The sequence below is a fragment of the Bubalus kerabau genome, chromosome 14 (genome assembly GCF_029407905.1).
Source record: "Bubalus kerabau isolate K-KA32 ecotype Philippines breed swamp buffalo chromosome 14, PCC_UOA_SB_1v2, whole genome shotgun sequence".
Taxonomy (NCBI): Eukaryota; Metazoa; Chordata; class Mammalia; order Artiodactyla; family Bovidae; genus Bubalus; species Bubalus kerabau.
Window position 1 is genome coordinate 63,501,320 of NC_073637.1, and position 144,179 is coordinate 63,645,498.

The window sequence follows — 144,179 nt, forward strand, 5'->3', positions numbered from 1 at the left end:
CAGTGGAGGTGTGGAGTCTTAACCACTGGACCACCAGGGAAGTCCTCACTTTAAATTTTATACTATCAATTTATATGAATTAACTTGATTCTTTAATCAGGCACCTGTACTGTGACCATGTAGACAAGGTGGCCAAGTTATATATTTTTTCAGGGCAGTCCTGATTTTTGTTTAATTATTATACATTCTGCCCCAGTCCACAAAGAATATGACACCACTCACAAGAATGTACACAATATTACCAATAAAATTCAAATACAGAATCAGGGTCAAGGAAAATAAGGAGAAAAATCAAGATCAGATAAAAGAAAACTTAAACATATAAAACCCAGGATCCTGAGCCAGCAATTGTCCCTTTTGTCTTTGAGCTTCCGGAAAGGCAAAGCAAAAGAAAAGGCACAGTAAATCACATAATCCTCATTATTAGAAAAAAGGAAGCAGACAACTTCCTCAGGAGGTGCATATTTTATCCTGGAACCAGATTCTCAGAGAAATTTATCTTTGGGAATTTTTTAAGGGGCCCTGAGTTGCATGATGGACAAAACCCTCAACAGTATTCACAAAGTAACAAATTGTTTATGACTCACTTTGTTTTACTTTAAATCAAAGCTGAGGAAATAGTTAAAATTCTGCAAATGACCTCCTGAATTGATATTCTAGGGAGCAATGTTCTGAGGATATTAGTAGGAATGTCACTTAAAAAAAAAAAAATGTGTCCCAGGCTCAAACAAGTTAATCAAAGTCAAGTAGATTTCTTTGTTGCAGAATTTCTTGCAAACTTTGATATGTAGATATGCAATGTGAGTCTCAAAAACAAAACAAAACAAAAAAGAATACACAATATAGGGGCTCTCATTTTTGGAAGCTTTTCTTTTGAGGTACACCTTAGCTCTGTGCATCCAAGTTCTATGATGTGCGGTTTGGAAGTAAACTGATAGAAATCCAATGATGTGAGGGTAAGGCAGTTACTTTTGTGATTAAGAGCATGTGCTTTGATGTTGGGCAGATTTGGGTACAAATCCTGTCTCTGACACCTACTGGTGTATGACTTTGAAAAAGTTACCCAAACCCACTGCATTTTAGTTTCCTCATTTATCTTAACCCTAACAAGTGCATAATTAGAAATATGTTTGGCTACATGAACAAAAAACATTTGTCAGAGTTACTGGGTATTTATTTTTCTGATCTAACAACTCCAGGATTGGACCATCCAAGAGCCAGCAAAGCTATTAAAGAGTGTTGTCTGGGTTCAGGCTCACTCTGTCGTTCTGCTTTGATATCGTTAGCATGAAGGCCTCTGTCTTCGTGCTTGTTGCCTCATGGTTGCAAAACAGCTGCTGTACCCTCATCCTCAAACCAGCATTTCACTCATGGAAAAGGAAAGGGATGTACATTACTTTGGAGTAGCCATTCCACAGTGTCAGCCATAGGGAGATAATAAGACTCTCCCTCAAAGAATTATTTTGAGAAGTGAGTAATGAGTGTAGCATGCTTACATAGTGCCTGGCACTAGTTAGTGTTCAATAAACATCAGTTATTAATATTCATATATAGCCTTGGAATATATAATGAATATATGAATATATAATATTCATATATCACCTTCAGGGTGATACAATTCTAGCAATTAGGGTTCTGAGAAGGTTGAAGAACACATACTTCAGCTAGTGATGAGGGGTCATATCTTTTCTCAGTGGGGCTTAACTAGAAGCAAAAGATCAGACTGACACTATTCTCATAAAGCTCTGGATTACTGGCAGGTAGAGAGGCTGTTTGAGAGCAGATACTTTAGGAATTAGACAAGTAGGAGGAAAGCAGGCATCCGACTGCACAAATAAGGAATCTACAAGGACTTTCTTCAAGAGGATATATATATATATATGAATATATATATTTGGCTGTGTCAGGTCTTAGTTACAGCACCCAGACATGTGGGATCTTTCTTTGCAGGGCACAGATTCTCTAGTTGTGGTGTGAGGACTTAGTAGCTCTGAGTCAAATGGAAACTTACTTCCCTGACCAGGGATTCGAACCTGAGTCCCCTTCATTACAAAATGGATTCTTAACCATTGGACCACCAGAGAAGTCCCTCCAGCTAGAGGCACCTTATGTGGTTCCTAGGGCAGAATTTGATTAGAAAGCAATTTTGATGACAAAGCTTGGTGGTGGTTTAGTTGCTAAGTCATGTCCAATTCTTGCAACCTCATGAACTGTAGTCCACCAGGCTCCTTTGTCCATGGACTTCTCCAGGCAAGAATACTGGAGTATGTTGCCATTTCCTTCTTCAGGGGATCTTCCCAACCCAGGAATCAAACCCTGGTCTCCTGCACTGCAGGCAGATTCTTTACTGACAAGGGAGACTTGACAAAGCTTGGTCACTTCCAATAACTACCTAAAGCACAGTATGTAATCAGGATGATTTGGGGACATCTCAGTTCTAAATGTTCTGGCCCATTGTCAGATCATGTTTATAATGATGTATCCTGACTTTTGGGTCACAAAATACAGTAACTGTATTTAGAGATAAGATTTTGAAATGTTAACTGACAATTATGTATTGAGTATTTACTGTGAATCCAATGTTGTCTCATGGTCACAGAACTGATGAATATTTTTTGAACCATTTTGGGAAATATTGGGATAAATATAATACCTATTAGGAGAAACTCATTGGCAATTGGAGGGAAAAGTAAGAAAAGCACCATAGGAATGGCTTAACTTGGGACTAAACATTGTCATAGGTAATGAAATTCAGGCTAGTAGAATGGTGAGGAGAAGGCTGAAGACCATGATCACAGCGAAGGCTTAATCAGCAACTATTATGAGTCAGACACTTCTTAATGCTTTGCTTTCCATATGTCATCAATTCTAAATGTGCAATTTTCCTCACATTTTAAACATCAATAACTCACTTGGAGTGTCCAGCACCAGCATTTCATCCATACATCAAATCTATGATGTGGATTTGCATAATTATCACATGACTGGATTTATCTCAAGCATCAAATCATACTCTTTCTTTCCATCTCCCTTCCCTAACCTGCTCTTCCTCAGTCCTCTGCCCACTGAATTCTTTATCCCTACTGCCAAGGAATCCTCAAAAATGTAGGTATCATGGAAGGTGAGTTATATTCTTGCCTGCTAACCTTTTGTGGCTTCCTGGTGGCCTGGGTGGCAGCACCTTCCTTCACAACTTTTACTTCAAGGCATTTAGAGAGCAATTTCAGGGCCATTTCCACTTAGGTGGACAAAACAGGAGTTTAGAGCAATAACGAATAGCTGGAGTATCTTAGATACATTATCTCTTGCCAAAATAAAAAAACAAAAGTTATATTGTTCCACTAGATATTTTCAAATATTGTTTTGTTCCTTAAATTTGTAAAATTCCTCCCCGTCTGCTGCAGCAGGGGCTCCAGTAAAGCCTTGCCTGGAAAAAAAAAAAGTTGTAAACTTCTGACTGATAGCCACCATTGAAGAACAAGTACATAAAAAAGTACATGGAACAGAAGATCCGAGTAATTTGTGATATTGAAAAACACCTCAGAAGAACGTTGTTAGATGTGTAATCTAAAATATGGATGCTCTAGCATGGTGCCAGGCTTCCCTTGTAGCTCAGTCGGTAAAGAATCAGCCTGCAATGCCAGAGACCCTGGTTCGATTCCCGGGTGAGGAAGATCCCCTGGAGAAGGAAATGGCAACCCACTCCAGTATTCTTGCCTGGAGAATCCCATGGACAGAGGAGCCTGGCGGGCTACAGTCCATGGGGTCGCAAGAGTCAGACACGACTTAGAGACTAACCACCACCACAGTATGGTGTCACATAGCAAACGCTCAACAGAGTGTGTTCTATGGAGCTGAGTCCCTTATGATAAAATAAGTGTCCAAGTGACTTCACAGATAAGCACAGGAGCATTTCTAACATGGATAGACTGGTTCCAGAAGCTACAGAGATAAAGCTGAGGCTCTCAAAGGAGCGAGGGATTACATTGGTTTAAGAGGATTAAAAAATTTCATTGAGGAATGAGGAAGCCCTGGAACTGACCCTCAGAAGGTAAGAAGGATTCCCACAGCAGTGGAGAGGGAGGATCCAGTGGAGATCTGGGTCAAAGACGGAAGGCTAGGCATTCAGAGGGCTGCAAGTAGCCTGATGGGGAGCACACAATATGTGCAAGTTGGTCAGAACTGCAGAGACAGCCAAGGCTCTGAAAACCAGCCAGACCAAGAAGTTTATTCTGAAGTCTGGCAATGAGAGCTACTGAAAATTCAGTAGCAGGGAAGGTTCACATTGAACTAATGTTTATTTACTGAGTGCATTTTTTTACAGATGAGGCAAATGAGGCTTGGACAGATTAAATGACTTGCCCACAGTCGAATGGATTAGAAGGAGCAGACATGGGGTCTTCCCTGGTGGTCCAGTGGCTAAGATTCCATGCACCCAATGCAGGGGGCCTGGGTTCATTCCCTAGTCAGGGAACTAGATCCCACATGCTGCAACTAAGAGCTGGTGCAGCCAAATAACTAACTATTTAAAAAAGAAAGAAAGTGGCAGACATGGAATTGTGCCAAGTCCCCTCACTTCAGTACTTGGGACATTCACTGTGCTGCAAGGTATGAGCCGGACTAAAGCCAGGGACAGCAGCTGAGAGCAAATGAAGGATGTTTCCTCTGCATTGACCCACCGAATCACTCCCACAAATGAAGCATCTCAAACGTAAGCTCATCATGGCCCACCTTCCCAATGAGAAGAGGCAGAAAGATTTTCTGAACTGACTGAAGATGATGGAAGGAGCCAGATGTTCAAACAACTATTTAGTCAGCTTAGCTTCACTACAGTCTAAACCTTGAGGGCAGCAAGTACTCTGATCAGACTTGCATTTTTGAAAGATAATTTTGTTAGCAGTGTAGGATCTGGATTAGAGGCAACATGGGAGGCAGAGAGGTAAGGAGACTTGCAGAGATCCAGATTTGGTGGCCTTGGGCTAAGGAGTAGAAAAGACAAATATGAAGCAGCTAGGAAGTGTACAAGACGAAATTTTACAACAGAAGGAGAGGGGATAGTCAGAAGTGACTCCAGAGTGTCTGATTTGAGCATTTGGAGAAGAGTCATCCATTGATTCGGAGAAGGCAATGGCACCCCACTCCAGTACCCTTGCCTGGAAAACCCCATGGATGGAGGAGCCTGGTAGGCTGCAATCCATGGGGTAACTAAGAGTCTGACATGACTGAGCGACTTCACTTTCACTTTTCACTTTCATGCATTGGAGAAGGAAATGGCAACCCACTCCAATGTTCTTGCCTGGAGAATCCCAGGGACAGGGGAGCCTGGTGGGCTGCCGTCTATGGGGTAGCACAGAGTTGGACACGACTGAAGCGACTTAGCAGCAGCAGCATCCATTGCTTGTTGGATGCAAGGCACATTAATGAGGACAAATTTATAGAACTAGGAAATGGTTATTAGGAAGGGAGAAATAAAGACAAGAGGATGGGAGAGAAAAGATGTGACAGCCATACAAACAGATGAGTCAAAAGGAGTCACTGGTCAGAAAGAGCAACTTAGCTGGGGCAGAGGCTGAGCTCTGTGTGGGGATCTTACTTCTCTTCTGCCCTCTCTCACCAGCTTAGACTTCAACATTGTCTTGAGGGTTAATCATGTGTTACCATCAGAAAGATTCTCTTTCCTGCTCCCTAATTTCCTCTCAGGAAAAGCTAAATCTCCTTCAAAATGAATATATTCCAATTGACATAAAAAATTGAGCAAAATGAAAACAATCTTCCTTTGAAGACACAAATAAACAAAGTCCCCAACAGTAAACACTTGTGTCACCAAAGGAGAAAACATCTAGAAGACTGTTGGTTTAGGAATAAGGTGATCAACTTGTCCCCAAATGTAGGAATCATCTTTGATCTCCTCACTTGTTCTCTGACACAAATCTAGGCCTAAAACCAAATTCTGGGAGCTCAACCTCAAAAGTGTATCCAAATCCATCTACTTCTCCAATCAGTAGCTGGGGCCGGGGGGCGGGGTGGTGGTGGGCTTTGAAAAATAACTCCCAATTCCTTACCACGGCCCATGAGGCTTTCTAGACCTGGCCCCGGCCTGGCTCTCTTATCTCATCTCGTCTCCCTCCCTCAGCTCCAGTCACATCTAGAGTCTTCGCACTTGTCCTTCACTTTCCTGGACTCCTCTCTGCTCTGATCTCCAGGAGGCTGGCTCCCTCTGGTCACTCCGCTATCAGCTCAGATGTTTCCTCAGTAGAGAGACCTGCTCTGACCATGTGTCCTGTACAGGACAGATGCTGCCTGGGGAGCAAGAGCTGGACTGGAGCCTTTTGGACCCTTGCCCGGGAGAACAGCTTGGGAGGGTAATAGGCTTTAACAGAAGGCGTCTGTATGGAGGGGAGCCCTGGAATCAGGGGCAGAGAGGCGGGGAAAGGCAGCCACATAGCCCCCAGCACAAGAGTGGCAGCTGGAGAGGCCCAGCGAGGGGGTTTATGGAAACACAGAGAAGTACTCAGGGAACAACAACAAGGAAACAAATAATAAGAATTTAGTGTTCGAAGACCCTGACAAGTGGAAGCAAGCTTCCGACTGCCAAGTAAGAACTCCTGATTCCTTTTCTCTTGAAAGTGAAAGTGAAGGTCACTCAGTCATGTCCCACTCTTTGCAACCCCATGGACTCTACAGTCCATGGAATTCTCCAGGCCAGAATACGGAAGTAGGTAACCTTTTCCTTCTCCAGGGGATCTTCTCAACCCAGGGATTGAACCCAGGTCTCCGGCATAGTAGGCAGATTCTTTGCCAGCTGAGCCACCAGGGTAGCCCAAGAATACCGGGGTATCCTTTCCTCTTATTCTTTGGCAAATTCCAGAATGGAAGATGGAGGGGGTAAGCAGAGAAGGGATGGTAAGCGCTCAGAACCCCTCCCTACGGCAGGGTGGCCACTTCCTGCAGGCCCTAACAAAGGACAAGGCCAGAAGAAATCTCTCTTGGAGTGCAGGCTGATGAGTTGATACCATTCATAGGACTTGCCATTCTGATTTCTGAATTGAGAGATGTTGCCTGTTTGTAAACTTTCAGTGACTGTAGGGCTTTCTGCTACCTAAGAGTACTCTGAAAGGTCTTAAGAGCTGCTGGAAGCATCAGGTGAAAACTTAACTTGGAGACAAAAATAAAGCCATGCTGTGATCATGTCCCAGGAGCCGTGCTACCACCAAGCTGTTTACACTGACTAGCAGCCCAGCCTGGAGCTGAGCCTGGGTCTGTGTGTTTCCCAGGCCCTCCTCGGCCTGAAGCTGTAAAATGTGATCAAGTCTTCAATAGTAGCGAGTGACTGATCTGATCTGATCTGAACCAGTCTCATCTACTCCATCTGTTTTCTTCAGAGGCATTCCCATGTTTTAAACATTAGCCTTGATTTTGCTCAAGAAATGGTAGATGAACTGACTCTATTCTTCTTTAGGAGTTCTCAAAGCTGTTTTGGAAGGATCTTTTCTTTTTTTTTCCTTTTCTTTTAAAGGATTTGATTTTCTGTGCTCATTCAAGTGATGTATTTGAATATACATATTTCTTTGAGTCTTTCCAGTCTGAACCATGAGAGGGTCTTAAATCAAACCCCTGGGAATGGTGAATCCTGATTTCACCATTTACTAGGTGTGTGACCTTGGGTAAGTCATTACCCTGTTTGCCTGTTTATAAAATGAGGCCAAGAGTATCTCATGGTGTAACCAACCAGGGTTCTTGGCCTCCTTAAAAATAGAAATTGATGAGGCCAGACAAGAAATTCAGGCAAGGCTTTATTGGGGCTCCTGCTTCATCAGGGAGGAGTGAAAACAAATACCAGGTTGCTTTGCTCACTCCTGGAGTGAGGGCAAGCTGGTCCCTTAAATGGGGTGAGGGTGGGAGTGGATTATTGGGTGGGCTTGGAGGGGTAGTTAGGTGATTGGCCCGCCCTCTTAGTGGTGGTGGTGTGTGCAGGATGCATGCATAGCACCCTGCTTTTGCACTCAGCTCCTCAGAAGTGGCAGTTGGATGTTTTGTCTTTGTATCTTTTTGTTCATAATTTAGGCCAACTGTGCATGCACAAAGTTATTTTTACCCTTAAAGTTTCTTTGTATCCTGTTGCTCAAGCAGACATTTGCACAGATGCAAGCACTGCCACAAGGGATCCCAGGTCCCATGTTTCAGGTCCCAACCTGACTCATGATAGCGGAAGGATTTAGTAACGGTGTGTATCTAAAGCGCTTAGCACAGTGCCCAGCAATGAAGATGAACACAAGGTTGTTTGTTACTATTGAACTGTTACCCAGCCCTGAAATTTCCAGGATATGGGCAAGACTTGGCATATAAAATTCAGCTCTTAAGGGTAAATGTACCAGAGAACTGGCTCCTTGAATAATTTGTTTATGTACCACAAATGTATCTTTTTTCCAAGATAAGCACTTCTTATCCAATACAGAATGTACCATGGGCACCATGAGATGAAGACAGCAACCATTCTCACTAATGATTTCTCACAAAACCTTCCTAAGAAGCTTGGGCATTGGGCAGATGCATGGACTCAGGATAATGCAGAGGAAGAAAGCTTGCTTAGTTATTGATAGTTTGGGGTTCTAGAAACTTTATATTGTCCCTTTAAACATGTCTGAGATTTTGTTGGCAAATTCTCCAGAGGGTGTGTGTGTGTGTGTTAGTCACTCAGTCCTGTCTGACTCTTTGCGACCCCACGGACTGTAGCCCACCAGGCTTCTTTGTCTGTGGGATTCTCCAGGCAAGAATACTGGAGTGGGTTGCCATTTTCTTCTCCAGAGGGGGGCTGTCCCCAAACTGGGGATTTTCAGAATTGCTGAGATGATTTAGGAACTCACAGCAAGGGAGACTGGGAAATACAACCCAGCTGAGAGAACCACCTGCCCCTTCAAAGAGACCCAAACAAATTTTTTCACTTCGTCTTATAGTACTTTACCAAAACCCTGTTGATCAAACAAAAAACTTAGGAATCACATTGATTTCCCCCCTTCTCTTCATTCCCTAAAACCAGTCCATGAGCAACTCTTAATGTTTCTATTTCTGAAATGTTCTCAGCATCCATTCACTTCTACCCATCTTCAGAGCCATTCCTCTGCTCCTTGCATCTCTCTCCAGGGCTGCTGCAGTGCTTCCTAAATGGTCCCTGCTTCCATTTCTGCCTCCTTCCAATCCATTCTCCTGTTAACTCCTGTCTTCTTTTCAGCATTCATCACCATCTTAAGTTACTGTGATCATTTCTTTATGTCATTATTGTCTGTTTTCTCCATTAGAACACGAGGGCATGGGACAAGTCTGTTTTATTCTTCACTGTATCTCAACTTTGAACACATGGAAGCTTCTTGAGAAATTCCTATGGAGTAAATGAAAGAGGAGGTGAATACAGAACTTTAAAAATGAAATCACATTCGGAGTTTGCCTACTCAGAAAATTTTCCCAAGTTTGACTTCCCAGAACAGTGGGAATGCGGTAAAAGGACCTTGTATATTTTGATGACTCCTGAAAAGAACATGAAAACGATATACTGGAAACACAATTTGGAGCAAGGGTTGCAAACACAAATGTCTCAGAGCTCAAGCAGGTAACAAACGGGGAGGCTGCAATGTGTCAGCCACAGTGAGTGGTGGGGACCCTCATAAGCTGGAGACCCCCAACTTCAGCTAACACAACCTTATCAACTTCAGCTGACTGTATGTAAGCGACAATAAGGACCCAGGGATGAAAGATCTTCCAAGTTTTCAAAGATGGAAAGTTAGTATATTATTTAGAATTAGGTTTGGCTGGGAGTAATGACCTGCAAAGTCCATCCAAGTCTTTCCCCTCCAAGTCCATCTCCTGGCCATGCTAGACCTTCCAGCTGTGAAAGCCCTCCTGTGATCATGGTAGGGAAACCACTGGATCTGCAGGCAAACTTCCTCTCTTGAATCCTTATTCTGCCACGTACTGGCTGAACAGACCATAAATACTTTTTAAACTGTAAATGAGAACAGTGTTCCCCTTACCTGTTTCACGAGGATTTGGGGAGGACCCTCAGGTATCACTTATGTAAAAGCCCATTGTTTATTTATTTTAAAAAATAATCTATTTGTTTGGCTGGGTTGGCTCTTCCTTGCTGTGTGGGGGCTTTCTCTAGTTGTGGAAAGCAGGGCCACGCTCTCGTTGTGGCGCGAGGGCTTCTCATTTCAGTGGCTTCTCTTGTTGCACAGCACGAGCTCTAGAGCGTTCGGATTTCAGTAGTCGTGGCACGTGGGCTCAGTAGTTGTGGCTCCCAGGCTTGGTTGCTCCGAGGCATGTGGGATCTTCCTGGATCAGGGATTGAACCCAGGTCTCCTGCACTGGCAGTCAGATTCTTTACCACTGAGCCACCAGGGAAGCCCAAAGCCCTTTGTTTAAAAGAAACAAGATATCTAAGCAGCTATGTACACAAATTTGCCTTTTCATACTGTTCAAGGGTTTCTCAAGGCAAGAATACTGAAGTGGTTTACCATTCCCTTCTCCAGTGAACCAGATTCTGTCAGACCCCTCTACCATGACCCATCCAGATTGTTCTGGAGCAGGAAAGATCATGTAACGCCCTTTATTCCCCTCTCCTCCAGAAGTGGAAACTGTTTCTAGGTAAACCAGAGACACCCTCTCAAATTAATAAATTCCAAACAATGTACAGTAGTTAAGTGATGGAAAAAACAAGGTTGCAAAGAGGAAGGGGGCTCAGCTGGCAACTGGCAGGGTGGCTGTGCAGGAACACCTTGCACAGAAACGCAGTGCATGAGCCCTTGAGTTTGCTGGGTCGATGAACACCAAGCTTTGGCAGTGGGTGGACGAACGCCAAGCTTTGGCAGTGGGTGGATGAACGCCAAGCTTTGGCAGTGGGTGGACGAACGCCAAGCTTTGGCAGTGGGTGGCTTCTGCTGAGTAATGCCAGAGGGGACGCCAGAGTCACAGGTTTTGCTTTATTATTATTTCTAAAGGTTTCGGAACCTAAAGTTCCCTAAAAGCCCTTTCTCAAAGAATCACAAAATGATAAAGACTTGGTAAAACTGTAGTTTTATGTATGATGGAGTCTTGTAGAGTGATTGGAAGAAAGCCCAGATCTGTAGTTTGAGAGAGAAACCTAGCTTGACCATAAAAATGAGGTTACACTGCAGAACAGTTCACACCACATATATCTCAATGTCTAAAAACCAGCCTCCTAGTTATTTCACCGTCAGATTCAGGATATACAACCGTGACTGTGCGTGTATGCATGCTAAGTCACTTCAGTCGTGTCTGACTCTTTGTGACCCTATGGACCACAGCCTACCAGGCTCCTCTGTCCATGGGATTCTCCAGGAGAGAATACCGGAGTGGGTTGCCATTTTCTTCTCCAGGGGGTCTTCCCCGCCCCAGGATCGAGCCCACATCTCTTCATCTCCTGCAGTGGCAGGCAGGTTCTTTACCACTAGTGCCACCTGGGAAGCACAGCTGTGACTGGCCAGACTCTAAACCTCTCAACCTTACACAGGGTTGTCATTTAATGTTTAATGAATAAACATACAGTCCACTGAAGGAAGGAAGGACACTGCCCGCTTGTGTTTGAGGAATAACATAGCTGGCAGGTAACGAGGCCAAGGATCTGAATTTTTAGCCAGCTTGTGTCAATTCTCTGGACTATGTTAGATAAACATACACCATCAGACTGTGCATTTCTGCTAAACACGGAGTTTATTGGTATCATTCAGTACAACTTTAGTCCTGCCTTTCCCAACCCCAGGCATGTTGACAGTCCTTTAAAAATCAGGCTACATTACTTTGGAGGAAAATACGTCCACTTAACATGTTTAAAGAAATGCTAGAAAATTTTATTCCTATCAAAAAAAATTTTTTTTATTTACCCCCTCAGCTACTTGACTTCTAACAGACTGCATGTTGATCTAAAGTCCATGTGACTTCACACCAACCAGGTACTAACTTCCTAAAGGGATTTCTTTGCAGATACCAAATGACACAGTCCTGAGCTATGCAAAGAGGCCTAAGGGAAGCCGACATGTCCCAGATTTTCTCCCTCTTGTGAGCCCAGTCTTTGATTGGGCCAAAGGTCTTACTGGAGAGAAAAAATACTCAAGAAAACAAGCAAAGTGGAAAGCTGGAAAACTGCAACATCTGCAGAGCCCTGAGGGCGTCTGAAGTGACCAAAATTGCAATACTGTTGTTCAGAGGCTGATGTGGACCCCGGCCTGGGGGGATGCTGAAGACAGGTGAGAGGAAGTGGGTGTGACCGTATCACCGAGGCCTCCTTGGGACACGCTGGTTATTGGTGGGGTTAGTTCCTATAGAATTGGATCTGAATCTGTCTCACAGGGAGCTAAGGAAATAAGAGTAACAGTTTTCCTGTTTCTTGATTCCTCATTCAAGGAAGTTGGGTGAAAGCCAGCTTTTAAGTAAGCTTTGTGATAGTGGTATTTTAAAATAAAGGAATAATGAAGGAATAAGCTGGCCTGAAATAGTGCATACTGCCGTGGCCAGGAGAGCACAGAACTGACCATGACTCAGCCGGAAACCCACCCCTCCCACTTTTCTGTTTCCTAAACTGGCCCGTGGCTTTTGCTCACCATTTTTCTATCAGACCACACTGGAGGAGTTACAAGAGACAAACTGAACACACATTTGTGGTTTATTACCCTATGGGAATACTGTGCCAGTGCATTTATGTGATATACAGGAGGCTGAGAACGTCTCAACAGGTGAAGACAGCATCCCAAAGCCCTTGGCCATGCTCCCACTCAGCAAGGGCAACCTCTTCTTCAAGGTTCCTCAACGGTATCCAGGATGTGAGGGGCACCAAGGAAGTCCCTCTGCCCTTCAGCTGGTGGAACACTGCTAGTTGATGCAGTTCTTTGTGATTCTTCGACTTCTGTCCACCTGTCGGATGCTGTCTGCAACGTTAATGGTGACTTCTTTTGCAGACATCCGCTTAGTCTCCCTTTTGGCCTGTTAAAAAGTTTAATGCAGTGAATTGAGTTACTAAGAAATATCCAAAGGTCCTCATATTGGCATTAATCTCTTGAAGCTGTTACACACACACACACACAGAGGCAGGAAGAATAACTCATAAGGACACATGCACATATACTCCTTTTCATAGGCTGTTCTGTTGAATCTCTTTTACCAACCTAGTGCAGAGCTTGGTATAAGAGATGCTTGGTAAAGCAGTGTTGAAGGAATGAATGAATCAATTAGCAAAGGTCCATCAAAGGGCAATGTGAAGGATTTCACAGTTGGCTTTGGTAGAATAGCTAAGGGTTTGAGCTTTGGAGTCAGACAGACTTTGGTTCGAACACTGACTTTATAATTTCACTGTAGGCAAGTTTTTTTCTAACCTCTCTAACCCTTAGATGAGTTTCCTCATCTGTAAGATGGAAGATAATAATAGTACCTAACTCATAAGGTTATTATAAGCACTAAGAAGATGAATATAAGATACAATGCCTGTCACTAACTAAAATGAGAAAAAAAAAAAAAAAGACCTGGTAAGTATGATAAGTAGAAAATAAGATAAATTGTCCACTTCTTTTTTCTTCAATTTTTTAATCAAAGATTCTTTAAATTCCACAGTGCCTTACAATTTTTGAAAGTTTCACACACATGATTTCATATAATCCTATAATAACTGTTTCCCCCCCAAAACCCTATTATTGCCCCCTCTCTCCTTACCTCTCTGCACAAGTTTGTTCTCTAAATCTGTAGATCATCCACTTCTAAGTGAAGACACACCAGTGAGATAAGTCCAGGATTCATATTAAATACTAAAGCACTGACTAAATTGCAGATTCCTCAAGCATATGTGCACAACCCTGGCATTTCCCCTCAAGAGAAGACAGCGTTAACCAGTCCGGGGGGGGAGGGTAATTCTGCACCTACTCTTCTCAGTGATCACGTGCGTCAGGTGAGCAACAGACGGGCCTCCAGAGTCGTCGCCATCTTGGACAGAGATGCGTGTGCCCTCAACCCCCAAGTCAGGGAGGCCCTCTGCCCAGCTGCAGAGAGTGCAGCCATCAAACAGCCTCAAGCTGTCTCTTCAGGGCAGCCTCAGCTGCAGAAAGCCCCCTCACCCTGGGCCCTCCTTCCCTGAGGTGGCCCAACGAGAGGGTGCCGCAGGGGTATACACGCCTAGCTATCTGACCCAAAGCAGGCCAGCCCTGACCAGCCATTTAGCTCCAAAGCTCCCCGTGGGGTGGGGTCACCGAGGCTGTGGTCAGAGCCGCACTGTGGCTCCACTTCCTCTGCCCAACTCCTGCTTCCGGCTCCCTCTCCTGCTGACTTCCCAAAGAACATGCCACATGATGACATCTCAGAGCCGGCTTCCTGGAAAACAAGTCTCAGAAGTGTGGGAGCATCTCTCACGGCATAAGCATCTCCCCATTCTGGGTGTGAGTCTAGTGTTGATAGAAGCCTCTTTTTCATACAACATGGTCCCTGAACATAAGCCAATGATTTCATCTGTAGTGCATCCTAAGATGTGGTAGCCTGTTGTCTCACTGGATAATAACTGCCCTGTTGTATTTAAACAGATGAAATGCAGGTTTCTAACAGACGCTTACTCCTTGGAAGAAAAGTTATGACCAACCTAGACAGCATATTAAAAAGCAGACATTACTTTCCCAACAAAGGTCCGTCTAGTCAAGGCTATGGTTTTTCCAGTAGTCATATATGGATGTGAGAGTTGGACTATAAAAAAAGCTGAGCACTGAAGAATTGACGCTTTTGAACTGTGGTGGTGGAGAAGACTCTTGAGAGTCCCTTGAACTGCCAGGAGATCCAACTAGTCCATCCTAAAGAAATCAGTTCTGAATGTTCACTGGAAGGACTGATGTTGAAGCTAAAACTCCAATACTTTGGCCACCTGATGCGAAGAACTGACTCATTTGAAAAGACCCTGATGCTGGGAAAGATTGAAGGCGGGAGGAGAAGGGGACGACAGAGGATGAGATGGTTGGATGGCATCACCAACTCGATGGACATGAGTTTGAGTAAACTCTGGGAGTTGGTGATGGACAGGAAGACCTGGCATGCTGCAGTCCATGGGGTCGCAAAGAGTCGGACACAACTAAGTGACTGAACTGAACTGAACTGGACAGGTTGCATAAATCCTGTGTAGTGGCTGCTGGCGATGCTGCTCTCAGATGCCCTCTACTTGGCTGGTGCCTCCATCCCTCAACTGTTTTGAGTTCTGGCTGCTAATCACTCAGAGCTGCACCCTTCTTTTGAGAATTGCCCTCATCTGATTGGAGCCAGCTCACCCAGAAATACCAAACAAGTTATACCTGAATTTCTAGAGATAGCCCAAAGCTAATGCCTGATCGTGGGGAATATAAAGACTGGCCCTTTTGCCTCAAGGGGGTATAAATCCACGATGCCATTCATGCTCTGGAGCTCCCTGAGGGATCAGGCTGAGGCTGCAGCTACACCTCTTCAGCTGAGCTCAGTATTTGCAGAACTTGGTCCTCTGCCCCACCCTGTGTCCCACCACCTTAAGGGTTTCACCTGAGACTACGCTTTTACTCACTTACTTGCACAAGAATCCTCATGTCAAGCTCTGCTTCCAGGGAACCTGACTTAAGATAATACTTCATGGGTAATTTGAGGGATGTTTATCGATCATTTTGACTATATGCAGCTTTAGCCTTATTCATTGATTTCATGAGATAGGATTTCATTGTTTTCCTCGTCAAGTTCCCAGCACCTAGCATAGTCTGAGACATAGAAGGCCTTCAATTTTTAACTTTGGTTGAATAAATGGGTGAATGAATGAATAAACACCACATATCTGAGAATGTACCCTTTCTTTAACTATCAGTAGTCAATACTGTCTAAGAATTTAGTCTTGCACCTGGGGCTTCCCTGGTGGCTCAAATGGTAAATAATCTTGCCTGCATTGCAGGAGACCCAGGTGTGATCCCTGGGTCTGGAAGATCCCCTGGAGAGGGGAATGGCTACCCACTCTAGTATGCTTGCCTGGAGAATTCCATGGACAGAGGAGCCTGGTGGGCTACAGCCCATGGGGTTGCAAAGAGTCAGACACAACTGAGCAACTAAGGACAACTGAGCGACTGATGCTTTCACTTTTCACTTAGCTCCTCCATGCCTGAACTAGCACTAGGGCCTAGCAGTGACTTTTATGGGTTTATTTTGTCCCTAAAAGCAGAAAACCCATAGAGTCCCACAACCATTTTTGTTTCCGAAATATAGGTTGATTCCATCTGATTTCAATTTTGGGTGTTATTGCATAAAAGCTTAGAGGACTGCAGCACGGAGGAGAGACACAGAGGCCCTATTTGAAATGAGCCAAGTGGAGGGCGGCATTCCCATCAAACCAGTAGGCAGTAAGAGAGCTTTCCAGAATGGAAATGTAAACTTTCTGAACTGTAGAACTGCTTTTCTTTAGAGTTATTGGCAAGGTTTCACAAAGTTATTAAAAATTCTACACAGAAAGTTCTCTTGCTCCATGGTTCAGTCTACCTTCATAAGTTTAAAAAAATCCAGGCAACATTTCATAGTTAGATGATCGTTAGTTTTTCAGCCTGTTTAAGAGTTAAAGGCTACAAAACAGTCATTCCCAGAAAAGCCGCAGAATATGTACGGTTTGCATCTCAAGTACACTGGAGCAATTAAAAAAAATTTATTTGGTTGTGCTGAGTCTTCTGTCTTTGTGGTGGCATATGGAATCTTTAATGGCAGCAGTTGAGGCAGGTGGGATCTAATTCCCTGACTAGGGATCAAACCCGCCCGCTGCACTGGGAGCCCTGAGTCCCAGCCTCTGGACAACCAGGGAAGTCCATGGGGCAATTTCTTAAATCTGTGAATCAAAAGCCTGACAATGAAGACATTCAAAGGACAAGCTTTGGGGGCCAGATAGACTTGGCATGAGGCTTTGCCATTATTAAGAGCGGGCTGCAGTCCACAGGGTTGCAAAAGAGTTGGACACGGCTTAGCAACTAAACAACAAGCTGTACAAGACATTGCTTTAACCTCTGAAATTCAGCTCCCTTATCTGAAAGGGGGAATAATGCTTGTTTCTTAGTGGGTTTCGTAAGGAGGGTTTGGGAGAGAATTAAGCATGTCACTTAGCATTAATAGGGTGATCAACTTCTCCTGGCTTGCCCAAGACTGTCTTCAAACAAAATCCGACATTCTGGGAATCTTTCTTGTTCTACTGAAACCATCACTATTGGTGAAAGTGAAAGTCGCTCAGTCATGTCCAACTCTTTGCAACCCCATGACTATACAGTCCATGGAATTCTCCAGGCCAGAACACTATTGATGGGGCTACTTCTAAATACCAACAATAATAATAACTCTACATGATCTGTCTTTGAATAAAGAACAAACTGGAGTTCTGTAGTCTAATAACGGGCACAGACGATTCCAAGCCATAAACAAATCCACTTTCAAATAATTACAGTGTATTTAATATGACAAAGGAAACAATTAGAACAACAGTGCATTGGCTTAAAACAGGAAAGAGAAACTTCCGAGTCTGAGCCCTCAGAGAGGCAACCACCCTTTTTATAATGGTACAATTATCTAGGAGGTTGGCAGTTGCTAAAATGTAGTTACAACTTGGAAACCTCAGATTTGAAGCCCAAATGAGAGGGACAAAGAAGATGAATGAGAAAGAGAACCACAAGGCCAGGGAGTTTGTCTAGAAGTTCCAAGAAGTAAGCCCTCTTCTGAGAAGAGCTATATAAATACACAGAAAAATCACACCGCTTGTGCTTCTGGGACCATGGCGTTTTGTATGACACAGATATTTCCCCCTCTAATGAGGTTTTTAGCCATCTGAGCCTTTTAATTTATTTTTTATTTTATTTTATTTTTTCTCTTCTCTGTGTCCCGGCGCTTGAGGATAGAACCGGCGGACTGCTGGCCGCCAGTACCGAAGACATGACGCCGAGGGGGCCAGAGCCCTGAGCCTTTTAATTTAACAGCCAACTCTCTCTATTCAATGACAGGAAAGCAAAATGTGTCCCTATTGCAATTATTGGCTTAAAAAAGAAAATCTTATGGTCTTCAACTCAATGCTGAGAGAAGCCTGTTTGGCACCTTTTCCTTCTGTGGCTGTCTGTTAATTCAATCCTTCCACGTTTAAAATTCTTGTCTTGTGAGTTTTATCACCATTGGCTTTTGTTAATAGCCACACTCTTGTTTCTCGCCCAGTTTTACAGCTTTTCTATTTTCCCCTCGCCTCGTTTTAATTTCTTCAGGTTTAGAATTATAGATTTTAGTCCTCTCGATACTGCCTTTTTAACTAATAGTAACTTACTGGCTGCCATTTCTCAAGGGTAACCAGACTGACTGTGATAACTTCCTGGCAGATGGATGTGTTTCTTTCAGGGTTTTAAAAGTCAATGAGCAAGCTCATTCCCACAAAAGGAGACCTGAACTCAAGAGGGCAGCTACATCTCCTCAGCCTTTTCTCACTTTTCTCCCAAATGGAAATGGTGATGTTCTTTGCTTTAATTTGACTCCACGAATATACCTACCAGGGCTGTACGGACCTTTTTGCAGGTCCTTGTAGACAATGAAGAAAAACAAGGCTTCCTGAGATCAAAATGTTTTTTGAAAATGTATTTATTGATTGGTGACTGTGCTGGGTCTTCACTGCTGTGCACGAGCTTTCTCTAGTTGCAGTGAGCAGGCCTGCTTTTTGCTGCGGTGCACGCGCTTCTCATTGCACTGGCCTCCCTAGTTGCAGAGCACAGACGTGGTCGCTATGCGGCCTGGTTCCCCAACCAGGGACCTAACCGGCGATCCCTCATTGGCAGGTGGATTCTTAACCACTGGACCACCTGGAAGTCCGTGAGATCACAATTTATCAGACACCAATGTTCTATGTAACTAGTATTTTTTATAAATTATAAAAACGATATGTAGTTATGGTAAAAAGAAATCCACAGAATAGGGAAGGGCAGAGTGACGAGCAACACTTGCTCCCATGCTGGGGCCACACCGTGCTTTCCCCAGAGGTGATCACAGCTAATCATTTCTTTGGGGGTGTTGAAGGGATTTTCTAAGCAGACACAGTATGGGGCTGTCTCATTTCCTCTCCTGGTACTCTGTACTTTCTTCTTGGCCTTTAACCAGAGATTGGGTTATCTATTTATCTGCTTGTTTACATGCTTATTTTTACATCTTCATTAGATTGGGGTAGTGACCCAGTCTGGTCTTCCCAGCATCTAATTTAGTGCCTATCACATAACAGACACCTGACAATCTGATGAAGGACATAAGTGTAAAGATACATCTTCAGAAAGAAAGTGAAAAAAAAATCCCTGGCAGGAGAACCTGTTTGCATTGCCCTGCCTAAACATTCTAGAACTTTCCTACAGGATTTCAATCATGCTCATTATTAATTGCTCCTTGGACCATCCCTGAAAGACAGCCAGGAATGCAGCTGTGTTCTCTTTTTCTGAGGAGGCAGCTGAAGTCACTCAGGCTAAAGCAATTTGCCCAAAGTCAGCGTCAACAGGCAAAGAATCTGCCTATAATGCAGGAAGACCTGGGTTTGATCCCTGGGTTGGGAAGATCCCCTGGAGAAGGGAATGGCTATGTACTCCAGTATTCTTGCCTGGAAAATTCCATGGACAGAGGAACTTGGCAGGCTACAGTCCATGGGGTTGCAAAAAGTTGGACACAACTGAGTGACTTTCACTTTCACTTTCTTTCACAATGTCAACAGGGGTGGTGAGTTGAACTAAAGATGGTAGGAGGGTGGGTGTGGGCTTTGGGTCTCACATATAGATTCCTGCAATCGTCAGCACTCACACTAAATTCTCCACCATTTTGCTTCAGGAAATGGGAAGGAAGATCGTAGGGTTTGGAGGCAGACAGACCTGAATTTGAACTCCAACACAGCCAGATACTACTCCCTGTGCCATGCTGGCCTTACCTTTCCAAGCCTGTTTTCCCAGCTGGGGAATGAATGACGCTACTGACCACTTATCACTGTGAGGGTTACAGGTAATGCCATGTTTATACACAGGGTGTCTGGTTCACAGTAGACACTGAAATGGTTCTTCCTCTCCGCCTTCCCAAAAGATGAAAGCTCGAGCCTTGACAGCTACAACTCAAGACATTTTCTTCTTTTCCATCATGCCCCATTAAAAGGAGACACACAATAATAGACTTCTAGCTGTTCCCCCAATTCCAGGAATTTATTTGTTGCTGCTTCACTGGCATTAATGTGAGGTTGATCAGGAAACATTTGATCTCAGCAGCTCCACTGAGAGCCAGGATACTAGCCTCCAAAGGCAGGAGTCAGACCATGCCTTGGGCAAAACTCTCAATATGTTATGTTATGTTAGCTGCTCATTCATGTCCTACTCTCTGCAACCCCATGGACTGTAGCCTGCCAGGCTCCTGTGTCCATGGAGTTCTCCAGGCAAGAATACTGGAGTGGGTTGCCATTTCCTTCTCCAGGGTGGCATTAACACGAGGTTGTTCAGGAAACATTTGATCTCAGCAACTCCACCAAGGGCCAGGATACTAGCCTCCAAAGGCAGGGGTCAGACCATGCCTTGGGCAAAATTCTCAAGAGCTCCCCAAACCTAAAGCAAATCCTACACAGAACACAGCCACTTGCCCTAGTTCAGGCTAACTAAGTCTAGGGGTTTTTATTTATCAGCTATCTGGTGCCAAAAGGAGTTGTTGCTTTTCAACTTAAACCTCAGATAGATCAAACGCTAGGAGGGCAGTAGAACCTGCTTTAGTAAAGCAGTTGGCTCCAAGGGAACAGTCATCAGTCATATGATGGCGGCACGAGGGGTGGGGTGGGGTGAGTTGGGAGTGGACCCGTGGGAAGTCTTTCTAGTCTTAATGAAGTCCCAGGCCGACCGCATTCATCAGCAATCGGTGAGTTAATATACCATATTTGTTTTTCTCTTTCTGACTTACTTCACTCTGTATAACAGCCTCGAGACGTTGCTGTATAGCACAGGGAACCTAGTCATGCACTCTGATGATCTAGAGGGGTGGGGTGAGAGGAGCGGAGAGAGGCTATATATGTGTACTTGTGGCTGATTTGTGTTGTTGTAGGACAAAAACCATCACAATTTGTAAAGTGATTTTCCTCCAATTAAAAAACCAATCAGTGAGTACATGCTAGGTGCACACTCCTGAAGCAGGCTCAGGGGACAATGGAAGAATACAAAAGAGAATAAGAAGGTCTCTGCCCTGCTGCTGCTGCCGCCGCTAAGACACTTCAATCATGTCCAACTCTGTGCAACCCCATAGATGGCAGCCCACCAGGCTCCTCCATCCCTGGGATTCTCCAGGCAAGAATATGGAGTGGGCTGCCATTTCCTTCTCCAATGCATGCATGCCTGCTAAGTCGCTTCAGTCGTGTCTGACTCTGTGCAACCCTATGGACAGCAGCCCACCAGGCTCCTCCGTCCATAGGATTCTCTAGGCAAGAATACTGGAGTGGGTTGCCATTTCCTTCTCCATCTCTGTCCTGAGAGTCTTCTAATCAAATTGGTTTTTCTGCAGACCCTTAGGTGTACAGCGAGTCTTGCAATTCTTCATCTACATAAGGTAGCAGCTAATATACACATGCAATTGTGGAAATCACCACACACACACACCCCCCCACCCCTAAACTGCTACTTTGCTTCCTTTTCCCAGGCTCAAACTAGAACATGCATCAAAGGAGGGGCCTTCTACTGGGTCTTCCTCTCCTGTTGTCCTAAATGTGCCTTTTTTTTTTCCCTCTCTCTCCTTTTAACATCATGTTTTTGTTTCTCTAAGAGAAACTCACATTTCCTTTCCAAACTCTCCTCATGGATCTTATATTACCACCACCAGGAGAAATTCTGGGTTGATTTCATCCTCCTTTAGGGATTATGTCCCCCCACCCCCACCTCTGGTCACATCCACATCTCTGAGGCTTCACCTACCTTTCCTGGACCCTGCCAAGCCTTGCTGACAATTAGACACTGGAGAGAGGAGCGGGCTGGGAGCAAAGAAAGGAGAGGCTACTTAGCCGAGAACCAGTCCAGGCATCGGCTAATTTGTTTGTCAAGGTCTGGCTACTCTGCCGAGAATAATAAAGCAAACCCAAAGAGATGAAGCTTCTAAGGATGTGAAGGCTCCACTGGGAGGCCAGCCACAGACCAGAGTTTCATGTGCCCAGAGCTACATCCATATTCACTTCTCTACCTTAGCTGAATACTTGAGACAGCTCTGGAGGAGGAAAACAGGAGTCCGCAGCCTGAAGAAATGGGTTGGAGAGTCATGTCTGGAGGTGGCCCTGAGCTCCGGAGCAATTCATTGGCAGGAGAGAACAAGCAGCTACAGAGCTCCCCTTGTGTTGTCTGCTGGGCTCAGGGAGGGGTGGGGAGGAGACAGCCGATGATCTATCAGCTGCTCTTCAGTCAAAAAGGTCCCAGGTGACTGGAGCAAATCAAGGTTTAATAGAGAAAGAAAGAGCACCCCACCAAGACAGTTCCAACTCGTGAAGCATCACTTTTGTCACATTCTTTCTGCCAGTTATCACCTATTAACACCAGGCATGAGACAGAGGCAAGCGGGAACTGAAAGAAAGATGTGGTTGGTCTGATGGGGCGTGGATTGGAGCAGGGCTCCAAATGCAAGGTGCGGCTGCTCATAGGCGTCAGCTGCCCCATCAGATGCCCTTCGGAAAGTGAACTGAACTGGGGGATCACGTCTACATTAAATCGAGTAGGGAGGAGAAGGGGACGACAGAGGATGAGATGGTTGGATGGCATCACTGACTCAATGGACATGGGTTTGGGTGGACTCCGGGAGTTGGTGATGGACAGGGAGGCCTGGCATCCTGCGCTTCATGGGGTCTCAAAGAGTCAGACATGACTGAGTGACTAAACTGAGCTGAACTACCATCCCCTACCAGTGACCTTTCATTTCCTTCGCAGCACCATTTCAAATCCGTAAGGCTTTGTTCATTTACCCTGTATATCTGCTTCTGCAGGCTCAGTGCCATTAAAATTGGCAGCTGCCTCTTCCACTCCTGGACCCTTGGCATCAGAACAGTGCCTGGCACCCAGACAGCACTCAGTGGGTAAGCATCAGATGAATGAATCCAAAACGTTCTTACATGACCCAATGAGGAAATTTTCCACACCAGGTGAGGATTGCCTTTAACCCACAACCATGGTCTATCAGTCTGAACGGGAACACTGAGTAGACATGGGCATGATGATGCATGCTTCATGAACAGGTTCTTCTGGAGAAGGGAAGCTTTAAAAAAGTGCCCAAGAACCATTAGCTGGTGGCCCGATGGTGTCCAGGGGAATGCTGTGAAGTACTAACAGGTGGTCTTGGGGGAGCCGAAGGCAGATCGGAAGAGGCCAGTGGATACTGCCTGAGCCAGACGCAGAAAACGCAGGAAGCTCTAGTGTGGTGTAGGAGACACGCCAGGAAGAGACGGTGTGTCAAAAGCCCTAGATGGAATAGGAAGAAAATCGTTTTCTCTTTATTTAAAAGATTTATGTATTTGTGTATTTTTTGGCTGTGCTGGGTCTTTGTTACTGCGTGCAGGCTTTCTCTAGTTACAGCAGCTCAGTCATTGAGGCACACAAGCTTTAGTTGCTCTCTGGCATGTGGGATCTTCCAGGATCAGGGATCGAACTGCTGTCCCTTGCATTGGCAGGCAGATTCTTAACCACTAGACCACCAGGGAAGCCCAATCTTTTTTTTTTTTTTAAGCAGATTCTACTTTTTTTTTAAGCAGATTTTTTTAGATTTTTTTTTTTTTTAAGCAGATTCTGTTGACACAGCTGAGAGCTGTGTCAATATAAGCTTCAATCAGAGGTGGGCCTGTCTTGTAAGCTGACACCTTTGGTAGAAATCTTTGCCCTTGAGGAAGTCAGGACAACTTGTAGCTGGTGAGGTCTCAGGACAGGAAGACCACTGATACACTTCAGCAATTGTCTGAACGCTTAAAACTGAAGCTATCTGCTCCTTGATCTTATTTTGGAAATACTTAGTACACAGCATTGTTCACTGAATCTGAAAACACAAAAGCTGTGTGTTGGGCTTATCAGTGTGTGCCATCCCCCTCCTTTCCCCCGGTGCTGTGTTGGTCAGGTTGCTCAGATGTGTGGTCCTTACTCCCAGCGACACAGTTTTCAGTACGGCTGGAGCCTAGGGAAGGTGGGATCTACCTGGCCCCCTTTTAACTACCACACAGTGGGGAGAGCTCTCCTGAAGCACCCGAGGCTCCATGCTTATCTGTACACTGGAGACAACAATACCCACACTGTGAGGACCGAGGATATGATGAAGTGCTTAGACCCCAGGCTGCATGTAGAAGACCTAAGAAAGATGGGACTGAGCACAGCTTACTGGCCTTACATTCTTATGGTCCCCAACTGGAACTCATCTGCTGCCAGTTAGCATGTTAAGTGATATAACCACTTTGGAAAACTGTGTCAGTATCTGTTAAAGTCAAATATGTACCCATCCTATGAGTCAGGAATTCTACTTCTGGGTATATACCTCAGGGAAGGGAATGTCTACCAAAGGGCACAAGCATGTTAACAGTTGGGACTTCCCTGGTGGTCCAGTGGTTAAAACTCCCAGCTCCCAGTGCAGGGGACACAGGTTCAATCCCTGGTCAGGGAACTAAGATCACACATGCCACACAATGTGGACAAAAAGAAAAAAAGAATACAAAAAAGACTAAATATATGTGTATATATGTAATATTCACTTTAAGCAACTATCAGGCAGTTCAGTTCAGTCGCTCAGTCGTGTCCGACTCTTTGCGACCCCATGAACTGCAGCACGTCAGGCCTCCCTGTCCATCACCAACTCCCAGAGTTCACTCAAACTCACATCCATCGAGTCGGTGATGCCATCCAACCATCTCGTCCTCTGTTGTCCCCTTCTCCTCCTGCCCCCAATCCCTCCCAGCATCAGAGTCTTTTCCAGTGAGTCAACTCTTCACATGAGGTGGCCAAAGTACTGGAGTTTCAGCTTTAGCATCATTCCTTCCAAAGAACACCCAGGACTGATCTCCTTTAGAATGGATGGGTTGGATCTCCTTGCAGTCCAAGGGACTCTCAAGAGTCTTCTCCAACACCACAGTTCAAAAGCATCAATTCTTCAGCACTCAGCTTTCTTCACAGTCCAAGTCTCACATCCATACATGACTACTGGAAAAACCATAGCCTTGACTAGACGGACCTTTGTTGGCAAAGTAATGTCTCTGCTTTTGAATATGCTATTTAGGTTGGTCATAACTTTCCTTCCAAGGAGTAAGCGTCTTTTTTAATTTCATGGCTGCAATCACCTTTGCTCTAATAAAAATTAATTTAAAAAAAGAACATTAACAGCTGTATTGTTCACAACAGCCCTAAACTGGAAACAACCCAAATGTCCTTCAAGTACGAGTTAAATTGTGATGTATTCATTTAACGGAATATATATGGCAGAGGAGATGAGGAAATTTTTGCAACTCACAGCACCATGGATAATTCCCAGTAGCATAATGCTGAACAAAAGAAGCTGGACCCAAAAGAGCACATACTTATGATTCCATTTATAAAAGTCAAAAATAAACAAAACTGATCTCTAATGCTAGATGTCAGAGAGTGGTTATGTTATGGGGAGGATGGTGACAGGCACATCCAAGTCCCTATGGTGAGGGGCACAAGGGATATTTGGAGTAATGATACTGTTCTGTGTCTCCTTACAGATGATGGTTACATGTGTGTGTCGCCTTATTAAAATTCATCGCACTTAGGACTGACTTGAGCATTTTTCTATACGTATGCTGTATGTAGTAGATTGCTAATCCTTTGCTGTCTATCCACTGCAGACAGACTCCACTTCCTTGTCTTGCTGATGTTGGGTTTGTCTGTGTGACTTACTTTGACCAATAGGAGGTTGGAGGGTCTGATGGGAGCAGTGACATGAAATGGGTTTGCCCTCTTGGGTTTCCCACAGGCATAATAAATCCCAGAGAGCTGCTGCTCTTTTAGCCTGATTCCCAGAATAATATACACAGAACAGACTAAGCTAGACCTGGAGCCTGAAGTCAGGTCTAGCCATTCAAGTTGTGGTTGATTGCGAGGAGAAAGATTCTTGTTTTAAGCCACTGAATGTTGACTTGCTTTGTCATGCAGCATTATTGTGGCAATAGCTGACTAATATATTATTCTTCAACAAAAAAAGGACTTTAAGATCTATCTGCTCTATTTTTATTATAGTCACTTGTTTCAATTTAATGTTACTGACACCCATCTCTAGCACTTATCGGACCTATTCATGTCATCGATCAAGTGAATTTCAGTTTCCTTGTCTATAAAATGGGATGATGCTTACTTTACACACTCTTGGGTGGAATGAATGAGCCAGTAGACCTAAAGCGTGCGTGATCAGTCGTGTCTGACTCTTTGTGACCACATGGAGTATAGCCCACCAGGCTCCTCTTGTCCTTGGGATTCTCCAGGCAAGAACACTGGAATGGGTTGTCATTTCTTCCTCCAGGAAATCTTCCTGACCCAGGGATTGAACCTACATTTCCTGCACTGGCAGGTGGATTCTTTACCACTGAGCCACCTGAGAAGCCCGGAAGACCTAAAAGCACTGTATAAACTGCACAACACAATTTTAAAGTGATGGATTTTAAAGTGAAGGCACACTCACACCAGGCAAAGCTGCTTCCTCCCTTTGGTGCTCATCTTGGCTCAAAAGGTGAGGGTGCGGTGTGGGGAGCAGGCTGGGGAACAAAAGTCAGGGCCTGACCGAGAGCAGTGACCGAGCTTCTGGGCGTCGTTCTGTGGGACCCAGACTGCCTTGGGAGATGGCAATGATGCTTGGGCCTCTAGAAGGTCAGCTCATGCACGAAGAAAGCAGACCATACAGGACCCCAGGAAGGCCACCGCTGCCCTCAAATCTACTCCCCAGCCAGGACCCTCTGTGTGTCTGAAGAACTACCATCAGTGTTTCCTTTCTCAGGGTTATGGTGCTGGGTGTCTCACCAGCCTCTGTTGAATCCTTTCTCACTGCACTTCTCAGTTCCCAAAGAGCAGGCCCATCTGTTCTCTCATTTTGGTATCATTTCCATTGTATGGATAAGGATCCTGAGACTCTGGGAGACTGAGTGATTTCTGCAAAGCCACTTAGTCCAGGAGTATTGGAGCTAAACTTGCAACAGGTTTTCTGACCAAAGCTTAGAGAGGCAACTCGCTGATGTGGGCAAGAATTCTATCATTAGATGATCCAGTCGGATCTTCAGACATCCAACAGATGGCAATGGCCTGAGGGATAGGACCAGTAAGTTTTGACAGAGGAGATGGGAAAGACAGGTATTGAGTGAGCAGGTAAGTAGTGGACTTTGAAGTGGGTTATGGGAGATGGTGAGGGAGTGAGAGGGAGGAATGGAGTTGGGGGCAAGAGGGGAAAGACTGCAGACCCCCGTGCTGGTCTGCTAAGGAGCAGTCAGGAGCAGCAGCAGGAACAGTCCTTCTCAAGAACGGCTCTGAGAGAAAAGAAAGAAATCAGAAAGGATGCCAGCTAGGTCCAGGGACTCTGCAGCCCCACTCCATCTCCAATAGCAACAGTGTGGGGTGGTGCCGTCACCACATCATACAACAGGAGCCCCCCGGGGGACCCTCCTGCTGTCTGCCTGGCTGGAGGGTGAGGTAAGACTCCAGGCTTGTCTCCTACATGCTGGGCTCTGGTCTCGTTCCCTGCCAAGCCCCGTGACGCCGATGCCTGGCATGAGACTAGTTCCTACAACCAGTACAGTCCTCACTATCAAGATGAGGCAGCAAAGGAGACCCTTGAACAAAGCTGTATTTAAACAAACACACACTTCCTCTAGAGCCCAAATATCAAGGATCCATTTCCGCTGATTCAACCAAACACAGCAGCCCTCAAGGCAGGGGGTGGGAGGTGGGGCCATGCTGTTTTCTTTGCAACGATTTTCACACGGGTGGGTGGAGAATTTCCTTTGGCAAGGTGAGCCATCACGGCCGCTTCCATGGGTGCAGTCTCAGCATGGCTCTGCCCGAAAGCAACTTTCTCCCCACTGACTCCGGTCCCCAGTCCGTTCTGCAGCTGTGACCTACCTCTGCGGTCCGGAGGCCGTTCTGTTTCTGGGCCAGGGGGCCTGAGCTGAGGCTCTGAGGATTCGGGCACTGGGTCCCACAGCTCATCTTCTTCTCTGGGTTAGATATTCCACTCGGGGCTGTCGATCGGGGCACGCCGTTGGAGGTCACGCCATCTTCCAGCACACCTGCGGGGAGGGAAGCAGAGCATGGGACTAGAGTCTTGCCCATGGCAGTTGCTGCAAACAATCCCCTAGACAGCAGAAATGAAGAAATAAATGTCACCTAGAAATCCCATCATGCACAGCTACATTTTCTGTAAGAACATGTGTGGGTTTTTTCCTCTTCTTTTTTAAAAAAAAATTTAAAAAATAATTTTTGACCACAAGACCATGTGCAGTCTTATTTCCCTGAGCAGGGATCAAACCTGTAACCCCCGTGTGTTGAAAGCCCATAGTCTTAACCACCAGGCAAGTCCCTGTTTTTACAAAAATGAGACTTTAAGATAACTTTGTAACCTCAAATTATTACTTAATAATACATCATTGACATTTTCCCACACCTTTAAGTATTCTGCCATACACCTAGTCTGGTGTGTCACTGTATGGATATGTCACTATTTATTTAACTAATGCCCTCTAATTGGATATTTATTTTTACCTTTTCATATCAAATGTTACAGTGATGAAAGCCAGTGGGGCTAAAGTTTTATTTTTAATTATCTCCTAGGATAAATTCCTAGAGGTGGGATTACTAGTTTGAAGGTAACACATTGTTTTTTACAGAATTCCATTTCAAGGTGTTGGACTGAGTATGTGGTTCCTCCCAGGGAAGGCCAAGAAACGACAGAATGAAGTTTAAACATGGCCTCAGTGAAAAGCAAGAGGGTGGGATTCCCTGGTGGTCCAGTGGTTAGGACTCCGAGCTGCCACTGCTGAGGGCGAGGGTTCAATCCCTGGTCAGTCAGGGAACTAAGATCCCACAAGTTGTGTGGGGAGGCCACAAAAAAAGAAAAAAGGGAAAAAGAAAAGCAAGAGGAGGACTACAGAGAGGAATTCATGGATAAAGAGTATTTAATTGAAAAGACAAAAGTGGTCCAGGGAGCACTGGGGGTGGGGGTGGCAAGGGGGAGACAGGAAGACAGCAGAGGCTGTGATGACCGCAGGGAGGCCGAGGGCAGCCGGGCAGGCCAGTCATTCTACTCCTCCAAGGCCAGTCGGCAATGACAGAGCGGTCTGGGAGGGTAGGACACTGTGATACAAAAAAAAACATATATTTGGTCTTCGTCCCCAGTTCCCGGCACAGAGCTCCTAAAACCCTTGTCATTTCCCGAGTAATAATGGGGGACAGCAGCACCTTCGGTGACAACATTTTGTATTTGCTCACATTTCATGACACAGAGCTCCCAAATTCCTTGGAATTTCATGAGTGACAGGAAAGAGAGGAGCACTATTTGTTATAAGGAGGCAACTCCTGGTGGCCCCCTAGGTGGCCCCCTGCAGGGTGAGGGCTGGTTGCCAGGAAGACCTGACCTTGAGTAGGAACTTGGAAATTTCAGCCCCACTTTCCAACCTCTGGGGAGGGGAGAGGGACTGGAGACTTGAGTTAGTAACTGATGATGCCTACATGATTAAACCTCCCTAAACATCCCTACGTGACAGCATTTGGGGGAGCTTCCAAGTTGGTGAAAGCATACAGATGCTGGGAGGGTGGCACACCCCAGCTCCACAGCTCAGATCTTGTGCTTAGAACTCTTTCAGACCCTGTTCTGTGTACCTCTTTATCCAGCTGTTCATTTGGATCATTCATAATATCCTTTACAAATAAAATTTAAACATAAGATATATGCCTATTGGCTAATTGTGTGTGTGTGTTTAAATTTTCGAGTCATTTGCCTGTCTTACTTTTGGGGTGTTGGGGTGTTACTTTGGGGTCTTACTTTTGGGGTGTTTGCTTCCAAACTTAAGGAAAATAAACAAAATCCTTTCCCAGAGTGTTGAGAAATCTGACACGAGGCAGGCATCAGAAGCCGTGTATCAGATACACTGAGAGAGGGAGGGGCAGAGCTGAGGAGGCTGCAGTCTCCGTGCAGCTAAGGGAGGGACCTGAAGGACACACACGTCCACATGCCCCCCACCTGCTCTGCAAAGTGCTAGGAGGCTCCTGACCATGGCCATGGGATAGAAATCCGCATTCAAAACACTGTTAGTCAAAATGGAAGATGCCTGATTGAAAGTTTCCTGACTGGCAGGCACTCTGGATAAGTTCCAGATGTGTCGAGAAATGGCTAGATTCCTTCAGCTGGGCTCACTCCAAATCTTTGTGCTCCTCTTCCTCCACCAGCTGGCAGCCTGCCCACCTTCTCTTCCCATCCTCCCTCCATCCTGCATCAGCAGTGCTTCAAATGCATATGTAGACACCCCAGCATACATGTTCAATCTCCATCCCCACTGCCCCCTGCAAACAGCGGCCCCTTGGCCTAGGGAAATGCAAACCGGGAGAATGACTCAGGTGAAGAGGCCCATGAAGACCCTGGAAGCAGGTCTGTGTGATTTGGACGGGTAATTCCAGGATCCTGGCACCCACAGAAGAGTCTAAAGCAGAGCTTCTTATCATGGTCCACTGTTGTTACTGGTCTGCTGTGAGATAACTATAAGAACTGAACACAAGCATTTGGAAATGTACAGATGTGAGAGGCTGCTGCTTCTGCTGCTGCTAAGTCGCTTCAGTCGTGTCCGACTCTGTGCGACCCCACAGACAGCAGCCTACCAGGCTCCGCCGTCCCTGGGATTCTCCAGGCAAGAACACTGGAGTGGGTTGCCATTTCCTTCTCCAAGGCATGAAAGTGAAAAGTGAAAGTGAAGTCGCTCAGTCGTGTCCGACTCTTAGCGACCCCATGGTCTGCAGCCTACCAGGCTCCTCTGTCCATGGGATTTTCCAGGCAAGAGTACTGGAGTGGGGTGCCATTGCCTTTTCCGAAAGAAGGCTGAGCATGGGAGAATTGATGCTTTCGAATTGTGGTGCTGGAGAAGACTCTTGATAGTCCCTTGGACTGCAAGGAGATGAAACCAGTCAATCCTAAAGGAAATCAACCCTGAATATTCATTGGAAGGACTGATGCTGAAGCTGAACCTCCAATACTTTGGCCACCTGATGTGTAAAGCCGACTCACTGGAAAAGACACTGATGCTGGAAAAGATTGCAGGCAGGAGGAGAAGGGGATGACAGAGGATGAGATGGATGGATGGCATCACTGACTCAATGTACATGAACTTGAGCAAGCTCCGGGAGATAGTGAGGGACAGGGGAGCCTGGCATGCTGCAGTCCATGGGGGTCTCAAAGAATTGGACACACTGAGCGACTGAACAACAACAACAAATGACAATCTGACATCACTGGAACCTCCAAGGGTGAACCTGTCCGACTGAATTTATCCGGCTGAAGACAGTATAGACCAGTTTCAGTGTTGTCAAACTCACGAGGTGAGTCACAATTGCTGCGAGCTGGGTGTTAATCATATACATAGGACCATTTATTTGTCTGTGATGGACTGGGAAAAGGAAAGCAACTGGCCAAGAGCAGACAGTGGAGAACACAGAAGCCGAGAGGCAACAGGAAGTGGGACCGAGCACAAGGCAGAGCTCCAAGCTCCTGGCACATGTTCTACTGTTCCATAGTATTTCACTTACAAAACGCAAATTTAGACAAAACTATTAAGAATTTCAGGATGGCACCTGCAGGGCACTAAATCCCACTCACAGGCCCCTTCTGAGCCTGGCAGGCCCTGTGGGGCTGCCCTGGTGGCACACCCAGGAAGCCAGTCCTGACAACAGACAGATGGAGGCAGAGCTGCTGTGGCTGCGGTGCATATGGTCCGCCCTGCCCTCTCAGCGGCCCCTGACCCCCTGGGTGTCTCTGCTGAGACTCACGACTCCTAGAAACATGGCCATTCATTTGGTCTAGTGTTTTCAGTTTTCATTGGTGGCTGAACAAAAGTTAGAGCTCCTTCTTAATCCCCAGTCTAGGGACTTCCTCAACGATTAAATGGGAAGAATAATTCCCACTTCCTGGGCTATTGTACGGAGAAGGCCATGGCACCCCACTCCAGTACTCTTGCCTGGAAAATCCCATGGACAGAGGAGCCTGGTAGGCTGCAGTCCATGGGGTCGCTGAGGGTCGGACATGACTGAGCGACTTCCCTTTCACTTTTCACTTTCATGCATTGGAGAAGGAAATGGCAACCCACTCCAGTGTCCTCGCCTGGAGAATCCCAGGGACGGGGGAGCCTGGTGGGCTGCCGTCTATGGGGTCGCACAGAGTCGGACACAACTGAAGTGACTCAGCAGCAGCAGCAGCAGCAGGGCTTTTGTAAGGGTTAAACAAGACAACATATATTAAGGTTCTAGTATGTTTGGCACATGGGCTTCCCAGGTGGCTCAGAGGGTAAAGAATCTGCCTGCAATGCTGGAGATGCAGCAGATGTGAGTTTGATTCCCAGGTTGGGAAGATTCCCTGGAGGAGGGCATAGCAACCCACTCCAGTGGGTTTTTTGTTTTTTTGTTTTTTCCTAGAGAATCCACATGGACAGAGGAGCCTGGGCTACAGTCCATAGGGTCGCAAAGAGTCAGACACAACTGAAGTGATTGAGCGTGCATCTCACTTTGCACTTATTATTATTTAAGGTCCAACGCCAGCTGCCTTGACTCCTCAGGTGCCCCCCTCTATTAGCCATATTAATTACATTCTTGATCTATGAGTCACACAAGCAGGGCCTATGAAGAGCTCAACGACTGGCCCACTGAGCCTGATGCGTGTGTGTGTGTGTGTGTGTGTGTGTGTGTGTGCTCAGTTGTTCAGTTGTGTCTGACTCTTTGTGATACCATGGACTGTAGCCCACCAGGCTCCTCTGTCCATGGAATTTTCCAGACAAGAATACTGGAGCGGGTTGCCACTTCCTGCTCCAGGGGATCTTCCCAACCCAGGGATTGAACCCGTGTCTCCTTCACTGGCTGGCAGACTCTTTACCACCAAGCCACCTGGGAAGCCCATACTGAACCTGATGAACAAGAAAATCCCTGATCATAAGCAGTGACACAGGGCCAAGCTTGGGCCTGGCATTGCCAATGAACAGGACCATCTGCTCAGTGTGGTCAGTGCAGGGGGTCAAGAAAACGGAGTCATTTACTGTTACTTCTGCCTACAATCGATCAGGTGGTTTCACTGCGTGGATTTAATTTTATGTGTCTAGTTCCAAAAATAATAAGACTCAATATTAGAAAACCTGTCAACTATAAAAGTGCACAAGGGGAAAGAATTTTTACCTCATCATGCAGAGATAACAAGGAGGTGATGTCCTTCTGACAGATGCTACTTGTGCCCCCACCCAGGTTCAGTTATCTGACCCCAGCTGCGGTGCATGCTGGTGGCCAGTAGCTCATGCCTGCCCCCTTCTCCTAAGGCCTGTCCTTGGCCAAAGGAGGCCCCCTCACTGGGAGAGGCTTGGTTGATTATGTCAGGTATAGCCCATGGCCAACAAAAAGTGTGTAGTGGTGTGTGTATAAGAGCCCAGTACCCACGCCTCTGAGCAGGATAATTTCTACAAAACGACTTTTCTCCAAAGTAACTCAGGGGAGGAAGCTGGGAGTAGGCTCATCCTGAAACTAATACATCTTTGCCTAGCTCCCTCCCCTTGCCCATCCTGCTTCCCTGGCTCCCTCCCTCACATGATTCTCCTGCCAGGAGTATCTCCAGGAGTCAGTTGCATACAAACCCCATCTCCGGCTCTGCTTCAGGAGAACCAAACCCAAGACAGCACATACACCCTGCATGCTCAATATAGTCTTTCTGCCTCATCACACTGACCTTCCCCTCATCTTCACCCTGCTCCAGGTCCTAGAACTCTTGACTTGAAAAGTGCCATATTCACAGGCTCCCTTGCCCACTGGCCTCTAGTTGGGTTTGCCGGTGGGCATCACTAGCTATTGAGCTGGGGGTCTCTGCAGTAGCACACTGAGGTAGGGTCTTTACTTTCCTAGCTCCCTTCCAATACAGTTTCCATTGGTGCCCTGTGTCCTCTACACACTCCTCCACCAGAAAAGGGTATAAAATCAAGAAAAGCCAGAGAGACTCTGCCATTAGGAGGCTCCTGATGGCTTCAAGGGGAGCTCAGAGGACTGATGGTAAGAGAGAACAGATGGTAAGCTGTTGAGTAGGGAGTTACAGACGCTCTATCAGTCAGAGTGCATAGCTGCAAGCAACAAAAATTGACGCCAGTGAATTAAAGTTGAAAAGTGATTCATTTAAATAATCTGAGAAGCTCACAGAATATCTGGAAGGGCTGGAGACTGAGACACAGAGGCTGTCAATCAAGGAACAATGTCCCACATCCTTCTATGGAGCTTGTCCTAGCAGCCCCTGGGCCCTGGAAACTCACCTTGGCATTGTTGCCACAGTTACACTGAAAAACTATTGTTGTTTTTCTGAAATTCAAGTTAACCAGGTGTCCTGAATTTTATCTGGCAACCCTACAGGGTGCCAAGTGACCCAGACTGGGGGGGCACTGTTGTGAAAGTTGCATTGGACTAGATCCCGAGCTTCATCTGCATCCCTACTCCAGGCCAGCCCTTTTCTACCTGGGACCTGGGGGAGTGAACCTTATTTTGTAGGAAAAGAAACTGAAGTTTAATTCTGGTTCTGTATATTTCCAAAGTTGGTGGTCTCAGCAAGTATTCATTCACATTACCTTTGAGGAAAAGCTCCCAAGGAGGCAGTTCTCAAATTTTAGTGTTTGTGAGAGCCACCTAAGTGAAAGAAAAAGTCACTCAGTTGTGTCCAACTCTTTACAGTCCATGGAATTCTCCAGGCCAGAATACTGGAGTGGGGAGCCTTTCCCTTCTCCAGGGGATCTTCCCAACCCAGGGATCGAACCCAGGTCTCCCTTATTGTAGGCGGATTCTTTACTAGCTGAGCCACAAGGGAAGCCCAAGAGAGCCACCTAACGTCCCTGTTAAAATACAGGTCCTTACATCCACCCCCCGCCCAGAACTTCTGATTCATTGGGGGCTCGGGAATATACATTTTAACAAGTTCTTTCCATCCTTTCCTCCACCTCCAGTGATTCTGAGGCAAGGAATTCTAAAGACTACACTTCTACGCTCCTGGCATAGAGATCAACACTCCTAGTAGTTTTGAAGGTTCACTGAAAAATGCCTACCTCCACTTCTCTCCACAGTGAATTCTGTAGCAGTAAATTGAGGGACATTTGTGTGCCCCTGGGGTATGTCCTTTTTGGACACCCTTCACAAAATGTTCATCCCATCCAGAAGACAAGCCAAATCACTGACTTTGCCAGAAGAGGGGAAGCAGCTGTGTCCAAAGCTGGATGACAAATTGCAACCCGGGACTTCTTGCCAGTTTCTTGCTATTTTTGGAAATGCGACTGGGAGAGGGGCAGAGCATAGAAGTTAAAAAAGATAGCCGGGAACTTGTGGGGAGCAGGACAAAGGGCCATTTCTCCTTAACCCTTGTTGAAGGTGATCACAGATTTCAGTCACTGAAACCACCTGCAAGTCATTCCCTCAACGCTCAGAATCCAAAATGTTGAGTCATTAGCAGTCTGTTTGGGAAGAATCTTCTAAAGTCACATCAGATAAAATTCTGGCTCACCAGACACTATCTGGGCTCAGGCTCTGAATACGTGGCTGATAATAAGTCTGTCTGAACTGAGTTATAAGTTAAATAAACTGCAACTACTGAGAATTTGTTTCCTCAATTTTTCAAAATGAACTAGAATAGGAAGGTGTCTGTCATTTCTTCATCCTTGTGGGTAATTTTTGATTACACACATGATGTGTAAGAAGCTTATATGTGACTTTTGGAAAATATTTATTTATTTATTTGGCTGCTCAGGACTTGGTTGCGGCAGGCAGGAGTTTTCGTTGGAACACATGGAACTCTCTAGTTGTGGTTCGAGGGCTTAGTTGCTCCCAAGCCTGTGGGATCTTAACTCTCCGGCCAAGGATTGAACCGGAGTCACCAGGATTGTAAGGCAGATTCTTAACCACAGGATCATCAGGGAAGTCCCTACATGTGACTTTTTGTGTGACGGGTATAAGCAAATCCTTAAAAATGTTTAGCAACCCTTACAATTACTGTCAGTTGATTTTGGGGAAGGATGGGGAAAGAATTGCTTTTTCAAGTGTATGGGATAACTGAATATCTACACAAAAAAAACCTGAAATCAGACCCTGTTTCTCACAATATACAAAAGTTAACCCAAAGTGGATCAAAGATAAAAATGTAATCACTTAAACTACTAAACACTTAAAAGAAAACATTGATGTAAATTTTCACGACCTTGGATTAGGCAATGGTATCTTAAAAATGACCCCAAAAGCAACAAGAATAAAATGTAGATAAATTACAGACCATCAAAATTTTAAACTTTTGTGCTTCAAAGGATACCATGTGTAAAGTGAAAAGACAATTCACTGAACAGGGGAACAATTTTTGAAATTTGGAGAAGGCAGTGGCACCCCACTCCAGTACTTTTGCCTGGAAAATCCCATGGACGGAGGAGCCTGGTAGGCTGCAGTCCATGGGGTTGCTGGGAGTCGGATACGACTGAGCGACTTCACTTTCACTTTTCACTTTCATGCATTGGAGAAGGAAATGGCAACCCACTCCAGTGTTCTTGCCTGGAGAATCCCAGGGACAGGGAAGTCTGGTGGGCTGCCGTCTATGGGGTCGCACAGAGTCGGACACAACTGAAGCAACTTAGCAGCAGCAGCAAGGGAGTCTTACTACCCAAAACTTACACAACTCAACAATAAAAAGACATACAGCTCAATTAAAACATAGGTAAAGGAGGTGAATAGACGGTTCTCCAAAAAAGATACACTAACAGTTAATAAGCACATGAAAAGATGTTCAAGGACACTAGTTATCAGGAAAATACAAATCAAAACCACAATATGACTTCAAACCCAATGGAATGGCTATAAAAAAAGAGAAATAATGACAACTTTTGATGAAGGTGTGGAGAATTTAGAACACTTTTATACTGCTAATGGGAACGTAAAATGGTCCAGTCACTTTAGAAATCAGTCTGGCCGATCCTCCAAAGGTTAGACATAGTTGCCACAGACCCAGAAATTCCAGTCTTAAGTATACCCCCAAGAGAAATGAAAACCTATATCCACACAAAGACTTGTACATGAATGTTCATAGCAGCATTACAACAGCCCCAAAGTGGAAATACCCTAAATATCCACCAGCTGATGGATGAATAAAATATGGTTTATACCTACAGTAGACGGCACCCCACTCCAGTACTCCTGCCTGGAAAATCCCATGGATGGAGGAGCCTGGAAGGCTGCAGTCCATGGGGTCGCTGAGGGTCGGACACTACTGAGCGACTTCCCTTTCACTTTTCACTTTCATGCATTGGAGAAGGAAATGGCAACCCACTCCAGTGTTCTCGCCTGGAGAATCCCAGGGACGGGGGAGCCTGGTGGGCTGCCGTCTATGGGGTCACACAGAGTCAGACACGACTGAAGCGACTTAGCAGCAGCAGCAGCAGCAAACTATTACTTAGCAGCAAACACAATGAAATATTGAGACAAGCTGCAACATTCATAAACCTTGAAAACATTATGCTAAGTGAAAGAAGCCAGTTACAGAAGGCCACATATGGTTCCATTTATGTGAAAAGATCAGAAAAGAGGCAAATCTATAGACAGAAATGTAGATCAGTGGTTGCCTGGAGCTGGGGAGGTTGGAGGGGCAATGAGGAGTGCCTGTTAATAGATACAGGATTCTTTTTAAGTGATGAAAATGTTCTAAAATTGTGGGGATGGCTGCAGAGTTCTGAGAATATATGAACAGCCATTTAATTGTACACTTGAAATAGGTGAATTGTATGGTATGTGAATTATAGCTCAATGAAGCTGTAATTTAAAAAATGGTGAGCAACACATTTTAGAATGGTATATCATCTTCAGAAAACAGCATGTTTGGATTTGAACAGCAACAGTCAGGGACAGAGACTGAACGATGGACTTCAGGTCCATAAGGATGCCTGCAGTACTCATTTCACAGTCCCCGAAGGTCATGAGTCCCACCAGGAGAGCCCCGGAGATGGATCTCCAGCCTGTCACACCTGCCCTTGCCTGTGGGGTTTGGTGGTGAAAACGGATCCCCTCGTCCCCAGCCGTGATGCCCAGCAGCGTGCAAGACAGACACCTGCTGAGAGCAGCGGACCCCAAGAAGGAAGGAAAGTCTCATCTGTCCCCGGTGAAATCACCCCTGAATTCTCTCCCCAAAGAGACACTCAGGAGACCACAAACAAGCAATGAACTAGGAGCCTGAATTCTCTCCCTGATGAGACATTCTGCTGCTGCTGCTGCTGCCAAGTCGCTTCAGTCGTGTCCAACTCTGTGCGACCCCATAGATGGCAGCCCACCAGGCTCCTCTGTACCTGGGATTCTCCAGGCAAGAACACTGGACTGGGTTGCCTTTTCCTTCTCCGATGCATGAAAGTGAAAAGTAGAAGTGAAGTTGCTCAGTCATGTCTGACTCTTTGTGACCCCATGGACTGCAGCCTACCAGGCTCCTCTGCCCATGGGATTTTCCAGGCAAGAGTACTGGAGTGGGTTGCCATTGCCTTCTCCGAATGAGACACTCAGGAGACCACAAACAAGCAATAAACTGGGAGGTAGCCAAAAGGAAAACTCACAGTTTCCCTTTTCTTCTCCCTACCAATACCCTTAGAACCTGTCCGTCTTAGCCTTTGCTCTCACTTTGATCCCCTCGGTGGCACCTCCCTTCCTTGAAGCTTCCACTTCTGCTTAGAGATCATTACAGAGTAGATACTCCAGGGAGGGGACGGCCATATCTCTGAGTTAATTGCCGTGGGGCTGTCTCGACTCTGTAATAAAAACTCAGCTCTCTCTCCCATCAGAGAGCTTATTGTTTTGAAGGTACAAAATACTGCTATGCTAAGAACATAACAATGCCATATGCTTTTCCATAGTCTTCCTCCCAAATTGCCCAAAACACTTCTCTGATATTATTCCCTGTCCATTTTGTCTTCCCTTGAAAAATTTTCTATTTTTTGGTCATTATGAAGTTACAAAGTTATTTTTGTCTGTATCAAAGAAATATTCTTTAATTGAAGTATAGCTGAAGTACAACGCAATATTACATAAATTACAAATGTACTGAATAATTATCTTAAACTTTAAAAATGTCTCCCTTGTGTATTAGCTTGCTAGGGCCATCACAACAAAGTATCACAGGCTGCGTGGTTTAAAACAATAGAATTCATGACCTAATTTTACCTTAATTACCTCTTTAAAGAGTCTGTCTCCAAATATAATCATATTCTGAGGTACTGGGGGTTGGGATATCAATATCTCAATTTTGAGGGGACTGTATCGCCTCGCTTTTCCTTTTATAAAATAATGTTTTTATTTTGCTTGTATGAGAAATAGATCTTTCATATAGAAAATTGACTATATTGGTAAAAAAAAAATAAGAAAATGAAAATTATTCATAATCCCACCAACCAGGGATAGCTGTTAGTTGATGTTTTGCCTACTATGTCCCCAAACGTGTTTCACTGCTTAGACATACAGCTTTTAACAAATGAGACGAGGCCCTAATCCTGCCCCATTTCCCCCTTACCTATCACCATTTCTACTCAGCCTTATTCCTCCTTCATCTGCTTCTTCCTTTTCATAGATCACTTACACTTTTGTCATCTGTCTTTCAATTAGCCAATCATTTGAAAAATATTCAGTGCCTACTGGGGCTTCCCTGGTGACTCAGATAGTAAAGAATCTGCCTGCAATGCAGGAGATCTGGCTTTGATCCCTGGGTCAGGAAGATCCCCTGGAGGAGGGCATGGCAACCCACTGCAGTATTCTCGCCTGGAGGATTCCATGCACAGAGGAGCTTGGCGGGCTGCAGTCCATGGGGTCGCAAAGAGTCGGATACCACTGAGAGACTTCACTTTCCCTTTTCACTTTCATGCATTGGAGAAGGAAATGGCAACCCACTCCAGTGTTCTTGCCTGGAGAATCCGAGGGATGGGGGAGCCTGGTGGGCTGCCCTCCATTGCGTCGCACAGAGTCGGACACGACTGAAGCGACTTAGCAGCAGCAGCAGCAGCAGCCCTTTAAGGAAGGGGCAGCTGGTTTCTTGCTTTTTTTTAATTCCTTGACATTTCTAAATTTAGTACAACTAGCTTTTTCAGCAGGCTCTTGTCAGGTCAGCTTTAGCTGGTACTAAATTTTTCTCTTAGGTGGACATTAGACATTTAGTGATAAAACCTCATTAGATATAAGAAATATATTTGGGTCAATCAGAATCAGGAGATTTAGGTCAACTGAATAGAAATTTTAATTCTTGGAAATTTAAAATTATCCAAAGCAATCAATCAATGCTCTAGCATCTCTGAGCGCCTCCTCTGTGCCTACTAGCACTGGGCTGTCCTTGGAGGATGGAAAAGACCTGCCTGCCTGATCCTTCCTGCTTCTGTAAATTAACTGGAAATTCAATAGCTTATTTAAGAATTACTGGAAAATAGACCCATGCAAAATTTAAATAACAAGGTATCATTTCTCACCCTTCAGAGTGGCAAAAGTTAAGAAGTCTGATAATATTAAATGTTGAAAGGTGTCAGTGAGTGAATTCTCTCATAAACTGCTGGTGGGAGTGCAAACAGAACTATTATGGAGGACCACTGGTAGAATTTAGGCAAGTTTAGAATTGTGCACATCATGACTCAGCAATTTCCTTTTTTCTTTCTTTTGCTGGCTGCACCTTGAGGCATGTGGGATTTTAGTTTCCAGAACAGGGATCGAACCCATGACCACTCCCCTCCCACCCCCCACCCCCTGCAGTGGAAGCCTGGATTCTTAACCACTGGGCCTCCAGGGAAGTCCCCCTTGACTCAGCATTTTCAGTCTGAGTCTACTACTCAGAAAGAGTCGGCTGCTGCTACTTTCTATCTACTGTAGAAAATCTCTTTACCATGGCACCCAGGCCTGTGGAGGACATTCCTTATACCCCTATAACAGTGAAAAGTAGAATCAACGTAGCCATTCATTAGTTGGATAATTACTAAGTTAACTGTGTTTTACCTACACTGTGAAATTCTATACAGTAATTTAAAAAGCATAAAGATTTATGTAGGTAGAAGTCCAGTATATAATCTCTTTCTTTGCAAGCTCAGTGGTGTTTGATTCTCTGCAACAGCATGGACTGTAGCCTGCCAGGCTCCTCTGTCCATAGAATTTTCCAGGCAAGAATACTGGATTTGGTTGCCATCTCCTACTCCATCAGTATTTAATAATAAGTGGAATACAGCAATTAGATGATAAATATGTAAGAATGACAGTTTTTGTATAGGAAAGAAAAAACTATATTACATACTATGCTATTATTGTTATATTTTTGCATGATACATATGCACACATGTGTGTATGTCTACACACCATTCATCACCGTAGGGATTTTTTGTTCCAGGTCTGCCTGCTCCACTAGTCTGGTTGCTCCACAAAGCCAAGGACCATACCTGTCTTGTTCATGACAAGATCTGGCATGTATTAGGCATTCAGAAATGTTTGTTGGAAGAGTCCTGAACCGTTGAGCAGGTTGCCAGAGCTAGAATCATCACTTAGAAAGAAGCTGTCATATAGACCTCTGTGTGTTCAGTGTTTCCTCCTGTGATGGACTGAACAGCTGAAATCCCAAAGAAGCAAGTGCAAAGGTGCAACCTGCCAGTGGTTCCCATGACCGTGGTGGTATCAGGAAGTGGAGGGAAGACCTCACATAAACAGCATAATGATTCCCCAGGAGAGACCTGTTAAAGGCTGCTGGCCACTCACCGCACACCCCTCTTCAGGTTACTGTGACTCCCAGGAGCTCCCAATCAGGGCAGATGTCTTTCCAGGATTTGGGGCTGAGTGCAAACCCTAAGTCCACTTGCCCGTTGGGGGCTCATGCTGCAGGAAGGAGGGATGACTTTCCCTCATCATGAATGTCACGACCCTCTGGCAAGAGCAGTTCTCCCACAACCTCAGCCCAATAAGGTCATCCTGTGCCCAGCTACAGGAAGGGCTGGTGACAGGGCAGTGCAATGCTGCTTGGGGCTGGCGATGATAAAGCGAGAAGTGAGTCAACTGGCCTTTCCTTTCCTCTCTCTACAGATGGCCGCCTCGCTGCAGGGAAGGGGAGCTTTGATGGGGTTTGGCGTGGGGCATGGGAAAGGTGCCAAGGCCCTGACCTCTGGGCATTTGAGTCCAGGCTGAAAGTCTACAGGGTCAACTTTGTGCAGAAGAACCCCCCAGCCTCCACTGATGCTTAAAATTCCTTCCCCAGTATCTTTTATACTATGATTAGCACTAAGGTTTAAATTTTAGTTAGTTCCAGGAGAGAGAGCATGGTAATTGAAATTACCTCTCTCCGCCTCTCCTAATCTTTTAAAAGCAGAGAGGATTCTTGTACACTAGAATGACCTCATGCCTTGCTTCTGAGTTGAAGAATCCACGTAATTAACTGGTGGAAAGGAAATCAAAGAAAAGGGAGACATTAGGTTGACTTAGGATGACTGCAGATGGTGACTGAAGCCATGATATTAAAAGATGCTTACTCCTTGAAAGGAAAGTTATGACCAACCTAGACAGCATATTAAAAAGCAGAGACATTACTTTGCCAACAAAGGTCTGTCTAGCCAAGGCTACGGTTCTTCCAGTGGTCATGAACGGATGTGAGAGTTGGACTATAAAGAAAGCTGAGTGCCGAAGAATTGATGCTTTTGAACTGTGGTGTTGGAGAAGACTCTTGAGAATCCCTTGGACTGCAAGGCGATCCAACCAGTTCATCCTAAAGGAAATCAGTCCTGAATATTCATTGGAAGGACTGATGCTGAAGCTGAAAGTCTAATACTTTGGCCACCTGATTCAAAGAACTGACTCATTTGAAAATACCCTGATGCTGGGAAAGACTGGAGGCAGGAGGAGAAGGGTTTGACAGAGGATGAGATGTTGGATGGCATCATCTACTCAATGGACATGAGTTTGAGTAAACTCTGGAGGTTGGTGATAGACAGGGAAGCCTGGCATGCTGTAGTCCATGGAGTGGCAAAGAGTCGGACATGACTCAGAGACTGAACTGAACTGAAGGTTGACTTATTTATTAGGGTCTAGGTGGAAAAGAAGCAGGAAGTAAAAAAGCCATGTCAGGGACAGAAAGAGGAGGGAGAGGGAGCCACTGCCAGGTTTGTAAAAAAAAATATCTGAGTCAGAAGATTTCAAAGAGGTTTAGTTATGTAGCAAAAGTAAACTCCTTCCAAAATCCTGCCATTTGTGACAACGTGGATGAATCTGGAGGGCATTGTGCTTAGTGAAATAAGCCAAAGAAAGACAGATACTGCATGACATAACTTATATGTATAATCTTAACAACAACAACAACAACAAATTAAATGCATGGAGATAGAGAGTTGATAGGGCTTCCCTTATAGCTCAGTCGGTAAAAAATCTGCCTGCAATGCAGAAGACCCAGGTTCAATTCCTGCGCTGGGAAGATCCCCTGGAGAAGAAAATGGCAACCCACTCCAGTATTCATGCCTGGAGAATCCCATGGACAGAGGAGCCTGGCGGGCTATAGTCCATGGGGTCGCAAGAGTCGAACACGACTTAGCGACTAAACTACTCCTAGAGAGTAGAAAAGTGGTTGCCAGGGGCTAAGGGTGGGGGAAATAGGGAGAGGTTGTTAAAAGGGTACAAGCTATCAGCTATTAGATGAATAAGATCTGAGGATCTAAAGTATAGCATGGTGACTATAGTTGACAATACCATACTGTATTACTGAAATTTGCTAATAGAGTAGAACTCAGGCGATGAGCATGTATTAATTGCATGGGGGGAAATTCTTTCACAATGCACATATATATATCAAGTCAGTGTGTTAGTCACTCAGTCATGTCTGACTCTTTGCAACCCCAAGGCCTGTAGCCCATCAGGCTCCCCTGTCGCCCATCAGGCTCCCCTGTCCATGTAATTTTCCAGGCAAGAATACTGGAGTGGGTAGCCATTCCCTTCTCCAGGGATCTTCCTGACCCAGGGATCAAACCTGGGTCTCCTGTATTGCAAGTAGATTCTTTATCATCTGAGCCACAAGGGAAGCCCATCATGTAGTATACTTTAAGTATCTTACAATTTTATTTGTCAATAGTGACTTTAATTTTTTAATGAAAAACATTTTAAATTCCTTCTTTTGTGATACTTTTCTTGTAAGATAAAGCAGGAATTGAATTGCATTTTTTCCTTTATTCCATATCTCTGAATCTGCCTCCATTTTGAGCCTGCACCTCTTGGGGCCCTAAGTGTCTGTGAGCTGAATGACTTAAATACACATTCATTCAACAGGTGTGACTGGAGGCTGTGTGTCCAAGAGGTGTGTGCTGCAATGGGCAGCATTGCATCTGCAGCCACGCAGGCCGGGGTTCAAATCCCAGCTCTGCACCTTACAAGCTGTGTGACGTTTCTGAAGTGACTAAATAATAACATTTTCCATTTTTTTCCCCCTTTTGGGCTGCTGCTGTTGCTGCTGCTGAGTCGCTTCAGTCATGTCCGACTCTGTGCGACCCCATAAATGGCAGCCCACGAGGCTCCCCCATCCCTGGGGTTCTCCAGGCAAGAACACTGGAGTGGGTTGCCATTTCCTTCTCCGATGCATGAAAGTGAAAAGTGAAAGTGAAGTCGCTCAGTCATGTCCGACTCCTCGAGACCCCATGGACTGCAGCCTACCAGGCTCCTCCATCCATGGGATTTTCCAGGCAAGAGTACTCGAGTGGGGTGCCATTGCCTTTTGGGCTACCAAGTATCAAACTCTCTGCTATGATTATTCCCATTTTACAGGCTAGGACACTATCTCAGAGAGGCCAAGTAACCTGCTCAAACAGTCTGCCAATGGTGGAACCAAGACTCAATCCTCAGATCTGTGTGACTCCAAAGACATCTTGTCCCTATCTTCTGTCTCTGTCTTTGCTCCACTACTCAGCATCATTAAGCTTCAATTTTCTTGGATAAAGAATGAGGATTATGATATCTGCATCAAAGATTGGTGATCAAAGGTAGAAAGGGCAGGTGAGACCGGCTCTGGGCCTGGCACACAGTCAGGGCTGATTTCTCAACTTTCTACCCCCAGGCACAACAAGATGTTGATTCCAGATCTTTACTCAAGAGTAAAGGGATGGGGTCGGGGGAGGGGTACTAGGTGGGTAACAGAAAATGGAGAAAGGAGATGAGGACAAGAGAGTATTATCAAAGATCAACTTTGCCAAGTCCACAGCTTTGTTTCAGATCTGGTCAGGGCATAGAAACCCCTAAAGAGTCCAAGACTTCCTTGGTGGCTCACATGGTAAAGAATCTGCCTGCAATACAGGAGACCTGGGTTCGGATCCCTCGGTTGGAAAGATCCCTTGGAAAAGGAAATAGCAACCCACTCCATTATTCTTGCCAGGAAAATCCCATGGACAGAGAAGCTTGGCAGGCTTCAGTCCATGGGGTCGCAAAAAGTCAGACACGACTGAGCCCGCATGCATGCAAAGAGTCTAAGACCCAGAGACTATGGGGCCCCAGGAGATGCATCAAAAGGTCAGAAGGTTGAGCTAACATAGGAGCCCCAGACGACAGAGCACATGGCTGGCAGATGAGGGTCTCTTTACTATACTGTCATTAGAGAGCTGTTATGTGACACATGTGACGGGGATAAAAGATAAAACACAGTATCCCCAAGCCCTCACTGGGCCCCCCCTTCTTTAGAAGGACAGATCATTTGGAGCTTGGCCAGCTATGGACCTTTGTTGTGCTGAAGAGAAATGGCTTTCTCTGTGCTGAGCCAGAGAAAACGGAGCATGGGCCAGAGGTTCACGAATATTTACTGCACTCCTCCGATGTGCTGGGCTCTACTCTAGGGCTGGGAGTCAGCAGTGGAGGAGAGACTCAGCCCTTGCCCTTTGGTGGAGATATTCGGGATGTGGGCAAGAAAGATATTGCTGGTGGCAAAGAACAAAATCGGCCAAAGAGACGCAGAGGCCAAATCACAGGTGTCAAACCTTGACAAGGAGTTTGGACGACGTCCTGTGGGCAGTGGCAGCCTGAGAACAGTATGGAGGATCCATTCAAAGGGCTTAAGCCTGGAGGCAGGGAGTCCAGCCAGGAGAGCCTTGCCTTTGGGGCTCTGCCTGCTTCTGGAGTGTCCCTTAGCCCTTTGAATGTACTGTTGAGGTGATAATCTTCCCAGCTGGGATCACCAAACTGGAAACCACTCTCAGAAGGCTGTGACTGATAATAACGCCACTTCAGAAAGATAGTGTTTGCCAAAATACACACCTGACAAATGCAATTTAATATTTAGAAAGAAAGGCAAGAAAAGGAAAACAATTGTAAATTAATTGGAATAATCATCTGTAACCATAATCTAGATGAAAAGATTTTCAATAATTTCAAAAGGACACAGACAGAATGGACAGAATTAAGCTTCCCAGGCCACTCACTACAGTTCGCTATGAATGCTTAAACAGTTGGTGAGATCTAAAACCCCTTCTGTAGCATTACATAAGACAGATACTGTGAGTTTTCTATCAGAAGCAGAAAAAAACCCTCCAGTTGGGCTGATTTGATTTTCTATCTCTGAAATGCAGTAATTGGCTCTTATATCCCCAGTTCCTGTCTCTGAGCTCTCCTTGGATAGTTTTTAAAGCAGGTTTAAGCTTAGTATTTTCTTCTGAGAAGTCAAGTTCAAGCTCCCCACCCTCAACAAGTTCCTGCAAGAATCCAGAAGTAGGAGCAGTTGGTTTTGCTTTAAATCCTATTACCATTCTTGATATTTACAGAAGGAAGTGGCTCTTCCAACGGATGGGCTTGGACAACATTACCTGTAAAGTCAATAATCTGCTTGTGTGACCTAACTCCATCCCAAACGCACGGATTCATTTTGAAACAGGTTCTGCTGTTGTGGTTCAGTCACTCAGTGATGTCTGACTCTCTGCGACACCATGGACTGCAGCACTCCAGGCTTCCCTGTCCCTCACCATCTCCCAGAGTTTGCCCCCAAGTTCATGTCCGTTGAATCAGTGATGCCATCTAAACCATCTCATCCTCTGCCACCCTCTTCTCCTTTTGCCTTCAAAATGTCAGCTCATTGGAAAAGACCCTGATGCTGGGAAAGACTGAAGGCAAAAGGTTCTGCTGAGTTTGGCATAACAGAACCAAGGGATGTGAAGTCTGAGAAAAATCAAAATCCCTTCTAGGGATTTTCTTCATTGTAAGAAAATATCGAAACTGATTTTTCTCCAAATTTCACTGAGTGTCTGGATCAGACCTCAACGATATACAAGGAGGTAGGTAGGTAGCCCTGTGGGAAACTTTAAGAGCCCAAGGGCATGCAGGGCCTTAGACAGACGCAGTCCTGGGACTGGCTTACTCAGGCCCCACACTACTGACCCCCTGGCTCTGTAGCTGCTGTTAAAAAAAAAAAAAAAAATCAGCACATGGTGCCCCATACATTTCTGAGAAGATAGCCACTCTAAAAGTCTTTTCCCTGTTCTTTGTTCCCATTCCTCTCTGAGACTACAACCATCTTCACCAATTTGACTCATATCTGACACTCAACCCGCTGCTTCCATCAGTTCATCTCAGCCAGTATCTGCTGAACCCAACACATGCCCAGACATTTCACCAGACTCTGGTATCTCACAGACACATAGTTACAGTCTTTACCCCACAGGCACTCACATTTAGTGAGAGACTCAGATACAGAAATCACTACAGTCCTTATAAATCAAGTCATCCTTGTGGTCCAGTCTCAGAATAACATTCATTTCAGTTCAGTTCAGTCACTCAGTTGTGTCCGACTCTTTGCGACCCCATGAATCGCAGCACGCCAGGCCTCCCTGTCCATCACCAACACCCAGAGTTCACTCAGACTCACGTCCATCGAGTTGGTGATGCCATCCAGCCATCTCATCCTCTGTCGTCCCCTTCTCCTCCTGCCCCCAATCCCTCCCAGCATCAGAGTCTTTTCCAATAAGTCAACTCTTTGCATGAGGTGGCCAAAGTACTGGAGTTTCAGCTTTAGCATCAGTCCTTCCAAAGAACACCCAGGACTGATCTCCTTTAGAATGGACTGGTTGGATCTCCTTGCAGTCCAAGGGACCCTGACAGAAATCATGTTCAACACTTGTAAGTTATTAGAAACTAATTAAAACCCTTTACTTGATTTTTTTTAGAGATAAGCAAAGGCAGTTCCATTCATAATCCACCACAACACTTTACAGTCTCCCTAGAGCCATACTGAATTAGTAATCTGGAAAACCAAATTATGGGCATATGAGAAATAAGAGGAAAAGTTCAATGACATGGAAGATGATGGATTAAAGAGGATGAGTCTGGAGAAAGGAAACTTGGTTAGGACTATTACACTCTCTGAAGGCAGGAGGGGATGAAAACCTCAACTCAAACAGTAGGGTGGGGATGGGTTGAACAGGATGGATTCAAGACACAGTTAGGGGAGAAGGGAGGGAGAGATTCGGGAGGAGATGCCCGCAGTCCTGCAGAATCAACGGCAGTCCAACTCTTCCACATGGAAGTCGCTCAGGTCACCTTAGACTCAGCACGTCCAAACTGAGCTGATGTTACCTTCAGTCTTCTACCTGGCTCTGTCATGTATGTCATGAGCCCATGAACTTTCTAGCCTCTGGTCTTAAAAAATGTTTGTGAGTTATTTCCTTTCCCTTTTCCTTCTTTCCCAATAATCAAGTCTGACACTAAGCTTTGCCATTTCTTCCTTTTATACATCTTCCCACATAGCTCTTTACCGTCCTTTTCTGCTCCCCTTGGTGAGGTCCAGCTCGCCTCTCCTAGATGATTGCAAAGGCGACAGCTGGCCCCCTTGACTGTAGCCTCTCACCGCTGTCCAGAACATCCATATCATGACAGAAAGACAAATCTTCCCAACGCGTGGCTTCCTTCCTCGCATCACATTGCCACACTGCATCAGATCCAAACACCTCTGCTGGCTCTAAAGAGCTCAGCCGTGTGGGCTCAGTCATTATGCGGCTTGGTTCTAATTGCGCATCTTATCCTCCAGACAGGCTGGTGTCCTGTTCCTCGTAAGTGCCAGCCTCATGCCCACCTCGGTGACACTGCTGAGGATGATCTCTTCCCCGCAGGGGTCTCCCTCACTCCTTCACCTTTCCAACCTGGTGAGGGGGCAACACAGACCTGTGCTTGCCCAACACCACCCACACCTGGTGTCAACACCACCCAGCTCAGCACTAAATGACTCCTTCTCATTTGGCGTGCCAGAGGTTTCTCTCCCTTTCCAGGGAATGAATTCTGCCACTGTGCCCAGCTACCTCTGCTAACCTAAGAAGAGGAAAGATCTCTTTGGCATTTTAATTTTTGCTCTCGTTTTAAGAAAAACACTATGTTTTTCTTATATAAACCATGGGAAATATAACTAATTTTGGAACAAATTTGTACACAATTCTAATTCATTTTTAATTATTAAATTACATATTTTATTTAAAATGAAACTATAACTTAGGTTTAAGTCATATAACCTCTTGGAAAACATGAATATCGCAATCTCTGCAAACTATAGTGGATATGGTCCATTTCTTTTCCTTTATCAGAGTTTTTAAAGGTATTAAAAAGAATGGGAAGGGAGTTTCTATTTATGGAGAGCCCATCACATGTCAGGCACTGACTAGTTGCTTTCTTTTAAGCCTCCCTACTCCACTGAGATAGGTATAAAGGTTTTTTTTTTTCCTTTAAAATTGACTTCTATTTAAAAGATATGCTTACAAATAGCACTTGGGTGTGAAGTTGAAGAATTGCAGTTTAAAGTCTAATGGAAATTAAAAGTACTTCAATTGCCACATTTTGGCTTTTAAAAGAAACTAATGAAACATTGTTTTAGAAAGTTGCTTAGTAAAACAAAGATGTGAGATTTCACAAGCAATTTTAGGAATAAATCTGAATAAATTAAGATACAGAAAAATGTAAGTGTTCATCACAGTTGAATACACCGTGGCATATAATCAGGCAAATATCAAACAGTAGTTATATATTTCATGTATTGAAAGGTTGAGGCAGAGCACAGGGTGTCAAATAGGAGCCTATAAACAGTATAACAAGAGGAACATGTAGACAATATTTCCTTTCTATCACAGGTTACTATAGAGTTCCCTGCACCTTCCCAGACCCCATGCTCCCCATACCCTGCAGTCCAGTCTGTTTTAAGCATAAAACTATCAACCCTTTCTCATTTTAAAATGACATATTCTTCATTAGAGATTCTCTTCCTGACCTACCTAGTAGCCCTGTAGCTGCTTTGATAGAACCTAAGATTCTAAACCACTGCAGTGGGCTTGTCCCCCACTACTTCAGTATTCTTTTTCCCAGCAACCTCACCCTCCCACCTTCAGACTGGGTGATCTGAGTTAAGATCACCCAGTTAGAGATCTGAGTTAGAGATCAAGGGCAAAGCCAGTCAGCACTCTGCATTCTCAGGGACCATGTGATTGGCTCAGGGGCATCACATGACCCAGGTCAGTAACTCCCAGGACCCATTAGCAGGAGCTAATGGAAGACGCTCTTTTTCCCACTGGGCTGGACTCTGGGAGCTTTGACGTTGGGCTGTGCCAGTCCTAGGGAAGATGCTTTCTGAGAATGGAGCCCACACAGAAGGGACTTGAGACATGGAGAGGGAGACATGGGGTCCCTGACATAATGTGAGCCTTGAACCCAGCCTCACCCCCAGACAGTCCTACACTTGGCCTTTCTGTTACCTGAACCAATACAGTACTCCCCCTACTATTTTTTTGGTGGGGGGAAAAGGGCAGAACAGTTTATTTTATTTATATATTTTTGGCTGTGCTATGCAACATGTGAGACCTTAGCTCTCTGATTGGGGATCAAACCCGTGCCCTATGCATTGGAAGTTTGGAGTCTTAACCATTGCAATGCCAGGGAAATCTCCTACAGTCCTTTCTTTTGCTTAAAGTTTTATCTTGGTAGATGTTGATTTTTTATTACTTGCCACCAAAAGTGTCCTAACTGATTCATAGTGTAGACCACAAGCTTTACACTTCAATAGCACTCAAGTTCTGCAGTACCTGGACACCAACTCATAAAAGATTCTCTCTTGTTTGAGCTTATGCTAGGATCTGCACTGGAGTTCAGACATGTCAGGACAAACCGGTGCGGGGCGTGGGGGGGGGGAGCTAGCAGCATATGTATATTATCCTCCCCAAAATAACTTGCCCTAAGGGGAGAGGAGCCAGGCTCAGTGGGCGTCACCCAGGAAGGAGAAGAGCCAAGCCTCACGGCTCGAGGGGAGGAGAGGAGCAAAAAAAAAAAAAATTCATCCTTTATCCCTGAGCTCCGTCTTCTGTCCCCAACCTGACCCCAGAGAGCACAAGCAAAAATTAAGAAAGCTGCTGGTCAAAAACTTATCTTAAGTCATAGGGTACAAACCACACCACAGGGGGCCCCTCTAAAACTACAACATAACACAAAAAGGGGAGAGAAGTCTTCTTTCCTACTTTGTCATATAACTCTGCTCATTCTGGACATCCCGCTAGAGCAGAGTTTCTCAAGCTCAGTACTATGCCATTTGGGGATGGGTAATCTCTGCCTGTTGGGACTGTCCCGAGCTCTGCAGGGTGTTCCGCACACCCCTGGCCTCTACCCTCTAGATGCCTACAGCACCCGCCCCCTAGTGGTGACATTCCAAAATGTCTCCAGATCTTGTTCCCAGGGTGGTGCTGTGCTTAGTTGCTCAGTTGTGCCCGACTCTTTGCAACCCCACGGACTACAGCCCGCCAGGCTTCTCTGTCCATGGGTAGTCCCCAGCCGTTTTGGCACCAGGATCTGGGTTTCGTGGAAGACAATTTTTTCACGCATGGGGGGACGGGGTGGAGATGGTTTCGGGATCATTCAAGTCATTACATTTATTGTGCACTTTATTTCTATTATCATTACATCAGCTCAATCTCAGATCATCAGGCATTAGATCCTGGAAGCTGGGTAAATTGCCTAGTTGAGAACCACTGCTTTAGAGTCTCAGTGGTTGTGGCAATAACTAAAAGGGGACTTCAGTGCCCACTAGAGGTGACAGTGATGCCCAGTTGCAAAAATAAAGGTGCCTGGAAGATATGCCAGTGCCTGCCCGGGATAAGAGTCGGACACGACTGAGCAACTTCCCTTTCACTTTTCACTTTCACGCATCGGAGAAGGAAATGGCAACCCACTCCAGTGTTCTTGCCTGGAGAATCCCAGGGACGGGGAAGCCTGGTGGGCTTCCGTCTATGGGGTTGCGCAGAGTTGGACATGACTGAAGCGACTTAGCAGCAGCAGCAGCAGCCCAGGATATGGTTGTCTGTGTGTGGGGAGGGTGGGGACAGCAAGTGAGGGGGCAGTTTCTAAAACAGAATGTATAAAAAAAAAAAAAAAAATTCCAAACAAAAATAGGACCGCATCTTAGCAGAATAGCAGCTGGCTAGTCCTACCCTGAGGACCCCCTGAAATACTCTGGGAGATGACAAAGGGCTGGGGGACAGAGAGAACAAGTAAGCGGTGGTGAGAAGCGTGAAATATGATCTTTGTTCTTCCTGTGAGCCTCTCTGTACCAAGAGGCCAGTGAGATCTGAGGACCTTTGGATTAAATCTGGAAACTCCCATAACTTTGAATTATACCAAATACCTTTGGCTCAGGATGACCCACTACTGTTCTCTCAGTCACAAGTAAATTTACCTACAGCCACAGGGAATAAATTCCAGCCTCTATTTCTGGGGCTTGGATGTTCCAGTATGTGTACTGAAAGGAGAGAATGCAGGAAGATATCTCCTTGGAAAATTTAATCAATAGTCTTCAGAAAGCAGGAAGATTAGCTTGCGTGAAAAGGAGGCATTGAGACAGACAGAAAATAATCCCTGCTGGTAATAGAAGCAGAGTTTGGTGACGAGCAGAAAAGCCTCTTGGGATTTTCAAAAGGAATCAGATTCACTGATTCACCACATTTTCCTTGGCCTCTTATGTCTGATGATGAGGTGTCATGAGAACTGGCTTTGCCGTCAGACAGAGCTGGGGTCCAAGCCCTTCACCTATTTGTTAAGTGATCTTGAGTAAGTTACTTCTCTAAGGGTCAGTTTCCTCATCTAATAAAGCAGCTAGAGCAGGCTGGACACTTAGGAGGTGCCTTACCACATGCTAGCTGACCTTCCACAAAGGGAAGTGGAAGGTGACTCCTGGACGTTTTCTCAGTGGACAGTAACCACTGGGTGCATTAGTTGACAGCCCTGTAGTGGGGATCACAGACCGATGAGGCTGGTCCCCGCCCTAAAGAAGCTTGACATCTTATTCTTCAATCCCACTGAACAAACATTTAAATTACGTGCAAGTACAGAACTGGGCATGTGGGCTATAGTGAGTGCTAACACAAGACCCTAGAAACAAGTAGAAGAAAGAAAAGGAGAAAAAGCAAAGTGAGGTTGGGCCCCACTCTTCAGGCATGTAATAAGTGGCAAAGGAGATAAAGTGGTGAACTCAAAAATGTCCATACCACAGGGTCTTGTATTTCAAGTTCAAAGCCCTTTGCACATTTGTGTCTATTTTACTAATGACTTGACTACTGTTTGTCTCCAGTCTTAAAGGATATTCCCCATAAAGGCAGAAACTGTGTCTCACTTGCTCTACACTATATTTTAGCACCAGCATTTAGCAGACACTCAGAAATAGTGTACATCTTGATATGATACTATACACAGAAAATCCTAAAGATGCCCCTGGAAAACTACTATGGCTCTTTAATGAATTTGGTAAACTTGCCAGATACAAAATTAATATAAAAATGTTGCCTTTCTATACACTGACAATGAACTATCAGAAAGAGAAACTAAGGAAACTATCCCATTTACTATTACATCAAAAAGAATAACATACTTAGAAATAAACTTACCTCAGGAGGTAAAAGACCTGTACTCAAAAAACTACAAGACAATGATGAAACAAATTGAACATGAGATGAGCAGATGGAAAGATATACCATGTTCTTGTATTAGAAGAATTAATATTGTTAAAATAGCCATACTACCCAAGGCAATCTAAAGATTCACTGCAATCCCTATCAAAATACCAGCAGTATTTTTCACAGAACCAGAACAAATAATTTTAAAATTTTGTATGGAAACACAAAAGACCATGTATAGCCAAAACAATCTTGAGAAAAAACAAAGCTAAAGGAATCACACTCCCTGATTTCAGGCTATACTACAAAGCTACAGTAATCAAAACAGTATGATACTTAAAACTCTTAAACATTCTCTGACATAAATCATACCAATGTCTTCTTCAATAAGTCTCCCTAAGCAACAGAAATAAAGGCAAAAATAAACAAATGGGACCTAATCAAACTTACAAGCTTTTACACAGCAAAGGAAACTATAAACATATGAAGAGATAACCGATGGACAGAGAGGAAATAATTGCAGGTGATATGACTAACAAGGGTTTAATTTCCAAAAGTTCACACTACTCAATAACAAAGAAGCAAACAACCCAACTGAAAAATGGGCAGAATATCTGAATGGACATTTTTTCAAAGAGGAAATGCAGATGGCCAACAAGTACATGAAAAGATGCTCAGCAACTCTAATCATCACGGAAATGCAAATCAAAATCACAAGGAGATATCACTTCACACCTGTTACAATGCCTTTCATCAAAAACAGTGCAAATAACAAATGTTGGCAAGAATGAGGAGAAAAGGAAACCATCATACACTGTTAGTGGGAATGTAAATTGGTGCAGCCATTGTGGAAAACAGTATGGAAGTTTCTCAAAAAACTAAAAACAGAACTACCATTCAGTCCAGTTAAGTTCAGTTGCTCAGTCATGTCCAACTCTTTGCGACCCCTTGAATTGTAGCACGCCAGGCCTCCCTGTCCATCACCAACTCCCGGAGTTCACTCAAACTCACATCCATCAAGTCAGTGATGCCATCCAGCCATCTCATCCTCTGTCATCCCCTTCTCCTCCTGCCCCCAATCCCTCCCAGCATCAGAGTCTTTTCCAATGAGTCAACTCTTCGCATGAGGTGGCCAAAGTACTGGAGTTTCAGCTTTAGCATCATTCCTTCCAAAGAAATCCCAGGGCTGATCTCCTTTAGAATGGACTGGTTGGATCTCCTTGCAGTCCACTCAGCAATTCCACACCTGGGTATATATCCAAAAAAACCTGAAAATATTAATTCAAAAAGATACATGCACCCAATGTTCATAGTCACATTATTTACAATTGCCAAGCAACCTAAATGTCCATCAATAGATGAATGGTTAAAGAAGATGTGGTGTGTATGTATGTATATGTGTGCGTGTGTGTGTGTGTGTATACACATATGTATATGGAAAGGAATACTACTCAGTCACAAAAAAGAATAAAATTTTGCCATTTGCAGCAACATGGATGGACTTGGAGGGCATTATGCTAAGTGAAATAAGTCACAGAAAGAAAAATAACTGTATGATATAACTTATATGTAGAATCTAAAAAATACAGCAAACTAGTAAATATAACAAAAATGAAACAGATTCACAGATATAGAGAACAAATTAGTAGTTATGGGGAGAAGGGAGGAGAGGCTATATAAGGGAAGGGTAGGGGCTTAACTGGTACTATTATGTACAAAATAAGCTACAAGGACATACTGCTCAACACAGGGAATATGGCCAATATTGTATAATAACTATAAATGTAGTATAATCTTTAAAAATTGTGAATTGTGTTTTACACCTGTAATTTATATAAATATTATACATCAACTATACTTCAATAATGAAAGCCAAGTGCCAAAGAACTGCAGTTCATGGGGTCACAAAGAGTCGGACATGACTGAGCGACTGAAATGAATTGATAACTTCAATTAAAAACAAAAAGAAATAGTGTACATCTTGAATCCCAAACAGCACATTTCTGTTTCTGAAATTAAAGTATATTTTAAAATTGATGTCATATTTAATCTGCTCAACGTCTTCTCTTTTTAAAAAAGAAACTTTATTTGGCGGCACCACACCTTAGTTGCGGCATTTGAACTCTTAGCTGCCACATGGGGAATCTAGTTTCCCAGCCAGGGATGGATCCCAGGCCCCCTGCATTGGGAGCATGGACTCAGCCACTGCACCACCAGGGAAGTCCCTCTCCTTCTTAAACGCCATTATTAAACTGATCTCACAATGTGCAGAGTTTTTAGAACTGTGGAAAGGTGTTTCCTAGCTAACTGAACAATGCAGGCAGGGAGAGGCACACTGCTGCAATCTCCTCTCCCCACTTCAGAGGTGAGGGATGGGTGTCCACCCCAGTTCTAGTGCCCCTCAAAGTTCAGGGATTGAGATGTCCCATCATTCAACCCTAAGAAAGACACTTTCCCACAGGTGAATTTGGAAGGAGAAGGAAACAGACGCATATTTAAGGCAGGTGTACCTAATAAAATAGACCTCGGGGAAAGCCCATATGGCAGCTTTGGAACTGCCATCCTGAGATAGTCCCTGGAGGTAGGATGTGCTCCGTGAAATGCAGCTGACCTTCAAGAACAGAGTCCCAGCAGGGGAAGAAGGCACACCTGGCTCTTGATGGAAGGCAATCTGTTTTCCCAGACCAGGTGTGAGGCAGTAATGCAGGCCAGCTGGGTGCAGAAGCCCTGGCATAAACTAAAATATTATGCCTTATTAGGGAAAAAAATTCTTCAGTAAATGATACTGGGGGAGAACTGGATATCCACATGCAAAAGAATGAAACTGGACCCCTGATTTACTTCACTCACGAAATCTGAAATGGATTAAAGACTTCAATGTAAGATCTGAAACTGTAAATCTCCTAGAAGAAAACATGGGAGGAAAGCTCCTTGACATGAGTCTTAGTTATGACGTTTTGCATTTGACAGCATAAGCACAAGCAATAAAAGCAAAAATAAAGAAGAGAGATTACATCAAGCTAAAATTCTTCTGCAGAACAAAGGAAAATATCAGCAACACGAAAAGGCACCCTACAGAATGAGAGAAAATATTTGCAAATCACGTATCTGAAAAAGGGTTAATATCCAAAATATATGAGGATTTCACATAGCTTAATAGTGAAAACACAACCCAATTTAAAAATGGGCACAAGATCTAAACAGAGATTTTCCCAAATGGCCAATAGGTACATGAAAAGGGGCTCAACCTCACTAATGATCAGGAAAATGCAAATCAAAACCACAATGAGATATCACCTCACACCTGTTAGAATGGCTATTATTTAAAAAAAAATGTTGGTGAGGATGTAGAAAAAGGTAAGACATGGGACTGTAGATTAGTGCAGCCGGTCAGGAAAACAGTATGGAGTTTCCTCAAAATATTGAAACTAGAACTACCATATATTCCAGCAATTCCACTTATGGTTATAGAGCTGAAGGAAATTAAATCACTGTCTTGAAGAGATATCTGCACCCTTGTTCACGGCAGTATTACTCACAATAGTCAAGATATGGAAACAATAAAATTCTATTGCTAGATGAATGGATAAAAAAATGTAATATGTTTATATATATACACAATGGAATATTATTCCGTCATAAAAAGGAAGAAATCCTACAATTTGTGACATGTATAAGTCTTGGGGGTATTATGGTAAATGAAATAACTCAGAGAAAGACAAGCATTGTATGATCTCATTTACATGTGGAATCCAAAAAAAACACTGAATTCATAGAAACAGAGAGTAGATTGGGAATTGTCATGGGTGGGGGTGCGAAGTAAATGTCAAATTTCCAGTTATACAATGAATAAGTTCTGGGGATTTAATGTACATCTTCATGACTATATAGTTATGCTATGCTATGCTATGCTAAGTCACTTCAGTCGTGTCCGATTCTGTGTGACCCCATAGACGGCAGCCTACCAGGCTCCCCTGTCCCTGGGATTCTCCAGGCAAGAACACTGGAGTGGGTTGCCATTTCCTTCTCCAATGCATGCAAGTGAAAAGTGGAAGTAAAGTCGCTCAGTCGTGTCTGACTCTTAGCGACCCCATGGACTGCAGCCTACCAGGCTCCTCTGCCCATGGGATTTTCCAGGCAAGAGTACTGGAGTGGGGTGCCATTGCCTTCTCCAATATAGTTAACAATACCATATTATATAATTGAGAGTTACTAAGAGAGCAGATCATGAAAGTTCTCACCACAAAAAAAGTTAACTGTATGATTAGATGAACGTGTTAACTAATCTTATTGCGGTAATCATCTTGCAATATATACATATATCAAACCATGTTGCACACCTTATACTTGTATGTTACGTTGGTTTATGTTATACGTCAATTATATCTCAATAAAGCTGGAAAAAAATGTGCTTTATTAGTACTACTGAGGTTAAACCCTACCTTTAAAAGTACCCGTCAGATACAGGATATTTTCACAATGCATTAGAAAGAATCAGTATACTTATTATAGTTAAACCTATTACGCTTATCAGTATATGTACTATAATAGTATAATGAGTTGAATTGTGCCCCCCCTAAATTCATATACTGAAGTCCTAATCCTCAGAACCTCAGAATGTGACCTTATTTGGAGGTTGTGGCAGATGGAACTAGTTAACTTAATTAGTTAAGATGAGATCATTGTCCTAATCCATAACTGGTGTCTTTATAACAAGGAGAAATTTGGACACAGACACACACACACAGGGAGAAGCCAAACAAAGGCACGAGTCAAGGTGATGCTTCTGCAAGCCAAGGACCCCAAAAGGTCATCAGCAAACTGCTAGAGGCTAAGAGAGAGGCACGGAAAGGATTCTCCCTCACCGCCCATAGGAGGAACCACCCTACCGGCACCATGATCTTGGACTTCAAGTCCCCAGAACTGGAAGAGAATAAATTCTTGTTGCTTTTCGGTTTCGGTTTTTAAACTAATTTAATCTGTGGCTGCACTGGGTCTTCTTTGCTATGCATGGACTTTCTCTAGTTGGTGCGGACGGGGGCTACTCTCTAGTTGCGGTGCATGAGCTTCTCCTTGCAGAGGCTTCTCTTCTTGAAGAGCAGGGGCTCTAGGGCACGTGGGCTTTAGTAGCTGTAGCACACGGGCTCGGTTGCCCCTCGGCATGTGGAATCTTCCTGGACCAGGGATCCAACCTGTGTTCCCTGCACTGGCAGACAAGTTTCCCCATCACTGGACCACCAGAAGAGAAAGTGAAAGTCCCTCAGTCATGTCCGACTCTTTGCGACCCCATGGACTGTAGCCCTCCAGGCTCCTCTGTCCATGGAATTCTCCAGGCAAGAATACTGGAGTGGGCAGCCACTCCCTTCTCCAGGGGCTCTTCCCTACCCAGGGATAGAATCCGGGTCTCCTGAATTACAGGCAGATGCTTTATTGTCTGAGCCACCAGGAGTGATGGACCACGGAGGAAGTCCCAATTGTTTTAAGTGATCCTGTCTCTGGTACTTTGTTGCAGCAGCCCTGGAAAATTAGCACACTTAGTATCAAAGAGAAAGGACTAGCAGAAATCAGAGATAGTGACAGGTAACTGAATCCTTTCTCAATGGCCCTGCTTGGGGAAGAAAGACATGAGATATAAACAGAGTAAACTCCCCAGTAAATTCACTCACTGAGGAATCTTTGATCACAGTGTTACCACTTGATTTTGAGGCCTGGGACAGAGCCCCATGCGCAACTCTCAAGCACCGTTTTTTGTTTGTTTGTTTGTTTTTAGGAAGGAATTTAGCCCACACAGGAACAAGGAAAGGTACTGACAAACTTCAGACTTTGATCAATTAAGGAGATAAAGGAGATATGTTACAACTCTGGGATAATCACTACAATAGAAAGAGAATGCAAAAGCTCCAAACTAGAATTCAGGAAAACATCAGAAGTGAGAAAAACGACAATCTAGAAGCTGAAAAGAGGTGGGGGGAATAGAGAAGCTTGGAAAAGAAAATTTGAAGAATTCCACTGGTCCATTTCTCAGCAGAAGTAGGAGGCGCCATGCTCCCCTGAGAGGAAGGGGCCCAAGACAGACGGGAATGGCGGCCTGCAGAGGCGGGTGAAGGTTTGGAGGGTCAATGAAAGGAATGGGAGATGAGGCCAATCTCGACTGAGTCAGAGGATCGATTTGCAGTCATCAGGACCTGGCTGAGGATTAAAATCACGGTTTTGGAGGACAGCCAATCAGCTATAAAAGACTAAATCAGGCAGAAAGCTGCTTGGTGCAAACAGAATCGGAGCACAAAGAAGGAGAAGGTGTTGAGGCTGTTCCAGCCAGGCTTTGGAGCCGTGAAGCCCAGGACAGGAAGACTGCTCTAGTCTGTGTCATGACACGTGTGCCCTCCCTTTAGAGAGAGCTGGATAATAAACTGAGACAGTCTTATGACTCAGATCCTGCTTTGATCATTCTCTAGAGGCAGCTCTACGTCCGGCAAGTTACAAATCAACCGAGCAAATGACTGTTCTCTGAGCAGATGGGTCTCCAGGCCTGCCCCCTCCCCCCACAGCCTTCTGTTGTCAGCAGCCCAGCAGTCACCAGTTGTCTTGGGCTGAGTCACCACTTCTGGTTGTCCCTCTCATCTAAGTTGATTCTCCTTGGCTTCAAGTTCAGAGGTGACTTCTTACTGTGTTTTTTGTCCATCATCCCTAGGTACACTTCATTTTGAATCCTCTGGGCCTGTTTGGAAGGAACAAAGGGTGGCAGAAGATAGCACGGACTGAAGGACATACAGACAGAATCCCACAGTCCCCAGCTGTGTGATTAAGCCTCTGTGAGTCAGCATTTTCTCACTCCTAAATTAGGGCTTGAATGCTGGGAGACTGAATGAGATAATCTATAAAGCACCTATTTTACTGTCTGACACATCGTAGGCACTCAGTAAATGGCAGATCTCTTCCTCCGTAGCTCTCAAGGTTTTGACCAGAATTCTGACTGGGGCCATGGTGTGGTAGGCAGAATAATGCCCACACCCCCAAATATTATTTAAATACTGCTCTCTTTTTTTAAGATTTTTTTTTTGATGTGAACATTTTTAAAAAAATCTTTATTAAATTTGTTACAATATTGCTCCTGTTTTATGTTTTTGGGTTTGGTTTGTTTTTTTTTTTTGGCCACAAGACATGTGGAATTTTAGCTCCCCAGCCTGTGATGGGACCCACACCCCCTGGATTGGGAGGTGAAATCTTTTTTAATTTTTCCTTTGGGAGATGAAGTCTTAACCACTGGACCATCAGGGAAGTCCCTGTTCTTAATCCCCATAAGTAATAGGGTGTTCCCTAATACATATAATTCCATAATACACTTAATCCCCTGTAAATGTATTAGGTTACCTGGCAAAGGGGAATTAAGGTTGTAGATGGAATCAAGGTTGCTAACTCCAATTAAGGTTGCTGTTTTAAGATGATTGTAAAGTAGATTATCATGGATTATCCAGTGTAATCACAAGAGTCCTTAAAAGTAGGAGGAGGCAGAAGAATAAGACTTAAAGGATGATGTGTTTGCAAAAGGAAGGCAGATGCAATTTCATTGACTTTGAGGATGGAGGAAGAGGCCATAAACCAGGAAGTGTGGGCAGCCTCTAGAAGCTGGAGAAGGAACTCTCTACCAGAGTACCCAGAGAGGAACCCAGCCCTGCTGACACTTCAGTCCAGGAAGACACCCCCCTCTCCACCCCTACAGCTTTTAACTTACAGACTGGAAGGTAATAAACTATGTTGTTTAAACTGCTACATATATGATAATTTGTTACAATAGCCACAGGAAATGAATATACCTGGTGTCATGGGAGTTTTTCCATCCAGACCACATAAAGGAATTCAGTTAGTATCCAACAGTGGTCTGCAACCTTAGGTATTCCAACACCACCACCATGACTTCTACGCTTGGGACCAATTTGAGTCATTAACCATACACTTAGTTTAGTGAGGAGTATGGAGCAGAGGTGATGGGGCTGGGTAGGTAGTCACCCCAAGATCTGTGTTGTAAAAGAATTGACCACTGCTAGCGATTCTGTGGCGACTGTGTTGTTGTTCAGTCGCTAAATCATGTCCAACTGCAAACCCATGGACTGCAGCACATCAGGCCTCCCTGTCCCTCACCTTCTCCCAGGGTTTGCCTAAGTTCGTGTCCATTGAATCAGTGATGCCAAGCAACCATCTCATCCTCTGTTGCCCCCTTCTCCTCTTGCCTTCAATCTTTCCCAGCATCAGGGTCTTTTCCAATGATTCGGCTCTTCACGTCAGGTGACCAAAGTATTGGAACTGTACTGAACCCTAAACGGCCCACCTGCTGCAGGGACCTCCTGACACCCAGGCCAGGGAGGCTCTCCCACTGGTTCTTATTTTCTTCTTGACTTCTCCCTGGGCCCTGCAGTGAGTCACGAGGAAGGAGGGAAGAGCTTGAAGGGTGCTGAAGCTGGAAGCCTCCTTCCTTGAACTGCCTCTGTGTGCAAGGCTGATGCTCTGCATCTAAAATACTTTGGAAACAGCCCCTGTGCTAGCCAGGCCTGCACTCTGCCAAAATGTTTTGGAGGTTAGCATTCAAACCACAGTTTCAGAGGCTGTATCTTCCCTGTGGCCAAGCCCGTGAGCCCTGGAGCAGACAGCCTGGAAGACCCAGATTCAAGTTCGTGTGCAGTCAGCTCCCTAAGGACCCATGATGACTAGTACGGCTCTGAGCGCTGTGCGGTCACTTCCTCTGCCTTGGGCTTCACTGTCTTCCATTCTCCATCTTGTAACAATGGCATTCCTCCTGCTAACCTATCCTATCCTATCTTTGACTTTATCTCTTAGTTATAAATCTGCTCCTCTCTCTCCCTTGTTTTGAACAACTTCCCAATTCTGCATCCCCCTCTCTTATCATTCTCTCCTGGGCTGCCAGGAATCCCAGGACCTGGCCTGGGCCTCACATTCCCTCTGGCCAGGAGCAATGACTCAGGGCTCCTGCAGTGGGTATAGTTGTCCTTCCTTGATCAGGAACTGAGAATTCTGCAACAATGGAAACAGTGACAGACTTTATTTTGGGGGGCTCCAAAATTACTGCAGATGGTGACTGCAGCCATGAAATTAAAAGACGCTTGCTCCTTGGAAGAAAAGCTATGACCAACCTAGTTCAGTTCAGTTCAGTCGCTCAGTCATGTCCGACTCTTTGCAACCCCATGAATTGCAGCACGCCAGGCCTCCCTGTCCATCACCAACTCCCGGAGTTCACTCAAACTCATGTCCATCGAGTCGGTGATGCCATCCAGACATCTCATCCTTTGTCATCCCCTTCTCCTGCCCCCAATCCCTCCCAGCATCAGAGTCTTTTCCAATGAGTATGACCAACCTAGACAGCATATTAAAAAGCAGAGACATTACTGACAAAGGTCCGTCCGATCAAAGCTATGATTTTTCCAGTAGTCATGTATGGATATGACAGTTGGACCATAAAGAAGGCTGAGCACCAAAGAATTGATGCTTTTGAACTGCAGTGTTGGAGAAGACTCTTGAAAGTCCCTTGGACTGCAAGAAGATCAAACCAATCAATCCTAAAGGAAATCAGTCCTGAATATTCATTGGAAGGACTGATGCTAAAGATGAAGTTCCAATACTTTGTCCGCCTGATGCAAAGAGCTGACTCGTTGGAAAGACCCTGATGCTGAGAAAGACTGAAGGCAGGAGGAAAAGGGGATGACAGAGGATAAAATGGTTGGATGGCATCCCCGAGTCAATGGACATGAGTTTGAGCAAGCTCCTGGAGTTGGTGATGGACAGGGAAGCCTGGTGCGCTGCAGTCCATGGGATCAAAAAGAGTTGGACATGACTGAGGAACTGAACTGAACTGAATAGAGACATCCCTAATTCCCGAGACCCTAAGGCCACCCTCTATCACCCCCATCCATCTCAGTACCACTTCCAACTCTCACTACTGAATATTCATCTCACAGTAATGATTGGCCTGCAGCCTCACCTGCCCAGTAAAACCATCAGCACCTTGAGGGCAGGAACCCCGTGTTAGTCATCGTCCAAGCCTGGAGCCCAGTACAGCCCCTGGCATATAATTGATGTTCACAAAGTCATAATGACTCCGCAGTGATCACCTCAGATCCATTCTGGAACAAGAGAGCTTAACCGCACACACTCTGCCAGGAACCAGCTGTCTGCCTGTAGAGAAACCACCTCTACTCGTAGCTGGAAAATAAAGGGGTTGGGCCAGGCCTAGGGCATGTCTGAGGCTCCTGTTCTGCTAGAAGTCTGTGACTCCTGGTAGAACTCATTGTGCTCCTGTGACCCTGTAATTGGTAGTTTTATTTGTGAGGAACAATTGCCCCAAAGCTGGGAGGAGATGGTAAATGTCATCCTAGGAACAATTCCTAACAAGCTCACCTAAAGGTCTTCAGGCTCCAGGGCCCCTGAGAGTCTAGACTAGTGGTTCTTAAGTGGAACGATGTTACTCCCTGAAGATGTTTTTGTTGTCAGCTGGGGGTTGTCTACCCCATTGGCATCTAGTGGGTAGAGGCTGGGGATGCTGCTAAACATCCTATAATGCACAGGACAACCTCTGTAACAAAGGATTTTCAGGCCCAAAGAGTCAACAGTGCTGAGGGTGAGAAATCCTGCCTTCAAGCATGCAATTGTGTTCCCACATTTGGTCTTAACCCCAACATTTTACAATTCTGAGAACAGACAATGTGTGATGAGTTTCTTTTCCACTGGCTAGACAGGATAACCCCAACGACTATGCTTTTATTTTCTTTTTGCCCCATAGGCTATAACAAGTTTTATATTTAATATTCTTACTTCAGCTTTCCTTCTATCCACCACCTATTAAAAACAACCACCACCACCAGTTTCGAACTTCCCTGTTGGCCCAGTGTTTGGGACTTGGCCTCCAGTGAAAAGGACGTGGATTTGGTCCCTGGTCTGGGGAGACTGCACACGCTGCAGGGCAACTAAGCCTGTGCACCCCGAGCCCGTGCCCCACACCAGGAGAAGCCACCGCGATGAGAAGCCCGCACGCCACGACTGGAGAGTAGCTCCTGCCCGCTGTCACTAAAGAAAGCCTTCCTACAGCGACCAAGACCCAGCATGGCCAAAATAAAGACAAATCAAAGAAAGAGATGGAAGGGACTTCCCTGGTGGTCTAGTTAGGACTCTGCACTGCAGAGGACATGGGTTCAAACCCTGTCAAGGAACCAAGATCCCACGTGGCACAATCAAACAAAACAAAAAACCACTTTCTCATGTATTTTTCGGAGCTATTTTTAAAATTATATTTTGTTTTTAAATTAAACTTTTTATTTGTATAGATTCATAAACAGTTGTGATGCCCAGAGCTCTCTGGGTCCTTTACCAGTTTCACAAAGAACCATATACAAGATAACAACCAGGGTGCTGACGTGGGTAAAATCTTTCCATCTTACTCAGATGTCCCCAGCTGTACGTGTATCCATTTGTGCATTTGCATTTAGTCCTATACAGCTTCACACATATGTAGGTTCACGAAACCATCACCAGAGTCAAAACACAGAATAGTTTCACCACCACAAGGATTCCTGCCACCCTTTTAGTGACCATACCAGCATACTCTCTTTTGACTTGGATTTATCAGCCTGCTGTGACCCTTATTAATGAGTTAGTAACACCTGTTTACTATTTGTATGAAAATTTAACATTTTGAGAAAATACACTTTGGGTTTTTTTTTTAAATATTTTGGCCACACCTTGCAGCATGTGGGATCTTAGTTCCCCAGCCAGGGATGGAACCCTGAATTGGAAGCACAGAGTCTTAACCACTGGGAAGCCAGGGAAGTCCTGAGAAATACACGTTGACATATTCCTTTGCCATTATGAAGTTACCCTACCTAAGCAGCAGCTCCAGGCTGAGCGCTGATGACAATGGTAGACCAGTGGTTCCTAATTTCTCCACCATTGAGTGTATTAATGAAAACCATCATCCTATATGCCAGGAACACAGAATGGCCGTGAGAAAGCGACTTCTCTTCTCTGTGATTCAGTTTCTTCTTCTCAAAAATGGGAATAAAAACAGCCCCTACTTCAAAAAGATCATGGAGAATTCAACAAGTTAATACACACAAAGCACTTAGAATAGTGTGGCACATAAATCCTTAATAAATTTTCGTTACAATATGTTCCCTCATTTAATATCCACAACTACCCTATTAGGTAAGTGCTCTTATTATTCCAGTACAATAGATGAAAAAACGGAGCTCAGAAAGTTCAAGTAATTTCCCCAGAATCTTAATCTAGTAAGAGACAGAGTCAGGATTAGAACTCTGGGCTCTATGACTCCAAGTATCACCTTTGCCCCACTCTGTGGGAATATCGTGCTTCTGGGCTAAGTCACTTCAGTCGTGTCCGACTCTCTGTGATTCCATGGGCTGTAGCCCACCAGGCTCCTCTGTCCATGGGATTCTCCAGGCAAGAATACTGGAGTGGGTTGCTGTGCCCTCCTCTAGGGGATCTTCCCGACCCAGGGATGGAACCCACATCTCTTACATCTCCTGCATTGGAAGGCAGGTTCTTTACCACCAGCGCCACCTGGGAAGCCTCCTGTGGGACTATTAAGCAGATGTATTCAGAGTGAAAACTAGAAACTTGGATCCCAGAGGAACACAGGTTGCTGAGAAGGAGGGGATTTGGTATGGGACAAGTGGCTATCAAAAGAAACCAAAATTCTGAGATCCAGATACCCCCAACACCTTATTTCTAGAGTTTCTCTATTCCTCTGAACAATAGAAACCCAAAAGAAAACCTTTTGTAAAACAAGTGAAATAATATTTTTTCTAAAATTTCTTCCCACACGAAGCTGCAAACACATGGGGGAAAGAAATCACTATTGATCAGCTCAAATGTATTCAGCACACCTAGCAAAGGGAAGCTACACAGCAGAAAGGCAGGAGGGGGACCCTGAGCCTCCACCCTTAGAAAGGAAAAGTTTTTGATTCACAGTTCTTTCTTTACTGATGTATTGATTTACATTGAGGCATAATGAAAAACTTCCGGGATCACGACTTAGGCAAGATAAAATCCCAGCCAATCCAGTAGCTTAGGAATTGAAAGCCAGGAGTTGGAAAAGGCTGGATCGTGAGCAGAGATTGAGTCATCCTCACCAGTCCCTCCCATCTCAGCTTCCTGGAGCTGGGACAGCACAGAGCAGAGGTTCCCAACGTTGTTGGGTCACAGGAATGAGATCCCCGGTGCACTGCACCGTGAGAAAAAGGCAGTCATGCAGCAGGTGTATGCGGGTGCTAGGAGGGTCCACGCCCCTTCTTAGGGGGGAGCTCTGCCTCCTTCCTCAGCAGTGACTTCCTCCCCGACATACTCACATCCCTCTCCCCCACTTTATTTTCTCCCCATAGCACTCATTTTTACATACCATGTGCTTTCCTTATTATTTTTTTAATCCATCATGCCTCACTTAGAACTGAAGCACGAGGGCAGAGGTTTTTATTTTGTCACTCTAATATTCTCTAGTGCCTAGAATAATACCTGGCACACAATAGCTTCTCAATAAATACTCACTGAATTAATTTAGAAATGGTTTTTTGTATATGTGTATGTGTGTGAAATATCCTTTCTGATGAAATGGTAGTAACAACAAACGACAGGCCTTTTTCATGCCCCGATGGAAAAATTAAAAATGAACAACTCTGCTGGGGGAGAATGGATACATGTATATGTGTGGCTGAGTCCCTTCGCTGCTCGCCTGAAACTATCACCACGCTGTTAATTGGCACACCCCAATACAGGCTTGCCAGGTAGCTCAGTGGTAATGAGTTTGCCAGCCGGATGTACGTTCAACCCCTGGGTCAGGAAGATCCTCTGGAGGAGGAAATGGCAACACCCTCCAGTATTCCTGCCTGGGACATGCCTTGGACAGAAGAGGCTGGCAGGCTATTTTCATGGTGTCTCCAAAACAGTCAGACACGTGTTAGCAACAACAACAAATACTCCAATACAAAATAAAAAGTTTTTATAAATGGCAATGCTTATATTACCATTCATGCACTCTTACACTTTTTTTCTCTTTTTAATTTTACACAATTAAAACAATTTTACTGGCCCATGAATTCTAAAAGTTTAGGGCTCCGGGGACTCAGAGAATAGTTTCAGAAAAAGGTAGGCTTGGTTTGAACCCGGCTCTACCAGCCATTTGATCTTAGGCAAATTCCTCTATATCTTTAAGCCTCAATAGTCTCACCTGCAAAACAGGAATAGTCATTGAGAGGATGATATATATAAAGCAGGGACCCGGTACAGAGTGAGTTTAGCTCAGTGAATAAATGATGCTCACCGTGTGATTCAGTCGTGCTCAAGGCAGGCCTTCTCCACTGAGGCCGCATCTCAGAAGTCCTTTTGGGGTTTGCTCTCTTGCTCCAGCTACACTGCTGACACCTGGGCCACCCAAAGGAGCTCATCTTAACTCAGTATTTAACTCCCTTGCTATAAATGGTAAACATTGAAAGGTTTCGAGGCCCTACTTCCAAGTTGCTCAAGTCCACTTGCCTGGAGGTGGTGACTTCTGAGATCCGTATAAATTAAGAGATTGACAAATGAATTCTTTTCCCCAGTATGACTAGAAAAGAGAGGAATCAGGTCAGAAACCACTGCCAAAAGGATATCCTTCAGAAATGATGACAAAACAATTCTGAAATTAGAACATAAATAACTGAGGACATAGAAATCATTTCCTGTCAATTTGATTTGCATACATTTTTTAATCTTTTGCCTTCATTCAAGCACAACTTGCCTTTTGTTGGAGTCCATGGTATTGGAAAGCTACGTTAATGAAGAAAAATGAGTGTTAAACTGGGAGCTGCGGAAGCAGAGAGCTGTCTCTGCTGCTTAGCCTTGAGAAAGACGGAGCTGAGTCCGAGCAGAGACCGATGAAAGTCTCTGGACTTTAACTGCTTACGGGGAGGAGGGTATGATGAGTAACTGGAGAGGGTAAAACAGTTCTGCCACATCTGACAAGCTCTGTCCTGTGTAATTCCATCCACGGAGATGGATGTGGGCAAGACTCCGTCAGCAGTGGTTCTCATATGTTCAAAATGATCTGAAAAAATTGGGGGAACCATGGCCAGACTGCTAGCTGCCATCTAACATTGCTGTCATTCAGTTGCTCAGTTATGTCTGACTGCGACCCCATGGACTGCGGCATGCCAGGCTTCCTTGTCCTTCACCACCTCCCAGAGTTTGCTCAAACTCATGTTCATTGAGTGGATGATGCCATCCAACCATCTCGCCCTCTGTTGAATGTTAGCCCTTTGTTTTTACCTTAATAACAGAATCTTGATTTTTAGCATAGCATGTTGCCACTCAGCTAAAAGACATTTCCCAGCTTCACTTGCAGCTTAATGTGGTCATGTGACTAATTCTGACCAATGACATAGAAATAACAAATGATGCTACCAGGGAGTTTCTTTAAAGGAATGAGGCAGGTCCTTCTCCATTCTCTTCCCCCATCTTAACATCTGTAATGTGGATGCCATGCCTGGACCATAAGTTCAAAGGCCACCCGAGAATGGCAGGGCAGTAAGCTCATGGCAAAGCATTGAGATAGAGGAAGCCTGGGTCCCTAAGGACTTGGGATATTGGCCCAGGAAGGAAACAGAGATTTATCCTGTTTTAAATCACTACTTTTTCAGGTTTCTTCTTCACAACTAAACCTAATCCTAACTGATAAAGGTTTTGACTTTTTATTTTGCCAAATAAAACTTTAAAAAATCAAACTACTGCATATCATCACATGATGAAATACCAGAATAAAGAATTGTCTTTTGAATTGAATACTTTTTTTTAATTCATCCAATAATCATTGAACATTTACTATGTGGCAGGCACTGTCATAGGGCCTGGAGGACAGCAGTGAGCATATGAAGGAGACACAGCACTTACCCTTGTAGGGCTAACACTGCAGTGACACTATGTAAAGCTTGCCAGGGACTCCCTGGTGGTCCAGTGGTTAAGAATCTGCCTTCCAGTGTTGGGGGCGGGGGGTGGCAGGCGCATGCTGGATCCCTGGTCAGGGAACTAGGATCCCACACGCCCCAGGGCAGCTGGACCTGCGCACTGCAACTGGAGAAGCCCACATGACTCAGTGAAAGATCCCCCTGTCGCAGCTTAGACCCAATGCAGTCAAAAATAAAATTCATAAACAAATATTTTTTAAAATGGAAGAAAGGAAGTAAAGCTTGCCAAACTGGCTGTTTCTCATTTTACTGCAAGCCAATGATAACTCGCAGAAGTTCTTCTGATAGAAGAACTGTACAAAAAAGATCTTCACAACCCAGATAATCACGATGGTATGATCACTCACCCAGAGCCAGACATCCTGGAATGTGAAGTCAAGTGGGCCTTAGGAAGCATCACTATGAACAAAGCTAGTGGAGGTGATGGAATTCCAGTTGAACTATTTCAAATCCTGAAAGATGATGCTGTGAGAGTGCTGCACTCAATCTGCCAGCAAATTTGGAAAACTCAGCAGTAGCCACAGGACTGGCAAAGGTCAGTTTTCATTCCAATCCCAAAGAAAGGCAATGCCAAAGAAGGCTCAAACTACTGCACAATTGCACTCATCTCACACGCTAGTAAAGTAATGCTCAAAATTCTCCAAGCCAGGCTTCAGCAATACGTGAACCGTGAATTTCCAGATGTTCAAGCTGGTTTTAGAAAAGGCAGAGGAACCAGGGATCAAATTGCAAACATCCGCTGGATCATCTAAAAAGCAAGAGAGTTCCAGAAAAAAATCGATTTCTGCTTTATTGACTATGCCAAAGCCTTTGACTGTGTGGATCACAATAAACTGTGGAAAATTCTGAAAGAGATGTGAATACCAGACAACCTGACCTGCCTCCTGAGAAATCTGTATGCAGGTCAGGAAGCAACAGTTAGAACTGGACATGGAACAACAGACTGGTTCCAAATAGGAAAAGGGGTACGTCAAGTCTGTATATTGTCACCCTACTTATTTAACTTCTATGCAGAGTACATCATGAGAAATGCTGGGCTGAAGAAGCACAAGCTGGAATCAAGATTGCCGGGAGATATCAATAATCTCAGATATGCAGATGACACCACCCTTATGGCAGAAAGTGAAGAGGAAATAAAAAGCCTCTTGATGAAAGTGAAAGAGAAGAGTGAAAAGTTGGCTTAAAGCTCAACATTCAGAAAACAAAGATCATGGCATCTGGTCCCATCACTTCATGGCAAATAGATGGGGAAACAGTGGAAACAGTGGCTGACTTTATTTTTCTGGGCTCCAAAATCACTGCAGATGGTGACTGCAGCCATGAAATTAAAAGATGCTTACTCCTTGGAAGGAAAGTTATGACCAACCTAGATAGCATATTCAAAAGCAGAGACATTACTTTGCCAACAAAGGTCCGTCTAGTCAAGGCTATGGTTTTTCCTGTGGTCATGTATGGATGTGACAGTTAGACTATAAAGAAAGCTGAGCACCGAAGAACTGATGCTTTTGAACTGTGGTGTTGGAGAAGACTCTTGAGAGTCCCTTGGACTGCAAGGAGATCCAACCAGTCCATCCTAAAGGAGATTAGTCCTGGGTGTTCATTGGAAGGACTGATGTTGAAGCTGAAACTCCAGTACTTTGGCCACCTGATGCAAAGAACTGACTCATTGGAAAAGACCCTGATGCTGGGAAAGATTGAAGGCAGGAGGAGAAGGTGACGACAGAGGATGCTATGGTTGGATGGCATCACCAACTCAATGGACATGGGTTTGGGTGGACTCCGGGAGTTGGTGATGCACAGAGGGGCCTGGCGTGCTGCGGTTCGTGGGGTCTCACAGTCGGATACAACTGAGCAACTGAACTGAACTGAATGATAACTTGGTCAGGACTGATACTGGTCCACATGACATATCTGAGAACCACTGCCTAAAGTGGGATTATGGCATTGTCTGCAAACTCAGATACATATTAAGCATTGCCTGTAGCCTGTAGCTCACATATTAACTACTGCTTCCAAAATGTAGGTAGACTCAAAAAAAGGAAATTCATTTAAAAGCATTACTGAATTCATAATATCTTTCTGTCAATTTGGTGGGGGGTGGGGTCAATTTTTCTCAATCACTGAACACTGAAAGTTTGGGACATTATACTGAATACTGAAATTTTTTGGCATTATAAAATAATTACTGTACTCAAAATGTGAGAAAACAAGTATCTTTTTTTCTTATAACCATTTTCGTTCCTAAGGATTGTGAAAGATCACTGAATCCTGTTTCCATAGTTTTCCATGTGAGCACTGAGAAGACTCTCCCTTTTAAAATTCTTGGCTTAGAGACCCTGATAGTTTCTCCCTATTCAGGGTACACTTTCTAAGCTATTTAGAGTCACTTGTCCCTTAAGGATTCCCCTGAGATACTGCCTTTGCTAAGATCTAATGGCATTAATCCATACAGGTTGGAACGGAGCTGAATAGTCAAAACCTCTGTCCTCATAACCCATAGGACAGTGTTAAAAGGGACAAGTTGCTGAGCAGGTGAGGCAGAAATCATCTGCCAAGGTCTCACCGTGGGTACAGATTCCCCACTCCAAGAAAGCAACACCGTATTGGACCTTGGGACCACACGGTCCTTTGAAGTGGCCACCTCTCGGCAAAGAGTTGAAAGCAATGCAGTTGACCTCAGAACAGTCTGAGCACTGAATTTCATAGGGAATAAAAGACGACCAGGTGAAACTTTCAGTCTAGTTTCTGTTCCCAGGCATCCTGACAGACAGTCCTTGTGCAGTCCAGCCTTAGAAAGAAGATTCTTCCAACCAAATTACCTTGGGAGAGATTGCAAGAACACTTATAAAGCAAAGACAGCAGGCAGTTCTGGGAGAGCATTTATGATCTGTGTGATAAACAGAAATGTCAGAAGGATCTGATGTTATACCTCATAGATGTGTGTGTGTGTGATCATATATGTAAAAGAGCTCAAACAGGCAAGATGGGTGAGAGGCAGCAGGAAATGGGAGCTGCCCTTTCTGATGGGAGGACCAAAGAAACACCTGTGTGGCATGGCCTGTAGTTCTGGCCAGTCTGTGGACTCCAGTAACCTCAGGATGGACCCAGACGTGTGAATTTCCTCAGTGACACCACTGTGATTCAGTCACTCCTGAATTCATCTCAAGTGTCGTTTCCCAGAGTGAATTCTTCAGAACATTATGTTTCCAGAATGATAACTGGGATTCTGTTATACCCAAGCAGGAGGAGAAGGGGATGACAGAGGATGAGACAGTTGGATGGCATCACCGACTCGATGGACATGAGTTTGAGCAAGCTCCGGGAGTGGGTGATGGACAGGGAAGCCTGGCATGCTGCAGTCCAAGGGGTCGCAAAGAACTGGACACGACTGAGCGACTGAACTGACTGATTCTGTTATAAGTTTGGGCAACTCTTCATTAAACAAAGGTGTATTTGTTATTATTTTCTTTTAAAAAGCATTTACTTATTTATTTGGCTGCACTGGGTCCTCGTTTTGGCACACAGGATCTTCCATTGCGGTGCACGGACTCTGGTTCAGGCACACGGACTCCAGAGCAGTGGCGGTATGTGGGCTTAGTTCCCCGACCAGTGACTGAACCCATATCCCTTGCACTGCAAGGTCCTACTATACAGCACAGGGAACTATATTCAATATCCAGGGATAAGTCATAATGGAAAAAATATTCAAAAGAAAGTTTATATATGTATATGTATGTATAACTGAATGTTATACATGTACATATACATATAACTGAATCACTTTGTTGTACAGCAGAAATTAACACAACACTGTAAATCAACTATATTTCAATTAAAAAAAAGAAGAAATGGGTTTCTGTATCCTCAGGTCTGTTACAGGTTCAAACAATCACGAATCATCCTTTGTACATCATACATTTCCAGGTTTCCTTCCCCACCTTTGCAGTTCATAAGGTGAGCCCAGAAAACCAGCAAGTTGATACGCCCATAGCAGATACCCAAGGTCTCGGCAGTGGTGCCATGAACACCAGGGAGGAAGCCCCGCCCAGGGCTTGGAAGGAAGACTGCTCCTGGCTGTGCCTGACATGACAAAAAGCGACCTTGTTTCAATTTGTTCTCACCACACAAATAACTTTCTCCTTTATTCCCAGAACACACTGGCATTTTTTCAAGGGGTGATATGCCAGAGGGGTTTCCCGGACGACCGAACTAGAATTTTTGTGTACTTGTCCTTTCCTGCACCAAGTCCATCTTGAAGCAGGAGGCTGGAGGGGTAGCTTCAGGGTCTTGTCCCCCTTCAGAGTTTAATGAACTATCAGCTTCTGGGGTCCAAATTCTTTTGAAGCTGTGCTGTGTACTGGGTGCAGAATTTTCATCCTCAATTGTTTACAATCAAAGCCATTTTTCCAACAAAAACACATTTAATTGTGCCAGAAGGTGGAATTTTCATGTCTCTATTCCATAGTTAAGGTCAAGTGGATTTAAGTGAGCTTTATGAAAACAAATACCAATATCTCCACATTATCTGAATAGGTGGAAAAATAATTCCAGGTTCTAGTAGTATAGGGAGGGCCATTTTTTTAAGGTGTGACTTTTATAAAGAGTTTTTGAGGATGTACCTGTTTTGTATACTTTCTAGCAGAGAGACTTCAATGTTCAAGCATCTATTGTGTATCTGGGGATGTCTGGCATGGATTCAGGGTGCCTCATGTGGCCCCAGGGTGTCTAGCATAGATCCTGGAGACATCTGCTGTGGATTCAGGGCATCTGGCACAACCTGGGATTGTCCAGTGTGGATCAGGGTGTCTGATATGACCCTGGGGTATCTAGCATGGACCCTGGGGTGTCCAGCACAGAATGAGGTGTCCAGCATGGGCTTTAGGGTATCTCTGCTAGGATAACTCTTGCTCATTGTAAAAATGGTTTTCTTTTCATAGCCTCTTCCTTCTTCATGTGATAAGTTTGAAAAGTAACTCCTTTTTCTGGTTCCTGTGAAGACTGGGGACTGGGGCAAGGATCATAACTGATTTTGCATTCTTCATTTCATGCTATTCACTTCTGACACCACTGTTACTAGTGACTTAGACTCAAACTGTTAAGGTTTACATTGAGTAATATTTTTCCTGCTCCTTTAGAAATTTTTGGAAACGAGATTATTGAAACCAATTGATTTAACTTTAGATACCGTTGGAAACCTCTGGCCTTAGTGGATGGTTCTGGCATAAATATCATTCACACTCACCTTTTTCCAGGGACGACTGCACACTTTCTTTAATCTGGGTCAATGTGCCTAACAATGCAGGGGTCAGCACAGTCCTGGGGAGACCGAGGTCATATTCTTGTGCTTCCATTTGGATGATAATTGTGAAAAATATTACATGCATATTTGTGATCATCCGGATGATTTCAGCTCAGTAGAATTCCATGATTTGGTGACCATGTTTGCATTGATTTTAAGGCTCTGTTGGTACCAAGTGCTTTAATAGTCTTGAAGTATAAAGAAAGGAATGTACAAACAAGACCTCTGCACTGTGTATGTGAAGGGGAAATGGCCTCGTGGAAAAAGAGTCATTTAAATGGAAAAAAGGTAAGAGATTCGAATCATCCCCCAACACAAGGAAATACAGGGGGCTGATCTGGAAACAAGGGCATCCCAGCATAAGCAGCTGTGCTCCCGTCCTTACAGCAACCCACCTGCAGTAAGAGTACTGCATGCTGAAAGCTGGAATCACCGTTAAGATGAAGAGTAACTGCGATAGTGACCATGACTCAAATGATGGTCCACTGTGTTCCAACATCAAATGCATCAAGTGGATGAAAGTGAAATAGAAAATAAGCAAACGTATCTTTCTACCACGAAAACTAACAGTCGTGAATCAGCTTCTACAAAATTACCTGTGAAATTAATGCTATTATTCAGAATGTAAATTAATAATAATTATTCATTATTTTAAAATTTAATAATTATTCAGCTATTCTTCAGGCTTTCTTGTTTGTGAATTTCTCCTTTGTGAATTATTCTTTGTCTTACGACTGTGTATGAGTTGTAAGGAGTGGCTCTACCTAATTTAATGTGTATATATTTAAGCAAATTTTAAGTCTGTTATCCACAGGTCAATTAATCTTTAAACCTGTGAGGTTGGCATTATTTTTCCCATTTCTATAGGGAAATGGGAGCTTAGAAGATATACAAATTTGTCTCAGCAAATACGCAATCCAGAGTAGAAATCAGGTTATTATCATTCTCACAAACTTCTACAGCCTTCCTAAAGCCAAAGATGCATCCTTGGATAGGACATGTGGCCTTTGGATCATTTGGTCAAAAAGGAATTCACCCAAAAGCAATTCACTGGAAGACCCATTTGCCAAAAGCTAATTAGTCAAATGGGCTTCCCAGGTAGCTCAGTGGTAAAGAACCTGCCTGCCATTGCAGGAGACGCATGTTCCATCCCTGAGTTGGGAAGATCCATGAAGAAGGAAAGAGCAACCCATTCCAATATTGTTGCCTGGGAAATCCCATGGATGGAGGAGCCTGGTGGGTCTCAAGAGAGCCAAGTTCACAGGGTCTCAAAAGAGCCGGACATGACTGAGTAACTAACCAACAACAATTAGTCAAATACTCTTTTCACTGAAAAACAAAAAAGCCAAACAATCAATCCCCCAAGTACTATCAGTCAATTATTTTAAAGGCAGTTCAGAAAAGTCTGCTGGAACAATATGCTGTCCATGCAGATTCAGACAAAGGCAGGGCAGGGGCTGGAAGTGGAACAGGGGCAGAGTGGAAGTCCAGCAAAAATGGATTTAAAGGAAAGTCTCATTATTGACACTTTAAAGAATCCTGGACTAGCAATTCCGAGATAAAGCAGCCACAGCAAAGTTGAGGCAGAACCCAAACTAGGGGCAAAGTCTTAGGTATTCAGTGGATTCACTAACAGGATTCATTTATTTGTGAAGAGTTGGGCTTTGAACTGGTAGTTCTTTCCTGTGAAGTCTCTATCTTGAGTGGGAAGCCCATCTCACCTGGGCTTCCAGAGTTCAGCCAGGTCCTTACTCCAACCTGAGAGGTAAACAGAGGTGGGGGAGGCAGGAAGTCTGGTATCGAGAACTTTCCTTAAGGCTCCTGTCTCCCCATTGCTGCTCTCTGCTCTGCACAGGTTGCATGGTCGCCCAGCATTTATTAATGTGCCTTTAAGAATTCATGTTCCCAGGGCTTTCCCTGGTGGCTCAGTGGTAAAGAATCCACCGGCCAATGCAGAGGACACAGGTTCAAACCCTGGTCCGGGAAGATCCCACATGCCTCAGAACAACTAAGCCCATGCACCACAACTACTGAGCCTGTGCTCTACAGCCCATGAGTTGCAACTATTGAGCCCACGTGCCACAACTACTCAAGTCCACATGCCTAGAGCCCATGCTCTGCAACAGGAGAAGCCACCACAATGAGAAGCCTGAGCACTGCAACTACAGAGAACCCATGTGCAGCAATAAAGACCCAGCACAGCCATAAAGAAATCAATCTTAAAAAAAGAATTCATGTTTCCAGAGCAAGGGAGAAAGTCCGAGCAATGGCCACCAGCAGAGGCAAAGGATTTAGTTACCAGGGGAGGATGAACTGATCCACCCAACAGGAGGTCCTTAGAAGAATCTATGTGACGGCACCACTAGAGTCTGGGTTGCATGAACAATTTGGGGGACCCAAATTGGATTCTGGAGAGTCTCAGCGATCTCAGGAAAAAGAGGTGGCAGGAGACAAAGGAAGAAGTCATACTGAGTTCACTGTTGCTGGAAGATTTTCCAGTGTTTGGGTCAAAATGAATGGGGACATATTTGGATTCTTTTTTTTTTTCTTCCTTGATTGGCTTTCCTAAACTTCACCTGGCTCTGCTTGGCTTGATGATTTTCCAAAGAAATCAGATAGGCATCTTAAAAGTCAGCCAGAAAAATAAGACACAGATGTGTGCTACATAATGACATTTCATAGTCTTCAAAATTAAGACATACACTAAATGAAACTTCCAGATAACAAAATGGCATAGAGAACAAATTCTTGTTTCTGGGAGAATCACCTTCTGTTTCTCAAAGCACATTTCACTTCTAAGAACACTATGCCACATAGCAATATTCATCTGTGTTAGTTTCTCAGGGCTGCTGTTAACAAAGTACCACAAACTGGGTGGCTTGAAAGAAACAGAAATTTGTTTTCTCACATTTGTTTCAGAGGCTGGCAGTCTGAAATGAAGATGTTGGCAGAGCTGGTTCTTTCCGGAGGCCCTGAGAGAGAAAGCCTGTTCTATGTCTCTCTCCCAGCTTCTGGGAGTTGCTGGCAATCCTTGGTATTCCTTGGCTGGTAGAGGCATCACTCCAGTCTCTGCCTCTGACTTCACATGGTATTCTCCTCTTTGTGTCTGCATCCAAATCTCCTTCTTATAAGGACATTTGTCACTGGATCAGAGTTCACCTTAATCCAGTGCAAAATCATCTTAACTTGATTACACCTGCTAAGACCCTATTACCAAATAAGATCCCATTCACAGGGGTTAGGGTCACTGGGGCTCAGGACCTGAACAGATCTTTCTGGAAGACACAAGTCTATCCACTATCTCATCCAATACAAAACCATCTGAACCAGCAAATCCTTTTTCTATACTATAACCCAAGGTTTTACTTTTTTTAAACCAGGCTCAGTGAACTCCAATTTTCCAAATGGAAAATGTTATAACTGCAATTGCAACTAGGTCTGTCCCACTCAAGCCCTTCAGTAACATCTACTTCTATATCATCCCAACAGCAAGACCTGCACCAAAGAAAATCAAAACTTAGGTAACAAAATAAATAAATACTCATGGCATCATTTTGAGGCATAATTAGGGAGTCAAGTGACTCATCAAGGCAAAAGGATTACACTTCATCCAGAATTAGATTCTCGATTTGTTGTATGAACCAATCATTAGAATTAACCTGTAAGACATGTATTTTCAGAGCGCATTGGATTTAATCATCCTAATGTGTCCTGTGACTACGGCAAGCTAAGTCAGTTTGGGCATTGTGGAATACAAATCCAGTTCAGATGTGTATTCAGAATTACACCCAGAGAAAGAGATTAAAAAGATATGCTTTTCTTTTAAGAGGATTGTTACCAGGCTTTTAAAGATGCCCAAGCACCTCATTAATGGTTAATGTGTTCACCAGGTTTGTACAAATTCAACAACCCAGAGACACATTCAAATGTTTATTTAACCACTCTGGAGATTTAAAAAAAAAGAAAATTGGGTCTTTCTGGATAACAATAAATCACTAGCTCCCCCTCCCCACCATGCTGGCTATGGAAGAGCCCCTTGCCAGTGTCCTGCCCATATTCCAAAACATGGAGGGAGGTGGTCCCTCTCCACTCACTTGCAACATCATCTCCACTTCAAGTCCTGATTCAAGGAGGTCCCTGGCAACACAGAAAGTGTTTCCGAGGCCTGAAAGAGCAGCCTGAGAAAGTAGGACTCTCTCCTCAATGATGAAGATGTAGTTTCTGCCTCCTCCTTATTTATCTTCCTCCATCCCCTTTTATTCTCCCAAGGCTGATCAGAGTGCAGCGGAAATAATGGTCAGAAGGGGAAAAAAGTAACATAGGGAAATGGGGAAACAGTGATTGGATAACCCAGGGTGGTTTCACAGAGGGCATGGCTTCGGGGTTGGATTCGTACAAGAACGAGCAAACGTGAAGGTAAAATGTTCCATCTGAGCAAGTGAGACTCAAGGCATAGAGAAGAAAGGAAAGAGCAGGCCGAGGAAGCTTGTGAGGACTCTAGTGTGGATGTGGAAGGACAGAAGGTTCAGGCCAGAGGGCCATGGGCCTGGAAGGCCAGGCTGGTTTTCATCATCTGTCCAGTAAGAAACAGAGGTCACAAAGCACCCGGGGGCATGAGTGATAGGATCACATCCATGCTCCAGACAGACTCTGGCAGGAGTGTGCGGAATGACTGAAGAAATGAAAGGTCAGAAGTAAACGAGAGGACTTCCCCAGTGGCGCAATGGATTAAAAAAATCCACCTATACAGGGGACGTGGGCTCAATCCCTGGTCCGGGAAGATTCCACATGCTGTGGAGCAACCACACGCCTAGATCCCGTGCTTTGCAACAAGAGAAGCCACTGCAGGGAGAAGCCTGGGCACAAGGGAAAATAGTCCCCACTCACCGCAACCAGACAAAGCCCGTGCACAGCAACAAAGACCCAGCACAGCCAATGTAAATAAATATAAATGTGTTTTTAAAACGAAGTAAATGACAGGCTCAGAGCCTCCATGGAGGTAATCCCAGTCCTGCTTCCCCTGCCCCTGGAGCGAAGCCCACACTCTTGCCCATCACCCATGAGGTGGGGGCTACACATTCCGTCCCCTACAAGCTCATTCCAGCCTTAGGGCCTCTGCACTCGCCGGGGCTGTCCAGGAGCCCATCGGCCCCGAACGTCCACAAGGCCCACCCTGCTTTCCACTCACAGTTGAACTCACATATCACTTCCTCAAAGAGGCCTTTCCTGAGCACCCAATCTGTTAGCCCCCACCCTATCCCCAGTCCCATCTCTTTCATTACCTAGGGTTTGTTTTTTTTCCCCACATGCTTACAAATATCTAAAATTACCTTGGTAATTACCATTACTATCACCGTCACACCCCATCCGAACATAAGCTCCAAGAGCAGAGTCTTGTCTGTCTGGTTCTCTTCTACAATATCTAAAACAGTGCCCCCTACCACCCACAGTGGGTGCCGAAGAGCATTTGTGGAAAGGAAGGAAGGAAAGGAGAGAGTTGCTCACTAGCTGAGGAACCCAAAACAATTCAACTGAGCTTGTGGTCTGGGGAGAGACAAGCCTGGGGTGATGAGAGAGGTGCCTGCCTTGCCACCAGATTGCCCCACGTGCAGGAAGGTCAATGGGAGGCTGTTCAAAGGTGAGAATGCAGGAGGCCCTGAATTAAGGCACTAGTCGGGGCCTAAAGAAATCAATTCAATCCAAGAGGCATTTCAGAGACAGTCTGTGGGATTTGGTTCCACATCAGATATGCAAAAAGAGAGATAAAGGTGGGTGTAAGACAAAAATAACTCTGAAGTCTTGCACCCAGATAACCAAAGGATGACTGTGATAAACAGAGAGGGAATGCACAACAGGATAGGCAGGTGTGTAGAAGAAGAGGTTAATCTGTTTGTGGGAAAACTGAATTGGAAGCACCTGGCTGACAGCAGGGTTTCCCCGGTGGCTCAGGGATAAAGAATCTGCCTGCAACCTCAGAAGACTGGGGTTCGATCCCTGAGTTGACAAGATCCACTGGAGGAGGGCATGGCAACCCACTCCAGTATTCTTGCCTGGAGAATCACATGGACAGAGGAGCCTGGCAGGCTCCAGTCTAAACGGTCACACAGAGTCAGACACGGCTGAAGCGACTTAGCACGCATGCACAGCTGACAGCAGCCAGATATCTTTGGAGCAGTTGGAAATATGATGATTTCCCCAGGAGTGAGTATGCTTAATGAAAGAGAGACTGGAAAGGACATGAAGAGCCACATACCTATAGGAGGAGGGTGAGGGGGAACCAGGAAAGAGGATTCAAAAAGGGAAAATGAGGCAGAGAAAACATAAGCAGAGGTAGAAGGGAAACTCACCAGTGGTGGGGGTGCTGAAACCAAGGGAGAAGGTTGATTTTGATCTTTGATGTGGGCAGAAGAGATTAGCCAGATCAACGCACTGCATAGAGCTCCGACTCTGCATTTACAATACCACTCTTTGTGAGAAGAGTTTCAGTAGATTCGCAGGCACATAAATCTCCTGTACTGCAATCTACTGCCTGTGAAGGAATCCATGTGGACCCATGGGCATCACCCCTGTGAGACTTGGGAAAAGGGGAAACTGATGCAAATAGTAATTCCCATGAGGCTCACTGCACCACAGTGATCAAGCCCTTTGTTTCTGATCCAGGAGTCTCCTGTCTTAACAGCTTCCAAGACAGTGTCACAGGCTAACTAGCCAGATAAGATCTCAGAACTTCCACAGTTGTTAAAACTGCCATGCTCTTCTAGAACCTTGCCATTCCTTCTTCAAGGGACGGTGTATAATTCCCTCCCTTTGAACCTGGCCAGGCTTGTGACTCACTTGTAAGCAAGAGAATGCAGGAGACGTGACACCCCCATGAGTTCCAAGGCTAGGTCGTGAGAGTTAATACAGCTTCTGCCTTTATAGCTGGGACATGCGCTGGAGCTCAGAACAGTTATGTAAACAAACTGACTGTCCCGAGGCCACCATGCCATGAGGAAGCCCAAACTAGCCCAGGCAGAAAGACCATATGGAGGAGCCCCTGGACTGTACTCCGAGGGAAATGCCCAGCCAGCTCCAGCTGCTCCACCCGAGAGCAAAACCCCAAAAATTTCATTCACTAAATAACTATAGGGACTTTTTGCTCTTCAAATATTTTGAAGAGCATCCTCCAAGGATGAAGATTTGCAACTACTGAATATGGTCAAAAAAATAGGTCTAGAGATGTAAACAGATTGTATGTGTCTGGGAAAAAGGCAATTTGCCCATAATCACATGAAAAGAACAGCAACCTCACTCACAGAGATGTACATTAAAACTACCCATTTTCTTACCCATTAAAGTGACAAAACTCCCTATGTTGGACAGTATACTCTGTTGGCAAAAATATGGGACAATAGGCACTTTCAGACACTGCTGATGGGAATGCAAAATGGTAGAAATCCTGTGGAGGGGGATCTGGCAATACCTGTTTGCATTCAGCCTTTGGCCGAGTCATCCCGCTTTTAATAATCTATCTAAAGATACATTAGCAGAAGTGAAAAAACTTATGGACAAGACTAGCTGCCTAGTAAAAGTCTAGGGACAACCCCAGTAAACTGTGACACAGCCACAGAACGGAGTACTATGCAGTTACAAAAAAAGAATGAGTAATTTATATACTGCTCAGAAGTGGTCTCTGGAGTATATTATTAAGTGAAAAGGCCAAGGCACAAAACAGAGGGTACAGTATGCTACCTTTTATCTTTAAAAGGGAGAACACGTGACTGTATGTATTTGTGTGTGTGTACATATTGTATAAATACATCAAAGTGAAAGTCGCTCAGTCCTGTCCGACTCTTTGCGACCCTATGGGCTATCCAGTCCATGGAATTCTCCAGGCCAGAATACTAGTGTGGGTTGCCTTTCCCTTCTCCAGGGGATCTTCCCAACCCAAGGATCAAACCCAGGTCTCCAGGTCTCCCACACTGCAGGCGGATTCTTTACCAGCTGAGCCACAAGGGAAGCCCTAAATGTAGAGGAGGACAAAGGGTATACAGGGGCTAGAAATAGAAGTTAGACTTCTTAAATGGAGCTTGTTTTGCAGATTTGTCATTGGACACATGTAAAATTTTTACCTAAGTATAAAACAAAATTAAACTAAAATTTTAAAAAGCAACAATTTGGCCACAAAGTTTACAAATGCACTTACCTCTCTAATAGCAAGTTGATAGCTTAACCATATACAGCAAGAAATTATTTCAAATTACTGTTAAACATAGCACTCTAACTATATAGTTCTATTATGCTATACCCTAAGGACAAAACCCCACAAAAATCTAAAAATATTTTCAGTAGCATATTGTTAGATATACAAAAAGTAAATAAGGACTTATAATGTTGTTAGGAACCAAGACTTTCAGCATTTAAAAAGAATATAAAATAAAATAAATAAGGAAAGCCCTACAATTGAAAATTTTGAACTGAAAATATCAATACAAATATCTCTTTAAAAAAGAAAACAACTCCTAGCTCTGTCCACTGCAAAGGTTCATAAACAACAAACTCAATAGCAATGAACACTCCAAGTGCCCAAGCTGTAGTCTCTAAATATCATATTTCAATGAAAAGAACCAGGACTCCTCAGGGAAATGGTTAATTCCAAGTCTAGCACAGGAAAAAATACAATATAAGTCTAGAAAAAATATCACAACAGAAAGCAAGGACTATCAAAGACCGAGTTGTGTAAAAAGGAATTGAACTGAGAAGCTCCCTTTCATCAAAGATGGAACCGTTTAGAAACATACACATACATGGATAATAATAGGTGCAACAAACTAAAACTCATCAAATATGCTAAAAATCCATGAATTCATAATGATATTTCCACTTTCGGAGGAAACCAGGAAAAAAATTCAGTTCAGTTCAGTAGTTCAGTCATGTCCGACTCTTTGCGACCCCATGAATTGCAGCACACCAGGCCTCCCTGTCCATCACCAACTCCTGGCGAAAGAAGTGGACATTTAACTGCCTTTTCAGGGAAACCAAAAGGGCAACAAGGAAAATTATTCTTTATAAAATATCTAATGAATGTTGAAGAAATGTTAGAATGTCACCATTTTGCAATTCCTAATGAAATAACTGATGCGGGCAATGATTATCAATGACTGAAAGCTAACAAGGAACTTAACAGTGGATGGTTATTAGATTGTCACAGGCAATCTTAACAACAGAAAATTGAGAGATAACCAGATAAACATCAACCAAACACAACGTGTGGACATTGCTTGCATCCCGATTCAAACCAATTGTAGAAAAAACATTATGAGGTCATGGGTGAGATTTGGCCAGTGAATCAATCTGGTTATATTAGAGGAATTTTCATCAATTTTTTAGGTGTGCTAATGGTATTGCAGTTCAGTTGAAACATAGAATTGATGATATTACATTTCAACCTACAAAAATAACAGTTTCATATAATTCAACGTTGTATCTTTTTAAAAAGAATCCTTATGTTTTAGACAGCCATACTAAAGTATTTACGGATGAAGTTACACGACTTCCCAAACTTGCTTCAAAATAATCCAGTGGGTGAACGCAGATGGATGCATAAAGGAGACAAGATTTGCTGTGTGTTGATAATGCTGAAGCTGGATGATGATGGTACAAAGGGGTTCATTACACTATTCTCCCAGTTTGAATTATGCGTATTCATTTGTATAGTTTTAAAGTTTTAAACTTTTATGTAAGTTGAAATGTTAATGTTAAAAATGCCTGAGGATACTTCAATAAAAATAAGTAAACAAAATTTTTTAAAAAGAAAAGAGAAAGTGCCTAAGGCTATGATTATGGGGTTCCAGAATTGTTTTGAGCAATTGCAACCAGTTGGTAACTGCTGGGAAGCATCCATGCTTAATTGAAACTATAATCAGTGTGTGGGTGTCTGCTGCTGCTGCTGCTGCTGCTAAGTCGCTTCAGTTGTGTCCGACTCTGTGCGACCCCATAAACGGCAGCCCACCAGGCTGCCCCGTCCCTGGGATTCTCCAGGCAAGAACACTGGAGTGGGTTGCCATTTCCTTCTCCAATGCATGAAAGTGAAAAGTGAAAGTGAAGTTGCTTAGTCGTGTCCAACTCTTAGCAACCCCATGGACTGCAGCCCACCAGGCTCCTCCGTCCATGGGATTTTCCAGGCAAGAGTACTGGAGTGGGGTGCCATTGCCTTCTCCGGTGGGTGTCTGCACACATGTTTAAATCACCTTGTCATATGAGATTTTATTACATTTCCCACTGCTGTCAGTGCAAGAGACTTGGGTTTGATCTCTGGGCTGGGAAGATCCCCTGGAGAAGGAAATGGCATCCCATTCCAGTATTCTTGGCTGGAAAATCCCATGGACAGAGGAGCCTGGCAGGCTACAGTCCATCGGGTCACAAGAGTCGGACATGACTTAGCAACTGAACCACCAAACCACATGCGATTTGGGGATTCCACGAATAATCAGTGTTTGAATTTTGAATTCACATGCAAAAGAAAAAAGGCTATGGGCAAACTCTCCCTGGACTCCTTTTTAACATTTTTGGCAGCTTCTATTTAAACGATGCCTTTTCTCTAAGTTCACTGCATGTTTTCTGAAGCCGTATGTAATGGCTAGATGCCCCTGCCTCTACAAAGGAAACACCTGATTCAGAAAAGTAAACACCATAACAGCAACCAGCTGCCCAGAACCATCATCAACCATATGGTGAGCAGACCTCAGAGAGACACAGCAACTTTTTAAACACCCCAACTCTGGCCTTACAGCCCATGGCAAGAACTGGGTGTTAAGGAATGGTGAGCAGAGCTCAGAGAGACACAAGGAAATGACTGATTATTCCTTTCACCTCCCAGCAGCAGCTCCGCGCCCACAGAAGCACAGGATGCAGCTGGGAAAAAGCCTTTCATGCCACAGTAGCTGCCTCGCAGCTCTGAATCAACAGCGACCCGTGATGAAGGGACAGAAGGATTCCAACATTCCTGGAGACCCAAGGCAGGGACACCTCCTGAGAGAACCAGGAACCCCAACTTTACTCTGGGTGATGCTGCGACAAGGTTTTCTTCCCAAATCCCACTCAACCCAAGAGGGCATGTGTGCATGCTAAGTCACTTCAGTTTTGTCCGACTATGCAACCCCGTGGATGCAGCATGCCAGGCTTTCCTGTCCTTCACTATCTCCCGGAGGTTGCTCAAACTCATGTCCATTGAGTCGGTGATGCCATCCAATCATCTCATCCTCTGTTGTCCCCTTCTCCTCCTGCCTTCAATCTTTCCCAGCATCAGGATCTTTTCCAATGAGTTGGCTCTTCACATGAGGTAGCCACAATACTGGAGCTTCAGCTTCAGCATCAGTCCTTCCAATGAATATTCAGGGTTGATTTCCTTTGGGATTGACCGGTGTGATACTCTTGCAGTCCAGGAGACTCTCAAGAGTCTTCTCCAACACCACAGTTCGAAAGTGTTCAGCCTTCTTTATGGTCCAACTCTCACATCCATACATGACTACTGGAAAAACCATAGCTTTGACTAGACAAACCTTTGTAATGCCTTTGCTTTTTAATACGCTGTCTAGGTTTGTCATGGCTTTTCTTCCAAGGATCAAGTGTCTTTTAATTTCATGGCTGCAGTCACTGTCCACAGTGATTTTGGAGCCCAAGAAAATAAAGTCTGTCACTGTTCCTGCTTGGCAGGCAGATTCTTTACCACTGAGCCACTGGGGAAGCTGCATAATAAGATACCTAATACCTTAATGACCTAATGTTATCAGGGACACCTTACTAGTCTTTCAAAACTGCCTTCCAGGTGAGAAAAGCACTTAATCCCATTTATTTGCTCATTCCACAAACATTGTTTCAGGGCTTACTGTATGTGCTGAGCTTGCCAGAGGTGTGCTTGAGGGCGAGGACTGCTGCTAAGTCACTTCAGTCGTGTCCGACTCTGTGCAACCCCATAGACGGCAGCCCACCAGGCTCCCCCATCCCTGGGATTCTCTAGGCAAGAATACTGGAGTGGGTTGCCATTTTCTTCTCCAATGCATGAAAGTGAAAAGTGAAAGTGAAGCCGCTCAGTCGTGTCTGACTCTTGGTGACCCCATGGACTGCAGCCTATCAGGCTCCTCTGTCCATGGGATTTTCCAGGCAAGAGTACTGGAGTGGGGTGCCATTGCCTTCTCCAGAGGGCGAGGACTAGTAACCGCAAACCTTGTTCTTTTCTCCCTTCCACTCTGCCTTTGGGATGAAAGACACTGGCTCCTAAACCTGACTCAGCCTCAGAATCACAGGAGTGAGCATTGGTACATGGCCACGCTCACTGATTGTATCTTTTCCTTTGGCAGCTTCAGTGCTAAAAACTGCAAAGTTGAGTAGCTGCAACAGAGATCAACGGCCCACTTAGCCTGAAATGTTTACCATCTGACCCTTCACAGAAAAGTTTTCCCAGCCTCTGATCTAGAATCTCCCTTCTCTCCGACAGGTCCAAGCATCACTCGGGAGCTTATTAGAAACGCAGGATCTTGGCCCCACCACTGACAGAGGGAATTCCACTCAGTGCAGACCTAAAGAAGCTATTAAACATGCAGGAGTTCTGGCCCCACCCGCCTACCATGTCTGAAGCCCCAGGGTCGGGGTGCAGGCTTTATTTTAGGTTCACCAAGAGAACCTGATGTGCAGCCCTTGGGCAAGATGCCTCACCTCCCTGACTTCCCCAATCTGTAAAATGGGGTAACAGCACTAGGTACCGAATACACAAGGCCTGGCACGTCCTCTGCACACAGTTTACCAGAAGCCACACTCACAGGCAGGGGTTGTGACTGTGAGTGTTGGCACCCACATCCTTTATCTCCCAGCAAGCAAATCTGAGCCTGACTGTCCTTGAAAAGTGATTCTTGGATGTAATAATGAATTGTGGCCTTGTGGTCAAACACGGCTGTTGTTTATGGAGATGTTTAAGCCTGAACGGTCCCTCCTGTGATCGGCACCAGCCCATCGCCACTTCCCTTGTAACTGCCGCTGCACCCTGTTGTTATGACGACCAGTTTCACAAACAGCCCTGCCATTTTCTACAAATCCTTTCGGTTTCCCCATGCCCTAAAGTCCAGCAGCCCTAGAGATAATAGCAGGGTGATTTTTTTTTTTAACTTTCACAGAAAATACTGTCAATTCTTTAAACGAGCCAGTTGGCTGTCTGCTGCTCCCCTAGCAGGAGCCCCCAGCCCGGGCCTTAGAGTCACCCTGCACAGGGAGCCTGCACAAATGTTCCCACTCATTGGAAACAGGTGCCACAGAGGATCTGTGGGCACATCAGCTTCCGGCTGGCATCAACTTTACAAGAAAATGAAGCAGCAAAGAAAGAAGTGGCCACCACATATCTGTGTACACAGCACAGAGTCTGATGTCAAGAGACCATTTTAAAAGATTTCAATTTGAGTTATTGCTGCGTTATTTCTAAGATTAGCTCAATATTGGCACATGTAACTTTTTCAGCAAATATTCACCTTTATGAATTCATTTGACACGGGGGAATGCTGAAAACAATTATTATTAGAATGTGTTATTATTACAGCAAACTCTTAATGCTAGTCATTATGTTATCTGGGTTTCTGGCAGACCTGCCTCCCCCTCACTTCCTCTTCTCCTCTCCCTTGGCTCCTGCTAATCCTCTCTCCTCTCTGACACAGTCTTAGGATTAAAGGGACAGCACCTGCTTGCAGTCTACCTAGTCTCTGCTCTCCTCTTTTTTCTCTTGGCACAAGGACCCACTACCTTTAAGGTGTCATGAACCCAGCTCAAAGTTTGGACTTCCTAGACTCTAGAAGCCTGTGACAGCCATATAACATGCTTCTGGCCAATGAGAAGTGTAAGCAAATTTACTGGGTCCTGAGAAATCTACTGTTTTACAGATTAAAAAAAAAAAAAAAACCACTTAGGTGGAATGCTTCTTTCTACATTTTCCCCTTCTTCCTATCTAAAATAAGATGTCATAGTAACTTGCAACTATGAGGATGAAATCCACACACCAAGGATGGCAAAATAATAAGCTCAAAGAGCCCAGGTCCTGGATAGCAGTCTTAAGTGGTGGTGTGGCTCCTGACCTCCAGACTTTCTGTTAAGTGGGAAAGATAATGGAACCACCTGTGATGGCCTCACCTACTGTTACATCAAGAAGCAACCCCATCAGTGCACTGAGAATCCAAACAGGAGATGTGAGGAGAGAGGATGGCTAAAGACGTTTAAAAATGCTGAAGTGGCAAGAAGGATGCACAGCAGGTGACTGGAGGGAAAGATGAGAGAATTCACAGCAAGTCTTTGATGTTTTTAGCATTCAGAGGGCAAGAAACAATGTCAGGAGTGTCACATACAGACTAAAACAGCATATTAATAAGGAATTAATAGAACTGCCAAGAACTGGTAAGAACACTAAGGTTCCAGGCATGAGCCTGGATTCAATCACCAACGCTCATCACTTTCAACAGCAACTCTGGGCAACACAGAAACAGAGGAGGGGTGACCCTGGCTTTGAAGCTGGCACAGTAAGCTCAGGGCAAGACTGAGGAGGTAAGGGGATCCTGGGTGCTAGGAGAGGCAGTACGTCCTTCATATTTGTGAGCACATTAATTCTGCAATGATTCCCGTCCTACAACGTGGAAACTGAAACCCAGAGAAGCTAAGAAACTTGCTCAAGTCACACAGTTGGGAAATGTCTGTTGTTAAAGTCTAATTCCTTAACCACCAAACTATACCATCTGCAGGCAAAATAACAAGGAGGAGGAGGATGAAGAAGAGAACGGTTAGGACATGGTCACATGAGAAGGAGGCTGTAAACAGATCTGGCGAGGTGGTGTGGTGTGTGTGGCTGTCTCACAGGCTGCTGCAGGGACTGGGAAGAGAAGGGCAAGAACTTTGGGACTGGATTTCCAGGCTGAAGGGCATCTGGTTAGGAGCAGCTGACTCAGCCTTGCCCAACTGGCTGTTAACATGCCTAGAAGACAGAAAAAGACCAAGACTCACAACAATCCCTAAAGTGAAGACTAACAGACAACCTAATCCAGAATCTGAGAGAAATGGGCACTATTCATAGAGAAGATGGACTAGACTAAGAAAAATCTACTGCTTCCTGGCTTTGCTTCATTACACAGAAGCCACACGGCAAGATGTAGGCAGACACTCAGTACCTATCCCATCTGACACAGAGACCCAGAGCTGGAGCATATGGGGTTGGAGCAACCATAACATTGGGCAGCCAACCTGCATGACCTCGTGGGCATTTGAGACTCAGACAGAGAGCTGGTCCACATATACATCATGTTTCTACATCCATAAAGCAACCACAAATCCCAGAAAACAGCCGGGCAGAATATATAACAGCATCCTCAACCTGAGCGAATTGTAGGGAGGTGGAAGGGAGGTGAAAGGGACATGAAGGGATTACATACAATGGATTCACACTACACATTAGCCTAGTATGTAATGTGTTGTTGTTGTTGAGTCTCTAAGTCATGTCCAACTCTTTTGCAACCCTGTGGACTGTAGCCTTCCAGGCTCCTCTGTCCATGGGGATTCTCCAGGCAAGAATACTGGACTGGGTTGCCATTTCCTTCTCCAGGGGACCTTTCTGATCCAGCGATCGAACTTGCATCTCCTGCATTGGCAGGCAGATTCTTTTACCACTGAACCACCAGGGAAGCCTGCAGTATGTAATTAACCTGAATTCAACTACATTGCTTAGAAAAAAAAAAGGAGGAAAAATCCCTTCACCTATCCATGGTCTTCACTGCTTGCTCTTCTCCTATTCCATCTAGACTTTGGCTGTCACCATCTGTAACTAAGGGGCTTCCCAAGTGGCGCTAGTGGTAAAGAACCTGCCTGTCAATGCAGGAGAACTAAGACACGATTCAATCCCTGGGTCGGGAAGATTCCCTGGAGGAGGAAATGGCAACCCACTCCAGTATTCTTGCCTGGAAAACCCACGGACAGAGAAGCCTGGGCAGGCTACAGTCCATGGGGTGCCAAAGAGTCGGACACGACTAAAGTGACTTAACACAGCATCTGTACCTAAATATTTTTTTGAACACAAGGAGAAAAAAGGTTTTTTTCCCCCTTGGCCTTTGGGTTTCCAAGCAACCTGAAGGCTCTTTTACATATCCCCCAACCAAACTTTAAACATAACCCCTACAGAAGATGCAACACACACCATATACACCTAGATTCACGACCTAAGGATGAAACCTAAATGCTATGGAGGCGTGTTTCCTTCTGTGTGCTTCTCTGCACTTTTTAAATTCTCTGAAGGAATATCCATTGCATTTGAAACCAGGAAAAAAGATTATTCTGCCCAAAGACTGCTCCATCTCTAACAAGCCCATCAAGTGAGTGGGATGCAGGTGATTCTTTGGGCAGCTCCGGCAGCCCTGCCCAGGGGCACTCAGCACTGGCAGGGGTGGCATCTGTGCCACAGGGCTGCGGGCATCACTTCAAGGACTCGTGTCCTCGCCTTGAGAATGCTGGCAGGAGGCTCCCACTCCAAGTGGTTCGCATTTTCAAATAAGCCAAAGGCAGATGGGGTGGAGGAGAGCCCTAAATTTGTGCTCAGTAGTTAGCACTGCCCTGGATTTAGAAACAAGAGATCTGGATTCTGACCTGGGTGCTTCTATTTCCTGGATAGGTGACCCCACTCAATCTCTTTTATTATTTCTATTGTGATTTTTTTTTTAATTTTCTTCATAGTTGATTCACAATGTTGTGTTTAAACCACTCAGTCTCTTAAGCTCACTAAGCCTCAGTTTTTCCTCATCTAGTAGATGTTGATAGCAATGATGTATGAGGTTTAGAGAGTTATGAATACTAATGTCTCTTATTCGTGTCCGACTCTTTGGGACCCCATAGACGGTAGTCCAGCAGGCTCCTCTGTCCATGGGATTCTCCAGGCAAGAACACTGGAGTGGGTTGCCCTTTCCTTTTCCAGGGAATACTAATATCCCCAAAGAAAAATGCTCACTTATAGTAGATGCTCAGTAAATGGTATTTGAATATAAATGACAAGGAAAGAGATGCAATCTCAGAAGGAAATGTGAAGTAGTGACCACAGAAATCCTCTTGCTATTTCCAAATGTTCCGTGCGTGTCTGGGCTCACAAGAACATTTCTATCAGTTTTCTGTGGCTGTAACAAAGTACCACAAACTGGGGGGCTTAACAGAAATGTCTCGTCACAGTTCTGGAGGCTAGAAGGCTGAGACCAAGGCGTTGGCGGGGTTCATTTCTTCTGTGGGCTGTGACAGAGACTCTGCTTCACGCCTCTCCTGCAACTTCTGCTGGGTGGCTGGCCACCTTTGGCCTTCCTTGCTTTCAGTGTCTGCCTTCGTCTTCACATGGCATTCTCTCTGGGCGTTTGTCTATGTGTTCACATTTCCCTTTTCATAAGGACACCAGTCACATTGGATTATAGCCTACTGTAATGACCTCATTTTAACATGATTACTTCTGTAAGAACTCTATCTCCTGAAAAGGTTACATTTTGGAAGAGAACATAGGCAAAACATTCTCTGATATAAACCCATAAATTGTGCCAATGTTTTCTTAGCTCAGTCTCCCAAGGCAATAGAAAAAAATACAAATAAACAAACGGGACCTAATCAAACTTATCAGCTTTTGCATAGCAAAGGAAATCAAAACCAAAACAGAAAGACAGCCTATGGACTGGGAGAAGATATTTGCAAGTCATGCAACCAACAAGTACTTAATTTCCAAAATATATAAATAGCTCATTAAACGCAATAATAAAAAACCAAACAACCCAATCAAAAAATGGGCATAAAAAGATATTTCTCCAAAGAAGACATTCAGATGGCTTGACAGGCACATGAAAAAATGATCAACATCACTAATTATTAGACAATGCAAATCAAAACCACAATGAGGTACCACCTCACACCAGTCAGAGGAGCCATGATCTAAAAGCCTACAGATGACAAATGTTGCAGAGAGTGTGAAGAAAAATGAGCCTTCTTACACTGTTGGTGGGAATGTGAATTGGTATAGCCACTATGAAGAACAATATGTGTTGCGGTCTTTTACAGACCGGGACCTGGTAGACCGGAGTCGACGAAAAGAAAGAGAGAGAGAGAGAGAGCAGTATCTCTTGGGTTACGTAGAAAACCAATAAAGGTTTTCTTTATTGCTATTTCCAAATGTTCCGTGCGTGTCTGGCCTCCACACAGGACTTGTCCCACTCGTGAAGGCACAGGGTGTCCTCTCAAGGAGGTCTTGAAACCCCAGGCGAGAAAGTGAGCTTGGCAGGTTTTCATGCTCCAACAAGAATGAAGACAGAAAGGCCGCGGGGGACCCAAGTCTCTAGTGGAGCTCCCAGGCTAATCCAAAAGATGGAGGTGGGAACAAGCCAGTGTGACCGCTGCTCTCACTGGGCTGGACAAAGGGCCTGGAGAGCCTGGGGCAGGACGAGCGGCCACCCAGGAGACCAGGGTCGTGAGAAGTGAGATTCCCAGATGTTGATGAAAAGCCCGGGTTTGTTGCCACCTGTTTCTTGAAGTGATTTTTGCAAAACCACCCTTATAACAAATGAGCTTGTGTTTGGCAAAGCGGGTGTAGAGAGGGGGTAGGTTTTCTTACTATGCAACCCACCAGGTGGACAAGAACCTGAAATGGAAGAGCGGATAGAACTCTTGAGGAAAGGAAACATCAACTCTGGGGACTACAGGAAGAACGAAATGGATACAGAGAAGTTTTACGAGATGTATTCATTCAAGAGAGGTAGCTTGAGGTCCTACTGTGACCAGGCCCAGTGTTAGGAGCAGGACTACAATGACCAGTGGAAAGACCTCTTCCCTGTCATTCCCAAGAGTACAGGCCTTAATCAATAATTATTTGACTGTCTTGTAATAACCTAAATGGAAAAGAATCTGAAAAAGGATATACACACACACACACACACACACACACACACACACATATGTATTATATATTAGGTTGGCCAAAAAGTTAATTTGGGCTTTTTTGTACCATCTTACGGAAAACTTGAACAAACTTTTTGACCAACCAAACATATATAAAAAGTCACTTCTCTGTACACTTAAAACTATCACAACACTGTAATTTAACTATACTCCAATTCTAAAAACTGTTTGAAAATATTACCAAGTGGTACTACCTGACCTGCCTCTTGAGAAATCTGTATGCAGGTCAGGAAGCAACAGTTAGAACTGGACATGGAACAACAGACTGGTTCCAAATAGGAAAAGGAGTTCGTCAAGGCTGTATATTGTCACCCTGCTTATTTAACTTCTATGCAGAATACATCATGAGAAACGCTCGACTGAAAGAAACACAAGCTGGAATCAAGATTGCCGGGAGAAATATTAATAACCCCAGATATGCAGATGACACCACCCTTATGGCAGAAAGTGAAGAGGAACTAAAAAGCCTCTTGATGAAAGTGAAAGAGGAGAGTGAAAATGTTGGCTTAAAGCTCAACATTCAGAAAACGAAGATCATGGCATCTGGTCCCATCACTTCATGGCAAATAGATGGGGAAACAGTGGAAACAGTGTCAGACTTTATTTTTTTGGGCTCCAAAATCACTGCAGATGGTGACTTCAGCCATTAAATTAAAAGATGCTTACTCCTTGGAAGGAAAGTTATGACCAACCTAGATAGCATATTCAAAAGCAGAGACATTACTTTGCCAACAAAGGTTCGTCTAGTCAAGGCTATGGTTTTTCCTGTGGTCATGTATGGATGTGAGAGTTGGACTGTGAAGAAGGCTGAGCACGGAAGAATTGATGCTTTTGAACTGTGGTGTTGGAGAAGACTCTTGAGAGTCCCTTGGACTGCAAGGAGATCCAACCAGTCCATTCTGAAGGAGATCAGCCCTGGGATTTCTTTGGAAGGAATGATGCTAAAGCTGAAACTCCAGTACTTTGGCCACCTCATGCAAAGACTTGACTCATTGGAAAAGACTCTGATGCTGGGAGGGATTGGGGGCAGGGGGAGAAGGGGATGACAGAGGATGAGATGACTGGATGGCATCAATGACTCGATGGACGTGAGTCTGGGTGAACTCCAGGAATTGGTGATGGACAGGGAGGCCTGGTGTGCTGCGATTCATGGGGTCGCAAAGAGTCAGGCACGACTGAGCGACTGAACTGAACTGAACAGTCTACAGGTCCAGCTGGCGGAGAGGGAGGCTTACCCACCACGAAGTCAGAGGTCAATTCTCCACAGGCACCCTCACTCAGGGAGTGGATCGGGGTCATCGGCTGTGTGCAGCCTGCAGGGGCAGTCCTGTTTCCGCAGGGAGGTCTCCTGCAGGGGTCTGTGCACACGGGCCCCTCCCCAGGCAGAATGACTGACTCAGTCCTCTGCACTCCCCTAGCTCCCTCCCCTCCTGCTGTTCTAGAGGGCTCTCCTCTGCCCTTGGAGGAGTCTGCTGCTGCTGCTAGGTCGATTCAGTCGTGTCCGACTCTGTGCGACCCCATAGATGGCAGCCCACCAGGCTAGGTTAAACTTATTCAGGTGAGCAAACATCAGCAGCAAGAGATGTAAGGCAGAGAAAGCGGGAGGAAACTTAGGAAGACTGGACCGAAGGAGGGCAGGTTTAGATCAAGTGCCTACTCATTCAGAGGACCCCAACGGGCGGCTCCACAGTGTGCTAAGATACAAAGATGAATGAGTCCACTCCCTGCACTCAGAGGTCCTGAGGCTGGGGTGGGCAGGAAAAAAAGTGGTTTCAATGTGATACTAAAAGAGAGTGATCAGGGGCCCAGAAAGAAAGGACTCTTGAGGACTGAGGGAGCTGGAGGCAGGAAGTGTGAAGGGACAGGGAGGCTGTGCAGTGCAGACTGGACAACTTACCAAATCCCATCTGCCTTGCACAGAGACCCTCTCCAGCTCCAGAATTCTAGCCATGAAGCCATTAGTGATGATTTTGTTGTTGTTTAGTCACTCAGTTGTGTCCAACTCTTTGCGACCCCATGGACTGTAGTCTGTCAGGCTCCTCTGTCCATGGGATTTCCCAGGCAAGAATACTGGAGTGGGTTGCCATTTCCTTCTCCAGGGGATCTTTCCAACCCAGGAATCGAACCTGTGTTTCCTGAGCTATCAGGGAAGCCCAGTGATGTTTTTACAATATGAATTATCCTAAATCCTGGTTTTCCTTTTGTCCCCCCATCAGAAAAGAGTTGATGGGAACAGGAAAATGTGGCATCTGGCTTCTTACCACAGCACAATCACTGTGGACCAATGCAGTGCCCCCAGAAGCCTGGAACTGAATTAACAGGTGGCACACGGGCAGAGGGTGGGTAAGACCCGGGGAGTAGGAGGGAAGAAAAAAATAAAGAACGCTGGCTAATCTCCCAGGGTGACTGAAGCCCAGGGAATGCTTGGTTCCATGCTGACCTTCAGAAATGTTTCCTCTCCTCTGAGGCTGATGGAAATTTCTGGGGAATTTAAATGATCCTGCCCATCTAAAAGTCTTGCCAATTTTAGGGTGGTGTTCTGAGACAGCAGTTGAGCCATTCCTGTGAATGACTCAGGTCTTCAGGACCACCTGCCTGGCAGGGCTGTCCCACGTATGGCAGGGTACCATGAATGAGCGTGATTGTCCCAGGTCCCACCTGTTGCAGATCTCATGATACATGACGGGACATGACTCAGGATGGCAGAGTAACAAATGAATAAGTATTGGAAACAAATAAATATGGACATATTTAGCCATCCCATAATAACTCTCCCACACTTGTACACATGTACAGACACACATATACTTCCAGTCACCAAGGCAACCATTCCCTGAAGCTGTATTTTGTTCTTTTCCATGTTAGATATTTTTAACCTTATTTCCTAGGAGTGTAGCTCTGGTCTTTTGAGTCTCTCCTGAGGAAGTACCTCAGTACACCCCCTTGGGACATGCTGTTACATCTAACATTTTCCAGATCAGTTTTGAAGGCTCATGTATTATTCTCTTTCTGACATTGAATTCAGCCAACACACCATTTGAAAATGCACTGAAAGCATCAGCAACACAAAATGACCATTACGATTGCTACTGTGAGTCAGAGAAATTAGAGACAAAGGTCGTGTTTGCCTTGCACAGTTTTCCCTGACAATTCTCGCTTTAAAAAAAAAAGGGTAGGGGGTGGGGGGAAATCACAAAGTTCACGTGAAAAAGGAGCCAGTGTGGTTCCAAAAGATGGAGACAGAATCTCAGGATTAAAAGGGACAGCTCTTATTTTGGAGGCAGGAATTTAGGACTAAGGGTGGTTTAAGAGCAGTTGTTGACATTTCTTTCCTCCTCCTTATAACATATGTTACTCTTCAAATTAACCTCATATTCTATTTTAGCTTTCAATATTTTAAAATGCCAGCAACACAAAGGGGTCAGGAAACAGTTAAAACATTCTTATACAAATATTGATATGGCTTTTGACAACATCCATGTAATAAGCAAGGAAGTTTTTTCCTTTTAACATCACCAACGCGTTCATGATTAAAGGTCAGCCTGTGGCAACAGTTAATCTAATTTCATCGCTACGCTACAATCATTACTCTCTGCTTTAAAAAACAAAAAAAATCTTATTTGTCACTGGTCCAAAAAGTTCTCTGCATATCCTTCCGTCAGATTTCTGCCAGAGGGGGAATGGTACGAGTATTTAATTTACAGTCGTAATCCACTCTCATGCCCTGCCTCTTATTAAGCGTCGGGGCACGGTGGAGTGGAGCAGGAAGTCTTCACTAGGAAACAACTGCTTGTAAAGTAGCTTAAGTGCAGAACTGGTGATGGTGCGGCAGGCGTTTATTACGCCCTGAACTAGGGCTCTGGTTTTCAAAACCCGAGACGGGAGAAACGGTGGGAGCCACGAGGAAGACTGCACCCAAATCAACGGAGAGAGGGGCAAGAGGCCAGTGGATGGAGAGCCTCGGCTGCGTGCACAGCGGCCAAAACCCGGCGAAGGCGCATCCCAGGGGCGGGAGGCGTGGGTGGGCTGCGAAGAAGGCGTGCTAGCCGGGCGCGCAGTCCTCCCACCCCATCCGTCCCTGCCAATGAGCGGGCACCGGCGGGGGCCCGGAGGTGCGGGGTTTCCCGGAGGCTCGGGGATTAACTCAGCTTCCCTGAGGGTCTCTGGTTGGCCCACCCCCTCCCTGGGCCTGGGCGGGTCAGTCACAAGGCAAGTCCCGTCTATCTGTCTGTCTGCCTGTCTCCCGCCTCTCCCTCCCACCATTACCGCCGCCGCCGTTCCGCACCGAACGCTCCGGGGGTCTGGGCTGGCCCTGGCGCCCCGCGTGCCCCCGCCTCCCGCAGCCGGGCGCACTCACCCGCGTGCAGGCCGCCCGCCTCGGGGCCGCTGTCCGGGGCGGCGTTGCTGGGCTGCGCGTCCGAGTCGGTGTAGGTGAGCCAGGTGGACTCCGTCTCCCGAGTCCAGCTCTCGTAATAGCGGGGCTCGATGGCATCCGCCCGGCTCCCGCCGCAGCCCATCGTCCCTCCCGCGCTGCGGGCGCGCCCGGCGGCCGCTGGGGTTTTGGTTCCGGCGGCGGCTCAGCCCCGGCGGCGCAGCCCTGGCCCGTGAGGAGGCGGCGGCGGCGGCGGCATGGGTCCCCGCGCCAGCCCTCCCTCCCGCGCCGCAGCCAGGCGCCCGCCGCCCCCTCCGCCGCGCCCACTCCCTGCGCCCCTCCTCTCCTCCTCCAAGGCCCTCCCCTTCCCCACCTCTCGGCCCCCTGCCGCCCCTCGCCCTCGCCGCGCCCCCTACCTGTCCTCGATTCAAATTCTCCCCCGCATCCTCCCTGGGGGCGCCCAGCCGACCCGGGGACTCAGGAGCGACGGCCTGGGAATGGGAAGGGGGCGAGGGGTGGATGTCCCTCCAGGGGTTCAGCCCCTCCAGCTGGGGTTATGGCTACCAGGCTCTTGCGCATCCATCCACTCCCCCTTATTTATTCCTTCATGCCTTCTTCCTCTCTCCTTCCCTCCCTCCCTCCCTTCCACCTTTGTTCCACTCAAACATCCCGGGGAACCTTGGAAGGGACTCTCAAGCTTTCTGGCCACTTGTTTCTAAAGCAATGGAGCTGGTGACGACCCAGAACCAGGAAAAGAAACTATTGCTGTTAAGAATGAAGGAAGACTCAGAGCCCCCACCTCTCCTACTTGGTTTGGGAAGCAGGGAGTAGGGCCTTATAATTTCTGAGAGAGCTGGACCGGACTCTGTGTCGCTAACACCCTTTCCAGTTCTTTGAACTTTATTCTCAAGAAAGCAAAAAAGCATCAGGAACCTCAAGGAACTCGGAGCAGTCCCTCTGGATCGTCTGTTAAGGCATGGCTGGCTTCCCTCCAAATCCATTGGTGGCCTTGATATTCCCAGGGTTCATACCCCAACTGTCAGCCTTTCATTCCGGGGTGCACGCTCAGGTCTGTGTGCTTGATGGGAGCACTCCTCGAGCTCAGACTTGGGTAAACCAAAGATTCCCTTGTCCCAAACGAACCAGAACACACTGGGAAAAGAAGGAAACTGCCTTAAGGAGACAGCTAAGAAAGAAGGGTTGAAAGAATAAATCCTCAGTGACTAAGCTCTGGCAGAACTTAATAGTGTTGAATAAATACTGTTTTCATTCTTCCAAAAGTATATATATATTATTTTTTTAGTCGAAATATATCTGACGTACACTAGTAGGTTAGTTTCAGGTGTACTACCTAGTATTTGACATTGGCATCCATTATGAAATGATCACCATGGTAAGTCTAGTAACCATCTGTCCCCATACAAAGTTATTAAATTATTATTGACCATATTCCTTGTGTTGTATATTACATCCTTGTGGCTCATTTATTATATCACTGAAGGTTTGTACCTCTTGATCCTTTCATCTGTCTCACCCACCTACTCACCTTCTGCCCATCTGGTGACCATTCTTTTGTTCTCTGTATCTATGAGTGTTTTCAGCTTGTTTTGTTTGGCTTTTAGATTCCACATATAAATAAGATCCAGAGAAGGCAATGGCACCCCACTCCAGTACTCTTGCCTGGAAAATCCCATGGATGGAGGAGCCTGGTAGGCTGCAGTCCATGGGGTCGCTAAGAGTCGGACACGACTGAGCAACTTTGCTTTCACTTTTCACTTTCATGCATTGGAGAAGGAAATGGCAACCCACTCCAGTGTTCTTGCCTGGAGAATCCCAGGGACGGGGAAGCCTGGTGGCTGCCGTCTATGGGGTTACACAGAGTCGGACACGACTGAAGTGACTTAGCATAAATAAGATCACACAGAATCTGTCTTCCTCTGACTTATTTCACTTGCCTCAATATTCTCTAAATCCACCCACATTGTTGCAAATGGCAACTTTTCATTTCTTTTTAAATGATTAATATTACATTGTCTATATACCAGATCTTCTTTATGCATTTTTCTGTTGATAGATGCTTACGTTGCTTGTACATCTTGGCTATTGTAAATAATGCTGAAATGAACATGGGGTGCAAATATAGTTTATTTCTTTATTTGGCTGCATCAGGTCTTAGTTGCAGCACGCAGGATCTTCATTGTGTCATGCAGTGTCTTTCGTTATGGCACACAGGCTCTCTAGTTGCAGTGTGTGGGCTTAGTTGCTCCGTGGCATGTGGGATCTTAGCTCTCCCACCAGGAACTGAACCCCTATCTCCTGCATTGCAAGGCAGATTCTTAACCGCTGGACCACCAGGGAAGTCCCCTTATATCTTTTCAAATTAGTGTTTTTGTTTTCTTCCAGTAAATATCCAGAAGTAAAATTGCTGGATCATATGGTAGCTTCACTTTTACTTTTTTGAGGATCTCTATACTGTTTTCCAGAGAAGGCAATGGCAACCCACTCCAGTACTCTTGCCTGGAAAATCCTATGGACGGAGGAGCCTGGTAGGCTGCAGTCCATGGGGTCGCTAGGAGTCGGGCACGACTGAGCAACTTCACTTTCACTTTTCACTTTCATGCACTAGAGAGGGAAATGGCAACCCACTCCAGTATTCTTGCCTGGAGAATCCCAGGGACAGAGGAGCCTACTGGGCTGCCGTCTATGGGGTCGCACAGAGTCGGACACGACTGAAGCGACTTAGCAGCAGCAGCAGCAGCATACTGTTTTCCATAGTGGTTCTACCAATTTACTTTCCCACTAACAGTTCATAAGTGTTCCCTTTTTCTCTGCATCATCAACACTAATAATTAGTGATGTTGAACATCTTTTCATGTGCATGTTGACCATCTGTATGTCTTCTTTTTTTTGAGAATTAAAAATAATTTTATTATAGTAACATACATATATAAGTTCGTCACCTCACCCACTTAGTGTATGTCTTCTTTAAAAAAACGTCCATTCAGATCCTCTGCCCATTTTATGTTGACTTGTATGTTTTGCATATTTTGCATATTAACCCTTTAATGGATAAATTGTAAACATCTTCTCCCATTCAGTAGGTTACCTTCTCATTTTAGTTTCCTTTGCTGTGTAAAAGCTTTTAATTTTATGTAGTACTGTTTATTTTTGCTTTTGTTTCCCTTGTGTGAGGAGACAGATCCAAAGAACTATTGCTAAGACCAATGTCAAAGAGCATACTGGCTATGTTTTCTTCTAGGACTTTTATAGTTTCAGATTTTTAATTAATTTTGAATTTATTTTTCTGTATAGAGTGAGAAAGTAGTCCAGTTTCATGCTGATGCATTAAGCTATTCAATTTTCCCAACACCATCTACTGAAGAAGCTGTCTTTTTCCCATTGTATTTTCCTGGCTTCTTTGTCATAGATTAATTAACCATATAAGCATGGGTTTATTTCTGGGCTCTCTATGCTCTTCCACTTATCTATGGGTATGTTTTATGTCCGCACCATACTATTTTGATTACAGTAGCTTTGCATTATAGTTTAAAATCAGGACTTGTGATGCTTCCAGCTTTGTTCTTTCTCGAGATTGTTTTGTCTATTTGGGTCTTTTGCATTTCCATACCAATTTTAGAATTATAGCTCTATTCTAGCTCTGTGAAAAATATCATTGGTATTTTGATAGGGATTGCATTGAATTTGTAGATTGTCTTGCAGAGTATGATCATTTTAACAATATTAACATTTCCAAAAGACATGAGTGTGGTATATCTTTTCATTTGTTCATAACATTTCAATTTCTTTGATCAATATCTTACAGTTCTCCAAGTCTCCTATCTCTTTGATTACAATCATTCCTAAATATTTTATTCTTTTTGATGCAATTGTAAATGGGATTTTTTTTCCTAATGTCTCTTTCTGAAAGTCCACTTTTAGTGAGTAGAAATAAAGCCGATTTCTGTATAATAATTTTGTATCCTGCAACTTTACTGAATTCATTTAGTAGTTCTAATAGTTTTTTGTGGTGTTTTTAGGATTTTCTATATGTATTATATCATCTGCAAACAATGAAAGTTTTACTTCTTCCTTTCTGATTTTGATCCCTTTTATTTCTTTTTATTGCCTAATTACTGTAGCTAGGACTTCCACCTCTGTGTGAAATTAAATTGGTGAGAATGGGCATCCTTGTCTTATTCCGGATCTTAGAGGAAATGGTTTCAACTTTTCAACACTGAGTATGATATTAGCTGTGGGTTTGCCATATATGGCCTTTATTATATTGAGGTATCTTTCCTCATTCAACATATATTTATTAAATACCTATTATGACAAAACACTGCCAGTAGATATAATACCCATCTAATACATTTTATCATCAATTGTATGTATACTATAATGTGTATTGTTTAATATATCTTATAAAGTATACAGAATATAGGTATAGTATTCATTATATACTATATAACATATAGAATATAGACTAGGTTACATTGTCTATAGCATTCAGTATGTATTAACAGCATCCAGTAGATAGGCCAAGTTCAGGGCATTCCTGGAACATAGTAGAAATGAATAATGTGGGCTAAAGAAGATCTAGTTAGGGCAAAGCTCTTAGATGTCCCTCTGGCAGGTTCTAATCAGAATCCATAATGCAGAAGTGAGCAAAGACTCCCTGAGCTAAGATCAGGGACTCCTCCTCATGCTGAGTCCAGAGCCTGCCAAATCCAAGGGCCCAGACTGGCTCTTTCCCTGCAGGGTTTGCAGGGGAAGACACCTTTTAAGACACCCTGGCACTGTCTTCAATCTGGTTTCAGCTGTGAGAGGCGGAAGAGGTGCAGTTATTTAGGATGCGGAGGTTTCCCAAGCCCATTGGAATTCAGATGCCCTGTGTCCTTTTTTCTTAACCTTAAGATTTTGGTTTAAGAAGAATGAGCCCTCTGGAACAGAGAATTCTCAACATCTCTAACAGAATTTCTGCTTCCATCAGTTCTAGTGTGAAGTGGCTCCTTTAATAACCAACTACTTTGTAAAAGTCACCACCCAAAGAGCCGTCCAAACAGAAAGAGTGTCCAAGCTGGGAAGGTCCCAGGGAGTTCTAGAAAAATTTAAAAGGCCCCCAGAGCTGGAGCATTGTGAGCCAAGGAAATGAGGTGAACATGAGAGGAGGTGGAGGAGTGGGCTGGACCAGCTCAGGCATGGAAACAACCAGAGAGAGAGATTTGGACTTCATCTTAAAAGTGATGGGAAATGTTGGAGAGCTTGAAGCCATGCACTGTTAACATCAGATCTGTGATTGTGAACTGTCACTCTGGAGGAAGGTGGAGAATATGTGTCAAAGAGGCTGGAATGGGTCCTGCGAAAGCATTAAGAGCCTCTTAGAGACAATGATATTGGAGAATGCAAGGAGTGGGGTGGACAGGCTTGCCAGTTGCTGAGAAGAGGAATCCTGGAGGTGAACTAAGATTGTATCAGCATGGGGAGGTCTGGAAATGGCAGGTAGATGAGGAATACTATTTCAGTTGAATTTGTGATGCCTCTATGGCTTGAGTTCACATAGGTAAAGCACTTAGCTTAGTTGCCAGGAAGTAGTAAGAGTGACTTTGTAAGTGATGTGTGTGTGTGTGCTCAGTCATGTCCAACTCTTTGTGACCCCATGGACTGTTAGCCTGCCAGGCTCCTCTGTCCATGAGGATTCTCCAGGCAAGAACACTGGAGTAGGCAGCCATTTCCTCCTCCAAGGGATCTTCCCAACCCAGAGATCGAACCTGTGTCTCTTGTGTCTCCTGCATGGGCAGATTATTTACCAACTGCGCCACCTGGGAAGCTGGTTGTAAGTGCTGGTTTTTCTTATCGCCTGGCTCCAAGTCTAGAACTCAGAAGAGAGATCTCGGCTAGAGAAATGAGTTTAGGAGGTATCAGTATATTAAAAATATCTGAAGAAATGTCTTCCCCAAATATCTTGGCCTTCTCTGTTCTTGTTTTCTAGTAACTTCCCCAGCTCCTGCCTCCTGCCCCCTGTCCCTTAAAGCTCAGTCTCTTCTGTCCCCAGTCTTCCTCTCTTTCTTATAAAAAGCAGCTTACCTTTGTTCCAGCATCTGACTCCATATTTGATATTTCAGCCACAACTTAACAATTTCTTCAGGCATCTCAAAAAGTTGAAGGATGAAGATATTGTCCACACCTAGCTTTGAAAAATTCTCTATTACTAAGCTGTGAAGGATAATAAATAGTAATCAATTTTTCTTGTCACATATTCAAATTCTAAATAAGGTATCTAATATGTGTACGAGTTGGAAATAGGGCCTGCTGACATTTTGCCAGTGACAGGAGACAGGAATGGAAACCTGCATGAACCAGCATCATGTTTATGACTGACTCCAGCGATGTTTCAGCACCCCATGTGAATTAGCGCCTCAGAAAGTTACTCTGCCAGCCCAGCTTCCTGAGGCTCTTAGAGGAGGAGAATTTTGCTGAGCTGGACTGGTGAGTATGGAAAGACACAGGAATATGGGGTCATCAGAGCCAGATTAGGGAGCAGTGGCAGTGAAATTGTGAGATTGTTAACTTCGAGCTGCCCAGATGACATCTGTAGCAAGATGTCAAGTTGGCAGTAGATAAATATAAAGCTGGAGCCCAGAAGAGAGGTCTGGATGGGGACCACCGGAGTTAGTGAGATCCCAGGGAGAAACCATGGGAAGGGAAGGCTGGGAGTGAGCACAGAGGATGTTCAACATTTGCAGGTGAATAGAGGGAAAGAGCCAGGAAGGGAAATCAAGGGGAAATCATCAGAAGAGAGTGGCACATCAAAGATTCTGAGAGAGGAGACCTCTCCAACAGTGCACCTATACAATGCAGATTGCATCACATGGGGACCAAGAAGTAGACCATGGGATCTAACATCAAGGAGGTCAAGTTCATTGGAATGTTGGCACTGGAAGCCAAACTGACTCAGGTCAAGAGTAAAGGAGGGGTGAAGAATGAGACAGCAATGTAGCAGCTGGAGGGAAAGTCCACATTAGAATTTTGTTTTAATAGAAGAAACTAGAGAATATTCAATCTTGAATATTCACTGGAGGGACTGATGCTGAGGCTGAAGCTCCAATACTTGGGCTACCTAATGCGAAGAGCCAACTCATTGGAAAAGATTCAGGGCAGGAGGAGAAGTGGGTAACAGAGGATGGGATGGTTGAATGGCATCACTGACTCAATGGACATGAGGTTGAGCAAACGCCAGGAGATGGTGAAGGACAGGGAAGCCTGGTGTGCTGCAGTCCATGGGGTCGCCAAGAGTTGGACATGACTGAGCAACTGAATAACAACAACAAAAGAGCATGTTTATGGCTCGAGAAGGAGGCGAGAACACTGAAATCTGGGGATAAAGAGGGAGAGAGCCACAGCAGTGGGATGTGATTGGCCCCTGTGGGAGGAGGGCACCCAGCCTGCACTGTTGTAACAGGGATGCACGAGGAGGGCTGAGAGGATTCAGGTTAGAACTAGGATGTTGAGGGTTCTCCAAAGGGATGGGTTTTATTTTCTCTGTGAAACAAGAAACACAGTTAGCCACTGAGAGAGAGGTAAAGAAGGGTTTCAGAGACTGGGAAAAACAGAGAAGGATTCCATCATTATTATAGAGACCGGGAGACTGAGCTGTACATTTTGGGGGACCAGTCTTCAGCTCAATTGAGGCTGCTGACTTCATCCTGCTGACTGTGGCGATTCCTCGGCAGAGTTGAGCCACTGGGGTGCAAGTTCCAGATGAATGAGGGCTCAGCCAAGACTGGGGGAGGTAAGAGGGACAGAGGGACTGGGAAGTGACTGAAATAGTGGCGCGTGGAACCCACTGAGTGGGAGGGAGCTGATGGGGAGGAGGATGTGGTGAGGCCCCCCAGTGGCCCGGAGCACTCATTGTAGGGGCTTCAGTGGCCAGTTGGGAGAAGTAGGGGTGATGGCAGAGAAAGCAGAGGGACTTTGAAACCCCATGTGGAACGAATCCTAAAAAGTGCTGAGATTGGACAACTACCCATTCAAAACCTGTGAACAAGCTTGTGGGGCCTGGGTAAGAGTACAAATGGAAACCGTCATACCATATATCTACTTTTTAAAGGTTGATAAAAAAGTTAGCACACTTATGGAAAATACGTTCTCTTATCTCAACAGATTATCTTCATAACAACCTGAAAGGCTGGGTTCTAAGGTAGGATTTTTCTCTGGGTCTTTGGAGATCTATGCTGAACATGGCAGAGTGAGCTGAGCTGCCCAGTCTGGGACTCCTCTTCCTGCCTCCATGTCAGTCTTGCTCTCCCTGTTCCATTTGCGCTCTCCTCCTCCAAATCAATGCCCTTGGCCCCTACTCTGGCTGAGGAATCTGTAGCTGGCGGCTGAAATCTGCCTCGAAGGGGCTTGCTTTCCATGCAAGCTCTGGAAGTAGGGTCAGGGCTTTGCAGGGAATTGCAAGTTCCCGGGTACCCAGCAGGGAGGTTAGAAGGGAGGGGTTGGAGCCCAGATTCCAGGTGGATGAAGCCCATGGCCCCTGGATTCCTTACCCTCAGAGAGGACCAGAGTAGGGCCTCTAGAACAGAAGCCAGGAGCAGGGGGTCCCTCTTGCCAGGTGCTGTCCAGTGATTTGAATGGAATTGTGAACACTTCCAGGAAACAGGAGCTAGTTGTAAAGTTCTTGGGTTGAATGTGGTCACTGATTGCATGCACATTCCTGAACATCTATGTATATTTTAAGCTTCTCAAGGATAAGAGCATGATCTCATTGGCTTAGAATCCTTAAGAAAGAATAATGGCTTCAGAGAGTCGATGCTCATCAAATATTTGCTTAATGAATGAATTGCCTCTTAATGACAAGAGGCAGTATGGGGATGTGGTTAAGAATATGAATTCTAGAGCCCAGCTAGAGTTTGGAACTTGACTCTGCCACTTACAACTAGATAGCCTTGGACAAGTTGCTATCACCTGTGCCTGTTTCCTTATCTGTAAATGGGGATAGTGAATTGTGTGAGTATATGTAAAGGCTTGGAAGAGTGCCTGGGACATAGAAAACACTCAATCAATGCAGGTATCTCTGCACTTGGGGGAAAGCAGCAACAATGGCATCTCTCTCCCTTACAGAGGAAATCTCTGAAATTATGTGTTTTCACATGAGATAATGTCTGTGAATTTGGGGGTTTTTGTTTAATATTTATTTGTTTATTTGGCTGAGCCAGGTCTTAGTTGCAGCATGCGAGACCTTCGCTGTTTGTCTCAGCATGCAGGATCTTTAGCTGCTGCATGTGGGATCTAGTTTCCTGACCAGGGATCAAACCCAAGCCCCCTGCATTGGGAGCATGGAGTCTTAGTCACTGGCCACTAGGGAAGTCCCCCAATATCTGTGAATTCACTTAGCACACAATAGAAGTTTGGTAAATGGTAGCCTTTTTTCTTTCCCTTTCTTCCCTTTTCTTTCCCTTTATGATGTTACGGGGGCTTCCCAGGTGGTGCTACTGGTAAAGAACCCACCTGCCAATGCAGGAGAGCTAAGAGATTCGAGTTCGATTTCTGGATCAGGAATATCCCCTGGAGAATAAGGGCATGGCAACCCACTCCAGTACTCTTGCCTGAAGAATCTCATGAACAGAGGAGCCTGGCGGGCTACACACAGTCCACAGGGTCACAGAGATGTGGACACAACTGAAGTGCCCCTGCTCCTCCATGCTCTTTTAATTACAGCTTTCCAGTTGGTATTGAATTTTCTCCCCAAACTTCAAGAATAACTGTAATAAATTAAATGTAACTATGTAAAGTGTAATAAATTATGTTAAACCCTCTGTTCAGAATCTGGAACTCAACTGCCATGAATTAGTCATCTTTTTCCATCAAGTTTAAAAACAACAACCACAAAAATGAATTATTTTTAAGTGGGTATGATTGCAACAGGGAACTGGAAAGTCTTAGCCAAAGTCACCCAGATCAATGAAGTCAATTATGCCTTCAAAAAACTTTTGCTGAATTTTCACAGAAAAACAATTTTACATGAGTTAACCAAATCATGTTGTGACCAAATCCTCAATTTTCAAAAAATTTCAAAGTGTGTTTTAACCTTTGTCCTGATCTTTTTGTCACAGAAAGAGCAATGCCACTCTGGAGCTGTCTGCAGTAAATTAACAAAGTACTTTACTAGGGAGTGAGTATCAAGAGAAAAGTGATGGAAGTAGAGCAGGCTACCAGTCTACTGGCGCAAAGTGTAACTAATGCAGAAAGGCAAACACTGCAAGTCATTGACATCCAGCTGTGGATTACAAACGCTGGCTACTGTGTAAGTAAATAAAGGACGTTGTAACCATCAAGCCATCATCCACTGCAGCCACAAACTGTGCACCCAGAGGGGATTTAGGATTGAGGAAAGCAGGATACTGGCCCCAGATAGTTAAGATGCATAGCAAAGGCATGATTCCAGTGAGTCCAAACTCTTACATCTGCCCATATATAGAAGAGCACTAAATTCATTAACTTGAGATGCCTGGTTTTCTTTAATTAACAGTAATCTTTTGATATTCCTACTACCTTGTTTTTGTTTGCAAAAATCCCTACATATCCTGGCCTCTACCTTACCTATTCAGAGCAGTCCCTCAGAGCTATCTGAGCGCTGTCTTCTAGGCTTAAGTCCTCTGTTTTGTCCCCCAAAAGAAACACATAATTCTCAACTTTAAGGTTGTGCTTTTTTTTTTTTGTCAATCAACAGCCATCTCCACTAAAGGGTCAAGTGACCAGTCTGTCATGAGTAGATAGAGGAGACAATTCCTGTGCTATGCCCTCCTCCAACTTTCAGCTTTCAATTGGAATAACAAGGTAAGAATACAATTATTTGTATGTGTGTGTGATAAGAACACACTTCAATAAAGTTTTCTTTTAAAAATGCAAAAAAAAAAATCCACTTTTGCTGAGTGTTACATCATGTGTTACATGATGGGATTCTCAAAATAAAGTCTCTAAGACCTTTAAGACCTCTTGTAGTGGTTATTCCCCGCCTCCTCCCACACACACTCATTTCTATGGAAACTAGAGCAGAGAGCTTGAGGACCCAAATCCATTCTACCTCCAGGTCATATTTCTGGCCCAGTATCACAAGGCTCTGGCCCACTGTGAAGAGTCAAGGAAAGGAGACCTTTCGTGAGAAAGTCAGGATCCAGGACAAACCTCCCACCAGGATCAGTCATCTGAAAATGAGTAAAGATAGATTCATTGCCTTAGAAGTTTCCATTTTGCCAAGTGAAAAAGTAATACAGATGAACAGCAGTAGCAACAGTAATTCTGGCCTTCGGGTGCAGACTCCAGGTCAGTCTCTTGGGAACCCTTTACTAGCACCCCACTGCTCCAGAGTGAGTGGAACAAACCAGAACTCTGGTCCCTGCCCTCCCTCTGGGGGGTGTTAAAGCATTCCACTGAGCACACCTCCTAATCCCCAGTCTTGGCTGGCTGACGCATCCTCATTCTACGAATTGTAATTTTGTTCTAAAGTAAGAGAGCTCGGGATTAGTATCCCAGAGCACAAAATCTGAGTCCATTCCCTGCATCTGGGTGAATAATCAGCAAGTGTCATTTGACCATTTGACGTGGGCCAGTTCATGCATCTCTCCCCATTGAAGAATGACTTCATGCCCTAGGGGAAGGGCGCAGTGCACCTGGAATTTAGGTGATGCAGATGATGGGGTAAGCATAACAATTAGAGTGGAAACAAGAAAGGGAAACTGAAATTTTTGGCAAAGGGAGACATGAGTTTTTGACTTGGTTGAAGAGGCTAGAAAAGGTGAAAGAGAATTTAGGGAGGGAAAGAAAGCAATTAAATATGGAACCACAAAACATTTATACAGGAAATGAAACGTGAAGTAAAACACTATAAATTTTCCCTCCACTAATCTTTAAACCAAATAATTCTCATGAGAAGAAAGGTCTGCTCCTTTGGGTTAATTCTAAAGAAATTTAGCAAGTTCTTTTAATATCTTCAGAAGCTATCTCAGTGCCTGGATTAATGTCTGTGGCACTTTATTATACCCCAAATAAAAACATGACACTAAGCCATTATGGGTATTTCCAAGCTTCTGATTTCATTACACTTCTTTTCTGTAAAGTACCACTTGTTGATAAGATGTAAGGAATAACCAGTTTGTTCTCTCACAAAGGAATATGAGACACATTCTTCTGGAAATGGCCTGGAGATGAAAATCTGGTGATGATGCAGTGGGCAGGTGATTTTTTTTTTGTCAGAACAACTTCAAATTGTAGATCATTAGAGTGTGAAAGGAGGGTACTCAATTTGAGATGAGAATAGATCCAGAGAGGCATATTCACACAGAACTAATTCCAAAGAGAATTTTGAAAACCCAGAGAAGGTTTTGATTAAGTATCCACCTGGCATCACATATTCTTAAGGACCTTCAGAGTCGTCATTATCTATGTCTTCTAACATTGTAGTGGCTGAATTAATAATTCTCCTCTGCACTTCCTCTTTATCTCGAATGAGGAAAGGTTGAGTAATTCATCAAAGGTTACTCTAGATGTCAGGAAAAGAAAGATTAGATCCTGGACATTTTAGTCAAGACACACAGAGTCTTAATTCTCTTTAGAAGAAAGGAAGGACAGAATGCAACTTCTTCCTGAGTTTGGAGAAAGAGCGTTTTCTATGGATTTGAATAGTGCTTTATTCAGACAAATGGTCCCATTTCCATGCATCAGCTCTCTCTAAGTGTGCCTTCACCTTGAACCCATGAAAGTTTTGACAGCATATAAATCTCAAGAGTGGTTTGAGTCTTGGCAGACACCTTTAAGAACATGATCTGGTGAAAAGAGAACTGAAACAGAGGGAATACATTTTGGCTGAGGCTTTTGAACAAAGGTTGCTAGTTTACAATGCTGGGAGCCCAGAGTGTGGGGCTTGGGTTTCTAAGGCAAAGCTCAAGATGTGGAACAGAATGTTTTCCTCAGCTCTGATCGTGACCCATGAAGGCAACTTGCTTCCTGGGGCTCTCGAAGGTTCTCAGAAATGTTCATGTTGTACACAGTAGACCAGATCATTGGGATTCTTTCTCTGAAAGAAAAGGAAGCACTTTAAGACCATTTTTGTTTGCTATTTGTTTAATCATATGACAGTTGACCTGGACTTCTGATCACTAAAGAGAGCTGCTGTTTCTTATTCATTTCCCTTTGCAAAGATTTGCTTGCCTATTCAGTTAGACCAAATAAAACAATGAGTTCCAGGCAAGTGAAAAAAATACAAATTGATTTCCATATATATTACACTGCTCCTTCCGGTGGGGCAGTTTATATATTAACTAGACCTATATATAAACTTAGTCCACACGACAGCAGAGCCCAGGGCAGCAGATGCTGACTTCTGTTCATCATTTCCCAGGTGAGGAACAAAGGATCACCGTCATTTACACTGTCCATGCCATTTTGGTGGCAGCTGTTGTGTTTGATGCCTTTGTCAGATAAAGTATAGATCCAGAAGAGGGAGGGAGCGAGACCCCGGAAGTCAGCTCATCTCTCAATTCAGTCCCCATAACATGAATGTGGAAATGAGACTCAATTTGCTTTCTGCTAGTCTTCATTAGCAGAAAAATAATTGCCTTATCCTAAATGAAAAACATGACTTCCTGATTATAGGAGAAGGGGGAAAAAAGAGCAGGCAGAGAATGAGGTCTTTCATTTGTAGTAATCTGGAGTAAGCATTGTCTCCCCAGAGAGCTGGCAGCTCTGGAGCTGATGGAAAAGAAGCCGAGGCAGTCCACCGGGCGTTTTGCAGGCGGAAGTTGTTCAGATGCTTGAAGCTCCTGGTGCGCTGCCAGTTGAGGGCAGCAGGGCTTCATCTGGCTTTGCCTGTACTGCGCTTGTGCTTACTAGCTCAGTCGTGTCCGACTCTTTGTGACCCCATGGACTGTAACCCGCCAGGCTCCTGTATCCATGCGGATTCTCCAGACAAGAACACAGGAGTGGGTTGCCATTCCCTTCTCCAGGAGATCTTACCGACCCAGGGATCAAACCTGGATCTCCTGCATTGTGGGTTCTTTATTGTCTGAGTCACCAGGGAAGCCCAAATCATGTCATCTTTTTAATGGCCACAGAGTATTCCAACCTTGGTTCATTCATTCCCCTGCTGATGGACACACTAGGGACATTGTGCAAACATCTGCAATGAACATCCTTGGACATGTGAGTTTCCTTGAGCCCTTGCATCAGCTGGGGGGTAGGTAAACCAAGGATTTAGGATGTTTTGTGCATTTTCCCCTCAGGAAAACCTGTGTTCAAATTCTGGCTCTGATACTTACTAACTGCAAGACCATAGGCACCTTTCTGTGTCTTAGTCTCATCTATGACGTGGAAAAGCATGGTGCCTGCCTCACAGTAGGAGAAGGGAATGGTACATGCAGAGTTCTGAACACAAGTCCTAACATACAGGAAGTCTTCAATAGGTGGCATCTATGATTTTAATCTTTAAACATGTTTTATTCTTATCATTGTTATTCCTTGACTCGGACCACCGGGTCTTCTTTCTGTCCTGCTGTTGACATTGCTGCCCGGACTTGCTCTTTCACAATGTCCTTAAAGCCCTGGCATCCTGAGAGCAGACAAAGAGTGGGGACAAGCCAAGTTAGCCCCCAGCAGGCTCCACAAGTACAGAGGCCCTTCTCCCTTTCTTTGCATTTCCATCTCTGGCCAGAGAGGCAGAGAGCTCACAGATTTCTGCACAGATGCAGCTGCCTTTTGCACCCAGAGGTGACCATGGAAATGGACAAGGCACACTGGAGGGCGTCCATCCCCACAAGAAGATCTTTCTGATGGACGGTGGATCAGATGGCCCTTGGGTGCACACGGATGGCGTCCAGGCTAGAACAGGTATACTCAGGGGAGCAGCAATCCTCCACCCAGCTCCTGTGACTAATGATGGCCTCCCTGGGGGCTCAGATACAAAGAATCCACCTGCAATGCAGAATACCCAGGTTCCATTCCTGGGTCAGGAAGATCCCTTGGAGAAGGGAATGGCAACCCACTCCAGTATTCTTGCCTGGAGAATTCCATGGACATAGGCTACAATCCATGGGGTGGGTAAAGAGTCAGACATGATTAAGCAACTAACACTTTCACTTCCACTCTCTATCTGTCCCAATCTCTATATACTAAGCACTTTGAACATGGATTAGCTCATTTACTCCTCATAGCAACGCTAAGAGGTAGGTGCCATTAAAAGCCCCAATGTCACGATGAGAACACAGAGACCTAGAGAGGTCAAGTCTTAATCGGTGTCAACCATAGAACCAACACTAAGATTTAAACCCAGGCCTTTATGACACCCAAGTCCACACACACATTGATCATCATGCTAATTTCCCATTTGAGAACTGTTCTGGGCTGGTGACCCACAAACGATTGCACATGTCATAGCCCTGGGTGAAGTGCCTGCAAGGTCTTCTCCAAGGGCAATCCCATTGTAGGAAAACTACGTGTGCTCTCCTATTGTCCACGGGAGAAAAATGAAGATTAATAAAGACCTTGGGAGAAATTTTCCAATTCCAAGCATTGTCTATTCTGTGAGTAATCCTATTTAGAATTGAGCAAAGTAGAATAGTTACTGGAAATAAGGTAAAAAATACTCCCTCCACAGTTTAGAACTCCCTCATAAACAACCATATGAGCAAACCCAGGAACAAGCCACGAATATGAGAGCACTAATTTGATTTGGTTTATTATCTGTGTTGCATAGGGTGTTATCCTGGCAGCGCTGGGGAGAAACAAGCTAATAGAAATTATGTGTGGGCTGGTAGAACGTTTGAATTATCTGCATTATTGATTTTGCATCCTGATAGATTCTCTCAGAAGGCTGAATGAATTGATGTGAATTTCAGGTTCTCAGCTACCAGTAAGCAGCTCACTGAAGGATCTGGGAATTGCTCCGGCACAGAGCAGACAGCAGGTGGTCCTCACTTATCAAAGCGCCTCAAACAAGAATAGGGATTTAGGATTTTTTTAAGTGTATTTACTAATAACCCCCATACAGAGAGAACAGTGCATTTTTTTTTTGGTCCCTAAAATGTAGGCAGACATTTTAGGGGGAAAAGGCAGGACCTGAAATGATTACAGAATGTTTGAAAAGTAGGTAATGGTGGTGGGGAGCAGAGTAAAGCAAAATTGTCCAAATATATGTAACCTATTGGACATAGGCTCAGGTGGGATCTATTTGCTTGAGAGGCTGAGAAGCCTCTTGGGAGGAAGATTTAGGGAAAGTGTGGATGTGTGTGCTCAGTCACTCAGTCATGTCTGACTCTTGACCCCATGGACTGTAGCCCACAAGGCTCCTCTGTTCATGAAATTTCCATGCAAGAAACTGGAGTGGGTTGCCATTTCTTCCTTCAAGAGATCTTCCCAACTCAGGGAACCCTCATCTCCTGTATCTCCTGCATTGGCAGGGGGATTCTTTACCACTGAGCTACCAGAGAAGACCTTTATTTCATTTTCAACTTTTTATTTATATTGGAATATAACCAATTAACAATGTTGTGACAATTTCAGGTGGACAGCAAAGGGACTCAGCCATACACATATGTATGTCCATTCTCCCCCAAACTCCCCTCCCATTTAGGCTGCTACATAACATTGAACAGAGTTCCCTGTGCTATACAGGAGGTCCTTGCTGGTTTTCCATTGTAAATGTAGAAGTACATATGTGAGAGTATTCAGTGTTAACTAAGGATACTGAGGCATTGTGTAATCAAGGGTGAAAGGCAGCTCACTTCATTTGAGAACATGAAGGTCACTGGTGAACTTGGTCTGAGTGACATCAGTGAAGGGGTGGACTCAGAGCCAGAGTAGAGGGTTAATGAGCAAGAGAACACAGGCATCTCGTTTTCCTCCTGGAAACCCACAAAAACAATGATAAAGTGATTGTGTTTAACATAAACCCATAAGGATGGTGAGTAGGGGACAGAATAAAATAACCACAAAAAATTGAGAGCTGGAAACCATTTAGATAAGTTTTAACTGATTGAGCAGACTGAAGAAAGCTGACTTTGAAGCCAGCAGTGAAAAAACTTAAAACCAACACAGTTTACATCTTCAAAGTCTTAGGAAGTGGTGGCACCAGGAAAAGTGGGGGTAAGGCAAAGGGGCTAGGAACTAGCATTAAAACAAGGAGAATTGGTTGAAAGCTGTTGAAAAAGTAGGGCTTCCCAGGTGGCTCGGTGGCAAAGAATCCACCTACCAATGCAGTAGACACAGGAGACGTGGGTTCAATCCCTGGGTTGAGAAGATCCCCTGGAGAAGGAAACGGCTATGCATTCCCATATTCTTGCCTAGAGAATCCCATGGACAGAGGAGCCTGACGGGCCCCAGTCCACAGGGTTGCAAAGAGTCGGACAGGACCGAGCATCACGCACCTGTGGAGCAGTGTCAGGCAACCTCATCTGAATCCCACCTCCACCTCTTACCTGCTCTGGGCCTCAGGCACTGGAATTCTCAGTTGAAAAAGGAGTTATATCTGCAGGGTCACCACTGTACCCTGAACAGCCTTTGAACTGCTGCAGAAGCAGGATTCCAAGGGAACAAGGTCCCTGAGAAGATTAGAGGTGTGGAATCTAAACCACAGGTTTGGGGTGGGCTTTGTTACGGAAGGGATACCTCCTTCATGGAAATGAGAGGGGAGGAAAAGATAGATGCAGACACAAATAGAATTGTGGGATTGGCCATGACCCTGCTTCTCCTCTTGTCAGGCCTCAACGATATACCCAGAGCAGAAAACAATGCAATACACTGGCGGTTGGCCAAGCAGTAACACACGCACAAGCTATAACCAGGCGTGTTCCTTCAACCCTCCTATGGTGTGCAGTGCCAAGCTGCCTGTGCTTGATGGAGTCACTCTCACAATGGATGTGTTACCCTTTTACCTCACAGAAATAAGAACATCTACATTTGAAAATAAATGGACTTCCACTGCTAATATGTGGATTCAATCCTCTTGTGCCCCATCCCCAAATCCTGCTGTAAAACAACTACATTGTATATAGAAATATATATACATCGTATATAGAAGAGCTAATTTGGGTACAGCAGAGGACTGCAGCCCAGCAGGCTCCTCTGTCCATGGGATTTTCCAGCAAGGATACTGAAGTGGTTTGCCATTTTCTTCTGCAGGGTATCTTTGCAACCCAGGGATCAAACCCAGGTCTTTTGGACTGCAGGCAGATTTTTTACTGACTGAGCTACCAGGGAGTATGGGGGGAGGGGGGAGAGCAAAACTGCAAACAAAAGTGCTGCTTTGAAGTTTTGTAGCTTAAGGAGCACGGAAGTTGAGGAGGAAAGTGGAAAGTGTCCTGAGGCTAAGAGGAAAAGGGAAAGTGCCTCACTGGGCGACTGGCAATGACAGCAATAGACAAACCAAAGTCGAATGGCCACCACATGCCAGGCGGGGCGAAGGATTACAACAGCCCTATCCGGAGCCATTCATGTCATTTCACAGATGAGAAAAATGAGTTCAAAGAGGTGGAATAACTTGTTCAGTATCACACAGCAATAAGTTATGGAGCCAAACTCGAACCCAGGATGGCTCAACGTCATTGGCCATGTTCTTAAAAACATGATTATTTAAGTAGGTGATTTCAAGATTCAAGCTGTATGGCAAAAGCCATCACAATATTGAAAAGTAATCATCCTCCAATTAAATACATACATTAAAAAAAATTTTTTTTTAAGTTATTACCGTTATGACAGAGAGAATTCTTTCTCTCACCATGGCTCCCCTCCTCATAGACAACCAATGTCATTAGACTATGTGTGATATTCCCAGGATAGTTTATGGATTGCATTTTGCTATGTAAGTGATAGATTATACACACTGTTCTGAACCTCACACCTTTCACTTGGGGAGGCGTCCTGTGGATCCCTCCATGGAGGCACAGAGAGAGCTTCCCTGCTCTGTTTCCAGCTGCAGTGTTGACTGCTGCGCGGAGGTGCTGTGACCTTGTTTACAGTCCCCAGCAATAGACAGAGCCATGTCTCCATTCCTCGAGTAGCTGGAGCGCTTTGCTCTGAGCAAACTCCCACTGCCTCTGGAGAGATCTTGAGACTCTCCCTCGACAGTTGGGCTGCTTTAAGCTGCAAGACACATCAGCACTCTCAGGTTGCCTTGTCAAGCAGGGGTTTACTGAGAAAGGAAACAAACAGCCGTAGAAGCAGGAGGCAGAGAAGCCCTGCCCCAGTACCCTCACCCCCATCAGCAGGGAGGTGTGCCAGGAGCTACCCTCCTTCTGTCACCAAGGCCCTCGGCAGTGTTGGGCTCCCTCGGTGCTCCTGAGTCCAGACCTCCACACAGGAGAGGGCAGGGCAGGCTTGGGGAGCTGCTGACCAGCCAGTTGCCCCAGGAGCATGGACCACTCCTAGTCCCCCCAGGTGTAGCCAGGGTGATGGGGTCAAGGGGGAGAGAGTGTGAGAGGCCTATGTATAAGGGTTCGTTTTCCCAGAATGGGGTGCAGACCCCTTGCTCAGAGCAAAAGAGACTGCTGGGTGGTACCCCCTGTCCAGGAACCCCGGAACTGCCCAGGAGACATTTTCGTGGGCTGCAATTCCTGCCAAGTGAGTGTGGCCAGCCTCACCTCCTGCCAAGACCCTCTTGAAGTTATCTTGTTTTTAGGCCCAAGATGTTTCAGTCTATAGGGGAAACCTGATCACATGGAACCACTTATAAGGCTTTTAGCTTAAAAAACAATTTCATGAAAAAAAAAAAAATTTCACGAACCTTAACTCACCAAAGTCCACTGAGGTAGGCAGTATGGGTTAAATTCCCATTTTACAGATAAGAAAACTGGGGCTTAGAGAGTTTGCCCTGGATCACACAGCCAGTAAATGATGGAGCTGAGACTCAAACCCAGGTCTTCAGACTCCAGCTTGCCTCCTTCTGATTCCTCATCATGACAAGCCTTTTTACCAACTCTCCTCCTTTTCACCTCCTGAATGACAACACTCCCAAGGTTCTCTTTCAGAACCTTCATTTTCCTCTCCCCATACAATCTCAGATTATTCACATTTACTTCCTTCCCTTGGGTATGCATGTGTGAATACCCAGTCGTGTCCGACTCTTTGTGATACTACGGACCATAGCCCACCAGGCTCTTCTGTCCATGGGATTATCCAGGTGAGAATACTGGAGTGGGTTGCCATTTCCTCCTCCAGGAGATCTTCCTGACCCAGGGATTAAACCTGCATCTCTTATGTCTCCTGGATTGTCAGGCAGATTCTTTACCACTAGCGCCACCTGGGAAGTCCCTTCCTTCCCTTGGTCTAATTCCAAAAGCTTGATGGCCCCCGGTTTCTCTCTCCAGCCCAGACCTCTCTCCTAAGTTCCATACCTGTACATCCACTCTCCTACTGAACACCGCCATGTGGCTGCCCAAGTCACCTCCAGTGCAGCGCTTCTAAAATGAAACTTATTGTCTTTCTCCTTCAATGGCTCCTCCTTATGGGTCCTCTGTCTCAGGAACTGTAGCTTCCTCTTCTTAAGCATCAACTATGTGCCAGTCACTTTATACTGGTGAGATGGTATCATCCCATTTCACAGGTGAAGAAACCAAGGCTCGAAGTTATGAACTTACTTGCACAAACCATACTACTCAGTAGTTGGCCATGCCAGGATGCAAACTGAGCTCTATTCTGCGTTGCTTCCTCTTCGCTAGGCTGTCTGAGAACTGCAGGGCCAGAGCTGTTCACTCTGTTTGAACAAACTGGGAGTCATGGATCATCCTCCCATCCCCTAACCCCTGCTCTCACCCCCCACAGCTGCTTCAGACCCAGGTCTACCTCCTAAATGTTTCTCAGGTCATCATGTCTTCCTTCCAGTCCCATGACACCTCCACTCCCATAGTGTGAGTTGCTCAGTCATGTCTGACTCTTTGCAACCCCATGAACTGTAGCCCGCCAGGCTCCTCTGTCCACGGAATTCTTCAAGCAAGAATACTGGAGTGGAGTGGGTAGCCATTCCCTTCTCCAGGAGATCTTCCCAACCCAGGGATTGAACCTGGATCTACCACATTATGGGCAGATTCTTGACCATCTGAGCCACCAGGGAAGCCCCTAGGTCAGCACCTAAATGATTTCTCCCCCACTACAGAAATAGCTTGCTAACAACTAGTTTGTCTCTGGGAACACTCCCGCTTCAAATTCCCTTGCCCTAAGAATGGGCTTTCTAAAATACACCTGATTATTGATTGCCTTCTTGGGCTTCCCTTTTGACTCAGCTGGTAAAGAATCCTCCTGCAATGCAGGAGACTTAGGTTTGATCCCTGGGTTGGGAAGATCCCCTGGAGAAGAGAAAGGCTACTCCAGTATTCTGGCCTGGAGAATTCCATGGACTGTATAGTCCATGGGGTCACAAAGAGTTGGACACGAGTGAGCTATTTTCACTTTCAACTCCCTGTTGAAATCCCAACTCCCCATTCCTGCCATTGCCTGTCCATCCAGGGTCTCTGCAAATGCCCATGGCCTCACTAATAAAAATGGCTTTGTTTCTTGGAGGGTTCCACTAAGCCAATATTCACAACATCCTCATAGCACATTGCACTGGTCCCAGCCATCTAAACTGTATTCCAAAAAAAAAAAAACAAAAAACAAACTGTATTCCAATGAACTACAGAATAATGCTGGTTGAGAGTCATTCATATGCAAAACAGAGAAAGGCTGAAATATGCGGGAACTCTCGATAAGTCTACAGTCATCCATCAAGCCATTGTTTGCCCAATCGAGTGTGTTTATATTGTCTTGGGTGCCATGTAATTTGGTTTTACAATTGGGGAGCCAATTAGACCCAGGATGGCGGGATGTGTTGCTGAATGATTTATTACTCCACATCTCAGGGAGAAGTGCACTTCATAAACTTTCCAAAAGTGTTCGAGAGAGAGCATCATTTGTGCTCTGCAGGCAAAGCATTCTGTTGTTGGATGCACAGTAACAGATTAAAGGCTCAGAAAAACCTAGGAAGTGGAGCGATTTTGTTCTCAGGAATTTTGTCCACAGTTGTCTCTCTGCACATCTATCTGGTAATATCCCCTGAAAGCAGTTTTCCCTCCACAGATGTCTGGGGAAGCACTGGAATGCAATGTGGTAGCCCTGGAGGCTTCTGGAATCTCACCTATTTTGATGTCAGGTTGAAAGTACAAACCTGCCACTCTCTGCCTGGAACAGCTCTAGTTATTCCTAACAGTTCTTCCAGGTTTGGTTCAGGTGTCACTGCCTCCTAAAAGCCATCACACACACACACATACACACACATACATATACATATGTACGACATTTAATCATATGTGACTCCATAACACCCCTCTCTCATAACACCTCTTGGTATTTTCTATTGGTTGACAGAGAGCTCAGCCCAGACCAGAACCTGAGTAGAAGGTATAGGCTCAGGCATCGGAGGCATCCTGACTACTGCAGCTCCTGCCTCCGCTGCTCCGGGTTCAAGTTCAGCAGGAAAGCAGGTTCCTCAGCAAGCTCACTAATAAGTCACACGTCCACTCGCTGTGGATGGGGAAACGAGTTCAGGATGTTAGTACCTGAGGCCTAGACCACAGATGCCATCTCTGAAGTTGAGAGGAGGCAATCTCTCAGATAGGGGACGGTTTCTAAGAGAAGAAGGTGGAGGAGGATGGACGGCCAAGGCATGGCCCCGAACCATCCATGCATGGCCCAGAGCTTTCTCTTTACTCACTAATCTTCCCTGGCTCACTGTGAAGTCCCTGAAGGTAAGCAAAGGCTCATGTCATGAAATATTCAAAGCAAGACCCCTACCTTGAAGAAGGGTTTATGGTCTAGTCCGAGTCAGTATTCATACAGAAAAAAAAAATCAAGGAACCATAGACAGGTGACAGGACGCAAGTGCCAAATGAGTGACTAGGGTGTTGTCAAAGGAATTTAAAAAAGGGACAGTTGAGGAAGGGGCCGAGGAAACCCGCAGCGCCACCCTGCTCTTGCTGGCCCCCAGGCCGCAGGAGGAGCAGCAGGCGAGCTACCCACACAGGGCCCAGCGTCCAGGTGGCTGGCTCACCCCTGCAGAACTCCTGGGTAGCCGGGTTTTTCAACCTCCGTCCTTGAAATTATTGGCTTTGAAATTTGAAACCCTGGGTCTCTCCTGTTGCTAACTCGATTCAATCTAAATAAAACTAATGAAAGAGAACAGCAATTTCTAGCACCCCATATTTAATCGTTGTTTAAAACAGACCCAGTTACAAGAGCCAAGAGAGGGAAGCAACCTAAATATCTGTTGACAGAGTGGATAAAGAAGATGTGGTACATATAAACAATGGAATATTACTCAGCCATAAAAGAGAATGAAATAATGCCATTTGCAGCAACATGGGTGGACCTAGAGATGGTCATACTGAATGAAGTCAGAAAAGACAAATATCACTTATATATGGAATCCAAAAATGGTACAAAGAATTTCTTTACCAAACAGTCACAGTTGTAGAAAACAAACTTATGGTTACCAGGGAGGAAGAAGGGAGGGATATATTGGGAGACTGGGATTGATATATATACACTATTATATATAAAATAATAACTAATAAGAAGTAGAAAATGGCAACCGACTCAGGTATTCTTGCCTGGAAAATCCCATGGACAGAGGAGCCTGGCAGGCTACAGTCCATGAGGTCACAAAGAGTCAGATACAATTGAGTGACTGAGCATGCATGCAGGCACACAACAACCTACTGTATACCACAGGAAACTCTACTCAATACTCTGTAATGGCCTATTTGGGAAAAGAGTCTAAAAAAGAGTGGATATATGTATAGGTATAATTGATTCACTTTGGTGTACACCTGAAATTAACACATTGTAAACCAACTATTCAATAAAAATTAAAAAAAAATACATGTCCCTTATGTGAATGCTTTTATCTACAGTAAAGAGAGTGGGCTCTGTTGACCCTTTTATTCTCAGGAAATGAGGTTCTAAGGTTAACTTATCTAACTATAAGCTCTTTGTTAAAAGAGTAAGATTCAGTATGGTATAAACAGAAAGACAGCTTTAGGGGAAGAAGAGGTGGGATGAATTGAGTAGCACTGAAACATATACATTATCGTAGGTAAAACAGAGAGCTAGTGGGACTTTGCTATATAGCACTGAGCTCAGCTCGGTTCTCTGTGACAACCTAGAGAGGTGGGATGGGAGAGGTTGGTCAAACTGAGGTTCAAGAAGGAGGGGATATATGTATACTTTTGGCTAATTTCACAATGCTGTGTGGCAGAACCCAACACAACATTTTAAAGCAATTATTCTCCAATTAAAAATCAAAAGATATTAACCAAAAAAAGAGAAAAACATCTTGACTCTTTCTAGCCACTACTTTTTTAAGCAACTCCTGGTAAAGTTGTTTTTCTCTGTCCCCAGATGAATTCCAGGTAAAGTCCCAGAGCTTTTCCAGTCATTCTATTTATTAATGAATAGTCTCCCTTTGCAGGTACTGGGAAGTCCAATTCAGTCTACCTCAAGGCTATAACCCCATATCCAAGTTACAGCTCAGGCTTGACTCAGGCTAAGAAACTCAAAATAAGGGAGGAGGAACACGGTGGACATCTCCCCCGTTCCTCCCCTGCTCAAATCCCCTTCCGGCCTCTCCAGACTTGGAGCATGGAGAGGGGACAGGGCACTCCAGGAGAGCGCTTGATCAGTGCAGGGCCCCAAAACCAGTGCCTGGGGTGGTGGTAGGGGTGTCCCGCCCACGTGCTTACTCTCTCCTATGGGGAGCTTCTGCAGTCCCGAGGAGATCCCTCTGTGGGTACATATTTGACATTCATGCTGTTCCTCAAGATGCCCACTTAGCCCCCAGCCTTGGCTTCTGCCGCCCACCCCACCCTGAGTCTCTGCTGGTCACATAGCCTTGCAGGTCGTCGTTTGGGGCTGAGTCCCTTTCAAGGTAACTCCACGCCAGCGCACTTTTGCAGGCCCTCCCGCCACCATGGAAACTCGCTCCTGAGCCCCACATTCCTGAGTTCAGCTCACTGCCATGCACCCCTCTCCTTGTCCCACCACCCTAGGGGACCACTCCAACCAGGCTCTGCCTCTGTGGCTTGAAATGTGGCTCAGGCATCAGTCCCTTTGTTCCTCCAACTCCAGAGGTACCTGTTGAGCTCTCTGCAGGCCTTCTGAAGCCTCAGAATTTCACTTGTCTTCCTTCGAGCCTTGCCAAGTGGCACAATTGGTTAAGAGCCTGCCTGTCAATGCAGGAGACGTAAGAGACGCTGGTTCCATCTCTAGATTGGAAAGATCCCCTGGAGAAGGGCATGGCAACCCAGTCCAGTATTCTTGCCTGGGAAATCCCATGGACAGAGGAGCATGGAGGGCTACAGTCCATGGGGTTGCACAGAGTTGAACATGACTGGAGTGACTTAGCACTCTTGTGGGGATGGGGGGTGGGGTAGAGACAGTCAGAGGTGTGAAGGGAGAAGCACCACCCCCCATTCCTGTACAGCTCTCACCCTTGAGAGCACCTCCCCACCTGTCTCTTACTGGGTGCCCCAGCCTTGTCTTAGGTAGTCTCCAGGCAGGTGATGAATTAACGGTCTCAACACTGACTTCACAATCTCTTAGTAAGGCCTAGACAAGCAGCTCCATATTTTTGTTTCCCTTTGTTGCAGGGGTTGGGGGCAGTGGGGGGGTGGGGGGGTCTCTGATGAAACTCAGAACCGACAGGAGTAGTTAGTAACACCTAAAATCCTGGTACATGGTTCACAGCAGACTTTTCAATAGTATCTGCCGTTTCCAGCTAACACCCTGAGAGATGGACTGACCAAGCATGTCATGAGCATCTTCTTGTGTTACAGACAGTGAAAGCAGAAATGTGAGTTACACGGCTCCACGCAGAGGGAGGGGAGGCTGAACCCAGCTCCTGTGACTCAATCTGAATGTTCTTTCCGTGACAAAACCCTGAAAAGATGCCCCGAAGGCCCCCTGGGGGCAGTCACCAGCATACTGGTCACTGTAGCCCACAGCCCAGCCAGAGCAGACCATGATGGCCTAGTCCTCACTCAGCACCTCCAGCCACGTTGGCCTTTTGCCCTTTCTTCAGACGCATGAAGCTCTTTCTCAGGCTAGGCCTCCTGTATTCACTTCCCAGGGCTACCAGAACAAAGTACCACTAACTGGGTGCTGAAACAACTGAGATGTGTTCTCTCACAGTTCTGAAGGCTAGAAGCCTGAATCAGGTTGTCCGTAGGGCTGGTTTGTTCTGGTGCTCTGAGGCTGAACCTGTTGCCTGCCGCTCCTGGGGACAGCTAGAAGTCCTTGGTATTCCTTGGACTCACAGATGCATCACTCAGATCTCTGCTGTTACTTTCTTCCCTCCACACCTTCATGGAAGCCCACACTTAACACAGATGGAGGACTTCTCTGGTGGTCCAGTGGTTAAGAATCCACCTGCCAGCTGCCAATGCAGGGGACACAAGTTCAATCCCTGGTCAGGGAATGAAGACCCCATATGCCTTGGAGCAACTAAGCCCATTCTCCATAACCACTGAGCCCGCATTCTAGAGCCACAGGTCACAACCACCGAGTCCAGGCGCTGTAGAGCCTGTGTTCCACAGCAAGAGAAGCCACCGCATTGAGAAGCCCAGGCACTGCAGCTAGAGAGTAGCCCCTCTAGCTCAGTGCAACTAAAGAAAGCCCGAGGAGCCTCAAAGACTCAGCACAGTGACCCTCTCCACAAATTTTTTTAATTAAAAAAAAAGACAGATGGAAATTTGATGAATGCACAAAGGCCTCTAATAATCTCTCTGAAAGCATTAGTTGCTCAGCCGTGTCTGACTCTTTGTGACCTCATAGACTGTAGCCCACCAGGCTCCTCTGTCCATGGGATTTCCCAGGTAAGTTTACTGGAGTGGGTTTCCATTTCCTTCTCCAGGGGATCTTCCTGACCCAGGGATCAAACCCAGTCTTCTGCACTGCAGCAGATTCCTTACTTTCTGAGCCACCAGAGAAGCCCAGATATCAGAATGGGATCCTAGAGATATTTTCCGGCTTCACAATGTCTATTTAAATCACTGAATTACCATTCTGGCCCATCTTCTTCTGCCTGACCTTTGACTGAGGCTGGTAACCCGGTCAGAGAAGGACAACGTCCCTGCCTTCACCTAGCAGGAGTGATGGCTTGAGTGACCGAGAAGTGGGTTTTCTCTCTACATTAAACAAACACTAACAAGAGTTAGGTGATCCCCCTCACCCTACACTACCTTGTTCAGAGAAAGGATCTGACTTCACCAGACATAAAACCTGACAGGTATTTCTCGTGAATGAATCAGTGGGGAGGAGCTGAAGCGACTTAGTTCTTTATCTAAAGAAATGTAATATTTAAAGAGAGAGTTCCCTATCCCCCCTCTTTGGGGAAGGGAGCCCTTAATTTTCCCATCAACTCTGACACATGTGAATCACAGCCCTTTCAGTCCTATAAAAGCCTGATGATTCATCAACAACCCTTCTAGCTGTGGGCTGCGCTTTATTCTGACAGGGCAGGCTTTCCCCAGAGAAGGGATCTGGGAACACACCCCTCCCTCCCAGCTGAGCGTCATTGCAAGCCAGGCCTCTGTTTACTTCTCAGAGACTGGGGACTAGGATAACATTAACGCCCTTGTAAGCCTGTGACATATTCAGAGGGCCCTGCAGGAGGGCCGTGCTCCCATCTTCATAGGGACCAGGTCACCTTGACTGATTCAGAAAACTGCATCTTTTTAAATTTCAAATTTTGTGCATAAAAGGGAAAATGATTTTTCCCTGAAGAAACCTGACTGAAGTGTATGTTATATATAATTCAGTTCAGTTCAGTCAGTCAGTCATGTCCGACTCTTTGCGATCCCATGGACTGCAGCATGCCAGGCTTCCCTGTCCATCACCAGTTACTGGAACTTGCTCAAACTCAGGTCCATCGAGTCAGTGATGCCATCCAACCGTCTCATCCTCTGTCAACCCCTTCTGCTCCTGCCTTCAATCTTTCCCAGCATCAGGATCTTTTCCAATGCCTATTTTAGTTCCATACAGTCAAAGCTATGGTTTTTCCAGTAGTCATATACGGATGTCAGAGTTGGACCATAAAGATAGCTGAGCACCAAAGAACTGATGCTTTTGAATTGTGGTGTTGGAGAAGACTCTTGAGAGTTCCTAGGACAGCAAGGAGATCAAACCAGTCAATCCTAAAGGAAATCAGTCCTGAATATTCATTGGAAGGAATGAATATTTTCAGCCACGTGATGGGAAGAACTGATTCCCTGGAAAAGACCCTGATGCTGGGAAAGATTGAAGGCAAGTGGAGAGGGGGACGACAGAGGAGATGGCTGGATGGCATCACCAACTTGATAGACATGAGTTTGGGCAAACTCTGGGAGATGGTAATGGACAGGGAAGCCTGGCGTGCTGCAGTCCATGGGGTCGCAAAGAGTCGGACACAATTTAGCAACTGTACTGAACTGATTTTAGGTATTCGGGTTATTTTGATAAATGGATACACTTGTGCAACCACCATCCTAATCAAGACATAAAACATATCCACCATCACCCAAAGTTCCCTCATTCTCATCTGCAGTCAATCTTATCTACTTCCATCCAGGCAACCACTGAGATGCTTTCTCTCACTATAGATTAGTTTGGCTTATTATAGAATTTCACCTAAGTGAAAAGCATATAGTGTTTTTGGGGCTATGTTTCTGAGACTCACTAAGGACTCACATGTATCATTTATTTATTCTAATGGCTCAGCAGGACTCCTTGTACAGAAAGATCACAATTGTCTTCTCTACTCACCTGTGGATAGGCGTTTGGGTTGTGTCCAGGTTTTGGTTCTCATGAATAAATCTGCTACAAACAGGGATGTACAAGTCATTCCGTGGAAATATGCACTCATTTCTCTCACACATTTACCTAGAAGAGGATCAAACTGCTTTTTTTTTTTTTTAAGAATTCATCAAACATGATGAAGCAGACCATGATCAGGAACTTGGGGGAAAATTTGAATGTTGCAAGTGATTATAAAACAAATTATATAAGAGTGCAATACAGTGACAATCCAAATGATGTGGGCTTCTAGGGATGGGTGATATGGCAGCGGAGAGTCCTGGAGTCCAGGAATTTAACAATCCCTTGTTTCTCTCCAGTTGTCATGAGCCTGGACAAGTCTCTTACCTTCTGAAACCACCACAAATGAATATCTGATCCTTTACTGAGCTTTAAGATCATCCCTTGGAAAATGTTAGCTCATTTGAGAGAACTTCAGCTGTAAAAAGCCAAGCGGTGTACACTGTACTTAGAAATATGGACTTAATTCAGGAGGTCAGGCACATACCACATATGTGGTAGGTACTCTTTGGGGAAGTATGAAAGTGAGAGCATTAGCCAATCAGTGGTGCCCAACTCCTGGTGATGCCATGCAATCCAGCCTGCCAGGCTCCTCTTGTTCATGGGATTCTCCAGCCAAGAATACTGGAATGGGTAGCCATTCCCTTCTCCAGGGAAGCTTCCCCACCCAGAGACCAAATCTGGGTCTCCCACACTGCAGGCAGATTCTTTATCATCTGAGCCACCAGGGAAGTTAAAGGCAAAATCTCCCAACCCAGAAATTCTCTTCCCAAATGTAGTAGAGAACAAAATCTGTTTTGTTATTGAATAAGCACTGAACCAGAATGTGAGGCACTGCACAGACAATCCATCAAGAATTACAGAAGCAGAAAGAAATCTCACCCTTTTAGAGAGCCATGCAGATGCAACCCATTACATACAGGTTCTCAGGATAAATCCCACTAGTCCTGAAGTCAGGGGACTTGCCAGCACCACCGGTCACACACAGCTCATCCTAACTTTACCTGGTAATTGGGGTGACCATCTGTGTTACCTACATGACTTTATCCAAAGGAAAAACAAACTTATACTTCATGACAAGTAGGGTGTTTTGCAACTCACCTATGCTGGGAGACAGGTGCCATCTCCCTTGCCATTCATATTTCAAAGAGGTGCCTGATGAAGACATCCCTGGGTCATAAAAGGGACAAAATGCCAGTCTAGTCTTCAAAAGGATTTACATCTTTCAAAGAAGAGAGCAGATCCTGACAATGACAAGTTTTCTGAAGTCAGTGCTCAAAGTAAAAGAGGGAAATGTCTTCAATTATTTTTAAAGAGGGGGGATGGAACCTCTTATTTTAATTAGCATTTGTCCTGACAGTACCCAGTGAATATTTGTTCCTTAAAATCATGCATCTCGCAGTTCAGAGCCTCAGAGTCTGGGGTGAGCGAGGTGAGGGATGAACCCAAGACTTCCACCCCTGCACCCAACTCCTGCGACAGCCTCTGTGCTGAGTGTTCGCTTTGGTTCCCATCTTTTCCATCTCCAGCTCATTTTTATTCTTGAGGTTGGTCTCTTCTAAGAAACCACCCTCCTTTTTCCTCCTGCTGCTAGCTTGAGAGTCTCTGACATCCTTCCAAAGCCCCAGCAAAATCCTTGACTGGCCCCTTGCCTCCAGAGGCCCCGGGGTCACCAGCGATGACCAGGATACTGGCCAGCGTCACCAGGACACTGAGACTGGGCATGTTTTGGGGTCCATGAGTCCATCTCTGTGCTGGTCATGGAGAAACTCACAAGCTGCAAACCTGACCATGACCTGCATCCTCTTTCCCAAGCTGATCCCCCTATTGTTCTGTCTGAAAGACATCTGTAAGCTGCCCCCATCCAATTACTGCAGTTTCTTTCTCTCTAAAATACTACCAATTTCTAACTGAAATTGGGTGGCCTCCCTTTCTAATTAACTCAAGTGCCCTCGTCTCTGATGGTAGCAACTATAATTACAACTCACTTCACTCTGAAAAGTCTGTTTAAAACTGGGGAACGTACAAGGTGACCTTTTTATCACCCCATGTTTATCTGGGCTTGGTACTGGGGGGAGGAGACAGAAGGACGTTGCTTTCCCGCCTCGTGTCAGAGAGCTGCATCATGACGTACGTGTAGCACTGCCTGCGTTTCAGGCCCGCAGAGAGTAGCTGACTCAGTGGGTGCAGGACCAGAGAGTTTGTGTTCCGTGGCAGAAGGAGCAAGAGGAGGAAGACGGTTGACACTGTCATTATTTAAAATCACTTCCGCCCACTGGGCTGAGTCACTAGAACGTCACTGCCTGGGATTTTGCATCAGTCTCAAAAATATACCTTTGCAGAGCTTTCCAAGCTCAGAAGCATACCCGTTCCCTCACTCAGGCCACTTAAAAGGAAGCTGCGTGGATCCTGAGCACGGCTACTCTCTGTCAAGGGCCTCAGCTCTCCCCCTGCATCTTCCTCTCAATAGTGATGGTGCACGTGTGTGCAGCACGTTTACATGCCAACCTGAGCTCGGAGGGAGATGGTGCCATCTCCCCCCACCCCACTTCCACACTCAAGACAATGAAGATTTCAGGAGCCAGAGAGCAGCCTGGGCTGAAATCCAGGTTTCCGGCCTCCTGGTCTAACCCTGAACCAATAAGAGAGGAAAAGGAGCTTTGGGTCTGAAAACATGGACCACCCTCCTCCCCACATGCGCCTGCAATGGCCAAGTGAACAGAGACAAAACTCCACTTTGGCTGAAATGATTTGAACACTTGACATGTGGTTTCAGATTTCAAAGCAAATGAGACCATTTCCTATTTTTCTTTCTACCCCAGACTATGAATATTCTCTCCCTGTCCTTCCAAGTCCAGAACTAGAGACTTCCTATAAAGGCTTGGCTGGTTTCCAGGATACTTGTGACTATTCACAAGGAAAAGAAGGATTTCCCAGCAGTAAGTTCTAGTGGTTCTCAGAGAGCAAACCTGGGGAGGAGCCCTGTGTGACTTTGGGCTGCTGACCGTGACTCCGTCTATGGTTACTTACAGTTATGATTATCCCCTTCCCTGGTGACTCATGGTAAAGAATCTACCTGCAATGGAGGAGACTCAGGTTTGATCCCTGGGTTGGGAAGATCCCCTGGGTAAGGGAATGACTATCCACTCCAGTATTCTTTATTTTTTTTGACTAACACTTTTTTATTAATCAATTTTTTATTGAAGGATAATTGCTTTACAGAATTTTTTAATTTTTAAAAAAATTATTTATTTTTTAACTGAAGGATAATGGCTTTACAGAATTTTGTTGTTTTCTGTCAAACCTCAACATGAATCAGCCATAGGTATACATATATCCCCTCCCTTTTGAACCTCCTCCCCATCTCCCTCCCCATTCCACCCCTCTAGGTTGATCCAGAGCCCCTGTTTGAATTTCCTGAGACCTACAGCAAATTCCCACTGGCTATTTATTTTACATATGGTAATGTAAGTTTCCATGTTACTCCCTCCATACATCTCACCCCCTCCTCCCCTCTCCCCATGTCCATAAGTCTATTCTCTATGTCTGTTTCTCCATTGCTGCCCTGTAAGTAAATTCTTCAGTACCATTTTTCTAGATTCCATATATGTGTGTTAGAAGATGATATTTATCTTTCTCTTTCTGACTCACTTCACTCTGTATAATAGGTTCTAGATTCATCCACCTCATTAGGACTGACTCAAATGCATTCCATTTTATGGCTGAGTAATATTCCATTGTGTATATGTACCACAACTTCTTTATCCATTCATATGTTGATGGACACCTAGGTTGCTTCCATGTTCTAGCTATTGAAAATAGTGCTGCAATGAACAATGGGATACATGTGTCTTTTTCAATTTTGGTTCCTCAGGGTATATGCCTAGGAGTGGGATTGCTGGGTCAAATGGTGGTTTTATTCCTAGTTTTTTAAGGAATCTCTATACTGTCTTCCATAGTGGCTATATCAATTTACATTCCCACCAACAGTGCAAGAACTTTCCCTTTTCTCCACACCTTCTCCAGCATTTATTTTTTGTAGATGTTTTGATGACGGCCATTCTGACTGGTGTGAGGTGATAGCTCATTGTGGTTTTGATTTGCATTTCTCTAATAATGAGCGATATTGAGCATCTTTTCATGTGTTTGTTAGCCATCTGTATGTCTTCTTTGGAGAAATGTCTGTTTAGGTCTTTTCCCACTTTTTGATTGAGTTGTTTGTTTTTCTGGTATTGAGCTGTATGAGCTACTTGTATATTTTGGAAATCAATCCTTTGTCAGTTGTTTCATTTGCTATTATTTTCTCCCATTCTGAGGGTTGTCTTTTCACCTTGCTTATGATATTTGCTGTGCAAAAGTTTTTAAGTTAAAAGCTTTTAAGCTTTTAAGTTTAATCAGGTCCCACTTGTTCACTTTTGTTTTTATTTCCATTACTCTAGGAGGTGGGTCATAGAGGATCTTGCTTTGATTTATGTCATCGAGTGTTTTGCCTATGTTTTCCTCTAAGAGTTTTATAGTTTCTGGTCTTACATTTAGGTCTTTAATCCATTTTGAGTTTATCTTTCTGTATGGTGTTAGGAAGTGTTCTAATTTCATTCTTCCACATGTACCTGTCCAGTTTTCCCAGCACCATTTATTGAAGAGGCTATCTTTGCCCCATTGTATATTCTTGCCTCCTTTGTCAAAAATAAGGTACCCATAGGTACATGGGTTTATTTATGGGCTTTCTATCTTGTTCCGTTGGTCTATATCTCTGTTTTTGTGCCAGTACCATACTGTCTTGATGACTGTAGCTTTGTAGTATAATCTGAAGTCTGGAAGCTTGATTCCTCCAGCTCCATTCTTCTTTCTCAAGACTGCTTTGGCTATTCAGAGTCTTTTGTGCTTGTATATGAATTATGAAATTTTTTGTTCTAGTTCTGTGAAAAATGCTATTGGTGATTTGATAGGGATCACATTGAATCTGTAGATTGCATTTGGTAGTACAGTCATTTTCACAATATTGATCCTTCCTGCCCAGGAACATGGACTATCTCTCCATCTGTTTATATTGTCTTTGATTTCTTTCATCAGTGTCATAATTTTCTGTGTACAGTTCTTTTGTCTCAGGTAAGTTTATTCCTAGATATTTTATTCTTTTTGTTGCAATGGTGAATGGGATTGATTCCTTAATTTCTCTTTCTGATTTTTCATTGTTAGTATATAGAAATGCAAGTGTATTGTGCATTAATTTTGTGTATTGGTTTTGAATCCTACAACTTTGATAAATTCACTGATTAGCTCTAGTAATTTTCTGATACTATCTTTAGGGTTTTCTGTGTACAGTATCATGTCATCTGCAAACAGTGAAAGCCTTACTTCTTCTTTTCTGATTTGGATTCCTTTTATTTCTTTTTCTTCTCTGATTGCTGTAGCTAGGACTTTCAGAACTATGTTGAATAATAGTGATGAAAGTGGACACCCTTGTCTTATTCCTGATCTTAGGGGGAATGCTTTCAGTTTTTCACCATTGAGAATGTTTGCCATAGATTTATCATATATGGCCTTCACTAGGTTAAGGTAGGTTCCTTCTATGCCCATTTTTTGAAGAGTTTTCATCATAAATGGGTGCTGAATTTTGTCAAAGGCTTTTTCTGCATCTATTGAGATTATTATATGGTTTTTATCTTTCAATTTGTCAATATGGTGTATCACATTGATTGATTTGCACATATTGAAGAATCCTTGAATTCGTGGAATAAACCCAACTTGATCATGGTGTATGAACTTTTTGATGTGTTGCTGAGTTTTGTTTGCTAAAATTTTGTTCAGGATTTTTGCATTTATGTTCATCAGTGATAATGGCCTGTAGTTTTCCTTTTTTGTGTTGTCTTTGTCTGGTTTTAGTATCAGAGTGATGGTGGCCTTGTAGAATGAGTTTGGAAATATTCCTTCCTCTGCAATTTTTGGAAAGAGTTTTAGAAGGACAGGCATTAGCTCTTCTCTAAATGTTTGATAGAATTCTCCTGTGAAGCCACCTGGTCCTGGGTTTTTGTTTTTTGGGGAGATTTTTGATCACAGCTTCAATTTTAGTGCTTGTAATTGGGTTGTTCATAATTTCTATTTCTTCCTGGTTCAGTCTTGGAAGATTGAACTTTTCTAGGAATCTATCCATTTCTTCCAGGTTATCCATTTCATTGACATATAGTTGTTCATAATAGTCTCTTATAATCCTTTATATTTCTGCATTGTCTGTTGTAATCTCTTTTTCATTTCTAATTTTGTTCATTTGATTGTTTTTTTCTTGATGAGTCTGGCTAAAAGTTTGTCAATTTTGTTTATCTTCTCAAAGAATCAGCTTTTAGTTTTGTTAATCTTTACTATTGTTTCTTTCATTTCTTTTTCATTTATTTCTGCTTGGATCTTTATGATTTTTTTCCTTCTACTAATTTTTTTTTAATTGTTGTTCTTCTTTTTCCAGTTGTTTTAGGTATAAAGATAGGTTGTCTATTTGATTGTATTGCTATAAACTTCCCTCTTAGAATTGCTTTTGCTGCATCCCATAGGTTTTGAGTTGTTGTATTTTCATTGTCATTTGTTTCTACAAATATTTTTATTTCCTTTTTGATTTCTTCAGTAACCTGTTGGTTATTTAGAAACGTGTTGTTTAATCTCCATGTGTTTGTGTTTCTTATGGTTTTTTTCTTGTAATTGAATCTAGTCTCATAGCATTGTGATCAGAAAAGATGCTTGATATGATTTCAATTTTCTTAAAATTACTGAGGTTTGATTTGTGACCCAAGATGTGATCTATCCTGGAGAATGTTCCATGTGCACTTGAGAAGATGGTGTATTCTTCTGCATTTGGATGGAATGTCTTGAAGATATCAATGAGATCCATCTCATCTTATATATCATTTAAGACTTGTGTTTCCTTATTAATTTTCTGTTTTGATGATCTGTCCATTGGTGTTAGTGGGGTGTTAATGTCTCTTATTATGATTGTATTACTGTCAGTTTCTCCTTTTATGTCTGCTAGTGTTGTCTTATGTATTGAGGTGCTCCTATATTGAGTGTATAGATATTTACAATTGTTATGTCTTCCTCTTGGATTGACCCCTTGATCATTATGTAGTGTCCTTCCTTATCTCTTGTAATCTTCTTTATTTTAAGGTCTATTTTGTCTGATATGAGGATTGCTACTCCAGCTTTCTTTTGATTCCCATTTGCATGGAATATATTTTTCCATCCTCTCACTTCCAGTCTATATGTATCTTTAGGTCTGAAGTGGGTTTTGTAGACAGCATATATATGGGTCTTATTTTTGTATCCATTCAGCCAGTCTGTATCTTTTGGTTGGAGCATTTAATCCATTTACATTTAAAGTAATTATTGATATATATGTTCCTATTGCCATTTTCTCAATTGTTTGGGGTTGATTTTGTAGATCTTTTATCTTCTCTTTTATTTCTTGACTATATAAATCCCTTTAACATTTGTTGTAAAGCTGGTTTGGTGGTACTGAATTCTCTTAACTTTTGCTTGTCTGAAAAACTTTTTATTTCTCCATCAATTTTGAATGAGATCCCTTCTGGGTACAGTAATCTTGGTTGGAGATTTTTCTCTTTCAGTACTTTAAATATATCCTGCCACTCCCTTCTGGCCTGCAGAGTTTCTGCTGAAAGATTAGCTATTAAGCATATGGGATTGCCTTTGTATATTACTTGTTGCTTTTCCCTTGCTGCTTTTAACATTCTTTCTTTGTGTTTAGTCTTTGTTAGTTTGATTAGTCTGTGTCTTGGTGTGTTTTTCCTTGGGTTTATCCTGTATGGGACTCTTTGTGACTCTTGGACTTGATTGAATATTTCCTTTTCCACGTTGGGAAAATTTTCAACTATAATCTCTTCAAAAAATTTTTCATACCCTTTCATTTTCTCTTCTTCTTCTGGGACCCTTATAATTCAAATGTTGGTGTGGTTGATGTTGTCCCAGAGGTCTCTGAGACTATCCTCAGTTCTTTTAATTCTTTTTACTTTATTCTGCTCTTCAGAAGTTATCTCCACCATTTTATCTTTCAGCTCACTGATTCGTTCTTCTGCTGCAGATATTCTGCTATTGATTCCTTCTAGAGTATTTTTAATTTCAGTAATTGTGTTGTTTGTCTCTGTATGTTTATTCTTTAATTCTTCTATGTCTTTGTTCATTGATTCTTGCATTTTCTCCATTCTGTTTTCAAGGTTTTTGATCATCTTTACTATCACTATTCTGAACTCTTTTCCAGGTAGTTTGGCTAATTCCTCTTCATTTATTTGGACTTAAGTGTTTCTAGTTTGTTCCTTCATTTGTGTATTATTTCTCTGCCTTTTCATTACTGTTTTAAAAAACTTATTGTGTTTGAGGTCTCCTTTTCCCAGGCTTCAAGGTTGAATTCTTTCTTCCTTTTAGTTTCTGTCCTCCTAAGTTTGGTCCAGTAGTTTGTGTAAGCTTCCTGTAGGATGAGATTTATGCTGAGTTTTTTTGTTGTTTTGTTTGTTTGTTTGTTTTTCCTCTGATGGGCAAGGCTGAGTGAAGTGGTAATCCTGTCTGCTGATGATTGGGTTTGTATTTTTGTTTTGTTTGTTGTTTAGATGAGGCATCCTGCACAGGTGGTTGGGTGATGCCGGGTCTTGTTTCAAGTGATTTCGTTTGTTTGAGTTCTCACTATTTGATACTCCCTAGGGTTAGTTCTCTGGTAGTCTAGGGTCTTGGAGTCAGTGCTCCCACTCCAAAGGCTCAGGGCTTGACCTCTGGTCAGGAACAAAGATTCCACAAGTGATTTGCTATGGCATTCAGTTCAGATCAGTTCAGTCGCTCAGTCGTATCCGACTCTTTGTGACCCCATGAATCACAGCACGCCAGGCCTCCCTGTCCATCACCAACTCCTGGAGTTCACTCAAACTCATGTCCATCGAGTCAGTGATGCCATTCAGCCATCTCATCCTCTGTCGTCCCCTTCTCCTCCTGCCCCCAATCCCTCCCAGCATCAGAGTCTTTTCCAATGAGTCAGCTCTTCGCATGAGGTGGCCAGAGTACTGGAGTTTCAGCTTTAGCATCATTCCTTCCAAAGAAATCCCAGGGCTGATCTCCTTTAGGATGGACTGGTTGGACCTCCTTGCAGTCCATGGGACTCTCAAGAGTCTTCTCCAACACCACAGTTCAAAAGCATCAATTCTTCAGCACTCAGCTTTCTTCACAGTTCAACTCTCACATCCATACATGACCACTGGAAAAACCATAGCCTTGACTAGCCGGACATTTGTTGGCAAAGTAGTCTCTGCTTTTGAATCTGCTGTCTAGGATGGTCATAACTTTCCTTCCAAGGAGTAAGTGTCTTTTAATTTCATGGCTGCAATCACCATCTGCAGTGATTTTAGAGCCCAGAAAAATAAAGTCTGACACTGTTTCCACTGTTTCCCCATCTATTTCCCATGAAGTGATGGGACCAGATGCCATGATCTTCGTTTTCTGAATGTTGAGCTTTAAGCCAACTTTTTCACTCTCCTCTTTCACTTTCATCAAGAGGTTTTTGAGTTCCTCTTCACTTTCTGCCATAAGGGTGGTGTCATCTGCATATCTGAGGTTATTGATATTTCTCCCGGCAATCTTGATTCCAGTTTGTGCTTCTTCCAGCCCAGCATTTCTCATGATGTATTCTGCATAGTAGTTAAATAAGCAGGGTGACAATATACAGCCTTGATGTACTCCTTTTCCTAATTGGAACCAGTCTATTGTTCCATGTCCAGTTCTAACTGTTGCTTCCTGACCTGCATATAGGTTTCTCAAGAGGCAGATCAGGTGGTCTGGTATTCCCATCTCTTTCAGAATTTTTCACAGTTTATTGTGATCCACACAGTCAAAGGCTTTGGCATTAAGTGAGATTAAAACAAATACCCCAAAACGAGAAACCAAAGGGGAACCCCAGACAAATGGCAGTTACAAAATCAGGAAAATGATAATTAAAATAATGGAATATACACATACACATATATACCCATAAGCAAAGTCAAAACAGTCCAACAAAAATAAAATACAATAGTTTGACCCAGCGAACAAAGGAAATCAAAAATTATATTTACCAGTTAAGAACAAAACTAACTAAAGCATAAGCTGGAAAACAAAACTAAAGCAGGGTGCCAAGTGGGGAATAAAGCAATGAAAACAAAACTAAAAAATATGTTGAGAAGAAAGGAAAGAAAGAATAGATATGCAAAGTTAAACAGAGGTAGATAAAGAAGATTTATATAAATTAAAGATTAACTGCCAGGAGAAGAGAACAGTAGGAAAAGCAAAGAAAGGAACAAATATAGAAAAAATAATAATAGGTTTAAAAATTTTTTTTAAGAAAAGAAAAAAAAAAGGAAAACGTCCAGAACTGCAAAAGTCCAACAGAGAGGCAGAGGTTTATAACAATGATAAAAAATGTGACTGAGGAAAAAAAAAACCTCAGAAGCTTAATCAGACTTCATAATGCCAATAAAATCGACAACTACAACAGAGGCAGGGAAAGAAAAAAGAAAAAAAAATCCAAAAGAATCTACAGAACAAGTCAAAACGTAAGAATAATAACCGGTTTTCTTGAGTCGCTGCTTCCCAAGTCCTTTCCTTCACTGGGAGTCACAGTCCACCTCACCTCCCTAGGATGTCCTCCAACACTGTGCTGATCTCTGGACCTGCTGTGGGGGCCACTCAGATTCTAATCTGGTTCTACTCCTGTGTGTTCTTGCCTCCAATGTCCACAGCCATCAGAAGTAGTGCATTTTCTTTTGTGGGAGCTCTCGATGTCCTTTTATATATTCCATAGACACAGAGTCTGCCTAGTTGATCATGTGAATTTAATCTGCAACTTGTACAGCTGGTGGGAAGGTTTTGGGTCCTCTTCCTTAGCCACGCTGCCCCTGGGTTTCAATTGTGGTTTTATTTCCACCTCTGTAGGTGGGTTGTCCACTAGGGTTTGCTTCAGAAGCTGCCCTGGAGGACTTGAGTTTGCCCCTGTGAGGGCCAGGTGTGGAGGTGGTGCAGCTGCTTGGGTTGCAAGGGTTCTGGCAGCACCAGGTACTCAAGGGGGTTGGCAGCTAGGGCAGCAGGAAATATAGTGCTCTAGAAGGGAATGGGAGAAGGCAATGGCACCCCACTCCAGTACTCTTGCCTGGAAAATCCGATGGGCTTCGAAGCCTGGTAAGGCTGCAGTCCATGGGGTCGCTAGGAGTTGGATATGACTGAGCGACTTCACTTTCACTTTTCACTTTCATGCATTGGAGAAGAAAATGGCAACCCACTCCAGTGTTATTGCCTGGAGAATCCCAGGGATGGGGAAGCCTGGTGGGCTGCTGTCTATGGGATCACACAGAGTCACACACGACTGAAGCAACTTAGCAGCAGCAGAAGGGAATGGCAACCAGTATTGGCCAATACACTCCAGTATTCTTGCCTGGAGAACCCCCCTGACAGAGGAGCCTGGCAGGCTACAGTCTACAGGGTCACAAAAGTCAGATACAACCGAAGTGACCCTGTGCACATAGACGCAAGCCTTTGCTTGCCTGTGGCAGCTCTGCCCCAGTAAGAATTGAGTGTGAAGGTGGTGCAGCTGCTTGGCTTGCGGGGACCCTGGCAGCGCCAACTGTGCAGGGACACGGACTGCCTCCGCTGCAGGAGTTGTGGCCCTATCAGAGTCTTTTTTGAGCCTCTTGTAGCTGGTGATCAGAAGGTCTCTTTGGCCAGTCTTTCTCTATCTCCGCCTGTTTAGGCACTTAAGAGAGCTCCCTTGCCTGGGTTCCTTTTCTGGTGTTTGGCGCATCAGGCACATAGAGGGGCCCCCCTGGCTGGGGTCCTACTCTGTACATTGGTGCGTCAGGCACTTAAGGGTGCACCCTGGGTGGGGCTCTACTCTGTGGTTCAGTGCATCAGGTGTTTGATGGGCCAGCCTCTCTGTTGTTCAGCTTTTCAGGAGAGAGAGGCTATGGTGGTGGCTCCACCCGCTACACGTGACTCAGCAGGATCGCCTTGCTTCCATGGCTGCCTGGCTTTCCTCCACACGCATTTCCCACCACAACGTCCTCCCTCACATCCCCTCGATCCAACTCTCCGCAGTCAACAGCAGCCCTCGCACTGGGATTCCACAATCCCTAAACTCCAGCTCCCAGCCACTCCACCTTTCAGGGGATCTTCGTCCCTGTTCGGGGTGTCTATGACTATGGCAAGGACTGTCTGATTCTCATTCCATTTAGGCTGCAACAGGTCAGTTGTTTCACTCTCAACCTTAAATGTTTCTCCTCTGACTCAGACAATTGCACCCATGTGGGGATCAGACCCCTGCTTCAGTCCCCCCACCCGTGGAGGGCAGGTCCGATCCTGCTAACACTCCTGTTTTTCCCCCAGTTCCTTTATCCTACTGAGATTTGTGCGATTGTATATATTCTTTTCTGCTGATCAGGAACTCCTGTCCCTCTCAGCTGGTGTTCTGCATGCACTTCTGTGTCTGACAGTGTATTCCTAACGTATCCGTGGAGAGAGATGTACTCCACGTCCACCTGCTCCTCCGCCATCTTGTTCTCCTGCACGCCAATATTCTTGCCTGGAGAATCCCACGGACAGAGGAGCCTGGAGGGTTACAGTCCATGGGGTCACAAAGAGTTGGACACGACAGAGCAACTAACACACACATGATTATCCCAGCGCTGTTATGAGGATAAAATGAGAAAATGAATGGAAACCACTTAGTGCAAACACTTATTAGACCTTCCATAAATGTTGATAACGATACAGTAAATTTTCAGTAATTATCTCATGCTACATATCTGCAAGTGACGACTCTTGTCTTACCTTTTCTAAGCACCTCTTAGAATGACAGTCCTTAAAGATATCCTTTGTAAAAGATATTTAAGCATGTATCTTAAACTCTACATCCAATAATGTTACCAAAACAAATCTCCTACAATGAAAATGTTGATTTTATTTTTGACATATGGATAACTGGAGCCCCCTACTGTCAGGGGAGCCCTAACTATCTGATTGTTTTTTGTTTTTTTCCATCCAATTCTCAAAACTCCTAGGAGCCTTCTAGGAGTCCTGAGAAGACTCAGGACAATTGGTTAACCCAAGACAACAGAGGGCTTCCCTTGTGGCTCAGACGGTAAAGAATCAGCCTGCAATGCAGAAAACCCAGGTTCCATTCTTGGATTGGGAGGATGCCCTGGAGAAGGGAATGGCTACCCACTCCAGTATTCTTGCCTGGAAAATCCCATGTACAGAGGAGCCTGGAAGGCTACAGTCCATGGGGTCACAAATAGTCAGACATGACTGAGGGACTAACACACAACAACAGGTCCCACATGGCAAAGAACCTGAGAAAACCAGCCCTCTCCATAACAACAGGAGATGCTCTCCAAGAGCAGGATAAGTTGAGATTTCTTGATGCTTACAGAGTATTCTCAGGGGCTTCCCTGGTGGCTCAGAGGTTAAAGCGTCTGCCTGGAATGCAGGAGACCTGGGTTCGATCCCTGGGTCAGGAAGATCCCCTGGAGAAGGAAATGGCAACCCACTCCAGTACTCTTGCCTGGAGAATCCCATGGAGGGAGGAGTCTGGTAGGCTACAGTCCATGGGGTCACAAAAAGTCAGACAGGACTGAACGACTTTACTTACTATAGAGTATTCTCGAGTCTCTTCCCCAGATAGAAGCCTCCATCCTCCTCACCACCTCCCAAAGAGCTGAGCCCCCTCTCACTGCCCTTCTGAACCCTGGGGATTCTGGTGCATGGAGACTGGCCAGACCCCCATGGCAGGCACCTCATTGTCCCCACTCTGCTCTGCTCTGAGGAAAGGATGGAGCCTGGGAGCCACCCAGCCTCCTCCCCTTTAGAAATCAAAGTCTGAAATAGGCAGTCAAGAGGCTAAGGAAAAAGAAGAGACAGAAGTGACCTGAGAGCATAGTCGCCGCCACCACCACCATGGGCCTTCTCAAGAAACCCAGGAGTGAGATGATCCCAGAGAAGCTGCAGACGCGGGAAGAGGAGAAGGTTAACTCGAGGCCACTCTCCGTGCTCGCGCAGCTGGTCAAGAACAACACCCCGGTGCCCATCAACTGCCGCAACAACAGGAAGCTCCTGGACACTGTGAAGGCCTCCGACGGGCACTGCAACACAGTGCTGGAGACGCGAAGGAGAGGTGGGCTGAGGTTTCCAAGGGTGGCAAGGGCAAGAAGAAGTCCAAGCCAGTCAACAAGGACAGCTACATCTCAAAGATATTCCTGTGCTGGGTCTTCGTGGTCCTGTGAGACCCGCTCATCCCTGACAAGGAGGGGCCTCCTCCCCGCCGTCAGAACCTACCCCTCATTCTTGTTTGTTAAACAACAAACAAAAATACTAAGGAGCACTGATATTCCATTTAAAACTGCAACTCTCCCCCACATCTCCAGCTTTATTCCTCTCCATTGTGTTTATCATCTTCTTACATTCTGTTTTACTTGATTTCTTGGTTGTCTGTTTTCCCCTTCTAGAAAGTAAAATCCTCGAGAGCAGGGATTTCTTTCTTCTTTGCACACTGCTATATCCTAGCACCTAGACCCTGCAACACTGTAGGCTCTGAAAATATTTCTTAAATGGCTGAAGCAAATGAAGAGTATTTATTGGATTTGAAAGTGGCTCTATCTTTTTGACAGATCATAACAGGTCAAAGCTTTAAAATTTCAAATACTGTGAGTTTTACCCATGTCCTCCTTGAAATATTATGAAAGTTTATCACAAGCATCTCTAAAAAGGCTGAAGTTTTAAAATGGATGCAAGGCTTAAAATAGTAAATGATAGTGTTTTCTTTGTTGTTTTTCTTCTATCTGCCTCGTCCCCTCCACCAACACCACTGCCTTCCCACACCCACCCCTGCCCTCCATTGCAACATACACATATACATCCTCTTGGATTTTGCCCCCCTTAGGCATCTAGACTATTTTGTAAATTTAAAAATACCATGATGGAAGGAGGGAGAAAAGAGTCTGTTTTTAGTTTTAAAAGCCTAGGCCCTGAGAAAATTCAGAGCATAGGAAAATCGTGAGTATGGGTCAGATATTTATACCCTCAGACCAGGAAAAGATTTCCCAGGCTGTTGAGGGCAACCACTTGTTTTCTGTATCTATGACTCTGTTTCTATTTTGTTAATGTTCTTCTTCTTTTTTTTTTTTACTGTTTTTTAAAAATTTAATTTTTGGTTGCTGTCTGCAGGGCTTTCTCTAGTGGTGGTAAGCGGGGGCTACTCTTTGTTGCAAGGCAAGGCCTTCTCATTGCGGTGGCTCCTCTGGCTGTGGAGCGCAGGCTCTACGACACCTGGGCTCAGTAGCTGTAGCACTTGTGGGCTCAGTACTTGTGGCACAGGAGCTTAGTTGCTCTGTGACACGTGGAATCTTCCCAGATCAGATCATGTCTTTATCCATGTTCCCTGCACTGGCAGGTGGATTCTTGTCCACTGTACCCCGAGGGAAGTCCCTTTTTATTTTTACTATTTTAAAAATATGTATTTATTTATTTGGCTGTGTTGGTTGCAGCATCAGGATCTTGGTTGCAGCTCGTGGGGTTTCCACTGCCGCTCTCGGGCTTTGCTCCAGTTGTGGTGAGCAGGCTCTGGAGTGAGCAAGCTCAGTAGCTGCAGCACGTAGGCCTAGTTGCCCTGGGCATGTGGGATCTTAGTTCCCCAGCAGGGGATCTAATCCATGTCCCCTGCATTGGAAGGCAGATTCTTACCACTGTAAACAAAACAGGAGGTCCCTGTTTTGTTTCTTAGATTCCACATGTTAGTGAGACCATACAGAACTTACTTCAGTTGGCATAATACCCTCTAGATTCATCCACTGTATCACAAATGGCAAGATTTCATTCTTTTTATGGCTGGATAATATTCCATTGTGTGTGTATGTATATGCATATACACAGTGGAATATTCTTCTTTATTCCTTTGTTGATGGCCACTGAGGTGGTAATGTGATGTTTTACAAAAACAACACAGATATGTGGGATTATGGATTATTTTGTGTGTTCCCTTTTGTGAACAAAAGGGATGACAGATTTAAATCAATTTGGCTCCAGGCATACTGGAACAAGATTTTGTTAGTGCCCCATTCTCCCCCTTACACTGAGGCTCTTCCAGGCCCAGTTACAAGTCTTGCACTACAGTAGATGTAGCCACAACTAATATAGCTTCCAAAGAGGACAAGTCAAGTGAGCCCCCTGGGATCAGGAAAAGCAGCAGGAGGAGGGGCAGTGAAGTCTCCTTGTTTAAATGCATGTCATGTGTGTTCAGCTCAGATATTTCTCTTATTAAGCTCATATTCTATGTGATTAATACCATTTATAAGGTTTCATAGATACATATCCCTATAATGTTACACAACAAATTGTGTGGCTACCCTAGACACAACTTCAAAAAATTCACCTTCTGAATTATTCCTTCTATATGACTTCCTGATCCTTTATTGACAGACCTACAACCCTCATGATTTTAAGTGTCTCTTGCTGATA

General features: G+C 44.7%; 1 protein-coding gene, 2 long non-coding RNA genes, 2 other non-coding genes and 1 pseudogene across 6 annotated transcripts; 3 read left to right on the top strand and 3 right to left on the bottom strand.

The window, feature by feature from the left end:
- Positions 1–12,655: 12,655 nt before the first annotated feature.
- BAALC (BAALC binder of MAP3K1 and KLF4) lies at positions 12,656–99,041 on the bottom strand. The gene is made up of 3 exons (XM_055546495.1): positions 98,784–99,041; positions 28,116–28,282; positions 12,656–12,990 (listed from the first exon to the last, which is right to left on the bottom strand). Exons 1-3 carry the CDS (start codon positions 98,941–98,943, stop codon positions 12,880–12,882), a joined length of 438 nt encoding a protein of 145 aa, XP_055402470.1. The 5' UTR covers positions 98,944–99,041; the 3' UTR covers positions 12,656–12,879.
- Positions 17,886–18,021, bottom strand: LOC129627485 (small nucleolar RNA SNORA57). Its single transcript, XR_008702626.1, has one exon. It is a non-coding gene; the product is annotated as a small nucleolar RNA SNORA57 (small nucleolar RNA).
- Positions 58,563–81,090, bottom strand: LOC129626990 (uncharacterized). Its single transcript, XR_008702365.1, has 3 exons — positions 80,788–81,090; positions 66,028–66,218; positions 58,563–60,860 (listed from the first exon to the last, which is right to left on the bottom strand). It is a non-coding gene; the product is annotated as an uncharacterized LOC129626990 (long non-coding RNA).
- LOC129626989 (uncharacterized) lies at positions 85,835–88,228 on the top strand. Of its 2 annotated transcripts, XR_008702364.1 has the most exons (3): positions 85,835–86,169; positions 86,316–86,516; positions 87,933–88,228. It is a non-coding gene; the product is annotated as an uncharacterized LOC129626989 (long non-coding RNA). The 2 variants fall into 2 exon arrangements; XR_008702363.1 differs by lacking the exon at positions 85,835–86,169 and having other exon boundaries at positions 86,182–86,516.
- A 42,074-nt stretch (positions 99,042–141,115) lies between the features above and the next one.
- On the top strand, positions 141,116–141,188 carry TRNAS-GGA (transfer RNA serine (anticodon GGA)). Its single transcript has one exon. It is a non-coding gene; the product is annotated as a tRNA-Ser (tRNA).
- A 411-nt stretch (positions 141,189–141,599) lies between these two features.
- On the top strand, positions 141,600–142,021 carry LOC129626915 (small nuclear ribonucleoprotein Sm D2-like; annotated as a pseudogene).
- Positions 142,022–144,179: the final 2,158 nt, after the last annotated feature.

What these genes read in the sequence shown, in the direction of transcription:
- BAALC (XM_055546495.1), bottom strand. Translation starts at nt 98,943, where the DNA reads ATGGGCTGCGGCGGGAGCCGGGCGGATGCCATCGAGCCCCGCTATTAC. An exon ending in GGCGGGCGGCCTGCACGCGG is followed by an intron (nt 28,283 to 98,783) that starts GTGAGTGCGCCC and finishes CCCTCCCCGCAG; the next exon opens with GTGTGCTGGAAGATGGCGTG. An exon ending in ACGGCCTCCGGACCGCAGAG is followed by an intron (nt 12,991 to 28,115) that starts GTAGGTCACAGC and finishes ACTTTTTAACAG; the next exon opens with GCCAAAAGGGAGACTAAGCG.